We start from the raw sequence: 144,179 nt of genomic DNA on the forward strand, positions 1-144,179 counted from the left end.
GACATACAGAATTGGCATCTGCAGGGAAAGGACTTTACGGTGAAGGACAACCTATTATATTTCCAAGAACGGTTATACCTGCCCAGCACAGATTTACAGAAAAAGGTAATCTCTTGTTATCACGATTCTTTAATGGAAGGACATCCCGGTATGACCAAGACCTCGGAAAAGATCAAGCGCTACTTCTGGTGGCCGTCTTGGAAAAGAGATATCAGAGACTTTATAAGGTCCTGTGGAGTATGCGCCCAAAACAAGAGTCAAAAGGAAAAACCAGCCGGCCTCTTACGCCCTATTGACATCCCGCCTCGCCCTTGGCATACGCTTTCTATGGACTTCATCACCGATCTACCTCCATGCTCCGGATACAATACGATCCTAGTAATCGTGGACCTATTCTCCAAGATGGCGCATTTCATTCCACTCAAAGGCTTACCAACAGCAGCAACTCTGGCCCGAGAATTTCTCGAAAACATCGTCCGACTGCACGGTTTTCCTTCAGTTCTAATTTCGGATCGAGGTAGTCAATTTATTTCTCATTTTTGGCGAAGTTGCTGTCGGTCGGCTCAAATTGATGTGAGACTTTCGACCAGCCACCACCCTCAAACCGACGGACAAACCGAGAGGACCAATCAAACTCTGGAACAGTATTTGCGCTGCATGCTACAACAAACTGAAAAAACTTGGAAAGATATCCTTTGGATAGCCGAATATGCCTACAATAACTCTGTCCACTCGGGAACTGGGAAGACCCCGTTTTTTCTTTTATACGGTAGTCACCCTCGAACCTCGGAGTTGGATCCACTCCAAGATCTTGGAACACCAGCAGTAGACCACCTGCATTCTACAATCACCCAAGCCTTTACGGAAGCCGTTTCTCACCTTCAAAGGGCTAAAGAACAATACAAGAAAGGAGCAGACCAACATCGGAAGGAAGCCCCCCAATATCAAGTAGGAGATCAAGTCTGGTTATCCACCAAATATCTACCTCTAAAAGGACCACGCACATTCAACCCAAGATACCTTGGTCCCTATTCCAAGGGAGTCGGGCAAGTCCTGATCTTTTGGAAGCAGAGATCATGTGATGTGATGTGTGTGAGGAACGTACATAATATGCATTGATATGCGGGAACATTCGAATGAACATATATCATACCACACCTCACGCCTACTCTCCTCTTTACACCATCACTCAAATAGAACACAGGGATACTATGACACCATTCGGTATAACTGTTCTCATATCAACATCTCCCGCTCACTCCCCATCACTCTAAGTAACCACCGCTGGTTTAACACCCCCAGCCAGGCGTTTCTCCTCAGGCCTAACGCAGCCACTCTCGAGCTGGATTAATTCTGCCAGAGCGTACACATTCTCCTGACCTCTCAACCACCACACCTACCGCTAAGAAGCAGCTACCACAATAACCCCGCACCAGCTGCACACATACTCTGTGCGCACACGCACCTTTTGTCTCTCTTCACCCTCTCTACTGACTCGAACCTCGGTTCCCAAGGGCGTTCAACCTACCAGCGCCTTCAGACCATACCAATGGTATATAAGGCGCTATATAAATGCAAAATACAATACAATACAATACAACTACCATAGTAAATCCAGTAGCGGTCAAGTTGGACTTGCCCCCTCACATGAAGATACATCCGGTCTTCCACGTCTCTCTATTAAAACCCGTGCAACCTCAAACCCGACTAACTACATCTCCAAAACCTATTCTAGTTGATGGAGAACTCGAGTTTGAAGTCAAAAGCATCCTGGATTCCAAGATCTCCAAATCTAAACTATTTTACCTGATTGACTGGAAAGGCTACGGTCCCCAAGAAAGATCCTGGGAACCTGCAGAATATGTCCACGCGCCTCGTCTAATCAAAAGATTTCATCGAACATTTCCTAACAAGCCCAAACCCCCGGAGAAGCCCGGTTTGGGAGGGGCCTTGAGGGGGGGTGCTGTCATGATCTCTGCTTCCAAAAGATCAGGACTTGCCCGACTCCCTTGGAAGCAGACCCATAACCCCGGTTCCGAGTGCCAGCCAGTCCCAATTGGGACCTTTTGGACCCTGTCCTGGCGCAGTGGCACCAGGCTCATAAAAATGCCCAGTCCCAGCGCTGGAAGCGCAGGGCTCATAATGCTTGGGTGGACTTACCTGCAGCAGACCATGCTGCTTACTTACCTGCCAGTTGAACCCCTGATCCTCTTCTGTTTGGGACTACTTTTCCTGTTGGGTGGGGCAGGAGCCACTCCCTAGGCTCAGAACACTGGAACTCTTCTGGAAAGCAGGAACTCTTTTCTTACCTAGGCGTGGCTGTGGAAGGAGACACCTAAGCACTACAGGAGGCTATTTAAACCACACCCGATGGATGAATCTTGCTTTGCGTTATTCTGCATTCTCTGCAGCAGAACGCTCATCGTGTCTTCTGCCTCTGATCCTGGGCCTAAGGGAACAAAGGCTTACCATCCTGGAATCCAGTCTTCAGCAGCACCTGTAAAGACAAAGAAAGAACAGGTTAACACTACTGTCTTCAGTGGCAGCGCATCTCTTACCTGGTCCATCGGCTGTCACCAACGCCTCGCGCTGCATTCCGGCATCTGAAAGACAAAGGCTTACCTCTTCGCATGCTCCGGAGGTCTTCGCACTGCATTCCGGCATCTGAAAGACAAAAGCTTACCAGCTCTTCGCACGCTCCGGAGGCCTTCGGCGCTGCATCCCGCATCTGAAAGACAAAAGAAGGTGCGTTTAAAGACATTGGGCAACTTTATTACTCACGTGCCATTACTCCTTCCCACGCCGAATCCAGTGGGTATTCCAGCACCCTTCAGCTTCTCTAAAGCTCCGAACTTGTACCTGCAAGATAAAAGGGATAGTTAGTGCGCATCGTGAAGCAGGCTACAAGCGCTTACTTACGTGCTTCCAGGCGCTTCTATTCCTCACGCGGGTTCGATCCTCAACTCTCATCAGCCCGCCATCCGCCATCGCCGGAACCCTGCAAAACAAGAGATATCATTACAAAAGACTTTTAAGACATTTGAAGTGCCCAGAACTTACCGTTCGTGCAGTTAACGACGGACAGCAGTCCTCTGAGGTCAAGAGGCCTGCACCCTTATCCAGTGAAGAAACTGGTTACGGCACCCTGCCCCGAGGCAGATGGAGAGCTCGGCGTTCACTTACCAAAGGTGAGGGTGTTAACCTTTGGGGTTCTACAGGAGAAGAGAAAGGGAAGAGGAGAGAGGCACCCAATAACCCCAGTTCATTAATCCCATATTTTCTATCTGCAGACATCTTACTCTTCGAGTCAGACATACAGTGCACAGAGGTCCAGCCCAAAGAGCCAACCGTGTGTTACACATCACCTTTGAAGATACGGCATTCACCCAGTCAAGACCGGCGCCTCTGCGGGAATCAGGTGAGCGTTACATTCTCTCTCTTGGCGCATCAGACATATGTCATCTAGATAGATTATAAGTCTTATCCCTTGACCTCTGAGGTGTGTCACAACTGGTTTTATCATCTCGGTAAAACACCATGGTGCTGATGCTAGGCCGAAGGGCAGGCATCGAAATTCCCATGTTGTTTTCTCCAGATGAATCTCAGAAATGTGCAGTGTTCCTCTGCTATGGGAATAGTCAGGTATGCATCTTTTAAATATATCCTGGCAAGCCAGTCTCCCTGATTTAAGACTGAGGTATCTCTTAGCAGGTGTATCCCTTCCATCTTGAAGTGTCTGTACACCACATATTGGTTTAGGCCTTTCAGGTTTATAATTGGTCTTGTCTTGTGCTTCCCCCTTTACTAGGAACATATTGCTTATATATCCCTTTGATTGAACTGTTACGGGTCTTATAGCTCTTTTGCTTTCTAGCCCTTGCAATTCTCCTTCCAGTAATAATTTGTCTTCTCTGTTAATTTCTAGACCCCTTGGTGGGTTTCCCTGATGTGGTGTCTCTAGAAAGTCTATGTAAAAACCTTGTGCGGTTTGTATTACCCAGGAATCTCCCGATATAGCCAACCAATTTTGTAAAAACTGAGCTGTCCTCCCCCCTACTTCTGGGGTACTTAGGTGTGGGTAGAATGTTCTCACCTGGGTTGTTTTGCTGACGTTCCCCTTGTCGCTAGTTTCTGCCTCTTCCTCTACTCCTTGATAGAAAGAAAGGCATTTGTCTACGATCCTCTTGCTCTTGCCACTGTGCTCTGTCTTGATAGGATCAATTATAGTGGAAACGGCCAGCTGAGCGACCCCTGCCTCTGCTGGCCCGTCCAAAAATGTGCCTCCCGGACACTCTTTTGAGAGAGGCTTGTGCCTTGTCCAAAGCCGCATAGGAATTCGCAAATTTGGTTAGCTCCCTGATAAAGGAGTCCCAAAATAATTAACCTTTCGCGTTGACACTGATTCCGAGGAGGCCAACTCGCTCAGTTTAGGATCAAACTTCACCAACAAAGATCTCCTTTCTGTGGTGATGGCATGGTTGGCGTTTCCCAACATACATATCGCCCTCTGGACCCACCCGATTAGAATTGACAGGTATATCGGCTCTCCTTTCACTTTAGCCTCTTCTCCGATCTGGAGAATTTTTGTGAGGGGTCCTGTCATGTCTAGCATCCTGTCTTGGCATGACCGCCAGGATCTATCCAGACCCTTCCTCACGTCTTTCGTGTATTTGCTCATAAATGTAATCATCTTTTCGTCCATTTCCGGTGTATCCGCTGCACCCTCTGGGAGGTGAGGTCTGGGGCATTCCGCCCTCAACTTACTCCTAGCCTCTTTGGCTAGTGGCGCTCTCAAGTGCTTCTTTAGATAAGCCGCTATTCTTTTTGGCGGCTCCCATTCTGAAGACCTGGGGTGATGTAATGGTTTCCTCCATTACATCACGCGATGTGTGTGGCACTTGGGACTTTACCTTGTCTACGACGGCTCAGGTTGTAAGAGGCATTGCCGGTCTAGTTGTAAACACGTTCTCTACGTTTTCACCGGAAGCAGTAGGACGTCGGTAGAACGCCGCCACGCCCACAGCGAGAGATGTCAATACATTAAAAGAGGGGAAAGCGGACTGCACGTCGCGTCACTACTCTACTAGAGGTTGCGAGACGCTCCGTGAGTACGCTTCAGGGCAATTCCGTATTTTCCTACCAGTTTCTGCTCTGACTTGAATCCTTTCATCTTTCATAATTTTAGACTCCTCTTTCTGCTTTTCTTTAGGAACATGTGCCTTCATCTGGGGCCTCTTACGACCCGCCATCGGTTCGGCTCCATCAGTTTCGTTGTCAAGCCCCGTTTTTCAGTATTCCGGTAGGCGCAGCTTAATCGCATTAGTGTTTCTCTTTGTTCTGCTGCCGGCTAAGATTTTGACAGGCTCAGTGGTTTTTTCCTCTCCATTCAGGAAGCAGCATTGGTCATGGGAGCTCTCATCTCAACCACGGGAACTACCATTCCCAGAATCCCCTTCAGTACCCTATTCAGAATCCTTCTTACTCTGGCAAGGAGGCTCGGCTTTCACCCTTTTCAGGTGGAAAGGCTTTTTCTATTTTAATAACTAGTATCTGATATTTCTGTTAGCAGACGACTTTGCAACCTTTGTTTTGTTATTTTCGTATTAGAAGGCTCAGTGAATATGAACTTCCTCTTCTGCCTCCGCTATTGAATTTCCAGTCCTTTGGGCATTTTCGGTAAGGGGCGGGGAGCTTTCTATAGTATCTGCTATTCATGTTGTTGGCTGTTCTTTAAGCTAATTTCTGTTCTTTACCACATCTACAGCTGGGCAAAATAGAACACACAGCTACTCCAGAGACCAGAAATCAAGAATAATACCAACTGTTTCCGAGAGAAGGAGAGCGTTTACCCACGCACCCTAGCAGCTCAGCACAGGGTTTTCTCCCCCTCAAGGGTTTCCCTGGGACTCTCTCCAGGGGATAGCCTTCTAGCGCTGACCGCGCAGAGAGTTCCAGGGGGATTCTCTCTCTCTTCAGGATTCAGTGCAATCCCTCCTTGCACCTGTCTTGGTGAAGATAAGGTAGGAACTGCTGTCAGACTGTTACATTTTTTGTGTTGTTGGCTTACTGGAAGACCTATTTTAGGCTTCACCAAAGTTGGGTTGGTTCAGTAGGTTATAGTTACAGTTAGTGACGCCCATAGTATCCATAGATCACTCTGAAGAATTAGTTTCTAAGGATGGACCCCCAACAACAACAAGCCCAACAAATTCAGCAGCTTATTGCTGCAGTTCAGTCTTTAACAGCAACAGTTCAGCAGCTGAAGCAGGAGAATGTTAATCTCCGTCAACAACAGCAACAAGATACAGAAATGATTGTTTTGAAGGTCTCCTTAAGATTTGACGATAAAGAAGTGCAAAATATCCCGGCCCTTATTGATAGTGGGGCCGCAGGAAACTTTGTGGACGATCTTTGGGCTAAGGAACAAGGGATTCCTAGATCTACCAATAATGTGACTATCCCAGTCGAAAGTGTGGACGGAAGTCCCTTTGTCTCAGGGCCTATCAAAGATCAGACCAATCTAATTGAGATGGTTATTTCTTCTCATTCCGAGATACTCACATTAGACATTATAAGAGCTGCTCATTACCCAGTGATTCTTGGTTTACTGAGGTTAAGAAGAAATAACTTGTTTATTAATTGGTTGGCTGGATCGTTTTTCTTGGGGTTTGAGTATTATTTGGAACATTGTATACAGATTCATTCATCTGTACACACTGGAAGGGTCTCTTCTTTGCAGACTCCGTCAAATGTTCTCTTCCTTAACCAGATAGCGGGTTTACCACAGGAGTATCAAGAATTTCAACTGGTATTCACATCGTCAGAATACTCAGAGCTACCTCCCCATTGGAGAGATAATTGTGTCATCGAGTTGATTCCAGATCAACCATTACCCTTTGGCAGAATGTACATACTATCAGCATCTTAGAAAGAGGCTCTTCGGGAATATTTGCAGGCTAACTTAAAAAATGGCCTGATTACGGAATCCACCTCATCCCCTGCTGCTTCACTGTTTTTCATTCCCAAAAAGAATTCCCAGGAATTACGTCCTTGCATTGACTACCGGGGTCTCAATAAGATTACAGTCCCGGACAAGTACCCCATGCCATTAAAACCTGATATTCTGGAAGCAGTCGTGGGTGCCAAGGTGTATACGAAGTTAGATCTAAAAGGGGCTTATCATCTCATCCGCATAAGACCTGGAGATGAGTGGAAAACCGCATTTCGCACCCCCTTTGGTCATTATCAGTACCAGGTGATGCCCTTTGGTTTATCAAACGCACCCGCAATATTCCAAAGATTTATGGACCATCTATTCGCCGATATCCTCCTCCATTATGTCATCGTTTATTTAGATGATATTCTGATCTTTTCCAAATCTCTGCCAGAACATCAGAAGCATGTCAGAGAAGTACTTTCTAGACTACAACACAACCATTTGTATTGCAAGATCGACAAATGTGAATTCCACCAGTCCTGAGTCTCTTATTTGGGGTACATTTTATCTAATACAGGGATTGCGATGGACCCTTCTAAAATCTCCTCCATTCAAGAATGGCCGGCTCCAACCACAGTGAAATAGATCCAACGATTTGCCGGATTCGCCAATATTTACCGCAGATTCATACCCCACTTCTCCACACTAACTCATCCTCTTACTTCACTTCTGAAGAAGGGAGTTCCCTTTCAATGGTCCGACACTGCTCAAGGAGCTTTTGAAGAATTGAAGAGAAGATTTACATCTGCTCCAGCATTAATGAATCCAGATCAAAATAACTCATTCATAGCTGAAACCGATGCATCTCATTATGCCCTAGGAGCTGTGTTACTTCAGAAAGACACCAATGACCAAGAACGCCCGATCGCATATCTATCCAAGACTTTGTCTCCTGCGGAATTAAACTATTCAGTTTTGGAAAAAGAACTATTGGCGATGAAACAGTTTTTTGAAGAGTGGAGGGACCTACTATTAGGGGCAAAACAGGTAATTGAGGTCAGAACCGACCATCATAATTTGAGAGCTCTTCAGTATGCGCAGACCTGTAACAGTAGACAGGCCCTTTGGGCCCATTTTTTTCTACATTTAGAATTCTTTTTAACTTTATTCCAGGAACCAACAATTTGCGGGCAGATGCTCTCTCACAGAAAGAGATCTTACCCCAAAAACAGGTCCTATCTGAATCGATCTTTCCTCAAACTCAAGTGCGCTGTTAGGAATCCCATGGCCTTGACCACGTAGTGTAGCCATAGAATTCCTCAAAACAATACTCCCTTGTGGTCAGTACCAAGGTAAAGAAAACACCAATAGGAGTATTGCTCAGAAGAAAGGATATCAGTCGTAGACTCGAACTTGGTAATATCGTCACCAGAAGATTTGCAACTCTCAACGGGATACAGCCACCAGATGATGTGTAACTCTCAAGAGATAATCACCTAAGACAAAGGTCCAATTCAGATATCAGAACAGACCCCTTGAGACCCTAAATATATCAGCAAAGACTGCACTGTACAAGGATAGAAAGTCACAGTAGCGAAGCTTGGAAATTCATAGGAGAACAATAAAGCATGAAGGCAAAGCAGGCTTACCAAAGTGGAAGCAGAGCAGTGGAGCAATTCTGGTCTTGAATGTACCAATAAACAACACCCGACGAAACGAGAATGCAGAATTAAGGTGGCGAGTCTCTAGTCCACTGGAACCACCGGACCCGATGGCACGGGGACGCCTTTCCTGAGGTGGTAAGTCTCAAGTCCACAACAGAACCACCGGACCCGACGGCACAAGGACGCCTTAGGTAAGTTGAAACCTAGACCAGAAATTGCCTGGAGAATGTTGTTATTCCGCGTTCTTCCATTGGGCTGCACAGTTTCCAGTAAGTACTCCCAAGTTGTTCCGTGGATGTCAAAACGCGCTGATTCCTTTAGTAGTTGAACCCGAAGATACAACTGCAAGTTCCGTGATGAAATGCGGGGAAGTCAGTACTTCTCGCCGTGATGTTAAAACCTGTAAACAGGTGAGCAGAGTCCCAAATGCCCGAACAGGAAACAGGCGAAAGAGTAGGCAAGGATAGCAATAAGCAGACGACGCCAGACAAGGAAACAGAGAAATAACATTCCAGGGACGTAGCCAAAAAAGGTCGAGATACCAGAACCAGGAAACCAAAACAAAGGGCAAGGCAAGAGCAATCAGTTAGGCAGGCAGAGGTCAAGAAACAGGATAACGCACAAGACAAGGTAGGCAAGTAACAAAGCACAAACTTCAATCAGAAGCACCAAGCTGATTCGGCGAACGGTTTAAGAAGCCAAAGTCACGTGACCTGCGGATACGATGCACGTGACCAGTACGTTGTCCAAAACGACCCAGTCTCCAGGGCAACCACCAACGCTCTGCGAGACGGGTCCTAGCCATCAGGAAAACTCAATTTGCAAAAGGCATCGGGCGTCTTTGTAACGTAACGCCCCTCCTCACTCTGGGATAACAGTTCTCCGTAGGAAGCGCAATGCGAACACCAGGTAGATTAGGGGCTGGCTGATCGCGTATCCTAACGTGCACCAGGTGGTCATTAAGGATCTCTTAACTCGAATCCAGGATCAAACTAAAAGGATGACGAGTCAACAAAGAGAAGAACTCACTTCTTGGAAAATGGTCAAAGAAGAAGGATGTTCTCCCAATTGATTCCTTATGAAGGGAAATCCTAAAATCATGTCATGATGCCAAGGTAGCAGGACACCGAGGGACGAACACTACTCAAGAGCTGGTAGCCAGATATTTTTGGTGGCCGTCCTGGAAGAAGGACATCAATGAATATGTTAATTCTTGTCTACAGGTTAAAACCCCACGGCATCCCCCGTTGGGTAAACTAGTCCAATTGTCCCTACCATCTCGACCTTGGCAAATGATCTCTGCAGACTTTATTGTCAATTTGCCACCCTCTGTCATGCCACTCACCCGGCGGTCTGGTCTTTCCGCTCCTGCCCGATCGGCTCCCTCCTGGCGGCTCTATCCTCGCTTCCGCTCTTGGGGTTCGGCTCCCCGGGGTATTCCGGGAGTCCGGCGTTATGTTTCGCTGCGCATGCGCGGTCGCTCGTGTCCTCGCGCCCGCGCATGCGCAGTGTATTGGGCACTCGGAGCAACGAGAGCTTGCTTCTCAAGCCTCGTTCTGGGCTCGCCAGCACCTGGGAACGAGGCGGATTGCGGTACAAGCCTCTCAGGTGCTGGCAGCCCTATAAAATGAGTCCAGGCCATGTTCTATCGCGTCTCAACGCGGTTTTGCCCAGACCGTGTTTTCGCTCCGCTCCCCTATCCCGTTGGTTCACACCTGTTCCAGGCCATTACCTTTTACCTGCTGATCCCCTGGTTCTATTCTGTGTCCTGGGCCCATTCCCTTCCACCTGGTTGCTCTCCTGGTTCAATTCTGTTTCCCTGGTCAGTGTCCTCTATCAGGTTGCTCCCTCCTGGTTCCCTTCGGTTCCCCTGGCCATTATCCTTACCTGCCAGACCCTATCAGTTCCCTACCTGTCCTTTTGACCATAATCAGCTTGTTCTCCCCCAGTCCTTCTGCGCTCCTGCCTTGCCTGCCTCTTCCTTGGTGCTTGTCTGCGAACTCCCCCTTGCCTGCCTGGTACCTAACCGCCGTGGACAAGACCCGCCTGCTACCGGATATTTCTTCTACTGCTACGGAAGGACAAACCATTCTCTGCTCCCCCTGCCAGTGCTCGCACTGTCCTGACGTCACGATAATCAGGGGTAAAGCACACCGTGACGTTGGGAGTCGGTTCATCCTCCGCCCAGTTGCTAAGTTTGGGTTTAGGTTTGGACTGGCTACCCGCGTTACACTAGCTTCGGAGAAGAACAGACAGTCTGGCTGCCAACCAAAGACCTTCAGCAAGACAAACAGGTACCCACCGATCTCGTGATATCCACTATAACACCCTCAGGGGGATGTTCTACAATAATGGTCACCATAGACAATTTTTTTTTTAAATTGGCACATTTTATTCCTTTGAGTAAACTCCCGTCAGCACCGGAAATGGCAAGGGTATTCATCGAGAAAATATTTTCGCTTCATGGTCTCCCCGAAAAGATAATATCTGATCGAGGATCTCAGTACACTTCAAAATATTAGAAGCAAGTGTGCCTCAAATTGGGCATTTCAAGATCTATGAGTTCAGGGTACCATCTGCAAACAAACGGTCAAACTGAACGTTTAAATCAGACACTTGAAGGATAGTTGAGGACTTATATATCAGCTGCGCAGGATGACTGGAAGGAGCTAATACCTATCGCAGAATATGCACATAATAATTCCTTTCACTCCTCAAGTAAGATGAGTCCATTTCTTTGCACTTATGGATTTCATCCTTCAGCTTTTCCAATTTCCAGTCATTCCACTTCACAGTTTCCTGATGTGGATCATCTTGTCAGTCAGCTTGACAAGTATCATACTGAAGCTCGGAAGACTCTTCAAGAATCTCAAGTGCGAATCAAGAAGTATGCAGATCGCCATCGCATTTCTGCACCGGATATTAAGGCGGGAGATTATGTATGGTTATCAGCAAGATTTCTCCCTAGGCATCTGGTACCTTCGAAACTGTCTCCTCAATATTTGGGACCTTTTCGAGTTCTTTCTAAGATTGAACAAGCAGCTTTTCGTTTACATCTTCCCACCTCCTGGTCACAGATTCATCCGGTATTTCATGTTTCACAATTAAAACCGGACAGAAGAAGTACATTTCATCCTAAAACTACTGTCAATCCTCCTCTTCTGACGTCCACCAGTCCAGAATTTGAAGTAGCCAAAATCTGTTATTACCAACATCATTACGGGAAGCTTCAGTACCTAATAGACTGGAAAGGGTACTCCCCAGCAGAGAGATCGTGGGAAAGAGCGGAAGATATTCATGCTCCGTGATTGGTTAGGACGTTTCATAAGAGTCATCCCGACAAACCAGGGGGGATTCTACCTAAGAAGGGGCATACTGTAATGGTTTCCTCCATTACATCACGCAATGTGTGTGGCACTCGGGACTTTACCTTGTCTACGACGGCTCAGGCTGTAAGAGGCGTTGCCGGTCTAGTTGTAAACCCGTTCTCTACATTTTCACCGGAAGCAGTAGGACGTCGGGAGAACGCCGCCACGCCCACAGCGAGAGATGTCAATACATTAAAAGAGGGGAAAGCGGACTGCACGTCGCGTCACTACTCTACTAGAGGTTGCGAGACGCTCCGTGAGTACGCTTCAGGGCAATTCCGTATTTTCCTACTAGTTTCTGCTCTTACTTGAATCCTTTCATCTTTCATAATTTTAGACTCCTCTTTCTGCTTTTCTTTAGGAACATGTGCCTTCATCTGGGGCCTCTTACGACCCGCCATCGGTTCGGCTCCATCAGTTTCGTTGTCAAGCCCCGTTTTTCAGTATTCCGGTAGGCGCGGCTTAATCGCATTAATGTTTCTCTTTGTTCTGCTACCGGCTAAGATTTTGACACGCTCCGTGGTTTTTTCCTCTCCATTCAGGAACTAGAATTGGTCACGGGAGCTCTTATCTCAACCACGGGAACTACCATTCCCAGAATCCCCTTCAGGACCCTATTCAGAATCCTTCTTACTCTGGCAAGGTGGCTCGGCTTTCACCCTTTTCAGGTGGAAAGGCTTTTTCTATTTTAATAGCTAGTATCTGATATTTCTGTTAGCAGACAACTTTGCAACCTTTGTTTTGTTATTTTCATATTAGAAGGCTCAGTGAATACAAACTTCCTCTTCTGCCTCTGCTATTGAACTTCCAGTCCTTTGGGCATTTTCGGTAAGGGGCAGGGAGCTTTCTAGAGTATCTGCTATCCATATTCTTGGCTGTTCTTTAAGCTAATTTCTGTTCTTTAACACATTTACAGCTGGGCAAAATAGAACACACAGCTACTCCAGAGACCAGAAAGCAAGAATAATACCAACTGTTTCCGATAGAAGGAGGGTGTTTACCCATGCTCCTTAGCAGCTCAGCACAGGGTTTTCTCCCCCTCGAGGGTTTCCCTGGGACTCTCTCCGGGGGATAGCCTTCTAGCGCTGACCGCGCAGAGAGTTCCAGGGGGATTCTCTCTCTCTTCAGGATTCAGTGCAATCCCTCCTTGCACCTTTCTTGGTGAAGATAAGGTAGGAACTGCTGTCAGACTGTTACATTTTTTGTGTTGTTGGCTTACTGCAAGACCTATTATAGGCTTCATCAAAGTTGGGTTTGTTCAGTAGGTTATAGTTACAGGTGAATTAGTGCCTCCGGATCGAAGTCATCGTCCCCTGCACCATCCTCCTCTGTCTCCTCTTTTTTCTTTTTCTTTGGCGCTTTGTAGCCTTCTTCCTCTGAGGAAGATATAGAAAATACCTCTTCCTCTTCTGAGTATTCCTCCTGCCAGTCATCCTCACCCTCATCCGAGGTATCTGAGGATCTTTCCTGTCCCCTGCTAGGCCCCGCTTTTCCTCTTATTCTCCTCCTCTTACCACCCTTCTTTTTTGGTGGTGTTCCCGGGGGGGGGGTGGGCTTCCTCTGCCCTGCGTGCTGCTTTTCTGCCCCCTTTATATTTCCCCTGTGCCTTGAGCCCTTTGATTTCCTCCAGGCCCTTTGAGAACTTGAGCCAGTCCTCCATCAGAGCTATCTGCTTTGGTCCGTGTCCCAACGATGCCCCCAGGGCTTTTTGGAGGACCTGAGGCATTTCCGTATGGCTCCTCTTCTGGCTAACACTAGCCTTCCCCTTGTCACTGGAGGAGCTCATGTCTGCACAGAAACACTGGGGATTTCAGTAGTATGTAATAAATACACCAGGATTTAAGATCTTAAGATCTGTCTATATACCCTCTGTATTGAGAGATTATATATATATATATATATATATATATATATATATATATATATATATATATATATATATATGTATAGATCACCTGGTTTGTTATATTATATATGGTAAAATATATGAAATATGTCTGGTTTTACATGGGACTGTGCCCGTATTGTTGTGCGGTACCTATAATGGCCTGCAGGGGCACTGTGCTCCTTTCTCGAGTCGCTCGATCCTGACTGAAAGTTGAGTTCAGAAAACGGAACAAATATGATTGTGGATCTCTCCAATCTACGATGTTAACTAGTGCTGATAGAATTTGTGTCTATAACGGCCGTGAAATCAAGGAGAGAGAGAGCGCCGGAACTACGGGGTCCCGTCGCGCTCTCTCTTCCGTGACCGCAGTGCCCTCTGTCAGGCCTTTGAAGTTGCGGTCGCCGGAGCTCCAGCCCCATCACGACCGCAACCTAAAAGATGTATAAAACTACTGCGGATATGCTCCGCCACCTCTCTAAACAGTGTGCGCGCTAATCAGTATACACACAAATCTTTAAATAAACATTCACACATATAGGTAATGAAAAGGGCACTTAACTCGCTGCCGAGCAGCAAAGAAAGAGGAGGAATGGAAAGAGGAGAGGAGGTTTTAAGGACTAAGGACTTGTTGATTGGTTAGAGATATCACATGGTCAGTTTGAGGACCAATAAGAAATTAACTACAAAGACTCTAAAAACATGGTTATGGTAGTTTTTATTAGTTTTGTTTTACATGTTTATTGGTTATTATCTTTGCTGCTGACAAGTAAAATTGAAGAGAAAGCATAATCTAAGCCTCCGGTCTTGACATAGAATTGAAGACAATCGAAGATGGCCGCTACACTAATCTTGGCGAGCCCTGTGGCTATCCTGTGGGAAATTGAAAGGGGATAGTAGAGCGGGGGAGATTTAAGTTGTTCACATTCTCGCACCCCTAAACAGTGTACATGTGGTGAGCGTGGAGCCTGTCGTTCTAGGGCCGCCATGAGAGACAGCAAAGTGATAACCCTGTACTGTACATCTTGAACGACTATTTTGTAAATCCCAGAAGAAAAATCATTTAGGCTGATGGAGAGGGACAGAGAGCGAACCAGCCATCAAAGTGGGATAAGCGGTCAGTTTATAAGAGAGTGGTAACCCTGTGCCCTTTAGTGTCCAGTCAACGTTATCAGCTTAACAATTGTTTTGAGTACACTCATTCATAGAATTCAAGTTTTCACACAGTGGGCTTGAGCGTTGCCGGCGCCGCCCCACACTCCCATGGAAGGCACTCAAAAAAGGTTTGTATTTGCATAGCCCCAACCACCTTTAAAAGTACAAAATGAGCTACTTGCCGGCAGTCTTCATTACTTCTAGTCCTACTCATCCTCGTCACAGTACCCACTCATGATGTCCAAAGCGCCACTTCAGGAATCGATTCCATCTTGTAACATATATGGCCCACCTGTAGTGGCCTAAAGGAGGACAGGGTAGGGGCAGAAACTGTACACACATAGGTATGGAGTCCAATGGATGCAGTTACCTCACTGCCTGCTGTGTGGGCACAGGGTGCACACATCACACACCCAGAGCACCCAGGTGGCTACCCTCAATCAATACATTACGCTCTGGATGTGATGGCTTCACGTGTCAGGGCCTCAGGATAATTAAGCTCCTTGAACAGGAGGAGCGCTGGGGCGGTGTGTCTTTATCACTCTCCGCCGGTTTCTGCCGCCTTCGACGTTCTACGTGCGCTTCGCACTCCCATTTCTCGCGAGATCACTTTCCCACAATCTTGCGAGGCTACGTTCACACACACCTCCCTTGGTGGAAAAAGGACAGATGCTAGTCCATGACAAAGTCTAAGAACCTGGTGGGCTTCCTTCTCTCTCGCTGTGGTCTGCCTTGTTGGAGATAAGACCTGAGGCTCGAGCGGTGACGTGGGGAGATTCAGGTGGATCGAGTTCCCCTTGTGTCGCCTCCCCAAGTGATTCCCAGGAATGGGGCGAGGGGCTCATGCCTGAATGTTCCCTTTGATCCTGTAGCTGCGAAGCGTCCGTCTCTGGATGAATGGCGTCGCTGGGTGAACCTCGCTGCTCATGGTCATCTCCTGCTTCTGTGGACGGGTGGTTGGTGGATGCTCTTCTGCGGTATGCGGCCACTCTTTCCAGGTTCCATCGCTTGCCGTTCCTGGTGCGGATGTGGTTGGTTCCCTTTGCGGTGACCTCCATGGGCCTACTGTATTTGGAGCCAGTTGTGGTGTCTTTGTGGGGAAGGCATATTTTTACTAGATCGCCTTCATTGACCTCAGTGTGGTGGGCGGCCCTGCATTTGTCGCCTTGGGATTTCATGGTTTCCTTGTTTTTCTGCATGCGGAATACGATGTCTCGCATGTCTATGTCTACGTCTTCTCTGACTTGGTAAAGTCAAGGGGGTACCAGCGTGGACGCGGCCCTTCTCCCTCTCAACAGTTGGAAAGGGGAAAGTCCGGTGATGGCATTGGGTGTGATGCAGTGGGCTGCGACGGCTTCCTTTACGTCTTGTTGGGGTCTAGAACCGATGTGCACGCCAGTTGCAGCGCCCCTTTGATGAAGCTGTTCCCCCTTTCCACCAACCCGTTTGCTTACGGGTGGTACAGGCTTGCTCTGAATATGCAGACATTATTCTTCCTTAGAAACCTTTCCATTTCTCTGGACACCAACTGCACTCCATTGTCGGTCACAATTTCCTCGGGGAGACCTTTTTGCGGAAAAACAGCGGTGAGTGCCTCTAAGACCGTGCTCGTGTGATGTCTGCCGCGAATTCGATCTCCACCCACTTGGAAAAGTAGTCCACCATGACAGGGCTGCTGAAGTTCAAGCCTATTTTGCGCTATACTCCTTTCCGGATTTCTGTAGGCATCATGGGGGCTTGCCTCACGGACAGGCATTTATCGCTGTTAATGCACTCGTGGCACCTTTCAATCATTGCCCGTGTGTCTTGGTCCATGCCAGGCCACCAATAGGCATTGCATGCTCTGCATCTAGTCATGTTGCTCCCTAAGTGGTGTAACGCTCACCTGGTATCCACGGGGACGTCACTCAGCCTGTTCTGACCTCTTACGACCTTGAACCCTTCCCTGGAGGCTATTCGACTGGAGACTGGGCCTGAAACACAGGATTGGTAGAGTTTAACTCCCTATTGTCTCTGTGTGCTTGAACCCCTTCTTCCCCGGGGTCCAACCGTTCCCTTTGATCCACAGCTCACCTTGTTTTCTTGGATAGTGTGCTCTCCGTCCTGCTTTCAGTGAAGGGGCGCATTGATTGATGCGGGCTCGTTGCTGCTTAGTTATTCACTGGCAAGAGTCCGACAGGTAAGTATAATGAGTCTTTTGAACAGTTCTCTAACTTCGTTCCTTTCCTTCCTTGGATGATGGCCGGCATCCGGGGATGGCGGCGTGCTGCTGAGATGAGTAGTGCTGAAGGTGAGTGAGAGCGCGATGCGCAATGCACCCCTCACCTTGTTTTCTTGGATAGTGTGCTCTCCGTCCTGCTTTCAGTGAAGGGGCGCATTGATTGATGCGGGCTCGTTGCTGCTTAGTTATTCACTGGCAAGAGTCCGACAGGTAAGTATAATGAGTCTTTTGAACAGTTCTCTAACTTCGTTCCTTTCCTTCCTTGGATGATGGCCGGCATCCGGGGATGGCGGCGTGCTGCTGAGATGAGTAGTGCTGAAGGTGAGTGAGAGCGCGATGCGCAATGCACCCCTTTCGTATTTGCATTGAACTGAGTTCTTTTTCCGTGTCTTTTAGGTGGCGCAACGTTTTCAGCGTGGATGTGGGTTATGAAGAACAAATGCAGGGGGTAAGCACGGTATGCAGCGTCTCTAGATGTTTCCACGCTAACCTGGAGTGTCTTTTCCCTCTTGCAGATGGATGAGAAGTTCTGGAGACAGAGTTCCCCCAGAGCGGCTGGGATTCAGGTGAGTGTTTGAAGCTCGTACAGTATTTAAAAATAAGCGAAGATTTGCAGAATGCTTACTAATGCCTTTTTTCTGTTCTTTTCCCTTTTCCTTAGGAAGCGGCGTGCCGGGATGGGAATGACACCACCGAAGATGCCCACAGAACAGAAGGAGCAAAGAATGATGGCCAGAAGCGCCGCAAGGTAAGGCTGTTCCTAACGGTGTTCTTGTTCTTGCAGGAGCTGAGCGCAGAAGAAAGATGCAGGCTACTGGAGACCGATCCGAACACGGTGAGTGTCACGCTGCAGGTGCAGAAAACGCAAAGAATGTTTCTCAGCCTGGGTGTGGCTTAAATAGTCTCTGGGTATCCCAGGTGTCTCTGGGCTGAACCACACCCAAAAGACTAGACCGCACATGCAGTTCTGGGAACCAAAATATGTGGGGGCATCCATCTTGTCCCCATCAATGCACTACAAGTCCAATCCCCAATGTTATCCTATGGGAGTGAGTGAGTCTGGTGCCACAAGCGCCAAGTCTGACTCCAAGTGGGTCTTTGGAGGGATGGGGAGGCCCTTGAGGGCCATGTAGGTGATCGTGGCCTGGCTCCAGCCTGACATCTTGGAGGGCTGGGGACATGAGGGGCAGGAATCATGACAGCGGCCTGAATGTGCTCTGCACAGGATTACTTTGCGGATGCCCCTTGGGGGAATTATGCGGTCACCTCTCAGAATGAGACCGTTCATTATGGTGATCTCGTCACCCACTTTCCAGAAGGGGCGCAGGCCCTCTGAGACTGCTCTCTCATTGGGCCATCCTTCGCAGACCCACTCTGCCACGTGGCGTAAGGCGTCGTTCTTCTTGCCAATGATGCTCGCTTAGTTCCATGAATTCGCTGTTCCTCAGATCGCTTATGGAAGCTAACACGCATTCATCTTCGAGGAACATGGTCCCTGGGGCATTTTGGTCGAGGAGCCTGGACATGCAGTCTGCGTGGGCGATTTCGTAGGTGTACTCCTGAAGTTTTGCTGCAATCCTGACCAGTCTTGGAGTTGCAGTTTTGGTGCCGCCAATGAGGGGTTTGTGGTCGGTAACCAACTGAAATTTGGTGCCCTAGACGTATGATCTGAAATATTCGACGGCCCAGGCGCACGCCAGCATGTCCTTTTCCACCGTGGAATCGTTTTTCTCTGATACTGATAGGGCTTTTGATGCGAAGGCTACTATGTTCTCTGTGTCACCTCTTTTTGGATGAGGGTGGCGCCTAACCCATAAGCACTGGCGTCTGTCGTGATGCCTGTTTCCCATTCAGGATTGAAAGATTTGAGACAGGGCGCGTGTAGGATCCTTTTTTTGATCTCGACAAATGCTTTGTCCTGTTGGGGCCCCCACGCATAAGCCACGCCCTTCTTCAGGAGTTCTCTCGGGGTGACGTTGTTTTGGAGAATCTGGGGACGAACTTTGCATAGTATTCTGTGAGGCCCAAGAAGAACCGAAGTTGATCCTTGGACATCGGGGCTGGGGCATCGGTTATCGCTTTGAGCAGATTTTTCTTGGGGCTCACCCTGTCCTTGAGATGCGATAGCCGAGGTACTCAACTTCTCCCACGCCAAACACTTATTTCTCATGGTGTGGGTGGACGCCCGCTTCTTGTAGTCTGCTCAAGACTGCATTCAATGCTCTGTCGTGGGTATCTGTGTCCTTGGCGTACACCAAGATGTCTTTGTTGTGTCTTGACTGTCGTGTAAAACGAGGATACCTCCGTCCACAAGTGCCGCACTGGGAGACTACAAATGTCACTCTCTGTACATCCCTTGAGGCCACAGGTGTGAGATGGTCTTCCGGAGCCACGGACTTCTGGGAACCCCTGGGCCACTGCAAATAAACACTGGTTAAGTAACTAGCCACAACAATAATCACAAACCAAACAACAAGAAAGGAACGGTCTTACCAATGACTGATAGATCTAGTTCAGTTGAACCTAGTGAGGGGTTACAGGACCCACCAGTGTCTTGCCTTCGAAGCAGGTTGTTCCTCCCCAGAAGGTAGGTGGAGTCCTTTGAAGGCACCGGGCCCACCGGTTGATGGAATCCAGCAAGAAGTCCAGAAAAACAAAACCAAGACGAGTATCAGAATGGAAGACCAAAGGCAGTCCGTGATTCGTAACCAGAGTTCCAATATCCAAGATCCAGAACACAGGGCAATCCAAAAAACAGTCCGTAAAACAATCCAAGATCGAATTCCAAGAGAGCAAAAGATGAACGTAACGCCAAACAGTAGTCACTAGAACAGCTGTGAAGCGCTGAACACTCGTATTCAAGCATTTAAATAATGGTGCTACGTTTGTTTTCCGGTCACGTGGTCCGAACCCGCATCACGTGGTCCGAACCCGTATCACGTGATCGTATTGTTGTTACATGTGAGCCGGAGATGTTGGCCAAGTGACGTGGAAGCAGGAAAGCAGGAAACGCCGATCCCGCAGCCGCCACGGAATACGCCAATGGAGCGGGCATCCGCGGTGGTGGGTTGGCCGTTGGCACTGCCGCCCCGGAACACGGGAAGAAGGCAGAGGTGGGTCCCGAATCCTAGCCTGCGGATGGGGCATAGTGGAGGTATGGGGTCTGGGGTTCTGGGGGGTGACATCGGGATCAACGGGAACTCCTAGGGACGTGACAGTCTTCCTGAAAGTAGGATACGTTGGTAATGCTGTGCAACAAGGAGCTCATCATCCTCTGGAAGGCTGAGGGTAGGCCGAACGGCATGCATGTGTACTGGTACGTGCCGAACAGGGTGATGAACGCCGTAAACAGGCGCGAGGTCTTGCGCAGGCTTATCTGGTGTTACATGTCTTGCATATCGAGCCTCGAAAAAATGGTCGCTTCCTTCATCATGACCACTATTTCGCTGATGCTGGGAAGCGGAAAACTGTTGGTGGCAACTTCTAGATTGAGACTTCGTAGGTCTATGCAGACTCTCAGATCGTTCGAAGATTTCTTTTGATGAGGACTACTGGGCTCAACCATTCAGATGACTCCACGCTTTTGATGGTGCCCTCTTTAACCATCTTCTGGAGCTGGGCTTTGGGTGCTGGCCTCGCTGTCACCGGCACAGATCTGACCTTGTGCTTCATGGGCACTGCATTTGGCTTGAGGCGGATCTTGTGGATGTAGTTTTGAATTTTTCCGGGCGTTTGGAGAACTGGCCAGGGAAGGCTTCTTTCAAATTCGGCGCTCCTCCTGAAGAGATCAAAAGCACCTGATCTGGGGTGCTGGGGTCTAGCCTTATGCTAAGCCTGTGTTGGTCGTCCCATCCTAGCACGTTCAGGCCCTGGGATGAGAAGTACACTTTCATAGTGGTGGACCTGTCTTTGAATTCAATTTTCGCCCTGATGTAGCCAAGCAAGTCTATGGTGGACCCTACAAAGACCGTCGGCTTCTGTCTGGTGGTTCTGATTTCAACCTGGTCGCACCCCATCATTTCTTTGTACGTTTGTATGGGGAGGATGGTGAGGTCTGATCCTGAGTCGGCCATGACTCGCGTCTCCATGCCGTCTACTCTCACTATGCAGTGAGGCTTTTCCCTCCTTGCACGCAGTGCTTTGACCATCATCACCATGGCTTTGTCATGCTGGTTGTCGTCGTCGCTCGACTCTCTGTCGCCATTGACGCGGGTGATGTTTGTTTCCCGCCACGTGACCGTAGCGTCGACATTTTGAACATTCTTTGTTTCTGGCGGGACAGTCGCGATCATTCGCCATGTGCTTGGTGCTGGCACATCTGTAGCACTTTGGTGCCTCCCTTTGTCTGCGACCTCTGTCTCTGGGGGTATCGCGGGGCTGTCTCTCTTTGCACCCTCTCCACTGCATTGCGGTCAGTTCAGGTGCGGGTGATGGGCCTCCGACCTCTTTGCGTCTGCTGGAGGTCTCCTCCTCAGCTCTGGCGATCTGGACGGCTTTGTCAAGGTCCATCTCCTTTCCCTGTATAGATTTGTCTTGGACCTTCCTTGAATTGGTGTGAACCACCAGCATGTCACAGATGGCTTGTTTGACGTTGTCACCAAATCCGCATAGGGAAGCGTGATCCCTCATCCTGGTGATGTAGTCATCTGCTGGCTCACCGCTTTCTCGCTTACGGGTGTAGAATTTGAGTCTGTGTAACACCACATTTTCCTTATTGGTGAATCTCTTGACAATGCGGCGGATCGCTTCCTTGCAGGCGTCTTCATCTTCAACGGGTATGGCTTTGAGCCCTGCAAAAATGTGCTGCCCTTCGACCCCCATTGCGTTGAGATGCATGGCCTTCTTTCTGGCCGGCGTGTAACCTGTTCTGCCCAGTGTCCCTAGGTACGTGGAGAAAAGCGGTTTCCGTTGTTGCCATGGAATGGCTGGGGTTCCTGGAGAAGAGAGGAAAGCGGGGGTGGCGTGGTGCCTTGCATTGTGTGCCCGTGGGGTTCGGGGTCCTCGTCGGCAGTTATGTAGTGGCCTGGTAGGAAGACAGGACTGTCACGCTCACCTGGTCTCCACGGGGGCGTAGCACGTAGCCGTACGAATGATGTCTGCAATGGCGTAGCTGTGGTGGTATGATGATATCCTCTCCCCTGTTATCACCCCAGGAGGTGTTTGTCTGCAATGTTGAAACAAGATATTAGCTATTGAGTGGGGCTGGATTGGTCCCACCTCCTTCAACCTCCCGATGCCCAACTCCTCTTCTGGCTCACCTTTGAGTTTTGTGAGGTTGGCTCTCCGTCCTGCTTGATTTTCAGCAGGGGCGCAGTAAGCTCAGTCTTTCCCCAGACACAGTTACTTCACTGGTCCAGAATGGCTGTTGCTGTGTCTGGAATATCTGGATTAAGCAGGTAAGTCTCTATGCCAATGGATACTTGGTATAGGTGCTCAATGTATTTATTTCCCAAGGTTTAAACGTGTTTTGTCTTTCTTGCAGGCCCAGATTCGTATGTAGGTTTGGATGAAGAATTGACTCTCCTAGGATGCTCAGCAGGTTACCTCGAGGTGAGTATTAGCGCAAGTGAGTGGCACTGAATGGCCCCAGGATGAGGAATGGAAGAACCGCTCTAACGTATTCCGGAGGAATGCAGATCCCCGGGTGAGTATTGGATGCCTATGCGGATGCCCTCTTCCCAACAAAGACAGCGATCCGAAGATCAGCTGAAGGCGAGACTGATGGATGAGAATTGCAGGTAAGGCCTTTGTCGCTGTAATAACACCTGTTCTTCTCTCTTTCTTCTTTCAGGCACTGATGGATGGAAATCTCAGAACGGGCGTTGCTGTAGAAGCTCGAGGGCAGAGCAGACACGGTGAGCGTTACGCTGCAGGAGTGCAGAATAACGCAAAGCGTGTTCTGCCTGCAGGGTGTGGCTTAAATAGCCTTGCAAGTAGTTCCAGGCAAGTAGTCCCTTTACCACACCCTGCCTTTCAGGTAAAGTACTCCCTCGGTCACACCCTGGATATGCAGAAAGGCTCAGCCTCACTTGGCTGAGTAAGTAGTCCATATGGTTCAGAGCATCCTATGAGCCTGGAGCCAACAGCGCCAGGACTGAGTCCAGGAGGTTCTGGGACACTCCTTTGGGGCTTGATAAGCCCTATTGGGTGTCAATGAATGGGGTGGGCCCATCAGTTACAGGGGTTTTGGAGCATGCACCATGACAAGGACAGAGGTAGTGCTGGACACAGTGTTTATTTGGACACCTTCATAAACTTGCTGAACTGGGAATAATAAAGTCCATGGTAGGGGAAGAAACTGTACTCACGTAGGTATGCAGTCCAATGCATGCAGTTACCTCACTGCCTGCTGTGTTTGCATAGGGTGCACGCATCACACATCCAGAGCACCCAGGTGGCTGCCCTCAGCCATGGCATTATGTTCTGGATGTGATGGCCTCACGAGTCGGGGCCTCAGGATTATTAAGCTCCATGAACAGGAGGAGCGCTGGGGCTGTGTGTCTTTATCACTCTCTGCCGGGTTCCAACACCTCTGAGGTTCTACGCATGCTTCACACTCTCACTTCTCATGAGATCGCTTTCCCACGATCCCTCGAGGCTACATCCCCACACCACCCCTTTCCCCTGAGAGCATAAGACTCTCATCCTCTCGAAGCTTGTCAGTTAAATAACTCCTAACACATGGAAGTATTTAGATACCACTACACACAGGAGAGGAGGGCTGAAAGTATGATGAAGAAGAAGAGTAGAACCAGCTTTAATAAAGACAACCAGGAAGTAATCAGCTCATTACCTCCACATCCCTCTTTCTCGTCCCAGTAGTTACTTGCAAGGCATAGCAAAAACCGGTGAAAAAATGATCCAAAATGAAAAACACAGACCAACCAGAGTGCCGGTCCAACACCCCATAGCAAATCTATCACCAGAAACCACGACAAATCACCCATGAACATGTGTACCAGCGCTCAACACCCGCTCCCCAAAGAAAGGCAATCTCCGCTTATGCAAGTTGAGGTAATAGTGTGTGGTAAAGGAATTCTGGTCGACCCAGGTCGCCACCATGCAAAGGTCCTCAATAGGCACTCCCTGCACCTCAGCCCATGACGTCGTCATGCCTCATCTGGTCATGTGACCCAGAATAGAGGCCAGCAAGGAAACCTGCGCCATTGAATAGGCCAAAGGAATCGTCTGCCGAATCCATCGGCTAATACTAGGGGCAGTTAACATCATACCATGCTTTTGTCCCCCAAAAGTGACAAACTGTCTAATGGAAGCAGTTCGGTCCAGGCATGTCAAGACAGGCCTCTTCACATCCACTTGGACCTATGCTCCTCCTCCGGAGAAGTGGAATTGGAAATAAGCCCAGGGGCACAATGTCCTGTGTCTGGTGCAACTTTGAGAGAACCTTTGTAAAAAATCCTGGATCACAGCGTAGAATAAGTGAATCCGAATGGACCCGCAGAAACGGAATCGAACACAGCAATGCCCCAATCTCTCTCAACCTGTGAGCCTAGGTGAATGCCACCAGAAACAGCGCTTTTTAAGGTGAGACACTGGATGTCCACAGACTCTTAACAGTTCAAACCAAGAATCCTGCAACTCCCGCAGCACTAATGGAAGATGCCACAGATGCACCCCTGCATACTCTACTGGCCAGGATAGCAGGAACCTTTTCAGCAGCTGAGAGACCAACGACTCACATCCAGTACTCACAACCCAATGCTCTCGAAAGGCCTGACTAAACGCCAACTGAGTCAGAAGTGAGGACACAGCCAGACCCATATATTTTAGTCTTCTTGCAAGAATTGCAAAATAATCGGGATGTGGCAGTCCACTGCCTGAACAGACTTCTTGACGCACCACAGAGCAAAGTTCTTCCAATGCTTATCATACACCTTTAGAGTCGAAGGCCTCCTGGGTGTTTGTATTGCAAGAGCAAGTTGCCGAGTCAACCCTGCCTACCAACCCCTGCCTCTCAATCTCCAAACCCCTCTATACGGACTCCGGGAGGCCGGAGATCTCACAACTGTGATGAATCACATTGTTTGAAATGATAATTGGCCAGGGGAAGCGTGTCAAGAAGGATTTGTGATAAGTCTTGACACTTAATCGGGACCTGCTACTTGGTGGATATTGTCTTCTTGATGGTTGACACTTTATCCTGAGCCTGAACTCTCACAATCGTTTTCTTCCCTGGGGATTGCTGTATTACAAGCAACATGAGGGTTCCCCAATTGGTACAATTTGAGAGTATCCCACTTTGACACCATTTGGGAAGGCATCATTAAGCAAGACACAGACAACAAATTCAAATGTATACTCAAAAGTTTTATTTAACTTAAAAGCCAGGGTGGAGCCTAACTTGCCCTATGCTAAGGTGGGATTTCCCTACCTACAGAAAACTAAGGATAGTCTGCATCAGGATGTCCAAATCAAGTAACTGTCTGTATCCAAAACCTATACTTGTCCTCACAACTAACTGTATACAATGTGTAGGGATGTCAGCTTCAAAATGAATAGTGTTCAAAAGCTTCTTCCTGCTCTTATCTTATGATATGTTCCCCATTGCCCAAGTTCAATGCAGTTCACAAAAGACTGTGGTTCCCTTCCCCAAGAGTTCACATTTTCAAGCTTTTCAAAACAATACCGTTCCCTGGGACACTTCCAATTTGTCTTGCCATTAGTACTCTTCACTGGTTCAAGTCTGTTTCTTGACTTCAAAATCATATAAGCAGCTGTTGATCAAGGGCCCTTGGTCTAGGCGCAGTTGTTGGACCACAGGTCACGCAACCGATACCCCTTCTTATCTGCTTTCCATCAACAATTGTCCATTGATTTCCTTGCACAGTTAAACATGTTCCTTTCATCAGTGTTATTCTTCCAACACTTTACCATGGCCTGGTTTGCCACTATGCACTTTGTTACACCTTGTGTATTTTTCTGGCTCTTGCCAATACAGGTTTTCCCTTAACCTGCAGTTCCTGCCCAACACTTGGCTTCTGCTCTCATACCCTTCTTGGGTTTTTCCTTGGCTTTGCCAACACTCATGTCTCAAACAACTCACTCCATGGTGCTTCTTCCTTGCACCACATTTTTCCATTTCATTCATAAGTACTCAGAACTTGCTTCTGTTTTCTACAGCATTCAAAATTGTTCACAATGTCTTTCAATTAATCTGGTATTCAAAATAACCTGCTTTTGCTTTATGGGCATTCCAAATTGCTACCGGGGCGCCCTGGTATGAGTGTTTCCATTGTATCCCTCACAAGCTCCGCATGACAGCTCCATTCCGTTTCTCGCCTGCTCCTCACACTACTGTCTGGCTTCCCGTGTTTCCACTCTTCCTCTGCAGAGACCGGAGAGAGCACCGCTCGCTCTCTTGGCGTTCAGCCGCTGGAGTATCTCGACGCTGTGAAGGCATCATGAATTACGACACACACACAAAATATCAAGTTGAACAAAAGAATATTTAGTCAGGATGGTTGAAAGCCTAACTTGCCCTGTGCTAAGGTGGGATTGGCTTACCTGAATACAACTAAAAAAGTCTGAGTCAAAGAGTTCAACTTAAAAGGCTGTCTGTGTCCAAAACCTATCCTTGCCCTCACAACTACAATGAACCAATGTGTAGGGATGTAAAAAGTCAAAAGAAAACAGTGTTCAACAAAAAGGTCTGAGCTTCTGCCAGATCGCAGCTTTCTTTCAGCTCGTTTCCCCAAGAATAAAATAGTTCCACAAAAAGTCTCAAAGTTATCTTTTCCAAGTTCAAGATTATATGGTTTTGAAACAATCCTCTGGGTTCCCTTCCCCAAGTTCCAAGCGTCACAGTTCAAAGTACAAAATACAAAATAAAGAGCCTTGAGGTTCCGTACTCAAAGACAACAAAGGTAGTTCATGAAGTCTCAAGGTTCCCTTCCCAAGACTTGTATTTTAGCACAGTTCAAAACACACACAAATGAAAGGATCATGAAGACTCAGGGTTCCCTTCCCCAAGACTTGTATTTTGTCACAGTTCAAAGCACACAAAAGAAAGGGCCTTAGCTGTTCTATTTGGCCCATGAAGATTCACTCTATTTCTTCATATAATAGGGTTAACTCCAAGATTCCATCCGATTAATGGAGTTAATTGCACAACATGCAGTGGTTTAATTTAACTTGTGTTCAGTTGCTTCAGAAATTCAGCATGCTGTGGTTTTCAATGATTGCACAGTTCCATTCACTGCTAAGTTTAACATGTGTTGTGTTTTGTTTAATTATAAAGTTTGTATTCAAATCAGTGTTCTATGGACATTGGTGTGGCTTACTAACTTATTTTCACTCAGCTCACTGTAGAATATTTATGCCTTTCACTTTAAAAGAACTTCCCAATACTCAGAGACTTTCAAAACCATTCTGCTTTAAGATATGTGAGCACCCCGATACAAAGTATTTCTTGTGCTTTAACGTTCAATGGGAAAAGTCTAGGACTGGAGCACTTCTGATGCACGCGACCACTCCACTACTAGATACAAAGTATTTCAGCACAATGGAAATGTTCATTCACTCGCGCACCAGATTTTTTATTTCATAGAAACTCCCCAGCCTCTTTAGTAGCTGTCCTCGGAACGTGGAGCACATGAACTGCACCTTCTGCTGCCAGGGGTCCAACTTCTGCCCCTTTGGCACCCCTGGGCCGCCTTCTCGGCAATGGCAAACAAGCGCTTTCATTGGAAGGGAAAGAGGCAGCCTTTCCAACCAGCTCCCTTATCCACCGCCAGTCCGCTACACGGAGCTCCTGCTCTCACGTCAGGTTGTCCCAGACCACCTCTCATTGCAGTCCCCAGTGTCCCGTCATGCTGTGTACCACGGACCTTTCTACAGTTGTTCCCTCCAACGGCTCGCCTCTCTTCCAACAAGGTTCCCTGCTGATCACACAGGCTTCCCTGCTGCTGTTCTCTGTGTTGCTTTTTCCTCCTCCTTTTATACACCTGCAACCCTATAAAAGGTTGCAGGTGTGCTCTTTCAATCAGCGTTGCCTGACCATTATTAGGATGACATGCCTGATCTTCAGACGACCTTGCAGCATCCTCTTTGTCCCAGTACCAAAGTGGTGAAAGTGTGTGGTCTTCATTACTCTTAGTTGCCTCTTCCTCGTCTCAGTACTAGAGTGGTGAGAGTGCATGGTGTTTATTATTCTCACTTGCCTCTTCCTCGTCTCAGAACTGTCAAGTGTCCCATAGAGTGTATTTAGGGGCACTGACTTAAAATACCCATAGAGGTCAGGGGAGGGTTACATTGTTCATCACTAGGAAAATGGGGATACCATATCTCGCCTGAGGACATCCCACTCCCAATCCTCAAGGACCCGCCACCCAGGTGATCCTCCGTTGCTTCTCCGTCACCAGGGTCAGGATCGAAAAGCGATGACCTTTTCCTAGCCACCTGTGCAGAGGATCCAAGGGGAGTAGATGTGAGGACACCGTCAGGATTTTCATAGCGCCCACAGCTCCTGCTACTAGCACCCAACGAGGAGGGCTGGCAGGCATAACAGACCCTCTCGTGGCAGGCCTCTGCCACAGCCCCCCTCTCTCCTGCCTGGCACTGCTTCCTGCTCCCGCTCCTCTCGCTCTGCAGCCAGCATCTCTTGCGCTCATTTCAGCAACCCGCCTCCGGGTTCCTTTCTGTGGTCTTCCTCTTGCTGTGCAGCCAGGATTCTAATACATATGGGGATTGTCAAAGGCCCACAGGTGTGTGTCATTTAGTTCAATTGCCTGACCTTCCTGAAACCTATTAGCTGGACATGCCTGGCTATTCCAACGGTATACATCCATTGCCCTCTTCTTCGTCTTAGTACCAAAGTGGTGTTTGGGGAGGTTTGAAAAGAAAGTGTCCATTACTCTGGATACTTGACTGATGTGTGTCTACTTTAACAACATAAATATGTTTTTCTCTCACCTAAATGAGGATGTGTCCTCTTAGTTGGTCTCTACCTCGTCCCAGTGCAGAGGTAATCATTTTGGGTAACATTTCGGAAGAAAGAAAAGGGAAAGGGCTGAGAGTAGCCTACAAAGGCATCAGGGATAGAAGGTTCATATTGGGAAGGTAATGGTGGATACCATGTCTCACCTAAGGACGTTCTCTCCCCACTTCCCAAGTTTCCTTCATGCAGGTGAATCTCCCTCGCAAATCCACCCCCAGGGTCGGGATCCAAAAGCGATGACCTTTCCCTGGCCACCTGAGAGGAGGATCCATGGGGAAAAAAAGTGAGGACGCCCTCAGGTTCTTCACACCCCTCTCTTGGTCATGCCAATTCTTTTGCATCCTTCCTCTGCTTCTACACGCTCGGGTAATGTGTCCCATGTTTCCACACGTCCAACACTGCTGTACATACTGCAGTACCCCATTAACCCCCCCCCCCCACTTGCAGAGCTTGAAATCCCACCTCAATTCCTAGTGGTGCAACTCCTCTTCCTACTGGCCAATAATTATACCCTCCCAGTGCTTAATTTGTAAAAAAAGAAGTGCCAGTGCCCAAAAAATATTGGCCCCGTAATGCCGGGCGCGGCGCCGCCGTCAGCGCGGGCGCGCCGGCCGTGCCAGTTCAGTGCTAGACCTTCCTAGATCGGCCCACCACCAGCCCATCACACTGCTGCTGCTCCATGTCACATGTTTGGCACTGCAGCAACTGCTGGCAGAGACTAGTAGTAAATACACAACTAAGACATGCTCCTCCTGAAACTGCGCCTCGATGCCCCCGGGCTGTGTGAGCGCTTTAAAAATGCAAATAAATAAAAAAGCATTCTGTTTCAGTCACTGTTGACCTGCATTTGTCTCTACCCCTTCTGCCCCATCTAGAAGTCTGTTAAAGTACACCAAGTTTTGTTAATCGGTTACCGCCAGGAAGAGCACCCTCCCTTAGCCCGTTCTTCAGTCACCTCATCCAGGTGTTTTGTGTAATCAATTTACTCTCAAGCCCTTATCAGTCATCACATCTCATAAATGCATCCCCCTTCACCCTTCCTTCAAGCATGAGCATGGTGTTGTATAACTTGTAAAAAGTCATTTCTGCAAGACATTGTTGTGAAATCAACAGCCTGTGCTACTTCTGCTTTAGGGCCTCTTTCCACCTTAACACATATTAAAAAACGAAATATGTTTTGTCACCCAATATTCAGAAGCCAGAGGGGAATGCATATTCGGATACCTCCTTCCCACTGACATGTTCTTGACATACTTCATTAAACTGCGGGGTGTAACAGACACCCACCTCCCTATCTGAGGATTCCTATCTGAGGATTGCATGTGCTCTCATTCGGAGTACATGTTCGTAGCGTATTGTACCCAGGTTAAGGGGCCACATCTGTTGTATAAACCACACATCAGGATAGAAAACATGCGCTGGAATTATGTAAAAAAATGACAGCAAAAGACGGTTGAGAATTATACACAAATACTCAACTAGTGCTTTTATTTATGACGACAGATTAGTGGGCACGTGCACCATGTTTATCCCCGTCTAGTTTCCATGTGTGTATCTTTAAGCCTGAAATGGCATTTCAGAAGTTCGTCTTTGAATGGGCTTTTCTCGCGAAGTGCAGCCGGTTCGGTTTCGGCCCAATACGCGCACCGTTCTGGGTCCCCTCGCTGAAGCTCGTTTGTGAACTAATGAGGCCGATAACATTAAAAGGAAGAACGGAAACACCCAGGCAAACATTCACAGTTCATGTTTTGCTTAGATGAATGCTATCCAGGGTCGGACTGGGGCATACAATTGTCTCGAGTCGGGCTCGGCACCAATGAAAAGGTGGCCAAAGTTGCAAACGACAATTCATTCCTTTTGTGACAGACACTAGTGGGACCACGCTGCCGCCCATGCCGCGCCCGGTCCTGGACTTTGCCCTGCCTTGCCTCAATCACTTAGGCTACCTTCCGTGGGGCCACCACCGCCACGGCCATGCTGAGCCTGATGATGACAAAAATAGGTGCGCAGCGGCCCTAAAGATTTTAAAACAAAAAATGAATATTTGGGCAAATGGGGCCCATCACTTTCGAAATGATGGGCCACAGCCGCCACTCAAGATTAGTTATTTCTTTTAAAACCTACCTTCCGTGGAGCGGGGCCCCGGCCACCGGCCCCACGGAAGGTCAGGTTTTCAAATAAAAAGGTAAAAAAACATAATTTGGGCACAATCCACGGGCCCGGCCGCCCGCGGCAGAGTAATCCGACTCAGTCTGCGGCAGCCGGCAGCCCCAGGTCACAGAAATTGGCATGGGCCTAGCACTGACTGCAGTCAGCAGCACACTGCACACAGGTCACACAGACAGAAGCCCGGGCTCAGGCTGCACCGCACGCAACAACAAGTGACTTACCTGCTTTGCCGGCTGGGACTTGGTCTCCTGTCGGGGCCTCAGGGTGGAGGTGCGGGGGGGCAGGTGCGCACACTGGCATCCCCACAAATGAGAAAGCAGGCAGAGGGGGGCCCCAGGAAGCAACTAGGCCGCACCACGCAGTGCAGCAGGGCAGGCTCTCTCTCTCACAGTAACTCGTGAAATGAAGGTGGCGCCCCGCTGCTTCCTGTGGCAACAACAACACGTCACCATGTAATTTCACTGGCTCAGAAGAACAGCCAATGAAAACTGCACATTCTGTGTTACTATACACAATGTATCAAATACTGCATAATAACAACAGAATGGTAGTTTTCATTGGCTGTTTGTAACAGTTTGTTGTTCATTGCTATTGCTGGCCCCTCCCGGGCCCAGCCAGCCATGGCCTGCAACCTGCAAGCACGAGAGAGATCGAGATCAGAATGACAAATCCCAATGATTTATAATCGAAGCAAAGCAAAGTGGAAGAACACACAAAGCAATGGCACGTATGGGTTCCGGTGCCCAAAAAAGAGTGCCGGTGTTGGGCACTGGCAACCACCCCCACAAATTAAGCACTGTACCCTCCCCTTCCTGCAAATTTCCCTCCAACCATTGGCTGTACCTGCTGTGTGTCTTGTGTAATTACTCCCTCTCTGCTTGTCAGCACAGCCCCTTCCACAGAGAACTTCAATTGTTTTTTGTGAACTAGCTTGGCTTCTTCTATTCTTCTCTCGTCAAGCTTCTTTTTCGCCTTCTCTTGTAATAGTCAACAATTGTGAACTATTTTCAGTGGAATCGCTGCCCACAGTTTTGCCTCCATCGCCACTAATTTCTTCAATTACTTCTGCACTTGCTCGGGCAACCCTTGACATAGTATGTGATATAAAATAGCTATGGTTTTGTCCCATGGTTTTCGAGCTTCGAGACACCAACGCTCTTGAATCTCTTGAATATGCACAACAGGGCCTCGTCATCACGCATTTTGCGCATCATGATCGCACTCATGTCTGATGTGTCAGGGTATTGTACGCAGAAAGGTTTCCATACGGCCATCCTGCAATTATTAATCAGGGCTCCATCATGAGCTGTGTTCTGTGCGGTCACTCTGGGGTACCTGGCTTGTCTCAAAATGTCATCAGCCCTTTCCCCAATGGTGGCTGCGAGCAACCTTTTAATGCCGCCCACTGCTAGTGTCATCCCCAATGTCATTCTTTCTAGTTCGTAAATCCATTTTCCCGCCCCCAAAGTCAACATCGGCAACTTACATCTTAAGTTATCCTTCTCCTTTTGTGGCTGTGGTATGTATTGTGGCTCTTCTCTTTTCTAACAATGGGAACTGAGTTACTCCTATGTTATCTGTGGGTTCAGTAAAACCCTTTGTTTTGGTGACCGGCCTGTTGTGAGATTGGCACCATGGAAGGAGACACAGACAACCGATTCAAAGTATAACAAAAGCTTTTATTAATGAAAATGTAAGGATAGAGTAAGCACTAACTTGGCCTATGCTAAGGTGGGATTTCCCTACCCAAAGAAACTAAGGAAACTCTCTGTCAATGGGCCTCATTACAAGTCTGGCAGAAACCCTGCCCGTGCTACCGGCCTGTTGCCGCCGGACTTGTAAGATTTACCGGTGCCTGGCTTGCTGGAAACACCGGGGGATTACAACCCTGGCGTTCCGGGAAGTCAGGCGCCGGTAAATTATAAATCCCCATTCCCATTTGAGTCCCATAGGACTCATTGAGAATGGGGACCACAGAAGCAGCGTCATCGTTAATAACGGTGCCGGTGCTTCTGTGAAACTCTGTGTACAGGTGCCATTCCGCCTGCCAGATCTGACCCTGGTGGGCGAGACAGCGCCCGCCCGCAGATTCGTACAGTAGGCTTATCGGCACCATTGTTCCCGGACTGTAACGCTCACCTGGCTCCCACGGAGGCGCTGGTCTGGTCTGGGTTGCTGTGGCCTCTTCAAGCGTGATGCGCAGAATTCGGACCATCGATTGAACAGGACCCCCAAATCTTGCGTGTCTGGCCCGTAGGAATATCCTTCTGCAGATGAGAAAGGGGATTAACTGTCTGCTGAATAGTGTGCTTGCTCCCTCCTTTCCCCCTTCGTTCTTCTCTGACTTCCTCCAAAACCCCCGGTTTAAGCTCACCTTTTGGTTTTGAAGGTTGAACTCTCCATCTTGCTCTGGTGCAGGGGCGCGCGTTAGTCCAGTTACTTCACTGGTTTTCAGAATGGCGCTGGCAAATCCACTTGACTTTTCTGAGCGATACGCCGTAAGTATGAAGATGCAAAAGTTCAAGTGTGAGCCTCCCTTTATGTTGTTTTTTCCTAACCTGATCTGTCCTTTATTTCAGTTGCAGATCAAAGGCGATGCGTTGAGGGGTTAAATTGCCAGTGGTAAAATCAGGTGAGTTAGTGATGAGGGCGACCCCTCTAAATGTCTTTATAATTCCCCAGTAATGTCTTTTGTCCTTTCCCCATCGGGGCCGGGGTGCGGTACCTGCCAAAGATGCGGCGCCGACTCGAGATGTGGAATGGTTCACCAAGAAAAGCCGGTAATTAATATGGCTGAAAATTCGGCTTTCCTCTTGTGTTCCCTTGCTCACCTTTTGTCTCTTCTTCTCTCCCCTAGGTGCAGAGATGTGGCGACCGGTGCTGAGAGCCGCGATGGAGCCGGGCGGCGTCTCGGGAACAGATGAGTGAAGCGCGGCGCTGCAGCGAGCAACGCGGTGCTTTTAAATGGAAGTCTTCCTTCGGGAATGCTGGCGTGAAGATTCCGGATGCAGGTAAGAAGGTTGAATAAGTTCTTGGTTTTCACCTTTCTCTTCTCTTCTTTCCTTACAGGTGTTCCAGGTTCGAGGCGGGCGTGCCTGGAGTCCAGGTGCAGGAGCAGACACGGTGAGCGTTCAGCTGCTGGGATGCAGAACAACACGAAGCACGTGTGGCTGTCCGGGCGTGGCTTAAATAGCCTTGGAAGAAGTTCCAGGTGAGTAGTCTTCCACAGCCCCACCCAAGTAACAAAATAGTTCCTTCAGAAAAATAGTCCCTCCTAAGCCTCATTTAGCTTGGTTCTTCATGCAGCATGGTCTGCATCAGGTGAGTCTGCAGCATGGTCTGCTTCAGGTAAGTGCACCAAACACTTCCCCTGATGTCCAACATGAGACTGGCGCCAACGGCGCCAGGACAGAGTCCAAAGAGCCCCTGTAAAGGGCCGCTGGGCTTTTACCCGGAGGCGTGATGCCTGCTCCCGGGGGTGCTGGGCCTGGCCTGGTGCTCCGGGGGTAGGCATCATGACAGCACTCCCCCCCAAGGCCCCTCCCAAGGTCGTTCCCTCAGGAGGTTTCGGTTTGTTCGGGAAATTCCGATGGAACCTTTTTACTAGTCGAGGTGCATGTACGTGGTCGCTGGGTTCCCAAGATCTTTCCTGAGGCCCGTACCCCTTCCAATCAATTAGATAGAAAAGTTTTGATTTTGAGATCTTAGAGTCCAAAATGTTCTTCACCTCGAATTCAGGCTCCCCATCTATCTGGATTGGTTCTGGTGGCTTTATTAATCTGGTTCCTGGTTGCACTGGTTTCAAAAGCGACACATGAAAAACGGGGTGAATCCGCATGTTAGCTGGTAGATCTAGCTTGACTGCCACTGGGTTAATTATAGCTTTGATCGAGTAAGGGCCTAAATACCTTGGATTAAAAGTCCGAGGTCCCTTGAGCGATAAGTGTTTGGTAGCCAACCATACTTGATCCCCTATTTGGTATGGAGGCGCCTCCTTTCGATGCAGATCCGCATTCTTTTTGTATTTCCCTTTCGCATGTTGTAAGTGTGCAGTAGCATCCTTGAAGGCTTGAGTAATCGTAGAATGCAAATGATCCACTGTGGGCATTTCGAGGCTCAAAGGTGAGTCCAAGTCTCAGGTACGAGGGTGATGTCCATATAGGGTATAAAAGGGGCTCTGACCAGTTCCAGAGTGTATCGAGTTATTGTATGCATATTCAGCCACCCATAAAATATCCTTCCAATTACCCTCCGATTGGTGCAACATACATCGTAGATATTGTTCAAGGGTCTGGTTCGTTCTCTCCGTCTGACCATCGGTCTGTGGGTGGTGGCTGGTTGAGAGTCTTACGTCGATTTGTGCCAGTTGACAACACTTTTTTCAAAAATGAGAAATAAACTGGCTTCCCCGATCGGAGATTAGTATGGACGGGAATCCATGCAGACGGATGATATTTTCGAGGAATTCCTTGGCAAGAACAAAAGCTGAAGGTAATCCTTTCAACAGAATAAAATGGGCCATCTTGGAAAATAAATCCACCACAACCAGAATAGTATTGTATCCATTACAAGAGGGCAGGTCTGTGATAAAATCTAGTGACAAGGTGTGCCAAGGTGCTGGTGGGATGTCTAAGGGTTGAAGAAGACCGGCGGGTTTTGTTTTTTTACCTTTGTTTTGGGCGCAAACTCCACAGGACATCACAAAAGATTTAATATCCTTTCGCCAGGACGGCCACCAGAATTGTCGTTTAATTTTTTCCTCTGTTTTGGCAATGCCAGGATGTCCTTCCATCAGAGTATCGTGATGACGGGAAATAACCAGTTCTTGCAATTCCTTTTCTGGCAAAAATAAACATCCTTGGAAGTAAGGTAAGCCATCGTTGATTGAAAAGTCAGACCCCCTTTTGATCCAATCCTGCAAGGCTGAAGAGTCCAGGAATAGTTTTACCCGTGCTTGAATGTCTTCAAGGGTTTGTAAAGTGGTTATCCCCAAGATTCTTTGTTCGGGAATTATCGGCACAGGTTCTGAGTTTGTGTCCATTTCTCCCATTCCAATTCGAGATAGCGCGTCCGCTTTGCCATTCTTACAGCCGGGACGGTAAGTGATTACAAAATCGAACTCAGCAAAGAATAAAGCCCATCGGAGCTGTCGTGAAGACTGAGCCCTGGCAGTTTTTAAATATTGTAAATTTCGGTGATCAGTGATCACGGTGATGGTATGCCTGGCGCCAAGAAGATAATGCCGCCAAGCCTTAAAGGCAGACTTAATGGCTAATAATTCCTTATCGGTGATTGCATAATTTATCTCCGGTGGCGAGAACTTTCTGGACCAAAATGCTACGGGGTGCAGTTGGTTGGTTTCGGGGTCTCTCTGAGACAGGACAGCTCCCATGGCTAAGCTGGATGCGTCGGTTTCGACTATATATGGGAGATCAGGATGCGGGTGTTTCAAAATAGGTGCGGATGTAAATTTAGCTTTTAATTCCTGAAAGGCCTGTTCAGCTTCCTCGGTCCATTCAAAACGTTTATTCTTCCGCAAGAGTGCAGTGATGGGTTGCACCACCCGTAAAAATTCCGGGATAAACCTGCGATAAAAATTGGCAAAACCAAGCATGCTTTGGACACCTTTCACCAAACTAGGTGATGGCCATTTGAGGATGGCATCCACTTTCCGTGAGTCCATTCGGACCCCTTTAGGTGTCAGGATGAATCCAAGAAACTCAACCTCGGTGGTATGGAAAACGCATTTTTCCAGCTTTGCAAACAGTTTGTGCTGGCGCAATTTCTCAAGGACGGCCCTGACATGTTTTCTGTGATCTGATTTCGAAGAGGATTACACCAGAATGTCATCGATATACACGACAACACAGACATCGATGAGTTCCCGAAGGACATCGTTCATGAAGAATTGGAAGGCAGCAGGCGCGTTGCACAACCCGAAAGCCATCACCTGGTATTCGAACAGTCCATATTTTGTACGGAAGTCCGTTTTCCATTTGTCGCCTTCTTTTACTCGTACCAGATGATAAGCCCCCCGGAGATCTAACTTGGTGTATATGCAAGCGTCCTTCACCTGGCCAAGGAGTTCAGGGATCAAAGGCAGAGGGTAACAATTTTTAACAGTTATCTGGTTCAATGCGCGGTAATCGATACACGTTCTAAGGTCGCCTTCTTTTTTTGGCACGAAGAACAAAGCCGAGGATGCCGGAGACTTTGACGGGCGAATGAAACCATTGGCTAGGTATTGATCTAAATATTGTCTCAAATGCAGATTCTCCGGCTCAGTAAGGGCATAAATCCTGCTACAAGGGGGTTGTGCACCGGGCACCAGATCAATTTGGCAATCGTACGATCTGTGAGGAGGTAACGTGTTGGCCTGTTCCTTTTGGAAGACGTCCTGAAAGTCTTGGTATTCCGGAGGTAGTTGATTCGAGATAGAGGTTACTGATGCTAGACTGATCTTCAGATTTTCTGGGTAGCAGGTTCGTGCACACTCCGGAAAGGTTATTCTCTTCGCTCGCCAATCAATTTGAGGATTATGTGTCTCTAACCAAGGGATTCCGAGAATAACCTGAAACTGTGGAGCCTTGATTACATCAAACACAACTGCCTCCCGATGGCCGTCCGGACCTACAAGTGTCACCTCAGCTGTGGAATGTGTTACCGGTCCCGAGGCAATTTCAGTTCCATCAACTGTGGTGATGACATCTTTGCTGGTTTTAGGATGCAGAGGGAGGTTAATCCTGGAGACCAATTCACGATCCACGTAGTTTCCTATAGCCCCACTATCGATGTATGCCTTTATTGCATGCAACCGCTTAGGCTGTTCCGGATCTACGAGGACCATTGGCACAATGAAATGCGAGGTCTGAGAGTTCGTTTTCAAGCTCGGCAAGCAGACCCCTACGCTTGTCGGGCGGAGTCGTTTTCCGAAACAGAGTCTTCATGGATTTTATCAGCGGCTCCTACCACCTTCCTGGGCGGCCTTGCCGGGCAATCTCGTAGAAAGTGTCCAGAGGATCCACAATAAAGACATAAGTGCATCTGCCGTCTTCTTTCACGTTCCTTTTGAGTTAAAGGTCCTTTAATTCCTCCGATTTGCATTGGCTCAGAGGCTTCAGCCCCCTTGAGGTTAGCGTGGGTCTTGACTAACACCCGGCTCTCAAACTTGGACCGATCTGCTTTTCTGTCTTGCAGTCTGTGATCCAATTGGACCACTAAGTCTATATATTCTGAGCATTCTTGGGGCGGATTTACAACTTGGGCCAGGACATCTTTAAGTTCTCCGTGTAGACCTTGATAAAATAACGTGATTCTTTTATCCTCTGGCCACCCAGTTTCCACAATTAGTCTATTAAAGGTTGCAATTTAGGAAAGGAGGTCTTGATTGCCCTGTCGCAGAGATAGAAGTTCGTCATCTAAAGCCTGCCCCTGGGAGTGACGAGCAAATAACCTTTCCATGCTTGCTTGAAATCCTTGAAAATCACGAAGAATCGGGTCATCTTGAGTTACCAGTGGAACTGACCAATCGGCAGCACTGCCGCTGAGATATGACAATACAAAGGCTACCTTGGTCTGGTCATTAGGGAAGGCTCCAGGTCTGCACAGGAAATGCAAACAACACTGATTCATGAATACGGCGAATCGTTTGGGGTCCCCAGCAAAGCGTTCGGGTGGGGCCAGCGGCATGTTTCCAGGTAGATTAATCTGCACCGGGTTACTGGAAAGCACAGGAGCGGGGTTCCCTCCGGAACCGGGTAAAGGAGTTTGTCCAGCTTGACCTTGCAAAAGCTGTCTAGCCAGGTCATCAGCTCTTTCCTTTGTTACAATAACCTCCCTCCTGAGACCATTAGTCTCTTGACGAGCGGCGTGTACTTCGGCCCGTAATTCCCCCAGTAGTTGGGCCAACTGGTCAGTCTCAGAAGTTTCCATAGCGCCTGGGTGGGAATTTGTAGGAAGGCTTTGCGTTCTGTAACGCTCACCTGGCTCCCAGGGAGGCGCTGGTCTGGTCTGGGTTGCTGTGGCCTCTTCAAGCGTGATGCGCAGAATTCGGAACACCGATTGAACAGGACCCCCAAATCTTGCGTGTCTGGCCCGTAGGAATATCCTTCGGCAGATGAGAAAGGGGATTAACTGTCTGCCGAATAGTGTGCTTGCTCCCCCCTTTCCCCCTTCTTTCTTCTCTGACTTCCTCCAAAACCCCCGGTTTAAGCTCACCTTATGGTTTGGAAGGATGAACTCTCCATCCTGCTTCTGGTGCAGGGGCGCGCGTTCGTCCAGTTACTTCACTGGTTTTCAGAATGGCGCTGGCAAATCCACTTGACTTTTCTGAGCGATACGCCGTAAGTATGAAGATGCAAAAGTTCAAGTGTGAGCCTCCCTTTATGTTGTTTTTTCCTAACCTGATCTGTCCTTTATTTCAGGTGCAGAACAAAGGCGATGCGTTGAGGGGTTAAATTGCCAGTGGTAAAATCAGGTGAGTTAGTGATGAGGGCGACCCCTCTAAATGTCTTTATAATTCCCCAGTAATGTCTTTTGTCCTTTCCCCATAGGGGCCGGGGTGCGGTACCTGCCAAAGATGCGGCGCCGACCCGAGATTTGGAATGGTTCACCAAGAAAAGCCGGTAAGTAATATGGCTGAAAATTCGGCTTTCCTCTTGTGTTGCCTTGCTCACCTTTTGTCTCTTCTTCTCTCCCCTAGGTGCAGAGATGTGGCGACCGGTGCTGAGAGCCGCGATGGAGCCGGGCGGCGTTTCGGGAACAGGTGAGTGAAGCGCGGCGCTGCAGCAAGCAATGCGGTGCTTTTAAATGGAAGTCTTCCTTCAGGAATGCTGGCGTGAAGATTCCGGATGCAGGTAAGAAGGTTGAATAAGTTCTTGGTTTTCACCTTTCTCTTCTCTTCTTTCCTTACAGGAGTCCAGGTGCAGGAGCAGACACGGTGAGCGTCCAGCTGCTGGGATACAGAACAACGCGAAGCACGTGTGGCTGTCCGGGCGTGGCTTAAATAGCCTTGGAAGAAGTTCCAGGTGAGTATTCTTCCACAGCCCCACCCAAGTAACAAAATAGTTCCTTCAGAAAAATAGTCCCTCCTAAGCCTCATTTAGCTTGGTTCTTCATGCAGCATGGTCTGCATCAGGTGAGTGTGCAGCATGGTCTGCTTCAGGTAAGTGCACCAAACACTTCCCCTTATGAGCCTGGCGCCTATGGCGCCAAGACTGATGTCCAACATGAGCCTGGCGCCAACGGCGCCAGGACAGAGTCCAAAGAGCCCCTATAAAGGGCTGCTGGGCTTTTACCTGGGGGGTGTGATGCCTGCTCCCGGGGGTGCTGGGCCTGGCCTGGTGCTCCGGGGGTAGGCATCATGACACGGACTGGCACCGTTGTTATCGGACCGGCACAGTCGTAATGAGGCCCAATATGTTCAACTGAAAAGGCTGTCTGTGTCCAAAGCCTATATTTGCCCTCACAACTAATACAAAACAACATGTTGGGATGTTGACCATAAACTAAACGGTGTTCCAAAAGTAACATGTCTGAGCTATTTCCATCTCAAGCTTTTTCTCCAGTTTCTTTTCCCCAAATGGCAATACGTTTATTACAATGTTCAGTTTACCTTCTCTGGGACTTGAAGTAGTAAAGCTCCTTATTTCTGTTACGGTCAGGATGTTCTTCCTCAATGTTCAATAAGCAATAAAGTTGGAGATTTAATTTCATATTTCAACAATTCTTTGCAACTTAGGGTTCCCTTCCGTAAGTCTGATACACACCAATGGTTGGTTTCTCTCATCTGCCTCAGTAAATTTCCTTGTTATCATGTAGTGGTTCTCTGGTCTTGGCACAGTTTCAGACCGAACGGTCCACCCATTACAGGTCACGCAACTAGGAACTTCCAGGTCTCCTTTAGTAATTCAATATTCAACCAAACCAGTAGGTTCTACAATGTAGCACCACACTTTTAACATACAAGTGGTTTCTCAACCTTGGCACCCACTTGCTTCTCAGAGTCTTTCATTCAACTTGGTTTGTTCTTCTTCTTTCATTTAATATTTTCCTAAATGCAGGTTTTGCTTATTTCATTCATTTCAATACTCAAAAATTGTAGACTTGTATGTTTCATTCAATTCAGTATTCAATAAATGTAATGTTGTTTTCTTCATTCAATTTGGTATAGCAAAAATGCTGCTTTATTTGATTCATTCAATTTGTTAATCAACAGATGTAACTTTGTTTGCTTCATTCAATGCTGTTGTTCAAGAAAGGCAACTTTGCCTTTTTCATTCAGTTCAGTATTCAATAAAGTCAAAGTTATGTTTTTTGTTCAGTTCGGTATTCAATAAAGGCAACATTAGATGTTTTCCTTCAGTAAAACATTAATTTAAGGCAACGTTATGTTTTTCATTCAGTTTGGTATTCATTAGAAAACAATTTTGCCTGTTGCAGCGAACCACTACTACTTTCACGGCCCTTTGTGGGGTACATTTACCAACCCAGTAGAATTCCCCTCCATCACCAAGCTGCAATTCAACAGTACCAGCAGATGGCTGCGCTGGCTCCTTTGAGCACCATTACCTCGCATGAAACTGCGTTTTGCAGCTACAAAAAAGATGGCTGCGCAATCTTTGCCAAGCACCTATGGGGCAAGAGGGAACACGGAACACCCCGAGAATGGCTGCCAGTGTTTTCCTTATGTGCACCAAAGAAAAGAATTGAAAAGCAGCGCTGCTTTGCTGCTAGCTCAAAATTTCCCATCGAAAAAGGAAATATTTTACATTTAAGGTGACTGCGCCTGATGCTCTTTTTCATCTGTTCAACAGTACACAGTTAGTTCCAGTGAGACCCAGCTATGCCCAGCCATATCCAGGTTGTGCTCCAACAAAAGAAAGCCTTTATCACTGAATGACAGGCTGTGTCAGGCAAGATCTGCGAAATAACAAAGAAACTTCACTTCAAACCGTGCGCAAAACGCTTTACTTTGCAACTTAATATCACAACTAAATTCTTTATTTAAAAACGCTCTCTCTCTCTTCTAGCTCATGTCAGTTTCAAGGAATCTTTATTTTGACAAATGCCTGTGCATTGGTTGGAAACATGACTGGTTGGAAAGATTCAGAAAATGAATGTGAGAAGGCCGCATTTGAAAGTGACATCCCAGCAGAATTCACCCACATGTAAAATGTGATTTTGACAAACAAAGAAAATGCTGTTTAAAAGTGAAATGTTGAGTTAAGGCCTTGTCTTTGCACAGAATGTGCGGGGTTTTTGTTGGTAAACATATATAAGATATTTAATTCCAACAGATTTGTTGTCTGGTTCAGAAAGAAAAAAAGAATAAATAAATAAATGCATTTACTGTGCTGAAGCCACAGAACAGGTTCCTGGCCAGGCCTCAAAGGACATTTGCTTCCTGGGAACAGCATGATGCCTCCCCCCAAGGGGACCAGCATCTGGAAACTATGAATGGACCAAGAGGAAGAATGTAACACGCTCATCAGACTCTGTGGCAGTGCTTCAACCTGATACAATAGATTCTGGGACACACAGGTGTGAATGTTAGTAACAGCTCCCCTCAACTCAAACTGGTGAGCCTCCATGGACACTCCAGAGCAACATTTGGATGTATGTCCTTATATGGGAGCCAAAAGCTATCCCATTTGGAACGAAAGACTGTTCTGAATGAATAAACTTTGGACTTTTATTTCTGCAACTGGACAACACAGTAATTCAAACTTTTTACAGTTTAAATATGATTTTGAGGGCATTAAAACAAGACATTGTAGCCTTCCCTAGGATGTAGAGGACGTAGACAGCAGACAAAGGTAAATCATGGGAAAAGTATCTATTGTGGCACGTTAAAAATGAATACAAACATGCTCTATGATAATATGTACACATGTATAAAGTTATAGAATTGCAGGTGAAATATTTCCCACCAAAAATGGCGAAAGATTATTAGAAGGACAAAACAATGGCTTACAGACCTGGGAGATGAAATGTTATGCTTTGTGTGGAATATGTCATTTGCCTATGTGGTTTGCAAAAGTGCCACAACTGTAAAAGTGTGCGATTTATGTCCTGACTGATTTTTTGCAAAAAAGTCTGTGGGATGGCTCTGTACCTTATAAAAACACAACTCCCTAAAACTGAGGCCCCTCCTTCAGTCCCATCTGCTTCTAAGGAGGACATAACATAGGCTGACCTATCCGATTCTTAGGGGTAGGTCTAGCTTAGTTCTGCCCAACAATAAATCCTGTGATGTCACCCGCCTTATAAAAGGGGGAAGCTCACAGAGACAAGGACAGACTCTCTTCTGAATTTTCCAGCTCCTGCACATCCAGATATTCCACATTCATCCTGCCAGGTTCCAGAACCCACTGCCAGGCCAGAGCATAGCTGACCCTATCCAGGCAGGACCACTGATCCAGAAAACCCCCCCACTAAAAATCCCAATAACTCAGGGAGAAAGGAGAAAGGTGGCTGAACCCTCTTTGGGATAATCCAGTGCTGCTCGCTTGCCCTGCTACCTGATCCATCCAGCTGAGGTGCCGCTGTGCCATGACCAGACCTTTGCCCAGCTGTTTTCTGCCAGGAGAGTCTGCGGCTGTGACCAGTGTCTAGATATTGGCTCGCTGTCCAGAAACCCGGTTGACTATCCCAAATCCCAGACTCAAATGCTGATGTATCACCCAATCCCATAGCAACACATAGCATACCCCATCTTGATACCTTGTCTTTGTTCCACTCTCTAAGTAATCCCATCAATACCCTGATAACTTGTTTAAAACTGTCAGAATTCTCTGTGCATCCTGTCCTTGATTCCCTAGTGTTATCACTATTCTTCACTCATTTCCGTCATGTGTAAGTCCTTAGTAATATTTTGATTAAATAAATGAATTCTCCCTAAAAAGAGTCACACTGCGTTAAGGGTTACAACTGCAGTGTAACCTTTCTATTCACGGGTGGCGTTTCTCCTTTCTAGCCACTAAATCTAGTTTAAGTGAAACTTGTCCTTTCCTTTCTAAACCGATTTTCTCTGTTAACTGTGTTTATTTTTAAAACCAAATTTACCTTCCCAGTGAGAATCTCATCCTGTTATTAAGTTAGAGTCACTCTTTCACTTGCATATTATCCCTGTGATGTGCATCTGTCATCCAGCATAAAAACTGCATTCCAATTCTGTCTATTTCACCCATTTGTCAAACCCTTTTGATATTTAAACCTGTGACAGTAAGAAAATGCAATTCCTATGTGTGTGATTTGGCTGCACTGTGTTGTCACTTCAAAGTTCATCTTTGAACTGTATGCCATTGTTAGTACCTTGCCTTGTAGTTGCTAGCGTTCTTACAACTCTGATACTGTTATAACTCATATTTACCTCATTTATTCGACCGCACATGTAAATTCATTATTTACCAATTCCGAGTGTTATTTATGCAATTGCAAAGGGTTTTGGAATCTGATTTTGCCTCTCATTTCGTGGGGGAAGGTCAGATTTTAATTCTGTTTGCTGCCTGGCATACCAGACTCCTTGCTGCTCCTTTCTATCCACTCAAAATTCGATTGATAGGGGTTTGAGGGAGCATTACAGGGGGAACTCTTAACTCGGGTGCTATTGACCCAAACAGTAAAATTGCTCCCATTCATTTGTGCTTTGGATATGTTGAAGGTCCAATTAAGTGTATTCTATAATTGTACAGTGTAATTATCACCCCATTGGTGATTGCTGCCCAATATTAAAATTGTGTGATTGAAATTAAATAAATATTGTATTACCACCCACCGGCCTGGTTCATGTCCATTGTGACCCGGGCTATTTGTAAAAGGGCGTGTGAGACGGGTTGGGTGCCAGCTCAATTCGAATTGTAGGAAATAAAGAAAAAGTATTTGTGATACCTCCTAGGCTAAGGGCAAGAGACCTGGTCTGGTGTGTGACACCCGATTAGAATCCTTAACACTTTGGAGTGCCGGTTGTTCCAGTGTCCCAGACACTTACATGGGCTCAGCAGCTCTGCTTCTCTCAACGGCTTCTGCTTGAGCGTAGAAGCCTGCTCGACGGGTGCTTCACGGTGCACTCTCCGGGTCCTGTGCAAAGCTTCACCTTCGACTTTCGGCAGTGCTTGCTGCCAGCTTCCCTTCGGTGGGATATCCATTCTGTAGGATCACGCCAGTAGGATACCTGGGGTTCCGTGGTTCCGTTTGGCTTTTAGGCTTCTCGACTTCTTCTGCTTCCAGACAGCTCCTTGTTCTGCTTCTTGCTCTTTCTCTGCTCCTCCGTTGTGGTGCAGCCTTGCACCTTTTATGCACCTGTGGTCCCTGTAAGGGAGGCATGGTATCACAAGTTTGACACTGACACAAAAAATACAATTTGTAAAATCTGTATTAACTTTGTGGGGTTTGAAAAAACTCCTACTTTGCCCTACAACTAGGATGAGAGTCGTCTTGACCATCATATAATAAAGAAACAGGTAGACCGCCAGGGGGCGCAGAAGTAATGGCTGCCTAACTTGTCTTCTCCCTCAGCCCCCGAAAGATTAATGGTGACATGATACGGGAAAACTAAATCCCCCGCAGAGAAAACACCAGGAAAGCGTGGCAGAAGGAGGCGTGCACCGCCGTGCCAAAGATAGAAGCCCGCAAGCAAGGAACGGAGGAGAAACGTGCCCAAGAAGGAAAGAAGCCCTGCAGGACTGGTGGGCCGCAGCGAACACCCGGCGCTGCAGCCATAACAGAATCATCAGGCATACCGCAAGCAAAGTCCCCCATCACAGGGCGCGAGAAAGTCCAAAAGTAGCTCTGAAAATCGACGCCCATTGATGCCCACTGACATCCCGACATCCCGAGTGAGTACAGCAGCAAGCAGAGTGGGAGCACAGGGGGACTGAGACCTCCAGACCCGGCCGTGAGGATCCAGCGATGCATGCTTCGCAGAGAGCGGCCCGGGAACACACAAAGAACAGACCGGAATTTACCACGGACCCGCAGGAGACACTAACTTGCTGGACATGTCCCCAAACACCCCGGAGGGGAAGACCAGCGGAACCCCGTCGGTGGGGAATAAAGAAAGAGCCCAGACTGGCCTAAAGACACAGCGGAACACCTGTGAGTACCGGAAGGCACTGGTGGAAGCAGGTGGGAGAAAATAAAAGACCCGGAGTGACAGAGGGAGAGGCCCTCTTCCTGCCACCAGCCACCATCTTCATCAGAACAGCTTCTCACGCCACACACTAACACCATCACCAGCCAACAGAAGGGAGCCTACTCCAGCACACCACTATCCAGAACAAGACCAGGGCTACCCCAGGGACAATACAGAAGGCCTGTCAGAGAAAAGATGTTGAAAGGAGGGTCCAAACCAAAAGGAGGAACATGACACATAAAATCACTGCTGGGTATACAGGACCGGGAAAAGGAAAAAGAAAATGGCCAAAGAAACACATGCAGACATTCACGGGCCGCCTCCTGAGCTCAACGGCACTCCACCCACACTTACCAGAGAGGACTGCATGGAAATGCTTTCCATGTTAAAACAGGACCTAACATTGGAAATCAAGGCAACCAAAGAAGATATGGTAAGACAGTGGCAGAACTGAACACGCATATCGTAGGGCTGGAATCCAGAGAGAATGAAGTTGAGAACTCCCTATGTGGACAAGCTCATGATCAGGCAGAACTCAGCAACAGGGTACTGGGCATAAAAGAACAGCTGGAATAGTTCTGGATGAAACAGAGTTACCTCGAAAATAGCTCATGAAGAAACATCTGGATAAGATGGATACCGCAGGACGTTCCAGACCAGGACCTCGCAGATTATGTGAGGGATATGTTTCAGGGCTCCTGAATCTCCCGGACTCAGCCAAACTAGAACTGGACAGGACGCATCGAGTCTACACAACAATGCAACAGCGCTGCAACCTATTGCCCGATGTACTGTCCAGAATCCACTACTTATAGCAGAAAGAGCAAATCATGAGAGCTGCCCGGAAACAAGAGCCGATTCAATTCTGTGGCACACATATCTCTCTATACCACTACCTTGCTCCCCGCACCCTAGCCAACAGAAGGAAACTGCACGTGGTCACAGCCTGGCTACAGTCCCATAAGATCAGGTACCGATGGGGGTTCCCCTGCAAACTCCTGTTCGAATTTCAAAATCAGAAATATGCAATCGGATCGGAGGAGGAAGCCTCAGACCTGATGAGCGGGACCCCGGTTGACCTCGAGAACCCTGGAAAAGTGAGACCACCAGCGAACCTGAGCTGGGATAGCAGACGGAACGTGAGCAAACCAAGATTACAGGGAATTCCAGTGGCAGAACTTGCTGGAGAAGGAGAATTGCCATGGTTGGAGCGTCTGTCATCGGACGGACGAAAACACAGACCAACTGCCCTCGGAACACCTAAGCCTAATAAGCCTACAGCTCAACCATCAGGCCTACCAGAGGGGTAAGAAGACACACACACATGCCACAATAGAGACACACTGCAGGGAGTAGAGGACTGCCATGAGGGAATGACGCCCAAATGAGAGTCCTTAAAAAGGACAAAAAGTTGGTCTCTCACAGCTCGCATTGAGAGTCGCGTCATAGAGACACTACTACAAAGGCTCTCAGTATTAGAGGTGGACATAGCCTTCCTACAAGAAACCCACCTACTAAAACAGGATGAAAAAACACTCATAACCAAAGGATTCCCAAAGGTGTACTGTGCGACAAATGGCCTTAAGAAAAGGGGATTAGCTATTTTAATCTGTAAAGGGGACCCCACTACAGGTAACAGAAGTCCTACAAGATGCTCAAGGCAGATACGTCCTAATCAAAGGAAACCTGCAAGATCATAAAGCCACACTAGGAGTGATATACGATCCAAATGATAAACAATCTGAATTCCTGGAAGGATTCACTAAGACACCAGCTAACTTCCTGGAGGTGGAAGTGATAATGGGAGGGGATTTCAACAGTGTAATCGACCCAACGATGGACAAAACTCTAGCGCCCACAAGCCCGACAGAAGTAACTCGCAATTTGTACAGGTTCAAGAAGATCTTGATGACGAACCTGCCTGGAACATCACTATAGCGAGACAAGATATCGCTGAAAACATCAAAAAACTAAATTCCTATAGGGCCCCTGGCCCGGATGGTCTGAAAAACCACATATTGAAGCAGAATCTGTCACAGGTTTCCTTCCTTCTCACCTGTCAGTGTTGCCTGATGTCCTCCTTTGGTGGAGTCTTCTTTCGTATGGTTCGGGATTTAAATAAGCCCGCTCGGCCATCCTCGGCTTCCAGATTACGTTCAGCTTCGATGTCCAGGATCACGGGAAACTCCAGGAGTATTCAAGAAGGTGTTGGGGGCGCGCGGAAGCGGCACAGAGATTCCGGGAAGTAGAAAAGAGGGAAGAAGTCGAAAGAAGGGAATCCAGGGGCCAGGGGATAGCAAGTAGCACTAGAGAAAGTTCAGAACACACGTCCGATCACAGCTAGTAGCAGCATTGAGACGCGCAGGGCCGCGGGGGTGTGGCTTCTTTATAGAGGACGCTGCCTAGAACGTGAAGACTGGCGAGCAGCGTGCTGAGCTTGCCGCCATGTTGGTAGTATTATGGAGTGTAAGGCCCGACGTGACAGGGACCAGGAAGCCCAGAAGGGGCGAGTTCGATGCTTCATGACAGCATGCCTCCTCCGGAAACTCGTTCCACCGGGTTTGCCCGGGTGTATGAGATGGAACCTTCTGAGTAGCCTGGGGGTATTTAGATTTGAGATAGGTTCCCAAGTGCGTTCCCTAGTGGGATATCCTTTCCACTCCACTAGGTACTGGAGTTTGCCACGTCTATATCTAGAATCACAAATCCTGGAGACCTCATACTCCAGTTGGTCATTGATGATTACTGGTTTGGGCCGAAGGTTAGTTCGAGAGGTCTGAACATATGGCTTTATTAAGGACGTGTGAAAGACTGGGTGGATTTTCTTCCAGGAGTCTGGAAGCTTGAGTCGGTAGGCCACTGGGTTGATGATTTCCTTTATAAGGAATGGCCCATAATAATATAGAGGAGCCAATTTATTTGGTCGCGAATGCCGTGGTAGTAGTTTCGAGGACAGCCAAACCTTATCCCCTATTGTGTAGGAGGTGTTTGGTCTTCGTTTAGAATCTGCATACATTTTGGTTTGGGTCCTGGCCTTTTCTAATTGTTCTTTGGCTTATCTTTGAACATTAATAGCATTTCAATCCAGGAATCGACTGTTGGAACTGGTGTAGGATGAGGAAGGATGGAGGGTAGAACCGAAGGGTGAAATCCTTGGCTACAGAAAAAAGGACTGGTCTTAATAGCAGAGTGGTCCGAATTATTATAGGCAAATTCCGCCACTGGTATTAAGAGGGACCAATCGTCCTGGATCTTGGTAGCGAAGCAACGCAGGTATTGCTCCAAGGTTTGGTTTACGCACTCTGTGGTTCTGTTGGTTTGGGGATGATATCCTGAGGAAAGAGCGCATTGGATTCCTAGTATTTGGCAAAGATGTTTCCAGAACTGAGAAATGTATTGGGGCCCTCTGTCTGATATGATCTTGGAAGGGAGTCCATGCAGTGGGAATATGTGTTCCAGGAAAATTCCAGCAAGTTCTGACGAGGATGGTAGTTTAAACAGAGGTGTGAAATGGGCCACATGGGTGATCAAATCAATGGTGACCATGATGGTTGTGTATCCCCTGGAAGGTGGTAATTCCACAATGAAGTCTGCTGCTATGAATTCCCAAGGCCTTGTTGGAAGCGGAGGTTGCTGCAATAAACCCGCTGGTCTCTTGTTGTCATGTTTGTTTTGATTACAGACAGAGCATGCCTGGACATACCTTTGTACATCAGTTTTCACTCCAGGCCACCAAAAGTGCCATTGTATTAATATGAGGGTATTGGTATTACCAAGGTGCCCGTAGTAAAGAGTATCGTGACAGAGATTTATTATCCTTTGCTGTAGTTTTTGTGTTGGGATGACCAAGGCATTGTCTTTGAACAAGTATCCATCTTTGGTCTTCAGTTTACACTGGTTCCTGTCCGAAATACCTTTCCAGGGTTCCGAGGATTGAGTCTGACTGTGGACTTCATCTAGGAGGCTGGTCGCCTGGGCTACAATTATTGGGTGGGGAAACATCTTGGGAAATGCTCGGTCATCAGGAGGTTCATAGTCAGGACACCGAGACAAGGCGTCAGCAATTATGTTTTGTGTTCCCGGAACATGGTGAATTTGGAACTGGTATTGAGAAAACAAGAACGCCCAACGGGCCTGACGGCTGTTCCTGCATTCCAGGGCCTGTAACACTTGGAGATTTCGATGGTCCGTCCAAACCTGGACAGGATGTTTAGCTCCTAGAAGTAAATAACGCCACTCGGTGAAGGCTTGGCGGATGGCTAGAAGTTCCTTTTCTAAGACTGAGTAATGAGTTTCACTGGAGGTCAATGTCCGTGAAAGATAGGCAATAGGATGTTCAAGCCCGTCATCTAGTTCCTGTTTCAGAACTGCTCCGATGGCATAGTTAGAGGCATCTGTTTCCACTAAGAATGGTCGATTTATATAAGGTTGAACCAGGATGGGGGCTTGTGTAAATTCTGTTTTTAGGCGTTGGAAAGCCTTCTCCTGGGCTGGGGTCCATTGATAGGTAGTAGCTTTTTTCAACAAGTGGAAACATGAAAAAGGCATTTCTCGGGTTTTGCTAGAAGCTTGTGTTCGCGTAGCCGTTGTAACACTGATTTAACATGTTCTTCATGCTTGAGAGGATCCTTAGAGAATATCAAAATATCGTCCAAGTAGACGATGACGAAAAGAAATAGCATATCCAAAAACACCCGGTCCATGAAGCGTTGGAAGATTGCCGAAGCATTAGAGAGTCCAAAGGGCATGACCAAGTATTCGTAATGACCGAAGGTTGTTCTGAAGGCTGTCTTCCATTCGTCACCTTCTCTAATACGAATCAAGTGATAAGCACCCCTAAGATCCAATTTGGTGAATATTACGGCTCATCTTACGTCTTCCAGGATATCGAGATCAAGGGTAATGGATAACGATCATTAAGGGTGCACTGATTAAGACCTCGATAATCAAGAAAAGGTCTGAGTTCCTTGGTGTCTTTTTTAGGAACAAAGAATAATGAAGCTCCAGCCGGAGACTTGGATGGGCGCATGGTGCCATTTTTTAGGTTAGTATCTAGGTATTCACGAAGGGCCTTTTTCTCTGGTTCAGACAGGATGAACATCCTTCCAAAGGGAATCATGGCTGAAGGTTCAGTCTCAATAGCACAGTCCTCAGGCCTATGGGGTGGCAGGGCTTGGACAATAGCAGAAGAGAACACATTGGCGTATTCCTGGTAGGTTTTAGGAACCTGGATGATGTTGGAGACCATAAGAGGATCTTGCTGAGTTGTTGAATGTTCTTCTGATGTTGTCGGTGAAGGATCCTGGATCAGACAATGGGACATACAAAATTCGGAACCTAAGAACAGGGAACCAGCTGTCCAATTGATGTATGGGTTGTGTTTTTGTAGCCAGGGCATTCCCAAAACCATTGGGTAATGGGCAGATTTTATGATATCAAACTTTATCCTTTCTCGGTGATGGTTTATAGCAAGCTCAATTTCCTTAGTCTGAAGGATTATGGGTCCAGAAGAGGTTTTCCATCAATTGCTTCTACAGGTTGCTGGACGTTCCGGGATTCGTAAGGAATATGGTGTTTAAGGACCCATTCCTGATCTATGAATATTCCCATGGCCCCACAGTCCACTAGTGCCAGAATGGGGTAGGATTCCTTCTCAGATGACGATAGAAAAGCCTGTAAAACTACCAGGGAGTTTTGTCCAGGAGAGTTCAAGGATGGTATAGATGTGGAGCCTGCATCTCTCTCCCGAAACTGAGCTCCATCTAGGATCGGGAGCTGGAGTTTCCCGAACGCCGTGGAGGGGCTAAGGGACATTCTCTGACTAAATGCTTGTCCGAGGCACAGTACATGCATAAGCCAGTATGGATCCTTCTCAGACTTTCTTGGGGGGATATGGGTCCACGGAAGGCCCCTAGCTGCATGGGTTCGGGTTCATTTGTAGGAGCAGGAGAATCTTTGGACTTAGAAGGGCTTGCAAGAGGATTTTTTTGGATGGTTGACTTGGTCTTCCTTTTCTCTGCCTTTCTTTCCTGGATTCGGAAATCAATTCGTAGAGCAAGATCCATAAGTGCCTGGTAAGAACTAGGACGTGCTACCCTGGCTAATTCATCCTTAACATCTTCATTTAGCCCTCTTCGAAAGAGGGTGAAGCAAGCTTCAGAAGGCCAACCCGCTTCTTTAGCCAATTGCTTGAATCAAGTTACGTAGGTGAGCATGTCCTGAGAGCCTTGCTGGAAATCGAGTACGCGTTCTTGAGCACTAAAGACCTGTTCTGGGCGGTCAAACATAGTTTTTAGTGCTTGAATGAATCCATCATAATCACCAAAAGAGAATCTCCGGTGTTAACTAATGGTGTGGCCCAGGCTAAGGCATTCCCGGAGAGGTGAGAAATAATAAAGCCCACTTTAGCCCTGGGGGTGGAAAAATAATAAGGTTTAAAGGTAAAGTGGACCAAACAAGAATCCAGGAATCCTCAGAGGGTTTTTGCACAGCCGTCATATTTGTCAACAATGCCGCCCAATAGCACGCTGTTCTTAGAGGCAGAGTCGCGTGAGAGTACCAATTGATTCAGTGCGGCGTTCTCCGCTTTCAAGTTCTGTACTTCGGTCGATAATTCTTGCATGCCACGCATAAGATCCTGGATGGCCGCCTCCATGTCTGTATCGACTTCGGTCAGGTGGCGTCTCAATCTGTCACAGGTTTCCCCCCTTCTCACCTGTCAAGATGCTCAAGGCAGATACGTCCTAATCAAAGGAAACCTGCAAGATCATAAAGCCACACTAGGAGTGATATACGATCCAAATGATAAACAATCTGAATTCCTGGAAGGATTCACTAAGACACCAGCTAACTTCCTGGAGGTGGAAGTGATAATGGGAGGGGATTTCAACAGTGTAATCGACCCAACGATGGACAAAACTCTAGCGCCCACAAGCCCGACAGAAGTAACTCGCAATTTGTACAGGTTCAAGAAGATCTTGATGACGAACCTGCCTGGAACATCACTATAGCGAGACAAGATATCGCTGAAAACATCAAAAAACTAAATTCCTCGAGGGCCCCTGGCCCGGATGGTCTGAAAAACCACATATTGAAGCAGAATCTGTCACAGGTTTCCTTCCTTCTCACCTGTCAGTGTTGCCTGATGTCCTCCTTTGGTGGAGTCTTCTTTCGTATGGTTCAGGACTTAAATAAGCCCGCTCGGCCGTCCTCGGCTTCCAGATTACATTCAGCTTCGATGTCCAGGATCACGGGAAACTCCAGGAGTATTCAAGAATGTGTTGAGGGCGCGTGGAAGCGGCACAGAGATTCCGGGAAGTAGAAAAGAGGGAAGAAGTTGAAAGAAAGGAATCCAGGGGCCAGGGGATAGCAAGTAGCACTAGAGAAAGTTCGGAACACACGTCCGATCACAGCTAGTAGCAGCATTGAGACGCGCAGGGCCGCGGGGGTGTGGCTTCTTTATAGAGGACGCTGCGTAGAACGTGAAGACTGGCGAGCAGCGTGCTGAGCTTGCCGCCATGTTGGTAGTATTATGGCGTGTAAGGCCCGACGTGACAGGGACCAGGAAGCCCAGAAGGGGCGAGTTTGATGGTTCATGACAGCATACCAAAGAGTGGGTAGACTTTTGCGAAACTCTGTTCAACATTGTGCTAAGTGAAAAGAAAGTACCGACTTCCTGGAAAAGCGCAGTCATAGTTCCTATCTTTAAAAAAGGAATACGTTCTGAGCCCCAAAACTATAGACCAATTGCGTTACTGGACGTTGTCGGAAAGATCTTTGCTACCCAGCTGCAAATACAACTGACAGCATGGATTAAGGAGTCAGGTTCCTACGACGGCAGACAAACGGGATTCATAAAAGGTGTTGGATGCAACTTGAATCTACTGTCAATTAACATACATAAAATGGAGGAAAACCATTTATCTAGCATTTGTGGACCTAGCCCACGCATTCGACGCAGTAGACCGTAATCTCCTGTGGAAGAAACTAAGTGAGTGAAATTGTCCCAAAGGCCTCATTTGTGCAATAAGAGACCTTTATTCCAACACCAACATAAAAATCCATCTTGATCGCAATGGCACCCTGTCAAAATCTATAATTACAGAACGAGGTGTGAAACAGGGCTCCCCTCTAGGTGAGGTTCTGTTTAACTTCTTTATATCAGAGGTGGGTAACGCACTGAGAGAAGTTAATTCATTTCCTCCAAAAATCAACGGAAATCTGATTGACTGGATGCTATATGCTGACGACATAGTTCTCTTAGATTTCACCCAGATAGGACTTCAACGAAAACTGACTGCCCTGCATGAATACATTGACAAGATGGCCTTGAAATTAACATAGCAAAGACCGAGATTCTGGAACTGAAGAACTTGTCCTGCCAGAAAAGAACACTGAAAAAAATATAATTCCAATGGAAAATCGGCAGTGAGAACGTGAGGAGTGTGACTCAGACAACATATCTTGGCGTGATGATAAGCTCATGTATCAATGACGCACCAATGGCAAAAGCGATCAAATCTAAAAGTAAACAACTTACTTCCCAGGGCGCTATGATAAATAACAAATATGGCAAATTCAGCTTAAAACCTGTCATTGACTTTTACACAACTAAGGTTGTTCCTGTATTGATCTATGGAGCGGAGGCCTCGTTTGGATGTTCATACAAGGTGTGGGAGGCGTGTGAATAAATGTTTTGGAAAAAAATCCTACACTTACCAAACGGAACCCCTATGGCGTGTATTAGGTTTGAGCTGAGTTTCATGTCAATAACAGCTAAAATCATGTGGAACTCGCTCTCCTTGTACACAAAAGTGTATGGCATGGACAACCTACCCCAGTTCCAGATACTGAAAAAATCTCACGACAATGATGATCTATCAATACAAGGCATGTGGGAGAAGAGCTGTACAGACATGATCAGAATGCTAAACACAACAAAGGAAACGTTATGGTGTAATCCGAATGAAGTAAAGAAAAAACTATGGGAATAAGACCCTACACAATGTCTTTTTGACATGTAGATTAAACCAACTCAAAACCAAAGAAATCCTAAAATTAAGAAACAGAATTGTTGAAAATTACACCACCTATAGACTCTGCAAATCTACAGAAGAAAACGTAAAACATTTGGTGTTATTCTGTCCTGCTTTACGGGATCTGCGGACGACATTACTGGGCACAGAGATAGCAAAACGATCTACTTGGTGCGGTGAACAATGGTGGCCTGTCATTTTTGAGAGGTCAAATAACAAACTAACTTTTGCCTTGATCTACTTTCTGCAAAACATGGTGACAAGACTACAGGCCGAGGGTCTTGTTTCTAACCTCAAAGACGAGCCCTAACTCAGCACATGTGCGTTACTGCATTATCCGATGTGCTGGCCATAGCGGTTCACACCTCGGACCCCATCGAGATGCCAGTTGGACAGGGGATTAAAACTGAAATTAACTCAAATCATATGCTGAAATCTGTATACTAGCATATGTGAACAGAACTTAAACAAATTACACTGCTTTGATGTTAAATTCCTTTGTTGTTTTCTTGCTTTTTCCTTTTTTCTCCTCTTTTTAAAAGTTTGTAATAAACTGTATAAAAATAAAAAAATAAAAATAAAAAAGAAGTAACTATTACGCCATGATGACGCTTCTGAGGGAACTCTTGCTGATAGAAACATGGTGTTTCCTCCGCCCAGGGGAGAGTGAATACACCTTCTATTCCTCAGCACATGGGGGCTTCTCAATGCTAGACATGTTCCTGGTCTCCACCACCCTCATCTCATCAGTTAGGGGAATAGAAATCCTACCTAAGGCACTCACAGACCACTCCTCAGTAAAGCTAGGAATGCTGTTGGGTCAGGGCAACCCCCGATAGAAACCCCTGTGGAGATTTAATGGCCAAATCCTAAATGATATAGCCACCAGGGCCTCTATAGAACAGCAGATAGTACATTACTTCGAAGAAAACAGAACAGAGGGCATGGGCATGTGCACAGTATTCGACGCCGGAAAGGCAGTCTTTCGAGGGGTCATTATAGGGCAATCAGTGGCCTGGTACAGAACCTAATGTATGAACCGGGAAAAACTGGAGGGGATAGTGCAAGAGAAAGAAAAGGCGCATGTAGGGAAAGGGAACAGGCGAACACTCCGAGACTTCAGAATAGCTAGACAAGCCCTGGAAACTCACATGATGGGGAAAGCGGTGCAATCTATACTCAAGACAAAACAATATTACTACACCACGGGCAACAAGGCGAACCAATTATTGGCGGCGAAGCTTCGAAAAGCAGCAACTCGCAATTACATTGGGGCCCTAAAGAGCAAAACAGGGAAGAGAGATGTTCCGGGAAGCCGGGAAATTGAAGACCGTGGAAGAGTTTTTTAGTAAGACTGCCACCCCACACCAAGGGCACACTACCCAGATCTGAGAGTTCATAGATCAGGCAAATCTCCCTCTATTCTCTGAGGCCATGAGGGAAACACTAGAGAGCCCCATATCGGCCCAAGAAGTTGCCCAAGCCATAAGCTCTATTCCAACCGGAAAGGCCCCCTGCCCAGACGGGTTCACTAATAGATTCCTTAAAGCTTTTGCAGGGCCCCTAATACCACATCTCACCACACTGTTCAACTCTTTCTCCAAATCAAGGAAAATAACTGAATCCAAGGCCGAATCCACAACCACCCTATTATTAAAACCTGGTAAAGACCCCAGAAATGGCACCTCTTATCGCCCCATAGCCCTCCTGAACACAGATGCAAAAATCTATATCAAGATACTGGCCACAAGACTGGGCGAAGTACTCCCTCACATAATCAATGAGGACCAGACAGGGTTCATCAAAAATAGAGGGGCCCATGACACCATCAGGAGGGTGGTGGACTTAATAGCATTGACCCCAAAACCCTCGGGAGGACTCTCACTCCTCTCTCTCAACGCCCATCAAGCATTTGACAGTATGTAATGGTATTTCCTTCAAACTGTACTGCCAGTCTATGGATTCGGCCTGGCCTTCATTAAATTAGGGAAATGCACCAAAACGTTGCCTCCAGAATTCCGACTCCCGAAATTCTGACTTTTTCTTTCCGACCCCCCCTTACACCACATATATATGCGGGGGTGGGTGGGGGGTATGGGATATAATAGAAGTATGGGAGGTAGTGGGGGGTCTCCCCCTGCATATGTATGTGGTGTAAAGGGGGTTGAACAAAGAAAAGAAAAAAGTTGGCATTTTTGAGCGTCGGACATCTGGGGGTCGTAGTAATCACAGAGATCCCTAAACTAGTTCTGGCGAACTTCCAAATTCCATCCACTGTAGTTATTGTCAATGGGGCCAAGAGAGCCCCAATTCCTCTGGTCAGAGGTACAAGACAAGGTTGCCAACTGTCCCCCTTGGCTTTTGCACTAGCGATGAAACCCCTCGCACAAATGATAAGGAACACCCCGTCCATCACGGGCCCGACACATAAAGGCAACGCTCCTACCCGGACAACGTTATTTGCTTCCTCCAGAATCCCCTCCAATCGATTCCCCCCTCATGGCTCTCCTAGATAGATTCCACCTAGTCTCGGGATTTGAAGTAAATCACCAGAAATCAGTAGGGATGGCGATCAATGAAGCACCAGCAACTCAATTAGCAATGAAAGCAACATTCCCATTTAAAGGGGCAGATGACGAGTTCACATACCTGGGAGTGCAAATCACCACCGGCTCCCGAAACCTAGCAGAAAATTCAAGCTGCGTTGAACCACAGCAGCAGAGGGACGACGCATGGTGATGTGGTCCAGTACACTAAAGGGGTTACAGGAGAGATCCAACTTTACTAAAGGTCTGGCCTGGCAAAGCGAATTGTGGCGCTCTGGTCGCATTTGGAGGAACAGGCGTTAAGAAGCCAGCAGAGCTTGACGGCACAGCCCCAATATGCAAGGTGAGAAGGAAGAAGCACCTCAGGTGTCGGCCGTAACAGCGGAGCGCCTCACCCCGATAGCTTGAAACGTGGCACACACACCAACCGTGCACACGGCACCCACGGGAGGTGGTCCTGCACGTCAGAGACACGGGTAAGGAAAGAGAAAGGGCAAGCTCGGCAGGACAGGCTGCCATCCCCTCGCACTGCAAGGGGGAGAGCTGCCGCCACACCCAACGAGGACACAAGCCCTCATAAAGCAGCCCCAGGCCAAAGCTATGGTGGGTGGCACCCGGACAAACCAGCCCAGTCCTCCAGATACCGGTGAAACACACTAGCTGCACTAGATCCAGTAGAGTGAGAGAGAAGGGTGCAGCAGGGCCACTGAGAAGTGGATTCAACCCACGACTCCCCAAATGCAGGCAGCAGCACCAAGAGACACAGGCCCAACACAGTTGGTGCTGAAGCCCCCCCCCATCCCTCTCACAGAGGAAAGCACAGATCAGGGGCTGGGATCACTGCCCCCTACCCTCTCCCAAATGGAAGAGCACAGAGTTCGAACAAAGGTAACTGTCAAGAACCCTCTCTACACTGGTACAGGCCCGCGACACCTAGTGGGTAGCAGCACTGTGGAGAGACCGCCCCTATCCACACCATCCAAGGTGGCGTTCGACACCCCAGGGCGCCGCAGAAGGAGGAGTGAACAGCAAGGATCATAGTGGCATCAAGTAACGTTACTCTGGCCAAGAGGGGATAACCCACTGAGGCGGACTGTGGATAGCTGGAGAAGTGGAAAACACCAGTGGAAGCAAAGCAACACCCAAAGGCACGTGGCTAGAGTGAAGGCACAGTCCAGGTCTGATACGAGAGGCCCTCTAGGACAGCCCCACCGAGGTAAAAACACTATTGGAAAAAAAATAAAGAAAACAGTCCTAGTCGTGTCTGTCAAATCAAAATGGCCTATGCTAACAAAAACCTAATGCCTGCCCTATCCCTCGTACAAACAACATGTCAAAGAAAATCAATGTTCAACAAAGAATCAATGTGGCTGAATCAGCTCTCCTCTCAACATTCAGACAGCATGGAATAAGGCAGTCTCTGTAGGCAGGATGACACACTATGGCTCCGGCTTTAACACCAAAACTATTGTTCCAGTCTTTCTCAAAACAACGAAACACAAAAGTTCACACTGGTCACCCTCTGTCGGGCTCGGACCTCTTCAAAAACACAAAAGTTGAATGTTGGTCTCCCTCTGCCGGCTCAGACCTTTCGCAGTTCCACGTTGTTCCCCCTCTGCTGGGCTCAGACCTTTCACAGTTCAACAACACAACGTGAAAAACAACAGGTTCACTTGATCTGCGTTTTGGCTTGCCTTATCAAGTAGTTCACAGTTTTCAGTGACTTACTTACAATGTTATTTGTTAGTCATCATTTAGGGTTCACCTGGTCTAGGCGCAATTATCAGACCACACAGTCCTCCCATTACAGGTCACGCAACCTGGAATCCTATGCTTCTGCCACGGTTTGTAAGAGGGTGCTTCATCAACAATATAAACAGCGTGGTGCTCCACTACCATACCATCATGATTGGTGGTTGCCATGGCACCTACACCAGCGCCGGGGGCGTGCCCGGTGTGTGTCTCCTGCAGCAAGTTCATGCTGTTGGACATCCCTCATTGCGATAGATACCAAACGTGTGGCGCTGCGACCCCGCTTCTTATCGAAAGTAAGTTTCTTGGTGTTTTGCTTTGTTTCTGCTACTTCCTGTGATCTCCGACCCTTGTTTGTTTAATTGGCTTTTGATCTCGGATTACATTGGGACACTGCGTATTGATAGTCTACCTGGTAACAACCTTGCACAATGCTTACGGACTACCTTTTGGATTTCCCATGTGAACAAACTTTGCATTGGTGTTTTCTTTGTTTGGTTGTTTCTTGTTACTAACAAGTAGTCCTCTAATCTTTGGAGCAGTTGGAGGAATTGGAACTTTCTGCGTTACTGGAACTTTTTACTGGATTGTGGACACTATGCTGCATTGAATAAACATTGTACTCATGTTTTGCCATTCGAGCGTCATCGTTCAGCCCGAGGGTAGGTTGTTCTAACCACACTAACATCCCCTTCCTTTGTAGCCTAGTTCTGCACTCTTCCATGTGAATTCTAACAATGTTGTTATTTTATTTTATTATTTTCTTAAGAATCCCTCTCTGTAGACCAGGTAAGCATACAATCCTAGAATAGAATATCTACCTATCTCGTGCTGCACAACCCACAGTATTGTTCTGTTGCCCAACAGGCCACCGAGCAATAGAGCTTTTTTGGCCACCAGTCGTACTCAGATAACAATGCCAGTCAAGTGCTCAGGTCCTACAGCTTAGTGCTATTCTGGTACATATTTATACAAACCCTGTTAGGCATTACCTGTATTAAAACTGTTCTCTTGCATTTGCAGCCTGGCGTTTGTACCTGGTGGTAAATTTTGCTCTTTCATTTGAATCTCAGTCTCCCCGGTTTATAGCAGTGGCCGAGATGTTGCTTCATAGGAAAGGTCACCCTCATAGAGGAGAGCCTTTGGGGGTTGTTCCAGTGAAGACAAGTTCCCCCAAACCTCAGGTGAATCGTGGGGTTCTGACAGAATAAGAAGCAATACTAAACATGGAGGCCGCTGAGTCCTTAGCGGCATTGGTTCAGCTTGTTACAGACTTACATCATGACATGGCTGCAGCCTATACCTCTATCCATCAGAGGATAGATTCCATCCAAAGCATGGCTCATCCTCTACTCCATGATGATGAATTTGGGGGAGCTGCAGCTGCTGCTCCAGCTCCTTCTGCGCCGGTACAACGCCTGTGCCGGTATTGATGCTGACACAATTTCCTTTGGCCCCACCTGTGAAGTTCCATGGTGACCCTGTTATGCTGGGCACGCTGAACGCAGCTAGGAGAACAAAATGATGCTACCAGGCTGGTATGGACTCAAACAAGGAAAACCCCCAACCCTGTTTCCTTTGGTTTTCTTGGTGACTTACCTTTGTTATGTTTGGGGCCCTCTTTTTGATTGGAGGTATTGGAATTCTCTTTGGTATCTTTCTTGTGCTGCTTCCCCTCATCATTCTTCTGCATTACCCCAGAATCCTTGTGAGTAGCCCTGTTGGCGACCCACAAGTCAGCAGCCCTTGCTAACCTCTTTGGATCAATTTCCTTAGAGTCAGCCAAGTGCTGTCTCAGCTCAGGAGAGTATGCATCATAAATTCCAACATAAACACATTTCTCATACCTTCATAAGTGTTCACTCTGTAACCCTTAACCCAACCATCTAAGTTTTTCAAACATTCAGTCACCCAGGTAGCCCAAGGGGTACCATCATGCTTTTTGAGGGTTCTAAACCTCTTAAGTTACTGAGAAGGGGCCTTCCTAAATCTAGCTATTAAAGCTAGCTTCACAGTTTCATGCTCCTTTCTGTCTATATCCCCCAACTCCATTACCACATCAGTTGCAACAGGGAGTAGCCTAGAAAAAAGCCAAGGAATCAACTGATTCCCTGTAATGTCTTGAATCCCATGGGTATATTCAAAAGCAGCCAACGAATCCAAAATATCAAGCCTAACCTCATACATACTTACTGCATCTTTGGGCATGCAAGGCCTCTTAGGACTGGAAGATCTAGAGGACTCTGGGAGAGACCCGTTTCAAGAGACAACTTTTTCATTTCAAGTGCATGATCCAATTCCATTTCTATGAGTCTAAGCTCTTGATGTTTGCTTTCCGATTGAGCTTGGATTCTTTTAAATTCTAACTCCAGTCTCATCTTTTCAAGTGAGACAAATTCAGGACATAGGTTTGGACCTGGTGGGGACCCTGTGGTCAAAGGTTGAGGCCTATGAGCAGGTAGAGGTAAGACAGGGCCTACATTGTGAGACTCTTCTGCCTCTTCTAACTCATCCATAACTTTTGAGTTACTCTCAGAAATATTATCATCCTCATCAATATTTTCCACATTTGCTGCAGGGGTGGGGGTTTCAGACCCACTCCTCAGACTTTGGTATTCTAACAACTTTTCTATCAATTCAACCGTTTTGCCTTTTACAGTGAGATTCCTAGCTTTACACATATCTCTCAATTGATCAAGAGTTAAAGTCACTAGGGTCTCCTGTCTGTAGCTTTCCATATCAGCCATGATAAAACAATTGCTTTACTAGTGTTGCTTAGCCTTGGGAGGATCTATTTGAAAAAAGGTTAAAGTAGCACTCTAAAAGTAACACGTATACTTTATCCTCACCGCTGTACACCAGTGTTAGTCAGAATCACCTGCAGTACCCTTTGGGAACACTACAGGCAATTAAGACTACAAGTGTAAGCACAATTTCACCTTTGGTACAAGCCTGTACTACACAGTAAAGTGGCAGCGATGGGTGAGCAGCCAGACTTATCTCAAGGGTTTAAGTGAGCAGTAGAACAAGTTACACAAAGGACCAACCAATACAGTGATTCAAATATACACTTACTCAAGGTTTCTTGGTAAAAGAATATACATTTATTTACTCAGTCAGTTAGAAAACATTACACTAGCATAAGCAGCGTAATATCACACACTAATAAACCACAAAAATACAACCGGTAAGTAAATGAACAAGTTTAGCTCCAATGAAGTGGGAGCAAAATGGCACCTCAGATACTTATTAAAGGGGTAAAAAGACAAGGTTATAAGAATAGAATAGACAGACCAAATACATTCATAGGCAGAGCAAAGGGTTTCAGTTAACTACAACTGGCAATTCTTCACAATAGGCCTGGCCCAAAGTCAATGTTTCAGAGTCTTTGTATAGGATAGCACAGTTCTCGTAGTAACGGTTAGGTCTTTGCCACAGAGTTTAGGAGAATTTGGCTAGGTGAAAAGTTTGACGAATGTTTAGGGAAGGACAAGCCCTCGAAGTTGAGGAAAGTTTCAAGCACTTCCTCGATGGCCGAAAAGATTTCCGGACCGCGTTTGCACAGTACCTTGTTAATGAAGAAAACAGTAGCTGAGGCAGTTGTTCCAGGCAGTTTGAGCAGATCTCGCTGTTCCTGTGCTTCAGTCGTGGGGACAAGAAGGAGAACGTCGGGAGGTTCATGCACTGCCCAGGGATGAGACCAAAAGCTTTATCAAGACGTTGGTTTAAGGTTTGAGTGCCTTAAAGTCCACGAGCTGGTTTCCTTCCCTCTGGCTATCCGGTTTTCAACAGCACTCTGATGAAAATTCTACCAGATGGGGACAGTGTCCGGGTGGCTTGCGAGTTGGTTGATCCCACCAAACTCAAGGGAAGAAGTTAACCTTGAAGGGCTTCTCTGTCGATGGAGTTTCAGGCAATTTGGACCTGCAGCAGGGCTTCACCGGTTATCCAGGAATTGCAGCAGTCCTCTTCCTTCAGCTTGTCTTCGGTTCTTTCGTTGCAGTGGTCGACTCTGCTTTCCAAGTCCCAGAGACCTGCTTTTAAACAGTTTTCCCCCATTCATTCCAGCCTGGCTGTCACTCACACAGCAGGGCGGCTGTCCTTGCCGGACGGCAAGCTGACCAATCACGCCAGAGTGCATTCAGGTCCCCTAGGAGACTAAGCACAGGGAGTATTGGACACCTCCCTCACATCCTGTCCACACCAGACACTCAGGCGCCAGAGGAGGGCTTCAGCACTGAAGCCTGCCAAAGGCCAACGAACAAAGGGACCAAACCTGGTTTCTCGTGCGGAGACAAACACAAGAAGGACTTTTCCTGAAAGAAATGGCGAAAAAAGATGACCGGAGTCTGTTTTTACAGATAGGTCTTGGGCGCCATATTGAAAAACATGGCTGACCCGATTTTTAGCTACCGTTGTTAGCGGTCGGGAAACATCACGGTAGTTGATCTAAACCACTGCCACCAGCCATTTAAAGTAGGAAAAGGTAACATTTTACTGTTACATGAGTGTTTTGACTTAGGGGAAGCTAAGCAACCCCTCCAGCACTCTATAGTAAGATAGTGTGTGCTGGGTCAGTAAATTTAAAGAGATTAGTAAAGTCAATTTAACTTTACATGCTCTGGGAGACAGTAGTCAGTCGTCCCAAAGAAGGTATTTAAGCCTTGGGAAGTCTAAAAGACATCCCTTTTCCACTGCACTGAAGGTGCTGTGTGACACACAGAAAACGATGATGCCACTGGAGCTGTTTTAAAACTCCATAACCAAAGAACACAAAAGTAAAACACACACAAAATACACGGAAGAGTGGGAAAAAAAGGCTCACACTCTTCCCAGGTAGAAAATCAAATCCTAGAAATCCAGCAAAGTTGCTGGGGGTCTCAAAAGGTAAGGGAAATTAGCACACCTTGAGAATTCTCCCTAACAGGATGAAATAGCAAACTCATGAAAACCCGGATCCTGCAGACTTAGTGGCTTTACAGAAGACGAGGAACAGGAGGAAGGTTAGTGAGGGACCAAACCTGTACGGCACGAGGGATGCACTAGTGTCAGGCTGGTGCACTACAAGCAGCAGAGGGTCTATGAGTCCAGTGCACTCCAGGACACTACACAGATTCCAGAAATGTCTCTCACTAGTTCAAAAGTAGAAATCCAATTAGTCAGGAAAGCAGGGTGGAGGAAGACCTCAGAACTTAATAGGAACTGTATATGATCACTTAACAGCAGTAGTGACCTGTAGCTGAATGTAAATAATGTCTGAAAGGCCTTGGAATGGTTTGGCGGCAGTGTAAGCGTTTAATCAGCCGTGAATATCCAGATGACTGATAAGACACCACAAGCTCCATGCAGTGTAGAAATGAGCAGCAAACCGCATGCTCCGTGCGGCTTAGATCAAGGCTGTGAGCCGCGGGCTCAGTGCTGCGTAGACGGTCAGCAAGCCGCGTGCTCTGTGCGGTGTAGATCAAGGCTGTGAACAGCAGCTCTGTGCAGCGTTAGCCTGGACTGGAACCTGCGTGATTCCAAGCGGCATTGGAAGGTGCTGCAGCTGAGGGAAGCAGCAAGCCGCGTGCTCCGGGCGGCGTTGGAGTGAGCTTCAGCTGATGGAAGTAAACCTGTGTATTGAATCACAGATGCTGGACAATGTTCCCCAAGATTGCATAAGAAAAACTGGCAAAACACCAGCGGAAAACAGCTGACTCCAAGTGGAAGTGAAATGCTGCTGGAAACAAGGCGGAGGTAAACCGTATGGAACGGAGGGATCAAAAATGCTGAATGAAGCGGCTGAAGCAAAAGAGGGAAGTAACTACGCTGGAACGAGCGTTAAGCTTCAGGACAAACAAAACGCTAATCAGAAGCACCGGAGTAGGTTACCACGGGGCTTAAGTTGAGATAGTCACGCCCCCAAACATGTGACCCTATGTCACAAGTCTCTCCCCTTCTCACCTGTTTTTCTTATTTGCTTGTGACCTTCTTTGGTGACTTCTTTCGCACGGTCTGGGATTTATATAGGCCCGTGTGCTGGTCTTCAGATTCCAGCGTGAGAAAGATGTTTCAACTCCAGAATACGTTCAGAAGTCCAGGACGGAACCAGGAAGGAATAGTGTCCGGGCTCAGAGGCACGGAACGCCGTGACTCGAGCGCGGGCGAAAATCCAGGAAGTTCAGAGGTAAATTAGAGGAAAGGGAGGTAGGAGGAGGATTCAAGGAACTGGGAAACAGGAGTGAGGAAAAAGCCCTGAGCGAACTCCGGCAACACACGTCCAACTACAGCGAGCGGTAGCGTTGAGACGCGGAGAGCCACGGGGGCGTGTCTGTTTAGTAGTGCGCAAGGCGTGAATCGCAAAGACTGTCAGGTTGTGTTCCGTAACAGGCGGCCATGTTAGGAGGATTACTGCATTCAGTCCTCTATGGGTCAGGGACCATGAAGTCCCAAATGGACGCAGGCGACGGTTCATGACACCCTAACCCACATAACGAGCTGGGTCTAATCATACATATCTAACAGTGTTTCCATTGGAATCTCCCAGAGATTCTGTAACGAGAGTAAAAGGGTCTAGCAGCCGTTCTGGTTGCAAAGTTCTGTTTCGATTGCAAAACCTTAAGCCCTCTGACAGGTGATTGGGCAGAGGCACAAGGAACCTCTCTGGTTCTGACAGGCATGACAATACCATCCCCCAAAGGTCCCACCACACCCCGCGATGTGTGAAAGCGTCGAAGCAAAACAGTAGCATTTATACTTGACAACGGTTCCCAAATACGATCCTCCGGACCATAGCCCTTCCAGTCAATCAAGTAAAATGGCCTACTGGCCCAGAAACGCATTTCCAAAATTGCTTTAACTTCATACGCATCCGAACCCCGGTCCGTGACTGAAATAGGACGGACAGGCCGGCGTGTAGAAGAACTACATGGTTTGATCAATGAAACATGAAACACTGGATAGACTCTCCACCAGTCTGGGAGTAATAAACAAACAGCCACTGGATTAATGATCTTCGAGATTGTTTAAGGTCCCACACATTTAGGCAAAAATGTCTTTTTACCTGGGATTCTCAAGTTCTTTGTAGACAGTCATTCTTTCATACCCACTCGATAAAGTGGAGCCTGGACTCTGTGGGAATCGGCATACCGCTTGGCTTGTGCCTGGGCCCGCTGCAAACGTGCCTTGACTTTGTTGTGTAAAGAAACCATATCCCTGGCACAGAAACCTGCAGCCGGATTGGCGGAAGTCAACTGTGGGTGCAGTGGGATGGACCGTGGATGCTGACCATACAATGAAAAAAATGGAGTGGTACCAATGGCAGAATGCAAGGAATTGTTAAACACGAATTCTGCCGATGGCAGAACGGCTAGCCATGTTGTCTGATGTTGCAAAAAGAGACAACAAAGGTATTGTTCCATTGTTCTATTGTGCGTTCCGGTTGACCATCAGTATGTGGATGGTAAGCACTGGCAAGCCTATCATCGACGAGAAAAGTGGAACTCAATGCCTTCCAAAAGTGTGATTTGAACTGAGAACCCCTGTCGGTAATGATGACTGAGGGTAAACCAAAGGACCAAAAAACCTGCCTCATAAATAAATCCGCCAGCACAGAAGCAGTAGGTAAGTCGGTACACGGCACAAACAGCACTATCTTCGTGAAGTAATCAACGATTACCCAGAAGGTATCACAACCATGGTCAGTTGGTAATTCTACAGCAAAATCCATGGATACCATATGCCATGGTTTGTGAGGCAAAGGCAGTGGATGCAACAATCCCACTGGTTTTCCGGGAGTGGTTTTACATTGAGCACAGATGTTACAAGATGACACGTAGTCCACTACATCACGTGACATGGAAGGCCACCAACACCATCTACAAAGCAACTCAAGCGTTTTCTTCTGACCCAGGTGTGCCGCAACCAAGGAGTCATGATCCCACTTCAATGCCTGATGTTGGCTTGTCTGTGTAGGCAAAAACAAAACCCCTTGAATGAAAGTCAAACAGTTGAGTATGTCCAGCTTATACTCATGGATTTCTGGGGGGGCGTGGCTGGAGCTCATGGAGTGAGGTAGCAGCAGGCTGAGCTCCCGTCCTGATTTTCGTATTGATCCTGTAGTCGCTACTAAACGCGACAATTCCGGCAACTAACCCCTGCTCCAGACGAGATAGGCACTGCTATGTCCTCTCGGAGAAGACCCGAAGAAAAACGGTGACCGCATTCCCTGAAACGCGGCTTGCAAAAGTTGCCCCGGGGGTCCCGCCGCAATGGCGGCCTAACTTGAGCCGGAGACTCCAACGGGGGAGGAGCTTGCTCTGAGCCCAGGCGCCTGCAGTGCGCCGGAAGGTGGATGCTCGCAGAGACCGCTGCGGACCTTCGGATCCTGAACTGCGGAATCTGAATGGCCGTGGAGGTTGCAGTGGCCCCTGCTAAAATAACCGCAGACTTGTTGGTGTGCTCTCACTGATCATCGAGCCCATCGCAGCCAGCGGACGCCTGGAGATGCACCACAGCAGCGCTAATTAGAACTCTGACCTGCAGCAAAATTTGCGCCCCCTGTGGGGACTCCCCACTCTATGGGCCTCACTTACTAGGCCACAAAGGCCCCAAGGACCTCACCTGGCCCAATTAACTTTAAGCAATCAGGAGCCCCGGCACCCCCACCGCGCGGTGGTCTGCATGGACACCCCACTGAAGAGGGCTATCCGAGGAGGGCTTGTATGTACTGGAAGCTGGAGGCCACACGTTGTTTTTTTTTTTGTTTTTTTAAATTTATTTTTATTATTTTAAACAAACAAAACCAACAAACAATACAGCTTTTCGGGACGTACATAATCAATATCAAACCGTCACATTATACAGTGTTATTCTCCGTCCTCCCCCTACCCACCCCATAAACTTGAGCCGGCTCATCCGTGTCATCTACAGGAGCGTTTTCGGGAATCGCAGTGCTTGTAGACTCGTCTGAGTCTTCTGTTTCATAGTTGACCTGATGGGGGTTTACCATAGAGGTCACTAATTGTCGCCAGGCTATCAGGGGGCCCACTTCCTCCTCACACACCCTGGTAACCGCTTCAAACCATACTGCTGATTCTGCTTCCGACCATCTTAGGAGGTCCGCCCACCATGTCTCCACCCTGGGTCTGTGGGCCGCCTTCCAGCCCATTGCGATCCTACGCTTGGCCAGGATGTAAGCCAGGTCCTTCATCTTGCTTATGTGCTTTAGATTGCGTGGCCTGGGAAAAATCCCGAGCATGCATGCCCAAGCCGACCCCACATGCAGCACCACTCCCCCACCGCCCATCTTAGTCTTTATTTCGTCCCAGAATCTGTGCACCTCGGGACAGGCCCAGAACATGTGTAGCAACCCCGCTTCCACCTCCCCGCACCTGGGGCATTTCTGTGTGGCGAGCCTCCAAACCTGGCTATTTTCCCGGGGGTCAGATAAGCCCTATGGGTGACATACAACTGGATCTATTGGAGTCTCGCATTTCGGGACATCTTTTTATGGTACCTTTGAGCTCTCTCCCATTGCTTCTCTGTCATGAGTCCTCCTACCTCCTCCTCTCAGTCCTGCCTCAGTTGAAGCAGCTCCTTCCCAGCCTTTGCTCTCAGGAGCTTGTATACCCTGGATATTTCGTGCCCGCCCTCTGAGACATCATGCATCGTTTCCAGGGCGGCATCAGGTTCTTCCGCCAGCACTGTCTCAGGCCACCTCTCCCTCACCCGTTTCGTGAGTCTGGTGTAAATTATATATTGGCCTCTATGCACCCCTGTCTCCTCCTGCAACCTCTGGAATTCCAATACCTCCCCTTCCTGCCATATATCCCTGAGGGTGGCCAAGCCCATCGGTTCCCAGTATCTATGAACTACCTCAAGCAATTGAGAGTCGTTTCCACACAGCGCCACCAGCGGAACCTGCTTGGAGAGCAGATCCGGATCACCCACCGTTCTCCACGTCCTGCGCCAGACCTCCCAACCCAGCTCCAATAGTCTCCCTCTTCCCACCCTTTTACTCTTTTGTAGCCACACCGTCTCTCTCAGAAAGTATGGAGCCAAGTCGCCCTGCAAAAGTCTAGCTTCTGCTGAGTCCTCTGACGACAACCACCTGGCCACAAACAACAGCTGCCCCGCCAGATAATAAAGCTCAAAGTTCGGCAAGTTTATGCCCCGTCTGTCACATGAGTTCTGTAGTTTCCACAGGGCTACCCTGTTCCTGGAGTTGCCCCATATGAAGCTCCTGCACATACAATGAAGTCTCTTGAAAAAGCTTCTGGGAATCAAATACGGGACATTTACAAAAAAATGTAAGAGTCTGGGCAAAACCACCATTTTCAGCAGAGCTGCTCTCCCCATCATAGATAGGGGTAATCTAGATCAGAACACAATACTATTCTTAACTCCCTCGATCGCTTTCTCTGTGTTATGTTTGTGCTGTGTCTCCATCCTATGATAAATGTTTACTCCCAGATACCTAAATGTCTCAAGCTGCCAGGGTATTTGCAGGATAGGCAGTCTCTCCAACGGGATACTCTTATACCTTCCCAAGGGGAACAAACTAGACTTCCCGGGGTTCACCGATATGCCCGAGAGAGTGGCATAACGATCCATCACCTCCAATACATATTGCAGGTTTTCCTCCGGGTAGCGCAAATAGAGGAGCATGTCATCTGCATACAGAGATATCAGGTGCATGCCACTTATCGTACGAATCCCCACCTCCCTGTATTGTTGTCGCAGGCATATTGCCAGCGGCTCTAGTGCCAGTATGTATAACATGGGTGACCAGGGGCATCCCTGTCTGGTCCCCCTGCTGAGTTGCCATTTGTCTGAAATTGTGGATCCCGTTTTAACTCTCGCTACCGGGGTGCTATATAACATCTGAACCCACCTGATGTATCCAGGTCCCATTCCGTATCCTTTCAGGGTCGCTTTCAACCATGGCCACCGCACCGAATCAAAGGCTTTGACCGCATCTAGCGACACGATAGCCAACTCGCCCGTGTCTTCCCCGGTGTAATCAATGATATGGTGCAGCCTCCTATGGTTGTCTGTGATATTCCTACCAGGGACATAGTGTCAAATTCTGATGAACCCTCCCGGTCCTCCTCCTCACCTGTGTCTTCAATTGTACTGTTGTATGTCTCTGACTCCTTCTTGCGACGAGGTCTTCATAGTTCCTTGGACCTTCTGTCTTTTTTGTGATGCAGATAGGGACAAGCTCCCTCGGAGGCCACCTTGACCTGAATTATAACCAGGACCAGGGGGACCCCGAGGGGCAAGCTCCCAAAGTTCAGGGAAAAAGCCACGTAGGTGTAAAAAACCCTGAGTGATCGAGTTCTGGAAAACTCCTGTAGCGGTTTACAGATGAGGGTTGATTCTTGCACTTGGAGTCCTTATAGATCACAACAAATGTCCGTGAGGTAAATGGAGAAGGATGAATAATACTTCTGGCGAAGTGTAACAGGCTGGACACTGAGCTTGTCTACGAAGGTAGGAAGGAGGCTTCCCGTAAACCAGGTGGTGGAAGAATACTGATAGTCGGAGTGCTAAAAGGTAAGGTACTAGGAGGAGATGAGGAGAGAACAGGACGTCGGAAAGCCGTAGAAGCACGGGGAAGAAATGAAAGAGTAAAAAGGAAGAACGCCAAGTAGCAGGAGGGAGAGCGGCAGGTAAGAGTACCAGAAAGATACAAACAGCCGGTTTACAAATGTAAACACGGAAAGGTAAGGCAAAGGCAAGTAGATGGAAACGGAGGCAGCGAAAGAATCAGGGCGGAGTCACAGAGACAGAAAAGGTAAGAATGAAACACCGAATGAGCAGGCTGTGTAAGAAAAGGGAATGAATAAACGTGCAAAGACACTTACCCGGCACCGCAGAACATTAAACTGAGTAGGAAAGAAACAGGTCCCCACTGAGAAGGGAAGGTAAAAGGAATACCGGACGTGACCGGTACACAAGCTGAGCGAAGACAAGCAAGGGCAAAAGTAGAAAGATCGGGCGAAGTCGATAAGGTAGCAGGAGGCGAAAAGTTTCCTCCGGGAACTAAAACACAGCAGGAAAGCATAGGAGCATCACCAAGAAACGGATACAACGCTCAGAGCCAGGGAAACACACACAGGAAGTAGAACTGGTGGCCATATTTGAAAAACACTAGACCGCCAAAACGGAACATGCATCACCATATTACAAGTATTTCCATCTTTGCCATACCTTCCACAAGCGTGGCATGACACATAGCCCGTCTGATCTGGGTGTATCAACTTACCAATCACCCTCTTTAACCTATTGGCTAGCACTGCCGTGAGTATTTTACTGTCCTGATTGAGCATGGATAAGGGTCTATAGGACCCGCACTCCATGGCCGGCTTGCCTGGTTTCAGAAGTGGGATGATCACTGCCTCGCGGAGGGACAGTGGCAGTTCCCCCAGCTCGTAGGCTCCATTAAACATGTCAAGCAACGGCTGGAGTAGCTCCTGCTTATATGTCTTGTAAAACTTTCTAGGCAACCCATCTGACCCGGATGCTTTACATGTGGGCAGATGTTGGCTCACCACTTCCAGTTTGTCCGAGGTGACAGGGGCATCCAGATCCGCACGTTCTAGGTCATCGAGGGTGGGCAGCCCTATATCCTCTATTGTTCCCAGTATGTCTTGATTCGTATCCTCCCCTGTGTCCTCATATAGTTGTCTATAATACTTGAGGAACTCCTCATTTACCCCCTCCTGGGTGTTACGGGTTCGGCCTTCCGCATTCCCTGATCTCTCCGATTACTGAGCGGGGGGTCTCGCTCTTGTACAGCCAGGCCAGCAATCTACCCAGCTTATCCCCCCCTGCATGTAGCCTCTCCGTGTATTTCTTGTAATTTAATTTGCATAATCTATCCCAGAGTCCACTGCAGGTTACCTGTAAGTCTTTTATCTTGGCACTGTTCTCCCAGGTAGTCTCCTTATTTTGCATAAAACCCTCCAGCTCTCTTTCTGATTCCTGAAGTTCCCGTTGAATGCCCCTTTGGAGCCGTTTAGATTTTGATATAGCTACCCCCGCACCACCACCTTAAATGCCTCCCATACTGTACCCACAGAGCATACACTGCCCATGTTAGTTTCACAATATTCCTCGATGGCCTCCCTCAGGTCATCTCGAAACCCTGCATCTTGTAACGCCTCAGTTCTGAGTCTCCATGTCGGGATACGCGCCCTGGGGGGTTGATATCACCACTCTACGACCAAAGGCGAGTGATCGGATAATACCCGAGCCTTATATTCCACTCCCATCATTTCTCCCAATATCTCGGCAGCTGCAAACACATAGTCTAGCCTCGTGTGCAAGTCATGTGGTGCTGCGTAGTGAGAGTATTGTCTATCCATTGGATGCAGCTTCCTCCACACATCCACTAGGCATAGGTCTTCCAACATTGTCCCCAGCGCTTTAGCCGCTGGCGCTGGCTTCCCTGATTTGTCATCTGACCTGTCTATTCTAGGATTCAGGGTACAATTAAAGTCCCCTCCCCACACTATCGCGCCACCCACCAGGGGGCTAATCTTTCTGTATAGGGACCTAAAGTAAGCCGCCGTATCATGGTTAGGGGCGTGCAAATTGATGATGTGCACCTCTCTGTTCTCCAGGAGTCCCGTTACCACCACCATTCTGCCCTCTGGGTCTATTGTCGAACTGAGCACCTGAGACGGCACGTGTGGTGCCACCCATGTGACCACCCCTCTTGCATATGTCTAATACGTGGCCCCCATGACACTACCCCTCCATTTTCTCCTGACCACCTCCAACGTCTCCTTCGTGAGGTGTGTCTCTTGTAGCAAGGCTATATCAATACGCATCCTTTTTAGATACAGCATCACTTTGTTGCGTTTAAGTAACTGTTTAGGCCCCGCACATTCCAGGTCACCACTACAAGATTACCCGATGCCATCTAATCGGTGTGCCCTCAATCCACTCCTCCCTCCGATGATTCCCGTGATGGCCCGTTTACCGACTCTTACCCTTCCCAGCCTCAACAATCCCCCCCGTTCCCTAACTCCACCCCATTGCACACAACCCAACACCTCCCCCCTGTTAGGCAGAAACCTGTGCAGTTCCCTTAGGGACCACTGCAAAAGGCTTAAGACTACAGGTGTTGGCAGTAAACCCAATTGGTAGCAGTCTGTATCACCCAGATTTACCTGGTAACTGTGGCTGAGCAGCCAGACTTCTCTCAAGAAGAGTTAGACAGTATATAGAGTATACACAATAGGTACAGAGATACAGTGGCACAAGCAAACACCGACCAGAGCTTTGGTGTAAAAGTATATAATTATTTATTTAAAGACACACTTGTAAATTACACTAGCACAAAAGAGGTAAGTAAATTCAACACACAGTCACTATTATAGATATACAACCCGGATTACTTATTAGACAAGTCTTAGTGAGAAACACCACTTATTTTCAGACAGAGTTGAGCGATTAACCTAAGATGGCACTCTAATAAGTTATAAAAAAAGGGAGGGAAAAGGCAGAGTTATGAAAGCACACCATTTCAATACTTTTAAAAGAACCACAGTGAGGCAGGTTAGGCAAAGTCTACTGGAGAGCAAGGAAGTTCAAATGCCTGGCCCACTCTTAGAGAGAGCAAGCGAAATGTGTCCAGGATCACACAGTGGGGTTATGCCCAAAAGAGTCTTTGTAGATAGTTAAAAAAAAAGATGAGATGAAGTCAGGAAAAGTTAGTTAACAGGCCCCAGGCTAACCCAGGTTAGAAAGTCGAGGATTTACTTTCAGCCCGAACAATCTGTCGCAAGGGAAGCCAGGCGGGACACAGTACCTGAAATGGGAAGAACGCTCCAACGGGGGCTGTTGTTCCTGGCAGTGGGTGCAAGTCAGTGTTTCGTCCAGAGGAAGAGGAGGTCTCGACGTGGAGGAAAGATGAAGGTCGTTGCAAGGTACTACCCTTTTACCCTTTTATTTGCGGTAGTGGTAAACCATGGTATCTCGGTTACCGGGGTGTTTGGCACAGGCAAGGCGGCCACAAGATGATCCAGGAAGGCGAAAAGATGGGCAAACTGGTTATCCCCACCAGTCAAAGGGAGAAGACTCTGCGGGCTGGAGATCTCCTCTGTCATCGGGAAAAGTGGCGAGACGGTTCAGCAGGGCTCCACCGGTGGTGTCGTCGTTGCAGGTCGGCTCGGCTTCTCCCTCCTTGGATTCTTTAGGTCCTGAGGCAACGTCTGAAGTTCCAGTCCCCAAAGCCCAGCTTTTATGCAGAAAACCCCCATTCATCAGTCCTAGCTGTCACTCAAACATGCTAAGTGGTGACCCGGCCCGCTCACCACTGGGCCAATCACACCAGAGTGTGACTTGAATTGCCAAAATTTATTTTGCTGCTGGATGCATTTAAAAATCATGCATCAAAAGACAAGTGGTCTGTTAGGTCACCCTCCAGCCTGGCTACAATAACCAAGAGTTTTCTCATTCATTGCTTTTGTCTTGGTTGTTATGTATTGACTACATGCTAATCACTTGTCACTATAGGTGGTGGTTTCACAGTGTTTCTTTCAAAACACTTTCTTATTTTGCAATGTATCTTGCCATAACAGTTGCTTGAGGAAAAGTTAAGACTAATAATTAACCTCCTTGCAAACTCTGTTCTTGTGAATGAACTTTTTGTATTTTCTGATTGTGTTTTTTTCAACAAATACTTATTTCCCCAAAAAACTATTGATGCATGATTATTAAATGCATCCAGCAGCAAATTAAATTTAAAAAGCTGACTGATTGAAATCTAATCTGAAACTCCTTTTGATGCATTTTCACATTCAAAGTGTTTCTGTATCTATCTTGACATAATAGAAATAACCTAGGCCTACTCAAGTCAAATAGTAGTCCCCAGAAAACGTTATACGTCAGAACAGCCCCCCATTGTTGATCTAGTATTTCCAGCCCAATGTTCTGCCGTAGTCGGGCCATTCCTCCAGTTACCAGTATGTCACCCATAGAGCTTATCTGACTCCCAGTAGAATAGCTAGGTTTGGAGGCTCAGCTGTACAAAAATGCCCCAGGTGCGGGGAGGAGGAGGCAGGACTACTGCACATGTTCTGGGATTGCCCTGAGGTGCACAGATTCTGGGAGGAAATAAAGATGAAAATGGCTGGTGGAGGAGTGGTACTGGACGTAGGGTCTGCATGGGCTTGCATGCTTGGGAATTTTCCCAGGCCACGTCATTCAAAGCATATCAGTAAGATGAAGGACCTGGCCTATATTTCAGCTAAACAGAGAATCGCAATGTGTTGGAAAGTAGTCCACAGGCCCAGAGTAGAGATATGGTGGGCGGACCTCTTGAGATGGGCGGAAGCAGAAACTGTGATATGGTTTGAAGCTGTCACCAAGGGGGGAGAGGAGGAAGCGGGCCCCCTAATAGCCTGGAGGCAGCTGGTGACCTCAATGGCAAACCCCCACCAGGTCAATCATGATACAGAAGACTCAGATGAGTCAACAAACACAGAGATTCCTGAAAATGCTCATGTAGATGATGTGGCTGAGATGGCTCGAGTTTGTGGGGAGGGAGGGGGGAGGACGGAAAATGACACTGTATAGTGTGATGTTTTGTCATTGATTATGTATGTCCTAAAAAGTTACCACGTTTGATGTGTTTGTTATAAAAATAATAAAAATTGTTGAAAAAAAAAAAAACTTTGTGTCCGTGCATCCCACATGCACCAAATGTTCTGCGAGTACGGCCCCCACCTTCGTGGTCACGGATGTGAATTCACAGTGCTGGCAGGCATCCGTGCGCGCACTTTTTCCCCAGGATCAATACAGGATTGAAGGAGCTCCTCCGGAGCACGTCCCTTTACGTGGCCGTCCTAGCCACGCCCCCCAGCCACACTTTGTTGGCATGCAATTAACATACGGCCTAGCACTACAGCAGTGGATTTAAGCCACATATAAGATTGGGGACTCATCACGATACGCTAAGGGCCACTTCTAGCGCATTGTACCTGGCCATCCCTTGCTAGATCCACCTACGCCATACAACGCAAGATGTCCACCTCACGCCAAAAGAACGATGGGCGACAATCATGGACTCCGTTTCTGGGGCAAGGCCCAAACAGCAGCTACAACATGAAATTACCACGCAAACGGAACCGCCCCCGCCCGAGGAAGACCCTTCAAACGCTCAGGTACTGCAGGCCATCGCAGCGCTTCAGACATTCATGGAGACCAAGATAGATGAACTCAAGGTGGACATGCAGCTTATACGCCAAGAAACCCGCAATCTAACAGAAAGGGTGACCAAAGTGGAGGTGAACTTGCGGGACACCACAGATACTACTACAGACTTGAAAACTAAGGTGAATGAACTGGAAAGGCAGGTTGCACGACTACAGGCAAGATCGGAGGTGGCGGAAGGGAGGGCTCGCCGCAACAACTTGGCCTTGGCAATCTCACGCAGGGATTCTCAGTTGAGAGAGCCCACCGATCTCTACAAAAAAGAACCCCACCGGGATTGTATCCATGACCAATGATCGCAAAGATTCTAAATTTTTCGAGATAGAGGGACGATACTTAGATTCTCCAGAAAGGGGGGTGAGATTAAGCGGAACGACTCCAAGATTGTCATGTACCCTTACTATACCCCCAATGTGCAACAAGCCAGGAATTCCTTCATCCCAATAACGGCAAGACTACGCAAGCTCAATCTCAAATACATGCTTCTATACCCCTCACGCCTCAAGATACTCTACAAGGGGAAAGCTGTCTTCATGGAAACTCCAGCTGCAGCCACCATGTGGCTTGAACATAACAACCTGGCTGAGGGCGATGAATGCACCGTGGGGTCCGGGAAACCAGGCAGAAATCACGAACCCTATGAATGAAACGCGCTGAGTGGCGGCACCGAAACATAGTACCTAAGAGGTGATCCTTCGCTGGAAAAAACCGAGTATGCTCCTACAGACGGGAGCTCTGAGTACCACACATGATCGCCACCACAACCCACCCCTTTACAACCGGTGCTGGCCGGTTGCCAGCACTACACCCATATCTCATGTCCTGGATAGGCCAACGGGAATCGGGAGCCCCCGCGCGTTGCCTTTCCAAAGCAACTGCTGGGGGCAGGTCACAGTTGTTTCATGTTATTAACTCACCTGTTTGTGTGGAAGTTGAAACAGTTAACAAATCTCCAATTTTCAATGCAATTCAATTACCGAGGACTCGGGGGGGAACGAAGTGTGCATCAATATTGATCAATCCAGAAGGGGGGCACCCAAAACATGGGCACAACTGGAAGGTGCTATGGGACAGCATGAAACAGGCACGCAAACTTTTCTTTGCAACAACATGGCTGCACGCATTAAGGTTGTGACCTGGAATGTGAGAGGTCTGGGTACCTACCTTCGTCGCAATAGAATTAAATCGCATCTTCATAGGAAGAAGATAGGGCTGGCCCTCCAGCAAGAAACTCATTTTACGAAGGAGTCCATCGCCACTCTCCAAACACACTGGGGAGGACAAGGGTTCGGAGCCACTTACTCCAGATATGACAGAGGGGTTTTCACATGGATCAGCCCCCAAATTCCTTTCCGACTCATTAGTTCTGAACCAGATCCAGAAGGGAGACATGTGATACTACGGGGCTACATTGAGCAAACGGAAGTATGCATTGTCAATTCATACCTCCCCAACAGTAACATACCAGCGCACTTGGACCTGATGTACACCAAGGTCACGCACTACAGAAATTGATTCTTTATCTGGGGAGTAGATTTCAATTGTGTCAGTAATCCAGATATTGACAGGTCCACCCCACTCCCTGGAGGCCCGTCGGCATCTACGGTGGCACTCTATGCTATGCTGAACCACCTTGATCTAGTGGACATCTGGCGGGAGCTGCACCCAAGTGACCGGGGCTACTCCTTCTACTTGTCTCTGCATAACCTCCACACTAGAACCAACTACATTTTCTCTGGCAGAGAGCGTCTCCCCCAGATCGACACAGTGAGATATCTGGGCCAGACCATCTCTGATCACTCCCCCTTGTTAATTGAATGGAGCACTGCAGGGCCCAGATCTCCAATACCTACATGGAGGATGCCTACCGAAGCACTAAAAGACCCATCATTCAGAGAAGATCTTAGGGAGTCTCTGGTACATTACATTGAAGAAAACATGAACAGCGTTGAGCACCTAAGCACACTATGGGATGCCCTCAAAGTGGTTACACAGGATGAAATCATAGCAAATGCTGGTGGAATCAGGAGGCACCTAAAATCCGAACTTGAGCAACGGGAAGCTGAAATAGAACAGCTGGAATCTGACACCCGCGATTCCCAGCAAGAAGAAAAGCTCACTCAAATCAGGACTGAATGCAAAAAGGCTTGGAACAGATTAGCTAAGTTTGACTACACCACCAGGACCAATAGGGCACACACCCAAGCAGATAAACCCGGCAGACTACTGGCCTGGCTGTTCAGAAAAGAAAACCCTAGGCACCCGACCATGGCTCTGAAAGATGCAGATGGCACGTTACACCAGACCCAACAAGGCATCAACGACACTTTAAAAAAATTCTATGCTCAGCTCTTACTCCCATGCTGTCCAAGTGCCCTCGGGCGAGATCTCAGACACCCTGGAAGAGATAGGATTGCCGACGCTGTCGCCCGCACACAAAGAAACCCTTGATGCAGATATCACCAAGGACGATATAACAGAAGCGATCAAGTCCCTGGCGACTTGCAAGGCCCCTGTTAGCGACAGGCTGCTCACTGAATTCTACAAGACCTATGAACCTGAGTTAACCCCACTGCTGTACGAGGTCTTTCAGGAGGCCTACGAGTTAGGGATTCTACCTGAAAGCATGCGTGAAACGCTGGTGATCCCTATGCTTAAGCCCAACAAACCTGCTGATGATTGCGACTCCTACCGCCCACTCGCAATGCTCAACTATGACGTCAAGATCCTGACAACGATTTTAGCCAAGCGACTCTCCAGGGTAATAGGAAGTGTGGTGCATTCTGATCAAAATGGCTTTGTGCCGGGCCGTAACACCACCGGCAATCTCCGTAGACTTCAGCATGTCTTGTCACAAGCCAACCTGGATGGGGGACCCTACGCACTGCTCTCCTTGGATGCCATAAAAGCATTTGATTCCATCTTCTGGGAGTGGTTGCTGGCGGTACTCCGAGAATTCGGCTTTGGAGAAAAATGTATTAGGTGGGTCAAGGTCCTCTACACCAAACCGAAAGCACGAGTGAAATCCGGTCAGCTTATTTCTGCAGCATGGGACATTCAAAGGGGCACTAGGCAGGGTTGCCCACTCTCCCCTATGCTATACATACTTGAGCTTGAACCCATTGCCATCTATTTTTGGAAACAATTTTTTGATGCCGGAATACGGCTAGATGGGACGGACCATAAAAGATCCCTGTACGCGGACGATGTCCTCCTTTACATAAGAGACCCACACCTGAACGTCCCAACCATGTTGGAAGTCCTCAGCAACTTTGCTAAAGTATCGAGCATACATTTTAGCAGAAGGAAGTCCTGCCTCTTCCCATTGGGATGCCTCAGAGGTAGACACCCTGACAATCTGCCTTCATTGGGGGTGAGGTGGCACATCACCACTCTTCGCTACCTAGGAGTCAGCATATACCACACGCCTGAACTCATGCACGAAAACAACACAGCGGCGGCACTGCCCACTCTGCGCAGGTCAATTGGATTTTGGTCTAGACTCCCCCTGTCCATGTTGGGAAGGGCTTCCATCATCAAGATGAGCGCTCTCCCCAGATTTCTCTACGGATTTCAAAATGTGTTCTACTATATCAAAGCTCCCTTTTTTTCAGCTACTAGGAACAATACTTAAGGACTTCTTGTGGGGTAAGGGCAGACACAAACGGGGACTATCCACGCTAACCCTCCCGTACAGACAGGGCGGCATACAGCTCCCTGATTTGGAGAAGTGTTACCTAGCAGCCCAGCTCAGCTTTGTAGCCAAATGGTTGGCGGACGATGTCACTCCAGAAACAGCACTGTTCCAACACCCGATTGCTCCTATCCGGCTAAAGGAGCTCATTTGGGCTCCCCAACACCTCACAGGTGAGACCCCCTTCTTAGCTGCCCTCGGAAGACAAATATGGCACAGAACAGAATTGCTCCTCCACCTGAAGCATGCATATGCACCGGATATTCCGCTCCTTGCCGACTTATGCTGGAACAGTGTTGACCTAGCAACCATCAGATATTGGGAAAGGCTGGGAGTGTACACCTGGGGGGACCTATATAGCGAGGGTTCCTTCCGAGACTTCTCTTCCTTACAATCTAACGATGGTGTGCCCAGCGGCCAATTCCTGTGGTATTTCAGAATCCGTAAACTAGCATGTGCTAAATGGGATTCCTGGCCTGAGGAGCCTGAGTCCAACCCCTTCTAAACACTCCTATACGGGTTTGATAGAGGGATGGAGACCAGTGTCTCAAATGTACAGTCACTTAGCAGACAGGCCCAATCCCCGCAGCCCTGACCTAAAACTTAAATGCGACAAGGACCTAGGGTGCTAATTGACCGACGGAGAATGGGGGAGAGCATTGGCGTTCCCTAAAGAGGTTTCCAGAAACTCCAGATTCAGAATGATCCAACTTAATATACTATATCGCTCGCACCTAACACCTCACAGAATAGCAAAGATCTATGAGCAACCCCAACCTAACTGTCCACGGTGTAACGGAGACAAAGCAGACCTAATGCACATGTTCTGAGAATGCATCAAGGCCCGTCAACTCTGGGCTGCAGTGTAACAAACCTGTATGAAGGCTGGCATGACCAGGTATGAATGGTCTCCTGGAGAGTGCCTCCTTGGAACTTATCCCATACTAGCCAAAATTAAGCATACAGTGAAGCTCATGGAGCAGAGACTTTGGCCTGGGAAGAAAGCATTGCCAGGTCCCCCGATGATGCGAGTCAGACACTGGATGCTTGGAAGGCCCTCACATGGGCTTTGTTCAATCCCTCCAACGATGACAAACCCCCTTGAACGATACAACCCTGCACAAACTGATCTACCCCTTACTGGACACCCTAACTGCCCATTTGTTTGGGTTCCCCCCCCCTGACGACCCTCTTGAAATGATCTACTTATCAATCATGTGGAGACACCACTGTTATTGTTAATGTTTTATGTTGAACCTGTTTGTTATTCACTAATTGCTTGGCTTACTCAAACAATTTCACCTTCTGTTGCAGTTGGCATCCACTGCCATACTGCTGTTGAGCTCACTTCAAATGCCAATAAAGAAATTGAAAAATAAATACTCATGGATTTCTTTTTCGAACCTTGAGTTACCCAGTCCTGCAGCTATTTTTTCAATGTGGGATTTACTGTACAGCTGCAGACTACATGATCAGCCAGGGCATCGATGTGAGTGGTGATTCCAAAGGTGTATCTACGTCCAAATGTGACAGAGCGTCTGCTTTAGCAATGTGACGAGCCGGTCTTAAGTGATTTGGAAGTTGAACTGTGCATAATTGTATAATTCCTCTCACAGGGAGTAAGCTTCCGTGAAAAATACGCCACTGGATGCACCAAGTTGGTCTCAGGGCATTCTTGTGATACAATATCACCCACTGCGATGCTAGAGGCATCAGTCTCAACTATAAATGGCAAATCGGTATTAGGAGGTTGTAGTATCGGAGCAGAAATAAAGGCTTTCTTCAGAAAGGAAAAAGCCTCTTGTGCGGCTTCATTCCAACAATAGGGCGTTTTAGTACTAGTCAAAGCGGTAAGCGGTGCTACCATCGTCGAGAAGGAACGGATGAAGCGCAGATAAAAGTTTGCAAAGCCTAAAAACGACAGCAAAGCCTTAACTGAAGTTGGTATAGGCCATTCCAGGATAGCTTTACTTTAGAGTGGTTCATTGGCACCCCATGACTGGTGATATCATAACCCAGAAACTCCACTTCTTGTGAATTGAAAACACATTTCTCTGCCTTGACGAACAGATGGTGGTCCCGCAAACGTTGGAGAACCGTTGTGACATGAACCACATGTTGTTGATGCGAAGGTGAATAGATCAGAATATCATCCAAATAAATGATGACGTATTGGTCCAAGATGTCACTGAAGATATCGTTTCTAAAGTATTGGAACGTCGCCGGGGCATTACATGGGCTGGATAGTATCACTAGATACTCAAAAAGACCATGGGCCTCATTACGACCCTAGCGCTAAGGGATTACCGGTACCGGTAATCCCTTAGCGCCCGATTACGAGGTTCCTTTGCGGGTTCCCACCTTAACGGCTGGTTTTACTAGCCATTAAGGAATGGACCTGCAAAGGGACCTTGGTGCTAATTACGGTACCGCAATTTGCGGTACCATAATTACCGCCTTCCCCATTCCCATTATGCCCTATGGGGCAAAAATGGGAATGGGGAAGGGCCAATGTTCGATGGGGAATTACCGCCCCACCAACCTTGGAATGGGGTGGTAATTCCCCATTGAAAATTGGCAGACTCGTTACAACACCGGCAGCAACCATGGTGCTAATAGCGCCATGGTTTAGCGCCGGTGTTGTAATGAGGGCCCATATCTTGTCTTGAAGGCTATCTTCCATTCGTCCCCTTGACGGATCCGCACCAGATTGTAGGCACCACGGAGATCCAGCTTGGTAAACACCACTGAAGAACCCAATTGATTCAAAAGGACTGATATCAAGGGTAATGGGTACTGATTCTTCACAGTGATGGAATTGAGAGCCCTATAATCAATACAAGGGTGTAGATTCCCTTCCTTCTTGGGAACAAACAATAATGGGGATGCTGCAGGTGAGGTACATGGGTGGATGAAACCCATGTGTAATGCCTTATCGATGTACTGTTTGAGAATTAGGTCTTCCTTCTGTGTCAGAGAGTAAACCTGACCTGCAGGAATCTTGGCCCCTGGACCAATTCAATTGGACAGTCGTATGGTCTGTGAGGTGGCAGCTGTTCCGCCATGCCATTGTCAAAGACATCCGAAAGCGAAGCATATTCCGGTGGTATCATGTCCTCTTTACTTGATACCGAACCAACCATAGGAACCAGACTTGTCAAGGCTAAACAATGCGACTTCCAAGTGACTCCTTGTTCTTGAAAACAATGTTCATTGCAATAAATGGAAGGGAACTGCAAATCCCGATTCACCCAGTCAACAGCTGGGTGTATGCAATGTTAACCATGTTAACCCTAAAATCACCTTGTACTGTGGTGCGACAATGATATCGAAGACTATGGGCCTCCTTATGGGTTTGGCGGTAGGAAACCATCATTACCGGTATGCCAGTGCCACCGTGTCTGTGTAGCAGTGCTTCCGGAATCTAGGGTAGATTCCGAGCCACCACGCGTGTGCATTACGGCATGCCGGCAACGGCCGCACTGGCATGCTGGTAAGAGACTCAAACCCGCCGATAGCGGCATCATCAAATGCGCAGACACTGCCACCGTTATTGCTGATACCGCTATGACCGTCACGGTTCATAAGGGTACCAGTTATACCGTGACTGGAAATGCCAGTACCGGAACCAACGTCATCGCCCAGGAATGGGAAATGCTCCCACGGCCATCTTGAAAAACACATTCCATTGCAATCCCTTGCCTACAGGACCTGGCATTGGAAACTGTGAACCCTGCCTGCTAGAGAATGACTCATTCCACCCGCAAAGGTACACCTCGTCAGCGCAAACCACGGTTTTGCAACGACAAGATAAACATGCTTGCCGACACCCTGGTTCAGCATGCGGATGTGGTGTTCTGCTCAGACCTGCGCCGTGCTGCACAAATGCAGAAGAAACACATATGGGAGGAGGTGACCCAGAAGGTCTCCGCAGTGGGGACAACCCCATGCAGTGTAAAAGACTGTCGTAAAAGGTGGGACGATCTGCGGCTGCGTGTCCGCAACATTCTGTCAGCCAACCGTAGCCAGGCCCAGGCAACAGGTGGCGGACCATCCTCACCCATCAAGCTGGCACGGTGGGAGGAAACGTGCAGCTGTGTGATTGACATGGAGGCCATCGAAAGAGTCGGGCATGCTGAGACGGGAGTCCCATCATCGGCCGATGACGGTGAGTGACCGTTAGCATAATACAAAAGTAAACACACACAACACCGCAAATACAATGGTGGAGTCCAAATGACAAGTAGATGACAGCAAATAGATCGCCCATCACCTCCCACCTAAAGTCTACCCTAACAGAAATGCCACATCCCTGTCACGGAAACACACAACCAACCCCACTGACACAAACCACATGAGTCCCCATTTGCAAACACATGCACCATCTGCATGCAGACACACACATATGCATCACAGTATAGATGCAGGCCTCACCACTGGGGCATCTCATTGCATGGTGCACACATCTCCACTACCGAGAGCACACCTGAGCCCCCAACCACACAGCACATGGCACGCAGACCCTGAGGCATGTGTCACAGGTTTCCCCCCTTCTCACCTGTCTGTGTTGTTTATTGGAGTTCTTCGATTAAGTCTTTTTTCGCACAGTTTGGGTCTTGTACAACCCAGTGCGTAGGTCCTCGGGTTCCAGCGTGCGTTCTGTGTCCCGTATCCAGGAAACGTTCAGATGTCCGGGAAAGTTCCAGGAAACGGCAAGGAGTGCACTTGGAAGACGAGTGCAAAGGAGATCCGGGAAGCAAACTGAGGACAAGAAAGGAAAGGATGAAGGAGGAGGAATTTAGGGGGCCGGGAACCAGGAATCAAAGGAATTCGCTGTACGAACTACGGCAGCACACGTCTGGCTACTGCAAGCAGTAGCATTGAAACAAGCAGGGCCTTGGGGGTGTGTCAGCTTTGTAGAACATAGTGTGTACAACGCGGAGACTGGTAAAAAGCGTTCTGCGTTCGGTGGCCATGTTGGGAGTACTGCCGAGTGCAGGCCCTATGGGTCAGGGACCATGAAGTCCAGAAAGGACGCGTCCGATGGTTCATGACAGCATGTCTACCGCATTCAATCCACAACACACTCGTAGGGCACCCAACAGACAGCATGGAGAACATTGCTGCGCCAGAAGGATGCACAGACCTGCACCCCACCCCAACTCCTGTAAGCACCATGGCCGCCCCTCCAACATGCACACGACAATGCACAGGACTCAAAATGTACAGACATCAATGTATGTAGGATGTACCTTCACCCATGACTCATGCCCTGCTTCTCCATCCCCCACAGGCACAGGATCAGACAGCGATGCCGGACACACCTCAAAAACCAAGCAAACACCAGCACGCAGGAGCAGAGGGGATGATGACGGCACCAGGCCATTCACGTCAAGGGCTGGCCCGAGGCAAACCACCACCCCCAAGCCTCAGCAGCCCGGCAAATAGGGCCCACAGGCCAGAGAACCTGAGGAGCAGCCAGCTCTGCCACCTGGTAATGTGCCCCAGCCACGAAACATTGGTGCCATCATGGCGCACATGCCCAAAGGCACACCAGCCCCAAAGGCCACGGACAAGAAAACCCCTGCCCCACTGCAGACACGTCATGTGGACGAGAAAGGTTTACCACCAGGCAGCGATGTAGAGGGGCCACAGTCAGCAGCCACAAGTGACATAGGTGAGGCGGCTCAATCTGCCCTACATAGCACGGAGGAGGATGGGCAACAGGACGAGGCGGACACAGCAGGCCAATGCATGTCCGAGGACATAGAGGCAACACCATCCCTGCCGCCCACACCACAGCACTCCTTGGGACATGGGTCTGGTGGTTGCAGCTCTGGGGAGGAGATGCCTGGAGATGTATGCAGCCCTCAAAGGAGTCCCACTCCACCTCCCATGCAACCACCAGATGCACCCACCATACAGGACCTAGAGGGCCGCATGAGCCACATGGGGCATCGCCAGCAGGCCATGCACGATATGGTGAGACAATACCTCGCAGATGGGGAAGCCACACGCCAAGCCCATCAGGACAACTCCCAGGCAATCACCTGTGCAGTGTACCGCGTGGCCAGGCGGGTGCCCGAAGGCATGGAATCTGTGACGCAGGCACTCGCACAGTTGGCCACCACCATGGCCCAACAGCATGCTGCACCGGCCGAGCCACAACCCCAACAATCGGCGAGCACAACCCCGGAAAGCTCGACCCAGACGAGCCCGGTGCGTAGGTCGCTACGCAGCATGCGCCAGCCAAAGGAGCAACACCCTCCATCCAAAAGAGGCTGTCAGTGGCCGCACATACATGCAGGAGGGAGACTGGTTGAACTTAGATTGGGTGTAGGGGCATGGGTGTGTGGGGGGAGTTGAGGGATGGGGGCGTGGGTGTGTGGGGGAGGTGAGGGATTGGGGTGGTGGGTGTGGGGCACTTTGTAGGACAACAAAGGGGTTTGGTCCACATTTATACCTGTTTTTTGTACATAGTTCACATTTCCTTAATACAACTGGTGTGCATATGAAGAACACATGACTGGACATTGATTATTGAGTGTGTGTGATTTTATTTGTCAACAGTGCCAGTGTTCAACATTCCAAGTGCCTTGTGTAACCCAGGATATCAGAAATATTGTGCAATTAAAGATTGGCGTACAGCATGTCCTACAGGCACATTCTGCTGTGGTCGATATGCAGCATCTTCCCCATCATGCTCCTCATCTTCTGGTGGAATTTGGTCCATGTCAGGTGGCAGGGGTACATTGCGCCGGATGCACATGTTGTGCAGCATGGCACATACCAATACTATCTTCCCCACCTTTTCAGGGCCGTGTATGAGTGCCCCACCTGACCTGCTGAGGCAGCAAAACCGTGCCTTCAACAGCCCAAAAGTCTGCTCAATCATCACACGAGTGTGTGCATGCGCATGATTGTAGTCCTCTTCGTGCCTGGTGAGTGGATGCCTGACAGGGGTGAGGAGCCACAGCTTCAGGGGATACCCAGCATCACCTGTATGGGAGCAATTGAGATTTTCATTGTGAGGGTTTTTGCCATTCCTTGTGTACATTGGCTGTACATTGTTCTGGTCAGATGCAAGAGATCATCACTGCCAGCTATTGCCATTTAAAGCAACACTCGGGTCGGTGTACCCGATGTTGATCCACGGTAGGGGAGCATGGCTAACGTACAGGTACTAGGGACCTTGACACCTGATACAGCACTCACACAGATGATGTCTGTAGGCCCACGATGTGCTCACATGTGATGGCTGTGTTGCGGTGGAAGGTCCAGTATGCATGTAGGGCACTGGATGATGAATTTCCCTGATGTGCAACATGATACACGTTGTTTTGCCAATCATGCTTCTGTATACATGATGATGCCATATACATGTCAGTCAACGCCTTCACCCATGTGACCATGGCACAAGGGAATTTGTGGTATGGTCCGCCAGTGTAGGGAGACAATTCTTTGATGGTGCTGGGTGTCAACTGGGATGGTGGAAGTGTGGTACTGTGTATTGGTCCTGCAGCAGTCGCACATGTGTCAGTGGTGTTCACCACTTGCTGAAATCTATTTTGTACATCCATGTCCCATTGGTTTTTTGGGTGTCCCTTCAGGTGCTGTGTATGGCATGGTGGTGTGCGGTGTACCTGTCGGGCAGGGGCAGTGACAGGGGATTCCCTGAGAGGCAGTTGGATTAGGCTCAGTCATGTCTGCATGACCTGCGCTGTACTTTGCTGCTCTCATGTGAAGTATGCATTGTGACTGCAGGTTGGTGCATTGTGATGCCTGTGGCTGATGTCTGATGATGTACCTTGTGCATGTGCAGGGGTGGGTGCTGTGTTCGCAGCCTACCATTTACACATGGCTGTGCGGTCATGGCACGTCTGCATCCATTGTCAGTCTCACGCATCCCGTCATAATCATTGGGGTCACAGTATTTGGCACCCAGGACGGTCCCCCCCCCAACAACAACCCCCATGGCCCAGCCAGCAGACAGCTTACGTATGCTTGTGGTCACGCCCCCAACAACAACCACCATGGCCCTGTGGTTGGACTTACCCAGCAGCCAGGTACGTTGTGCAGAGTGTCCTTCCATGTAGCGGTGGAAGAGTGGAGTTGCGCAGCACCATTGCATCATGTGTGGATCCCGGAAATCTGGCACTGCAATGCGTTATTGTCTTGCCTGCATCACACACCATCTGGACATTCAGGGAGTGGTAGAGCTTCCGGTTGCGGTCACTACCTCCACGGCATGCCGGACTACCAGCTCCACATGGGTACAGTCGATGGCACCAATGACGCTTGGCATACCTGCCAGTGCATAGAATGCAATTTTGGTGGCATTCACCTCCTCTGCAGTCCATGGTAGCAATATATGGTGCCTTGCGTGTTTCAGGAGTGTATCCAGCACCTGGTTGAACACACAGGAGAAACATGGTTGTGAGATGCCATGCAGCTGCCCCACTGTGTGCTGGTAGGTGCCTGTGGCAAGGAAGTGGGGCACAGACACTACCTTCAGCAGAGGGGGAATGGCGGTATGGATGTTGATCAGGCTGACCAGGTCATCGTGAAGGAGATCCACAATTGTGCGTATTGTGTCCATGTCCAGGTGGTACAGGATGTGGATCTGTGCAGGGGTTAAGTCAAATGGACTGGCCCTTATGCGGGGAATTGGTGGCTGCCTGCGGGCTACCACTACCTGCACTGGTGGTATGTGCTGGCCCAGTGTCACCCTCCTTCTCCTCCTGCGCCTCCTCTGCAACCCCTGGTTTAATGCCTGCTGGAGTAGTAGCAGTGCAGGCATGTCCTCCAGACCCTGTATGGCTACTGCTAGTGGTATAATTTTGGACTTGGATGGGGTGTGGTGTGTGGGTGTGCTCCTTTTCTGCTGTGCCTGACTCCATTGCCTCATTGCCTCCACCTGTGCTGATTGTGTGCACCTGTGGCAGCTTGGAACACAGCAGATTGCTATTAACGTCTGTCCCGCGATGCCGGTATTGCCGGCATCATGGTGACTCTTCTTACCGGCATCTGGATGCCGGTAAGTGCTTGTCCATGCTACTCGTAATGTGCCCTACTTTGCGGCATGCCGTTGTTACTGGCACGGCTGCCGCATGTCCACTCCGGGTTGGTGCTACCCAGTCACAATGGGTCCCTGGTGATGCCGGTAGCACCGGCATCGAGGGTCGTAATACACCGGTCCGGTATTGGATGCCGGTATTGCCTTACCGGTATCGTTATTACCAGACCGGCAACCTTGTAATGAGGCCCTATGTCTTCTGAATGCCCTTCCTGGGTAACCATCCACAACAGAATGGTCTTCTCCGTGACCATGCCAGAGGCTAGCGCCGTCCCGTCAATGGCGTTCACCGTCTCGGGACAGTTCTTAACCTGTAAAGGAATTCCCAATGACTTAGCATATTGCTGGTCCATATCATTCTTGGTTGCTCCTGAATCTAAAACGGCATTAATCCGCTTAGTGTTAGACGCAAAAGACAACATGACTGGCACTACGATGGGTGAGGAGGAAACCAGGGAGTCTAGTGGGTTTCTTGGGGAAAGTGGCCAGGAGGTTTTCTGCGGAACCACAATACATACAAAGATTGTTCTTCCTTCGGTTCTTTCTTTCAGCCGATGATAAACAGCCTCTGACCGCACACATTTGCATGGTTTCTGGTTCTGTGGAAGCAGAAACCGAAACCGGTGTCTCCAGCCTGGGAACCAATGCTGGTAGGATTCTTTTTTCACCCTTCATAGCAGACCTTCAGGTGTTAATCTGCAGCACCAGGTCTACTAATTCACCGAACCCTGTGGGAACCACAGGAACAGTGGAAAGCGTATCCTTCAGTTCCTCAGAAAGACCCCTGTAAAATACTGCAGATTTCTTGCCCTCAGGCCAGTCCGTTTCGGCCACCATTTGGTTGAACCTGGCCAAATAAATCAAAAAGGACTGAGTAACTTGTTGCAAATTAAGGAGTTCTAGATTTGTTGCCTGCTTGGCATACTGCATGTCAAAGACTCTACTTATAGGAGTAAGTAGCGCATCACAGTCATATAAAAACAGACTGTTGGTCTCCAGCAATGGATTAGCCCAAGAGGCAGCCATTCCTCCTAAATAGCAAAGTACAAACGCAGCCTTGGTTGCTCAATCTGAAAATGAAGCCGGACAACAAAGAAAATGCAACCTGCATTGGTTCACGAAAGTCCTGTAGGATTTAGGGTCACCCGTAAATCTCTCAGGTGGAGCCAGTGGGAATTGCTTAGGCATATAAACAGGTATTGTCTCCTGTTTAGGTGGTGGGAGCCCAGAGGCTGAAGCCACTGCCTGAGGCACAGTACCCCCTGGATTCTGTGCCCTTACAGCATCCTGAAGAACATGAATGGTATGACGCATGGAATCATGGGCCGTGGTCATTTAATTTCTCAATTCTGCTACAACTTGTAACAGGGATGTCAGCGTTTCCTGTACATCCATTCTTGGTTTCTGATTCTGTTATGCTGGGCACGCTGAAAGCAACTAGGAGAACAAAATGATGCTACCAGGCTGGTATGGACTCAACCAAGGAAAACCCCCAACCCCTCTGAAGACAGTAGTAATTGGTTCCCTACCTTAGGATTAAATAGCACACTTGTGAAAACCCAGATCCTGCAGACTTAGTGGCTTCACAGAAGATAGGAAAAGTAGGAAGGTTAGTGAGGGACTAAACCCGAACGGCACGAGGGAAACACGCACGAGGGACACACTAGTGTCAGGCTGGTGCACTACAAGCAGCAGAGCTTCTATGAGTCCAGTGCACTGGAGAAAACAAAACAGATTACAGAAATGTCTCTCACTAGTTCAAAAGTAGAAATCCAATTTGTCGGGAAAGCAGGGTGGAGGAAGACCTCAGAAATTAATAGGAACTGTATATGATCACTTAACAGCAGTAGTGACCTATAGCTGAATGTAAACAATGTCTGAAAGGCCTTGGAATGGTTTGGCGGCAGTGTAAGCGTTTAATCAGCCGTGAATATCCAGATGACTGATAAGACACCACAATCTCCGTGCGGTGTAGAAATGAGCAGCAAACCGCGTGTTCCGTGCGGCTCAGATCAAGGCTGTGATCCGCGGGCTCGGTGCTGCGTAGACGAGCAGCAAGCCGCGTGCTCTGTGCGGTGTAGATCAAGGCTGTGAACAGCGGCTCTGTGCAGAGTTATCCTGGACTGGAACTCGCGTGATTCCAAGCGGCATTGGAAGGTGCTGCAGCTGAGGGAAGCAGCAAGCCCGCGTGCTCCGGGCGGCGTTGGAGTGAGCTTCAGCTGATGGAAGTAAACCTGTGTGTTGAATCACAGGTGCCTGAAAAAGTTCGCCAAGATTGCATAAGAAAAACTGGCAAAACACCAGTGGAAAACAGCTGACTCCAAGTGGAGGTGAAATGCAGCTGGAAACAAGGCGGAGGTAAACCGTATGGAGCGGAGGGATCAGAAATGCCGAATGAAGCGGCTGAAGCAAAAGAGGGAAGTAACTACGCTGGAACGAGCGTTAAGCTTCAGGACAAACAAAACGCTAATCAGAAGCACCGGAGTAGGTTACCACGGGGCTTAAGTAGAAATAGTCACGCCCCCCAAACATGTGACCCTAACCCACGTAAAGTTCTGGGTCTAATCATACATATCTAACAGCGTTTCCATGGGAATCTCCCAGGGATTCAGTAACGAGAGTAAAAGGGTCTAGCAGCCGTTCTGGTAGCAAAGTTCTGTTTGGATTGCAAAACCCTAAGCCTCCTGACAGGTGATTGGGCAGAGGCACAATGAACCTGTCTGGATCTGGCAGGCATGACAGACCCTAAAACGTACTGTACTTTCATTAATCAGTGTAAGCTACATTTCCTATGCCGTTCTGCCTCTTTTCCTGATGCCACTACTAACGTGGCTTTTGTGCTGTCTTACCTAGGTGGTACCGCAGCCGCCTGGGCTAATCCGTTATTGGAGGCTAATAGTCACGTATTATATGACTTCGATGCCTTATTCACTGCTATGAACTGCATGTTCAATAGGTGGTATAAAACTCAGGCAACTGGCCTGGAGTTTCTTGAATTGAAGCAAGGCAATACTCCCTTTTTAAACGTATCTGGCCAAGTTTATTCAGTTAGCTGCGGAAACAACATGGCCGGAAGATAAACAAGCAGCAGTTTTTTTTTATAAAGGTCTGTGTGATGAACTAAAGGATGTTATTGCTACAGTACCGGTTGTACCCACTGGGTTCCATGAGTTACTCGATGTGGTTTTACAGATCGACGCCCGTAGGGCTGAACGAAAGGGCGACAAAAGGTACCCTCAACGTTTGAACACAAAGACCAACTTGCCAATGGCTAATACTGATCCAGGCCCGAGCCTACACAGATAGGAACTATCCGTGGTCCTCTGTCCAACTCAGAAAGGGAGCATCGATGTAAAGCAAATTTGTTTATGTTTTGTGGTTCCTCTGAACATTTCCTGTGTAACTGTCCAAAAAGATCAGTACGGAAACAGGGAAACTCCAAAACTCGATCGTAGATGCAGTCCTTTGGTTGAGTGGTTGTCCTCTGGGCTCCCAGTCTCTCTCCTTGTTACATCATGTGCTTCTCTCTGTTTCTTTTCTTCTGCAAAATGATTCTTCATTATGCTTCCATTCCATGATAGACACAGCAGCAACAAGTAATTACATGGATATTTATTACACCCACCATGCAGGTGTCCCTATAACACCAAAAGAGCAACCTGAAGTCGTTAATGCAGTAGACGGCACAGCATTGATCTCTGGATTGGTTACTGAGCAGACACAACTATTACTCGTATCCACAAACATCGGACATCAGGAATGATTGTCCTTTGACCCAATTGCTGCACCTCAGTACAAAGTGGTTTTAGGGTTACCCTGGTTGCGGTTACACAATCCACACATAGACTGGGAAAGACATGAAGTAGCCTTCCCATCAGATTATTGCCACAGACATTGTTTTGATTTCAAGACGAAGGAGCCTAAATCCCCTTGCACAGCAATACTCATGTCTCTGCCCTTTGTTGGTGCCGTTACAAAAAGACCTAGCACGGGAATACCAGATGAATATCGAGCTTTCTTAGACATCTTTGACAAAAAAAAGCCAAACTACTTCCTCCTCACCGGCCCTATGACTGCCCTATCCATCTGATTCCTGGTTCCAAGATACCTTGTGGTAGGGTGTATTGTCTTACCGTCAAAGAAGACAAAGTTCTATGGGAGTATTTGGAGAAGTCGTTGGCTACCGGTTTTATCTGGCCTTCTAAGTCACCTGCTGCTTCTCTGTTATTTTCCATCCTCAAAAAAGAAGGTTACCTGAGGGTGCGTATTGATTACAGGGCTCATAATGACATTACTGTTGAATCAGTATCGCTTACCACTCATCTCTGTTTTGCTGGATTGCTTGCGTTCTTCTGTGATATTTACCGAATGGGACCTTAGGGGGGCCTACAATCTGGTTTGTATATGGAACAGAGATGAGTGGAAGATGGAGTTTAAGTTGCGTTATGGGCTGTTTGAATATTTGGTGATGCCCTTTGGGCTTTGCAACGCTCCGGCCACGTTCCAATATTTCATTAGCAATGTTTTTAATGACATTCTGGATCATTAAATCGTCATTTATTTTGACAACATCCTGATATTTTCAGACTTGCATGAACATCATTTGGAGCATGTCTGCTTTGTTCTTCAAAGGCTACGGGAGAATAATGTATTTGCCATAGTCGGAGAATGCGTGTTCAACACTACAGAAGTGGAATTCCTGGGGTATGGTCTAACCGATAAGGGAGTCAAAATGAACAGTGCTAAGGTAAAAGCATTTTTGGACTGGTCTACTCCTATCTCACTCAAGGCTCTGCACTCGTTCCTTGGTTTTGCCAAATTTTCTAGGCGGTTTGTACACTCATTCTCATCCATTGTGTCGCCTCTGACTACTCTCACCAGTCCTAAGGTACCTTTCAAAGGGGACAGCACTACCCAATAAGCCTTTGACACTCTTAAGCACGATTTTACCACAGCTCCTGTGTTGCAGCACCCTAATCCTTTAAAGCCATTTATAGTAGAGGCAGATGCCCCCAGTGTAGCAATAGGGGCTGTATTATCTAAAAAGTGCCCAGGTATGTGAAAAACGCATCCTGTCGCATACTATTCACGGTAGCTGATCCTTTCAGAAAGGAATTACACCGTTACGTAAAGCGAACTGTCGTCCATTAAGGATGAGTTCAAAGAATGGAGAAATCTTCTGGGGGCCAGTCACACCATCACGGTTTATACAGACCATTGCAACCTCTTAGCACTGAAAACAGTGAAGTGTGTGACAGCCAGACTAGTACGCTGGCATTCTTTCTTTTCCATGTTCGATTTTGCCATTACCTACCGACCTGCTCCCTTACATAAAAAAGCAGATGCACTCTCCCGTGTAGGAGACATGACTCCATTGCAAACGGAAGATCTGTATATGTTGTTACCACATCAGGTAGCCTGTAGTTGTACCTCTCCCCTGACCTCCCCCTCTCTATTCCTCTGACCACTCCTCTCTCCTGGAGTGACCGCTGCCTCCTCTCCTCCCATCTCTCACTCTCTTCTCCCCAAGCCAACCACACCCCAACACTTCCACTTACCTTCTCGGACATCCGATCTATGAAGCATGTGTCAGCTGAGGCTTTCGCTGCCACCTTCTCTCCTCCTCTTCCTCCCCTGGCTGACTTACACCCGACACAACCCTGTCCCTTCTCTACTCTTCCATCTCTGATACTATTGATGCTCTTGCCCCTGTCATGAGGATCCGCTTGAAGTCCAAAGCCAAGTGCAATTCCTGGTATGATTCCAAGCTAGCTACACTTAAACGCAAGTGTAGGGCGGCTAAGAGGAAATGGAGGTCTTCTTGCTCATCCTCTGACAAACTGGCCTGTCGCCTGCTCCAAAGGCAATACCGACTCTCTGTCCGCACTAAGAAGAGAGCCCACATTCAAGCCTGTGTCTCTGCGGCATCCAACAACTCAGCCGAACTCTTTAAAATCTGCAAGGAGCTTGCCAACCCTGCAGCAGTCTCCTTCCCTCCTCTTGCCTCCCAGGCTCTCTGCAATGCCCTTGCCTCGCACTTTATCTCTAAAACCCAGGACATCCTGTCCACCCTCGCCTCCCCTGCCCCTCCTTTTCCCTCTCAGTCTGTGCTTGGAGACCCCCCTTTAAGCACCCCCCGACCATCCTGCTCTTCCTTTCCTATTTTCTCCCCTGACGAGGTTGCTACACATCCGATCTATGAAAGCCTCGTCAAAACAGGTTCATCCCTGTTCCTCCAAAACCATCAAGGACCACATTGACACCCTCGCTCCTGCCCTTGCTGATTTTTGCAACCACTAGTTTGCCTAAGGATCCTTCCCCTCCCCTCTGAAGCACTCCCTTGTGCATCCTCTTCTCAAGAAACCCACAGCGGATCCTTCCTGTCTGGCAAACTATCGCCCAATTTCCAGTACCCCCTTTCTGGGCAAACTCCTGGAAAAGCTGGCCATTTCTCAGCTTAACCTTCATTCAGATTCTGTTGGTTGTCTCCATGACCACCAGTCTGGCTTCAGAGCGGCCAGAAGCACGGAAACTGCTCTCCTCAATATCCGTGAAGATCTGCTCTCCATCCGTGATCCTAACATTCCCTCTGTCCTCATCCTTCTTGATCTCTCTTCTGCCTTCGACACGGTCAACCACACCATCCTGCTCAACCGTCTCCGTGATAATCTGGGTATCACTGATCATGCTCTGGCCTGGCTGACCTCTTTCCTCTCTGATCGACCCTCCCAGGTCCAACTGGGGTCTTTCCTATCATCTATCTTCCTCTCCACCTGTGGGGATTCCCAGGGGTCTAACCTCTCACCCTGGCTTTTCAACCAATACCTGGCAGCTCTCGCTCACTGCATTGCCATTTTCTGCTCAAATTTCCAGTGCTACGCTGATGACACTCAACTCATTTACCGGCTGACCTCGGCCACCTCCTCTCCCTCTCTCAACTCTGACTGCCTAACTGCCATTCAAAATTGGTGTGCCGCCAATGATCTTTGTCTGAATGCCAACAAGACGGAGATCCTCCTCATCGGCACACCATCTCCATCCTTTTCCCTCACTCTCTGGCCGGCCTCCCTTGGCCCTCCTCCTACCCCTACCTGCGAGGCTAAGAACCTTGGCGTCATCTTTGACTCCACACTTTCCTTCTCGGCCCATATCTCTGATGTCTCTAAAAAGTCAAACTTCCGACTGCACCTCCTCAGATGTATTCTGCCTTTCCTCTCCTTCCCCCAGAAGCTCATGGTATCCCAAGCTCTGGTTCTCTCTAGCTTGGACTATTGTAACAGCCTCTTTCTAAATCTACCTGCCTCTACTCTCTGCCCTCTACAACTTATCCAGAACAGGACTGCAAGACTTGTCCTTGGCCTCAAGCCCTGGGATCGTATCTCTCCAGCTTTGAAATCTCTCCATTGGCTCCCAGTGGATGCAAGGATTAAATTCAAAACCCTCTGCATTGACCACGAGGCTTTCTGGGGCCTGGGTCCAAAATACCTTCAGCTATCCCTCTGCAAATACCTCCCCTCTCGAGCTCTTCACTCCTCTACCTCTAACTCCCTCAGGGTCAGTCGTTTTTCAAAGAAACGAGCTGGGGGTAGATCTCTATCTTCGGCTGGGGCCTCCCTCTGGAACAGCCTCCCTGCCACTCTAAAACTTAAGGAGAACCATCTCCGGTTCCGGAAGCACCTCAAAACCTTCCTCTTTGCTTCTGCCTTCGCTCCCCTTCTCTCTTCTCCCCTGCTGATCTGCTCTCTTTGTACTGTGCACCTGGCCCCTGGGCCCAGGTACCTGCTCACCCTGCCACCTTCCTGCACTGCCTCCTGGCCACCCCTTGCACTGGGGACTGTATCTGTACCCATACAGCCCCCCCCATTTTTCTTCTTTTCTGCACTTATTCAGACTTACCCAGTCTGCTGCCTTAAACACAGCACTTGCCACTTGCTGGCTGCACTACCACAGTTTGCCTCAATTTTCTATGTATTTTATTTATCTATGCTCCTCGGCTTCTGCACTTTCCACTCTCCCCCTTCCATGCACTTTTTCCCTTTTCCCTTTCCCATGCACTTGCGCCTTCTCAATGACACTGGGCCTAGTAAGATCGTTTTTATGTTGTGCTGTGTTCTCCCTTGTTCCCCTCCCTTGCCTAGTCGCGCTCTGAAACACTTGTGTACGAGCGCGATACAAATAAAATATCATATCATATCATATCATACCCCTCGAACTATGCTAAAAGAGAAAATACAGGCGTGGGTTTCCCAAAATCCTGAAGAAGTTGAGAATGCCAATGCTGATATCCACAATGTGTTGTGTGAGAAACCAGAAGGTGTCTCTTCCGCTAGTCCCTGGGGATCTGTCATTCAAGTGGCCAGGACACAGCCATCTCTTTTGGATTCAGTTCCTGGGGATGGACCAGTGTGGGAGGATCACTGGGTGGGGGGTCTTCAGGGAGTGGGAGTGGGATGCCAGATGGCGAGACGCGGTTTCCCTCCCCCTGCAACACCTTTATGCCATCCTACCAGGTAGGATATGTGGGAACCTTATCCCCCTTTCCCCCCGTCTCCAGCACTTTCACACGGACAGCCCGCTCTGGGAGAAAACAGACTCAAACCTGAGCAGTGTACCTGACATATCCCGCTGCTATGGTCAGGTGAAGTCAGGCAAATACTGACAATCACTCACACCTGCCTTCCATTAAACTTCCCCACACGGATAAAAGGCAGAGCACATGAGCACACTCTGAGCGAGGCAAAGCACACAAAGGAACAGCAGTTTCGAGTCGGCAGCTGAACGAGGGGAGAAAGACGGCAAACCCAGAAGGGTTCGTAAGAAGGGAAATACCCTTGACCTTTTCGGCAAGACGCTGTTACTTTCAAGTTACCTTCAAGGCAGAAAGCGTAAGGCCAGGAAATCAGACTGAAGAATCCTGCATTGTGTTTCGAAGACACTGAGGGCCCTTGTGCGTAACTGACCAGGTGGGGATGAGCAGCAGCAGCTGCCGTGGTATCGTCCTTGGCTCCAAGAACAAAGAAGCACCAGAGAGATCAACACAGCCGGTGAGTTGGAGAGACCGATGCAAGACCGGTCTGTGTTGAAGTCAAGGTTGCAAGCGGCAACACTGTATAATGAGCGCTGGAATGAACATTGTTGAACGCGTGTGATGAAAGACGTGAGTAAAGCTAAACTGCTGACGAATGTTTGAACTTAAGAAGGCAAGATACAATACCATTGACAGAGTGGTCCGGCACTGTGAATGTGCTCAATCGAAGGTCTCTGTAAGGTATCCCACCAAAAAAATAAAGTAGAAGATTGATGAAAACAATTGTGTGAAGTGAATCGAAAGTGGTCCTGTGATGGTTTAAGCAAAACCCATCGCACATCCGAAAGTCTTCGATTTTGGTAAAAAGAGGATCCGAGCCCGAACGAGGGAGACCAAATGTAAACATTGAGATATCAAGAGGATCCGAGCCCGAACGAGGGAGATCTGTGGCCCGTGCCTGAAGGAGGGAGACCAATTGTGAACGTTGTGATAAAAGGAGGTCTCAGCCTGAAGACTGAGACCCACGATGAACATTGAAAGCAGGAACTTGTGCATGTAGAAATCCTGATAAGAATGGAACTTTGAGACTTTGTTACGACAGACCGTCTGCAGTAAGAGACTGCTATTGGAAAAGAGGCTTTGACAGAAGGCCCTAATGTCTTTGCTTTGAACTGTATCCTTGTGGCTGAGAAGCCAGAGTGTGTGTCACGCTTGAACGTGCCGCCTTCGCCTATGCTGAAAACGTGGGGAAGGGAAGCCAACTGCTCAACCGTCCTGACATATTATTTCTTGAACACTTTTCCTTTTGCATACACCATTGTTCCACACTCTTTTGAGTTTAGAAGTAAGGATGGGCAATAGGGTTATTAGTATATGCCCTTGTATTTGTCAGAGACTTGACTAGGACTACATTATTATTATTGGATGGTCATAGCTTGCTCCCATCCTTAGATTTATGTTTAGATAGGCATTCAACCAACCCATTTGAAGTTCAATAAACACTCTTGAACTGTAATCATTTGTGTCTGTCTTCACTGTTTGATACTATGACTGCCTACCTTACGTGTGGTGTCAGCAGTGGGATATGATTCAACAGACAAAAATGTAAAACCCATGATGATAATCGTCATACCACCAGAAGGAGAAAATAGGATTATTTAACTCCTTCAGTCTGATAGAATATACACCATACAAGAGGCCTTGTTCTCCCAGCTTCAAATCCCAATTGGCCAACACTATTTGTTTTTCAAAACCCAGGTATTGTTAGATCCCCTTCCGCTCTCCCATTATAATATACAACAATGGGATTAAATAGTCTTAAAAATAAGGCCTGCACACATCTTCATTAGACCTAGCACCCCGAATCCGCCTTTCCCCAAACCTTTTTCCTTTGGTATGAGACCAGTTTCAGTTCCTGGCCCATCAGGTGTAGAGATCAACCCACCCAGATTGTCTCCTCCATCAGGATCCAGTTCAGAGGAGTCAGACACTTTCGGAGGTTGAGACCCTTTTTTCCGATTCAGAAAGTGTCACAGAGACTTACTCCCTGGAAAATATGTCTGACCTTGAAGATGTCATGGCCCAACTGGCCGCCCATCAGATGCAGGCCGAAACCCGTCTTCAAGAGAATTTAACAAAATTAGTTGAGTTGCAGGCCAGCCCCATACTACCTCAAGGGATACTAGAACCTTATCAGGAGGGTGAAGATCTAGGAAATTTCTTTCTGAATTTCGATCGATTTGCTGAGCAATTGGGGTGGGAAGAAAATCTATTTTTTTAAATTTGGGACCCCTATTGAAAGGTGAGCTACAGACTGCCTACCAGCTGCTTAACCTTGCCCAGGGAGCTACCTTTATACCCATAAAAAGAGGGACTTATTAAAAGATTAGGCCAAACCTGTAACTTCTATCGTCAGAAACTAAGGCCTATTACATTAAACCCCAGGTAAACCCCCCTCGAATTGGGGGAATGAATTAAGAACACAGTGGCCCTCTGGATTAACAACAAGACCATGGAAGAATTGGTTGAAATTATCATTCTGCAGCAATTTACCAATTCTTTACCTCCCTTTTTACAGAAATCAGTATTGCAGCTAAACCGACCTACACTAGTCATGGCTATTGAAACTGCCCAAAATCACTGTGACGCAGCAACAAATTTTCACTCTGTACACAGAGGTGAAGAACGGAAGGATCACAAACCCACATACTGTTCCTTAACCCAGATACTAGATAGAGGGCTCCCTAAACCCAAAGAATGGACCCCGAAAGAAAGAATAGAAATCAGAAGACCAGACCGGAAGGGCAGAGAAGAAAGCAGGAGAGAAGAATATAAATGTCAAGGAGTTCCCCCCTTCTCACCTGAGTCCGATCTTTGCCGGATTTCTTTGTCAATGCCTTCTTGCGGATGGATTGGGTCTTGAATAAGGCTGCACGAGGCTCTTCCGACTCCAGCATACGTTCAAAGTTCCGGGATGCAACGATCCAGGAATCCGGGAAATTAAGAAAGTGTACTACACAGCACACAAGTCCAGGAAGTAAGAAAGAAGGGAAAGGGACTAGGAATGGAGTTAGTAGGGACAGAATCAGGGAAACAATACCGCAAGCTACTGAGCACACGTCTGGTCGCTACTTCGCAATAGCATTGAGCCGCACGGAGCCGCAGGGGGTGTGGTCTATTAATACAACACTCTACGTCCAACATGTAGAGCGAGGAAGGTGTTACATGCTGGACAGCCATGTTGGGAATACCAGGGAGTGTAAGTCCTGTTGAGACAAGGACCAGGAAGTCCAAAAGGGGCGCGTTCTGTAGGTCATGACAGCATTTCTCCTCCGAAGACCCATTCCTCCAGGTTTGCCTGGGTGTATGAGCTGAAATTTTCTGAGCAGTCGAGGGGTCTTGAGATTAGAAAGTGGTTCCCAGGTTCTTTCACTAGGAGGATATCCCTTCCATTCAACCAGGTATTGAAGCTGACCCCGTTTATACCTGGAGTCGCATACTCGGGACACTTCATATTCCAGTTGGTTTTCGACCAGCAGAGGAGGGGGTCTGCAGGATTTCCGGGAGGATTGGATGTAGGGTTTTAATAAGGATGTGTGAAAAACCGGTGAATTTTCTTCCAGGAGTCTGGTAGTTTGATCCGGTATGAGACTGGATTTATAATTTCCTTGATGGGAAATGGACCATAGTACCGAGGGGCCAATTTGTTTGGCCGAAGATGTCGGGGTAGTAATTTCGAGGACAACCAGACTTGATCACCAATTGCATAAGAAGGCCCTTGTCTTCTTTTGAAATCTGCATACCTCTTAGTCTGTGTTCTGGCCTTCTCTAAGTTTTCTTTGGCCTCCTGGTGTACGTTGATGAGGGGCTCGATCCAGGAGTCGACAGTAGGTACCGGTGTGGGATGAGCGAGAACAGAGGGTAGAACCGATGGATGGAAACCTTGGCTACGATAAAAGGGACTGGTCTTAAGTGCTGAATGATCGGAATTGTTGTAGGCGAATTCAGCCACGGGTATCAGGAGCGACCAGTCATCCTGAACCTTGGTGGCGAAACATCGAAGATACTGTTCCAGGGTCTGATTAGCGCGTTCTGTGGCCCCGTTGCTTTGGGGATGCTAACCTGATGAGAGGGCACGTTGGATTCCCAAAATGCGACAGTGATGTTTCCAGAATTGTGAGACGTATTGAGATCCTCGATCAGATATGATCTTGGAAGGAAGTCCATGCAGACGGAATATGTGTTCCAGAAAGATTCCAGCTAGTTCGGACGAGGATGGTAGCTTACACAGGGGTATAAAATGAGCCATATGGGTGAACAAGTCAATGGTAACCATGATGGTCGTGTATCCTCGGGAAGGTGGTAATTCCACAATGAAGTCTGTAGCAATGAATTCCCATAGCCTTGTTGGCAGTGTAGGTTGCAGTAGAAGACCCGCCGGTCTCTTGTTATCATGTTTATTTTGACTACAGATAGCACAAGCTTGGATGTACTGCTGTACGTCGGTCTTCATTCCAGGCCACCAAAACTGTCTTTGTATGAGGCGGAGGGTGTTGGTTATGCCACAATGTCCGGAGTGAAGGGTATCATGACAGAGGTTTATTATTCTTTGTTGTAATTTCTGTGTGGGAATGACCAGTGCATTGTCCTTAAATAAATATCCTTCCTTGACTCTTAGACTCCATTGATTCTTCCTTGAAATATCCTTCCACAGATCAGAGGATTGGGTTTGCACTCGAATTTCTTCCAGGAGATTGACTGCTTGAGCTACAAAGATCGTGTGGGGAAACATCTTAGGGTAGGCCCTATCTTCAGTAGTTACATAGTCAGGACGTCGAAATAAGGCGTCAGCAATCAGGTTGTGTGATCCGGGAACATGAGTGAGGTGGAACTGGTACTGGGCAAAGAAGTAGGCCCAACGCACCTGACGACTGTTCCTACACTCCAATGACTGTAGAATTTGAAGATTCTGATGGTCCGTGCGGACCTGAACTGGATGTCTAGCACCCAGAAGTAGATGTCACCATTCAGTGAAGGCTTGGCGGATGGCTAACAGTTCCTTTTCCAGGACAGAGTAGTGTGTCTCACTGGGAGTCAGGGTTTGTGAAAGGTAAGCAATGGGGTGTTCCAGTTTATCCTCAAATTCCTGCTTCAACACCGCTCCTATGGCGTAGTTAGAGGCATCCGTTTCGGGAACCAGTCATTTGGTTGGAAAAAAAAGGTGGACAGGACAAATGGTCGACACCATTTGGTCGAAAGCCAAATGGTCGATTTTTTTTTTTTAGTATTTTCACTTTTATTTTTTATTTTTTTTGGGGGGGTCCCCCCCAACCCCCTTTTTTTCTAAAAGACCCTTTTTTTCATAAACGAAAAGCTAAAAAATATATATATATAAATAAAAAAAAATTCGACCATTTGGCTTTCAACCAAATGGTGTCGACCATTTGTCCTGTCGACCTTTTTCTTTCGACCAAATGACTGGACACCATCCGTTTCCACTAGGAATGGTCGATTTATGTCGGGTTGGGCTAAGATGCGGGCTTGCGTGAACTCTGCCTTTAAACGTTGGAATGCCTTATCTTGCGGTGTAGACCAGATAAAGGGGGTGTCTTTGTTCAAGAGAGCAACGATCGGCTGAATGATCTCGGAAAAGGTGGATATGAACTTCCGATAGAAGTTGGCAAGCCCCAGGAAGGATTGACCTTGTTTCACGGACGTGGGAGCGGGCCATGCCAGTATGGCCTTTACCTTTGAAGGGTCCATACCAATTCCTTCTGGGCTAAGGATGAATCCTAGGTAGTGAACAGAAGTAACGTGAAACAAGCATTTTTCGGGTTTGGCTAAAAGTTTGTGTTCACGGAGTCGTTGTAATACTGCCTTTACATGTTCTTCATGCTTTAGAAGGTCCTTGGAAAAGATCAATATGTCATCCAGATAGACAATGACGAAGAGGAATAACATGTCAGAGAACACCCTATCCATGAAACGTTGAAAAACTGCGGGGGCATTAGCTAGTCCAAAGGGCATGACTATATATTCATAGTGACCAAAGGGCGTTCTAAAGGCTGTTTTCCATTTGTCTCCTTCCCGGACACGGATCAAATGGTAGGCACCCCAGAGATCCAACTTCGTGGATATTACGGCATCTCTCGCAGCTTCCAGGATATCCGAGATCAAGGGCAATGGGTACCGGTCTTTGAGGGTGCATTGATTTAAGCCACGATAGTCGAGGCAAGGTTTGAGTTCCTTGGTGTCCCTCTTGGGAACAAAGAACAACGAAGCACCCGCTGGAGATTTTGAAGGTCTTATGGTGCCATTTTCAAGGTTGGTATCCAGATATTCTCGGAGGGCCTTTTTCTCAGGTTTGGAAAGGATGAACATTCTGCCAAAGGGAATCACTGCTGAGGGATCTGTATCTATGACTCAGTCTTCAGGTCTGTGAGGGGGTAAGGTCTGGACTATGGCAGTTGAAAATACATCAGCATATCCCTGATAGGCCTCAGGGACTTGTATGATATTGGAAACCATGAGTGGTGTTTGCTGGTCTCTTAGTGGTTCTTTAGGGGGTGTCAAGGAGGGATCCAGGAATAGACAGTGAGACATACAAAACTCTGAGCCTAGGAATAGTGATCCTGCTGTCCAATTGATATACGGATTGTGCTTCTGTAACCAGGGCATACCCAATACCATGGGGTAATGAGCTGACTTAATGATGTCGAATCTAATCCGCTCTTGGTGATGGTTTATAGAAAGCTGGATCTCTTAAGTCTGCAGGTTTATGGGCCCTGAAGTGAGGGGTCTTCCGTCGATTGCTTCCACCGGCTGCATGGTGCTTCGTGTCTCGTATGGAATATGATGACTAACAACCCAATCTTGATCATTGAAAATTCCCATAGCTCCGCAGTCTACCAAGGCCAAAATGGAATAGGTCTTATTCTTGGAGGGCGATAGGAAGGCCTGCAGTATCACCAAATTGTTTTGTCCAGGAGAGTGCAAGGATGGAATTGATGTGGAGCAAACATCTCTCTCCCGAAGCTCTGCTCCATCTAGGATCGGGAGCTGGTGTTTCCCGAACGCCAAGGAGGGGCTAGAGGACACTCCCTAACCAAGTGTTTATCTGAGGCACAATACATGCACAACCCCGTATGAATCCTTCTCATCCTTTCTTACGGGGATATAGGTCCACAGAAGGCTCCTATCTGCATGGGTTCTGGTTCAGTTACTGAGCCTGGATTTGTGTCCATCTTGGTGGTACTCTCAAAGGACACTTTCGGAGGATTTCCTCTGGATTTCTTCTTCTCTGCCTTCCTTTCCTGGATTCGAAAGACTATTTGCATGGCAAGGTCCATTAGTGCCTGGAATGAGTTTGGGCGAGCCACTCTGGCCAACTCATCCTTAATCTCCTCATTCAGTCCTCTCCTGAAAAGGGTAAAACTCGCCTCTGGGGACCAATCATCTTCCTTGGCTAATTGCTTGAATCGGGTTACAAAGGTGAGCATATCCTGGGATCCCTGCTGAAAGTCTAACAGGCGTTCCTGGGCACTATAGACCTGCTCTGGGCAGTCAAACATGGTTTTAAGGGCCCGTATGAACCCATCATAGTCATCTACGAGAGCATCGCCAGAATTAACGAGAAATTAAGAAAGTGCACTACACAGCACACGAGTCCAGGAAGTAAGAAAGAAGGGAAAGGGACTAGGAATGGAGTTAGTAGGGAGAGAATCAGGGAAACAATACCGCGAGCTACGGAGCATACGTCTGGTCACTACTTCGCAATAGCATTGAGACGCGCGGAGCCGCGGGGCGCGTGGTCTATTAATAGAACACGCTACGTCCAACGTGTAGAGAGAGGAAGGCGCTTCACGCTGGACGGCCATGTTGGGAGTACCAGGGAGTGTAAGCCCCGTTGAGACAAGGACCAGGAAGTCCAAAAGGGGCGCGTTCTGTAGGTCATGACAATAAAGGGATTAAACCGTCACCCCCTATTTGTTTTTTGTGTAAAGAAACTGCCCATCTGGCTCGACACTGTCCAAAAAATCAAAAAGAAGAACCGATGGAATAGGGTGCCTCAAAGAGGACGAGTAGGAAGAAATAGAGGCGGATCTAGAAACCTTCAGCATATGCCTATGCCAGTCTTCAACTGACTTTACATATGAAAAAGCCCTAGTAAATGCAATGCCAGTAAAAGCGCTAATTGATACAGGCAGCAAACAGACCGCTATAAGGGTCTAGTTAAAGTCACATGTGTACACAGAGATAATGAAATCTACCCCAAGGTACCTGTGTACATTAACATCAGGGGAGAATCACGGCTGGTGTCATCTGCCATTATTCCTGGACTCCCCGAAGAAGTAATTGTGGGAAGAGACTTTCCTGCATTTTCCACCCTTTTACAAGATCTACCAACTTCCCCTAAAGTTTGTACCCCAGAATTGTTGGCAACTTGACTGTGGCTATTAAGAAAAGCATCTCGAGGGCGCTGAGTATCTCTTTGTCCAGTTGATGGTCTCGGAGAAGCTGCCAGACTGTCTGGAGGTCCAGTGGAGATTGAATGACGCAGGCAACTGGTCCGACTCCCACCCAAAATGAGAACCGGGTTGGAGGTGAACCAACTCCCAACGCCACGGGTGCGCTCTCCCCTGATTTACATGGCGTCAGGACAGTGCAAGCACTGACAAGGGAAGCTTTTCCTGATTAGAGTAGATAGTCCCTCTGAAAACAGCTGGATCCAGATGACAGCAGGACCTCAGGCAATAGATGAGGATTGGAGAGCCATTGAGTCCAAAAGGGCAGAGTACCAAGGCAGGACAAGAGGCAGGCGAAGAATACCAAGGCAAGGGGAACCCAGGAACAGAGGAAGCAAGACCAAGCCACTGAAGGGAACCGGAATGGGGAACCTCCCCAGGGCAAATAGGAACCAAAAGAACAGGAGGACCCCCTCCCAAGGTGACAGAGATTCACGGTCAGGACAGCCAGGGATAGGTAACAGGAAGAAGGGGAACTGGAAACAGGCCAGGAGGCAAGGAACTGGAGCTCAAGGAGTTCCGGCGAGTACACGATCTGAGAATAAATGGCGTTGAGACGCAGCTTGTTCAAGTGACCCGACCCCTTATAAAGGGCATCCAACACCCGGGAGGCTTGGAACGCAAGCCGTGCAGTTCCCAGATGTTGGTATACCCAAAGTGAGGCTTGGACCGCAAGTCTGCCTCAGCCCGAGTGCCCTGTGCACCGCGCATGCGTGGAGGGTGAGAAACGGCCACCTGCGTATGCGCAGCCCAACGCGAACGGGAAACCCGGAAGCTCCTGGGAACATGGAAGTCCAAGGACCCCCCAGGCGAAAGGGCAAATAAATCTGTCAGGATGGGGCACGCCGAAAGCGGCAATATTGCCTCGACCCCCAGGTAAGTGGGGTGACAGTGGCTTCCAAACCTCTCCGGTGTGGGTGTAGACGGAAAACAAATTTCAGGACCCTACCATTCACCAAGAGGTACCTTTCAAACCTCAGAAATACGTCATAATAAAATCACCACCTGGATCCCAGTTTGTAGGATACCTTCGTGAGACAAACATAAACACCCCGCCTCTACCAGACCAGAGAAAACGAAACTCACGGAATATGCGAGAGCACCTGGATACATCTTTTCCTTGTTCTTACCATGGTCCTAAATTTAGAGGACCTCAGAAAAGACCAAGCATATCCACCTCGCATAGGGCAAAGGTATGTGAGAAACCAGAAGGTGTCTCACCCGCTATTCCCTGTGGATCTGTCATCCAGGTGGCCAGGACACAGCCATCTCTTTTGGATTCAGTTCCTGGGGGTGGACCAGTGAGCCGAAGCAATGCTACAAGAAAGAGACTGTGAGGCACCCCCCCTGCCACCGACTCAAGGGGTCACCAAAACAGACCTGCAAGTCCTCCTAGCAGCCATGACTAAGGAATACCAAAGAGGTACTGAAGAGCAGATGAAAAGAATATCGAGCCTAGACAAGCACATAGACGAGGTAAGTAACAGAACAGCAGAGATAGAGTCAACGATCTGTGAACAATCCTACCAAAACTGGCAGGGAGCAGACGGAATGACTGCACTGGAGGCCAGATGTGAAGCCCTTGAAATCAAGCAAGAGGATGCTGAAAACCGTTCCCGCCGTAACAACATCTGACTATGTGGAATCCCAACCTCCATCACAGATGCAGAGCTGGGTAATTTCCCTCGAGACCTCTTCAGATTCATACTTACACTCCCGAATAGTGCCCCACTGGAACTGGACAAGCGCCAACCGCACCAACCACCACCCCAGATGTATTGGCAAGGGTACACTTCTGCAGGCTCAAGGAGGAGATTATGCAGGAAGCCAGGAGTACCCCTTGCATATAATTCAGAGATGCCTCAATCTCCCTATACCAAGACCTTACAGCCGCCACATTACTAAAAAGGAAATCCTTAAAACCACTAACAGAATGGCTCCAAAACAGAAAGGTGTCCTACCGCTGGGGCTTCCCTACCGCTCTTCTATTCAACCTGGCAAACAATGGCATATCCGCACACTGAAGGAGGCCGATAAGCTACTATACCCAGCAGGAGAAAGCGACAATGACGAAGAGGATTCAGCACTCAAAGAGTACTCATCAAAGGGAACCATGCAGCGCTGGACACGGCTAGACAGAAGAAGGCGCCTTCAAGGCCCATCACAAAGAGACAAGAAAGATGCTAAGCCCTGAATGGGAATATTCCAGGGACAAAGAGAACGGACCAATCTGGCCCCCTGCAAGCACCCCTAACTACCCTTAACTGAACTATGGGAACATGCACCCCGGAAACAGGCAGCTGGAAATCTGAAAAGAAGATCCGTAGCATCCAAGGAGGAGACAGCACCAACTGGGGTCGAGAAAGTGAAGGATGCTTGAAACCAGAGGCTGTTACTGCAAACAGCACTACTGAAGCCACCACTACGCTCTCATACGATACCCAATGGGCACTGGATGCCCACAAAAGGTTGGTCGTCGGGCTCTGAGCCGGTTTCCCCCGAGAGTTGTGGGCTGGTCTCAGAGACTCAACACTTGTTCTAGGGGCTTGGGGGGGAAGGGAGGAGGGGTTTGCAGTGATTTGTTACTAAATGGGAAAATGAGTCAGGAAGGGGGTCAAACCAGAGACATAACAAAGCAACAACTCAGGAAGAAACATAGCAAGGAGGCCTAGAGGTTCCGTACATGGAACAGAGATCGGACGCTAGAACCCCGGAGGGAGCACCATAAACATGGCGGTGGACGCGACTAGGGAACTTTGCATGATCTCCTGGAATGTGCAGGTCCTTACTTTTCCAGGGAAACGTAAATCGGTGGAGCGCAAAATATCCAAACTCTCTGTTGACGTAGTCTGCTTGCAGGAAACACACCTGCTAGCGGAAGATGAGAAGCGCATCTATTTTAGACGATTCAACAAATGCTATTTTGCAACAGTGGGGGTGAAAACAGGGGAGTGGCACTACTCCTTAGTCAGGAAATACCCCTGACACAGGTGACGGTGAAATGAGACCCAATGGGGAGATTCTTATTGGTCAAGGGTTACCTACTAGAGCAAGCCCTAACATTTGCCTCAATCTATTGCCCGAATCACGCTCTAGACCGGTTTCTTCACTCATCGTACCTGACATAGTTGCATTCACAGACAGCCATCTTATAGTAGGAGGGGACTTTAACCTGATCCCCAACCCCAATAGTGATAAGACCCTGCCACCATCGAGGGAGGACTTTGCGCAAGCAATTGGGTTTGCTGAATTACTGAGGGAAACGGGAACAGTAGATGCTTTGCAACTCTCCAATGGGGGGGCACGCAACTACACATTCTATTCCCATGTCCATAAAGGCCTCTCCAGAATAGCCTTCATCCTAATGTCTAGTGCATCATTTCCATGCCTAGAAGAAATCCAGATTCACCCGAGGGTGATATCGCATCACGCACCAGTATAGGCCCGGATCAGGGTATGCAGGCTCCCGAGCCCTCTGCAACGGCATTGGAAGATGCAGGACTCACTGTTGCAAGATGCAGTACTCAAGGAGGAAATATCCAAGGCTCTCACTAACTATTTTGGGGAAAACACATAAGTGGGATGCTCGGAAGCAGTGGTCTGGGATGCCATGAAGCCAGTGATCAGGGGAGTAGTAATAAGATGTGCGGCAGCACAAAAGAGGCTGCAACAACTGCAGCAGCATAGCCTGGAAGAGAAGGTACGGCCATGGAAGGGGCACACAAAACAAATCAATCAGGGAAATCAAGCAGAGAGCTCAAAAAAGCCAAAGCTATACTGGAAATGCACCTGGCAGATCGGTCCGCCAGAGCACTGGCATACACCAAATAGTTCTACTACATAAACAGTAAGCGAATAGGCTGTTAGTATATGAACTAAAACAGGTATACACCCGAAATAACATCTCCACACTGAGAAGTAAAAACGGGTCCCTACTATCCTCCAAGGACAACAAAAGGAGCGCTCCACCGATTTACGTTTCCATGGAAAATTAAGGACCTGTACATTCCAGGAGATCATGCAAAGTTCCCTAGTCGCGTCCACCACCATGTTTATGGTGCTCCCTCCTGGGTTCTAGCGTCCGATCTCTGTCCCATGTAAGGAAGCTCTGGGCTAACTACCTGGCCAACTCCCCAGAGAGGTCAGAGACAGCACAATTAGAACCCGTTGAGCTCCCTATAACCCCGGAGGAAGTGAAAGAAGCCATCAAATCTCTGGAAAACACAGCCCCAGGGCCCGACAGATTCACCGCAAAGTTTTACAGAATGTGCGCTCACATCTTAGGCCCATAACTCACTAGACTTTTTAACTCCTCCTGAGAACAGGGAGCATCACACCATCTATGGAGAAATCCCTCACTATACTCATCCCCAAACTGAACAAAGACCCGGAGGACTGTGCATCCTACCGGCCCATCACACTAATGAATAGCGATGCAAAAATCTTCTCCAAGAACCTTGCAACCAGACTCGCAAGGGGCCTCCCAGACATAATCCACCCAGACCAGACAGGATTCATCCCAGCACGTACCACACATGACAACATTAGGCTCACCCTAAACCTGATTGAAAGTGCCTCTAGACTACAAATAGAAATGTCCACAATCTCTCTTGACGCCCATAAAGCATTTGATCTACTGGACTGGGGTTACATGCAGAAGATACTATCCCATTTCGCGTTCAGCCCGAAATTTAGCAAGTGGGTCATGGCCAACTATCAAAATCCCTCCACCTCATTAAGAATCAATGGGACTCGATCCCCTAAGCTCCACATCTCCTGAGGCACTCGACAGGGCTGCCCCTATCTCCCCTAATATTCGCTCTCTCAATGGAGCCGTTTGCAACCAGAATACAAAACAACATACACATACAGGGGCTTCAGCTGGGGGGAAGCCAGTACAAGGTCTCCATGTATGCCGATGATGTCCCCATCACCCTAACACAGATTGAGCACTCTCTGGAGGCACTCTGGCAGGAGATCTCAGCATTTGGAGAGGCATCAGGCTTCAGGGTCAATTATGGGAAATCAAGGGACTTGGGAATGAACATTACCCGGGTGCGCAGAGAAACACTGACAAATATGAGCCTCATCCCATGGGCCAAATCACGGATAGCCTACCTAGAGGTCAACATACAAAACAGAACAGAGCTGGTATACCGAGCTAAAATCCCCCAGCTATTTCAAACCCTATTAAAGGACATGGAATACTGGCATAAGCAGGAGGTCTCATGGCTGATAAGAATCGCAGCACTGAAAATGAACGTGGTCCCGAGGCTCCTATGTCAATGCCTGGCACTACCAGTAATTATTCATTCAGGAGAGCTCCAAAAGCTACAAAGAAGGGTCTTCAACTATGTTTGGGGCAAGAAAAAACCAAGAATTGCAAAAAGAGTTATGCTCAGAGGGGCAACAATGGGAGGGCTGGGGGTTCCAGATGTTCTTAGATATAGCCTGGCGGCCCAACTGTCACATGCATTCGCACATCAGGCAGACACCAATATACCCTGATGGAAACAAATAGAAGAACATTGGTGCTCATCACCCCTATCCACCCCACCACACCACACAACACTGTGCAGGGCCCCGTACACTGACCCGCTAACGGCCACTGGAAACGCAATCCAATGGGGGAAAAATGGGGAAACAGGGGATCATTGGGCCACTCACGCCTGTCTGGAATAACCCAGATTTTAACCCCGGACTCGAACAAGAGACATTTAGCAAATGGCGTGAGGGGGCTTAAGGCAAATCAAGGACTTCTACACTAATGGAGCACCACCAAGCAAGGCAAAACAAAATTTCAAATCCCATAAACCGAAAGGTTCTGCTATGCACAACTTCGGCACTGGTTGATATGATACATAGCTCTCAACTCACCCGCTTTTGGCGGGTGTCACCCACCTTGAAAGCAGGGGAATCACCCGCCAAGTCCCTCATACGCCCATTCACTTCTATGGGCCTCTCACCCGCCAAAAAGAAAATCGGGTGTTTTCACCCGCCTTGCTGACAAAAAAGGTTGAGAGCTATGTATGATATGATAGTTTATTTCTTTCGCGCTCATACACAAGTGTTTCAGAGCGCGACAAGGCAAGGGAAGGGGAACAGGGAAGAACAAAACAACGATCTTTCTAGGCCCAGTGACATTGAGAACGCGCAAGTGCATGGGAGATGGGGAAGGGGAGAAGTGCATGGAAGGGTGGAGATAAGGAGAGTGTGGAGCAAGCAGAAAACATAAATAATGATAAATAAATGAATACATAATAAAGGAAACAAACAATGGTAGTGCAGCCAGCAAGTGGCAAGTACTGGGTATAAGGCAGCAGACTGATAAGTGCAGGAAGAAAGAGGGGGGGAACTGTATGGGTACAGATACAGACCCCAGTGAAAGGGGTGGCCCAGAGGCAGTGTGGGGGGGGTAGCAGGGTGAGCAGGTACCTGGGCCTGGAGAATAGAGGGTAGCCAGGTGCACGGTGCCGAGAGAGAACAGAATCAGCAGGGGAGAGGAGGGGTGAAGGCAGAAGCAAAGAGAGGTAGAGGTAGAGGAGCAGAGAGCTCTAGAGGAGAGGTATTTGCGGAGGGATAGCTGAAAGTATGTTGAACGCTTGACCCTGAGCAACACTGCATTGCTACTCTTTCTATTGCCACGCTATGTAAGTTTCGTATCTAGACATAGGATTACTGAACTTGAGCTTACATAATTATTTCCACCTACTTTTCTGTTTCTCATTTGTTTGCTTCCTCCTATTTAGGCATGGCTCTTCCTCTGTCCCGACACACACACTTCTGACCTCTGGAACCTGCTACTCTCTGAGCCGTCACGATCCCGAGAAGTATGTACTCTAACATAATACTTGTAGTATAATTCTTGAAATGATGCACAGGAGGCTGTGAGGCTCTGGATAATGTTGCTTTATTTATAACATCCAGCAACTGATGAAATGCAGCTCATCTGAAAACAATGCCAACAGGGCAACAAGCCCACAAACATGGGGCTGCAATTATGAGTCTAGGTTGCTGCTTTATGGGGCCTGTATGCCAGTCCAATGGAGGAGCAGGCAGGAGCCGATGGTGCTCCGTGCCCTCGCTCCAGGCTTCATCGCGGGAAGCGCAGGGCGGCGTTTCTGCATCTAGCAAGATCTCCCGAGACCGGGGGGGTCTCGCGATATCTCTACACATCTCCCTCTGATAATGCAACAGCAGTTATTGTAGAACATAGTCATTGTATCTCACCGGTCTTCTGTGTTCCCTTTTCGGCCGGTCATCTCTCTCTTTGCGAGTATCTTGCTTGTGATCATCTGCTAGCTCTTCTATGGGTGTATTTGCTTCCACTTCCTCTTCTCCGACTTCTCTTCTGTCAGTTCCTGGCTCTTGTTTTCTCTCTCTCTCATCGTCCATTACTTCCTCGATTTCGGATCTTTAATGGGTCTTTTCTCTCCCTTGTTTCTTTTCAAACATGGCTACTCTCTCCATGTTCCATGTACGCCCGTCTTCGGTGCAGACATAATTGGTTCCTCTGTGAACCACCCTTACCGGTCTGCTGAACCTTGAACCCGTAACTTGATCTTTTGTCAAAAACCGTATTTTGATCCAATCTCCTTCAGTTACTTCTGACCTTTGCTTTGTTCTTCTTCTTTTGTCGCTCCACCTTTTCATGCGTGCTTTGCTGTTTTCTATCCTCCACACAACTTCTGATATGTCCACTTCCTCATCCTCTCTTACTTTGGCCAACCATGGTGGCACTAGTGTGGAGGCTGCCCTTCTCCTTCTCAACATGCCAAAAGGGGAGATGTGGGTGATCCCTTTGGGAGTCAGTCTGTGAGCCGCGATGGCCTCCTTGGTCGTCTTGAGGGGATCCATTCCTGACACAGTCGCTAATTGGATGGCTCCTTTGATAAACCTGTTGGCCCTCTCCACGAGTCCATTGGCCTGGGGATGATACAAAGCTGCTTTCTTCTGATGGATGTTGTGCTTCTTCAAGAATAGTTCCATGTCTCTGGATATGAGTTGTACCCCGTTGTCCGTTACTAACTCATTGGGGAGCCCTTCCCGCTGGAAGATGGTGGTAAAAACTTCTATTACGGTGGTCGTCGTGATGTTGGGGACAAACTCGGCTTCTACCCACTTTGATAAGTAATCTACCAGCACTATGCCATAGCGATGTTCAGGTGCCATTGCCTCCAGTGGTCCTATAAAGTCCAGGCCAGGCCAACTTTTGACCACACTGCTTCGGGGGTTTCTGTGGGAATCATGGGTGCTTGTCTGATTATTAGGTGCTTGTCACTGTTGTGACACTCATGGCACCTCTCTATCATGGTGCGGATCTCTTGATCCATGGACGGCCACCAGTAGGCTTCCCTCACTCTGCGCCGTGTCATGGTATTCCCTAAATGGCCTGCATGGGCCCTGCACAGGATGGTTTTCCTCATGCCTGTGGGTGGAATTACTTGGTCGGTCTTCATGACTATGCCGTCACTCTCAGAGATTTCATCAGCCACTTTCCAATATGGTCTCAATCCTTCTGGCACTGTTCTTTCATCTGGCCATCCTTTCTTGACCCATTCTCTGATCCTCGCCATGGTGGGGTCTTTTCCATCCTCTTCCATCCAATGTCTCTCATTCAGCTCTAAGTAGTCTGGGGCTTTGAGATCCGTGATGGATGCCACGATACACTCTTCCTGCAAGAAGGTGGTGGCAGTGTCCTTTCCTTCTGGTAATCGTGACATGCAGTCTGCCTGCGAGTTCTTCCACCCTGAGATGTGTTGTACCTCGAAAGTATATTCTTGCAGCTTGGCAGCTATGCGTGCTAATCTGGGCGTCAACACTTTGGTGCCGCCTGGGCTGAGCATATGGATGAGTGGTTTGTGATCAGTAACTAACTTGAACTTCGTGCCCCACATGTATGTCCTGAAATGTTCCACGGCCCATGCACACGCAAGCATCTCCTTCTTGATGGTGGAGTAATTTTGCTCGGCTGACAATAAGGCTTTGGAGGCAAATGCTACCACGTGTTCCGTGTCGCCTTTTTTCTGGGTAAGAACAGCTCCTAAACCGTAGGCACTGGCGTCCGTGGTGATGACTGTACTCCAGTCTGGGTTAAACGGTTGCAGGCACGGCGCATCCACTATGTGTCGTTTGATGCTTTCTACTGCTTTCTTCTGGGCTTCTTGCCATGTGTATTCTGACCCTTTTTTGAGAAGTTCGCGGAGTGGCGCTGAGGTTTCAGAGAATTTGGGGATGAATTTGGCGTAGTACTCTGCCAACCCGAGAAATGACCTCACTTCGTCTTTGTTGGTGGATTCGGGAGCCTCGATTATTGCTTGTAATAAGTTCTGCTTTGGGCTTATTCCTTGCTCCCATATTTTGTACCCCAAATACTCAACTTCTTGTGCCTTGAACACACATTTTTCGTATCTTAACTTACTCCTGCTTCTTGAAGGTTGGTGAGCACCGTTTTCAACGTGGCGTCATGTGTCTGTTCGTTTGCAGCGTACACTAGGATGTCATCCTGGAAATAGGATACATTCTTGACATTCCGTAGTAAGACGTCCATCATGCGCTGAAACGCCGAGGCTGCAGATGATAGGCCAAACGGCATTTTTGTGAATTGATAGGTACCAAACGGAGTGATGAAGGCAGTTAGTGGTTTGGATTCTTTGTGTAGCTGTATTTGATGGTAGGCGTTCCTCATGTCTAGTTTCGAGAACACTCTGGCCTCCTTCATCATGAGGCTCAATTCTTTGATGCTTGGTAAAGGGTAACTGTCAGCGATTACTTCCAGGTTTAGACTGCGGAGATCGATTCATACTCTCAGCTCTTGTGAGTTCTGTTTCTTAATGAGCACAACTGGGCTCAACCACTCAGATGCCTCAATTTCTTCGATCGTGCCGTCTTTCTTCATGTTGTTGAGTTGATTTTTGAGGGTGTCTCTTGCGGTCGCCGGTAATGGACTTACCCTGTGTTTAACCGGGACTGCATTGCCCTTGAGTAGTATTTTGTGGACAAACCCCTTGATGTGTCCAGGCTCTTCCGAAAAGAGCTTTGGGTAATCTTCCTTCGCTACCAGCACTCTTCTGTACCCGACCGACAGTACTTGATCCTCTGTGCTGGGGTCCAGCTTGATTTTCAGTTTTGCTTGGTCATCCCAACCTAGCACTGCCGGGCCTTCTTGGCTGAAGTAGACTTTGGTGATGGTTTCTCTCCCTTTGAACTCCACTTTGCCCTTGATGTAGCCAAGCAGGTCCACTGACGCACCATCGAACACTGTAGGCCTGTGCCGTGTGCTAAGCACATGGACTGTCTCTGCGCCCATCATTTCCTTGTACGTGCACAGCGGTATTATGGTTAGGTCAGAGCCGGAGTCAGCCATGACTCTTGTTTCCAATCCATTGATTTTGATGGCACAATGAGGCTTCTCTCTTCTAGCTCGCGTGCTGTTCACCATTATGACTGTAGGTCTCCCCTCTTCGTCTGAGGACGATTCCCTCTCCGTATTGTGTTCAGCATTGACACCGGCGATTCTTTTGTTGCGCCATCGGCACACTATGGAGAAATGTCCAATCTTCTTGCACACCGAGCATTCTTTATCCGTTGCCGGGCACTCTTTGTCATACGCTAAGTGTTTTGTGCTGGTGCACCTGTGGCATTTCACGGTTCTTTTCTCACCCATTTCCCTTCTCTCGAGTCGGGGACTGGCCTCTCTTCCTTGGGGCGGAAGGTTACTGCTTGTACTTTGGCTTGGCTGTGCCCGCTTGCGTATTCTTTCCTCCTGCCTGCTGTCTCCTCCACTGCTCTTGCTATTTCAACCGCTTTCTCGAGTTGCAGTTCCTTCTCCAGTATAAACTTATCTTGCACCTTCCTGCTGTTGGTGTGAACCACCAGCATGTCGCAGATCAAACTCTCAGCGTTATTTCCGAAGCTGCATAGCGCCGCCAACTCGCGCAGCTTGGTCACGTAGTCATCTACTGGTTCTGACGTCTCTTGTTTGCGGCTGTAAAATCTTCTCCTGTGTAAGACAGTGTTTTCTTTACTGGCAAACCGCTTGACAATTCTTCTCACAGCTTCCTTAAACACGTCATCATTGTCACCTGCTACCGGCTCCGGGGTGAGACTCTCGAACACCCTCTGTCCTTCGACGCCCAGGGCATTCAATAGCATCGCCCTGGTCTTGCCGCCGAATAGCCTGCACCACCTAAGGCCTCCACGTACGTGGTAAATAAGGGTTGCCATTGTGGCCATGGAATGGCTGGCCTACCTGGAGTCTGAAGGAAGGGTGGTGGTGGTGTTACAACTGATGAAATGCAGCTCATCTGAAAACAATGCCAACAGGGCAACAAGCCCACAAACATGGGGCTGCAATTATGAGTCTAGGTGGCTGCTTTATGGGGCCTGTATGCCAGTCCAATGGAGGAGCAGGCAGGAGCCGATGATGCTCCGTGCCCTCGCTCCAGGCTTCTCTGCGGGATGCGCAGGCCGGCGTTTCCGCATCTAGCGAGATCTCGCGAGACCGGGGGGGGTCTCGCGATATCTCTACAATACTCCATTCACCTTCCTTCTTTATTCTTCTCTTATTCACATTAATCATCTCTGTCGTGTCAATAGCTTACGCGGCTTGCGTAAATCCGGAGTACATTACCCAACCTCCTTTGCTGCTGCGCGTCTTAGACAAACATACTTTCCTTCGTTTGGATCAGAAAGGCATTCGGCTTCTGGTAGGTTCATAAGCTATTTCGGAGCACAAAACCATCCCCTTCTCTACCTCTTACACTTATCTTAAGCTTACTGTCTTCTTTATTTTGATTAGGACGAACTATCGGAAGACCACGCCTCCTTCCATTCTCTTTCGGTTTCATTACCCACAAACTTCCAATGCAGGGTAAAAATACAAACATTATTTGAATTAGATCTAGCACACCAAACTTCCTTCTGACCGTGTACATTCCATTACAGTATAGTCCGGAAGGAAGAGGGGATACAACTGACGCGGTTCTACCTACCCGACATCTCTACCCAGCGCACACTAGCAACACAGCGTTTTTCCCCCAACAAGGGTTTCCCTTGCGGCCTCTCTCTGTCCTGCCGATTCAGTCAGAACAGAGAGGGCCGACCAGGTGGATTCTCCCAGCTTCGAGCTGTGTACCAAGAGCCAGGTTGGTGCTTATCATTTACTTTGACTGTTGGTATGATATGAGGATTATCATTGTTCAATACAACAATAACACCCCCATCACCCATGAGGCCACCGTGCAGGCAGCCCCCTCCACATGGGACACCCCCACCCCAGCCCCATCACCTGTCACCCTACCCTGTAGGCAGCCCCCTGCACATGGGACACCCCAGCCCCCATCACCCGTGATGCCACCCTGCAGGCAGCCCCCTCAACATGGGATACCCTAGCCCCCATCACCCATGACGCCACCCTGCAGGCATCCCCTCCGCATGGGACAATCCCATCACCCATGACACCACCCTGCAGGCGGCCCCCTCCACATGAGACACCTCAGCCCCCATCACCCGTGATGCCACCCTGCAGGCAGGCCCCACCACATGGGACACCCCAAAACCCCATTGTTAGGGAGAATTCTCATCTATGGCTAATTTCCCTCACCTAGTGAGTCCCCCAGCAGCTTTACTGGACTTCTGGAGTTTATTTTTTTCCACTTGGTAAGAGTGAGAGCTTTTTCCCGACTCTTACCTGTGTTTTGCTATGTGTTTCTATGTGTTTTGGTGATTGTGGACTCTGAAGTACACCACTTCAGTAGCCCCTTTCTTTTTGTGTGTCACACAGCACCTTCAGTGCCGTGGCACAGGGTTGTCTTTGAGACTTCCCTCGACTCCATTTCTGAGGTGCCTACCATCCCCCAGAAAAGGGTAAAGTTACCATTAACTTTACTTAGTCAATCTACCACAGATCCAGTACACCCCATCTTCCATGGAGTACTGGAAAGGGTTAATTTGTATCCCTTTTTATCTGTACCTCCTAGAGCATTGTTTCGCTCTTTTAACATTTAGACTTGTCTGGTGGCAGTGGTATCTACCCTAACTTTTCTACCGTGATAATATTAGATAAACGTGGTACTGTTCTTGGCTATTATATTAGCCTCAAACATAAACCCGCTTGACCAAATCGTCTTTCTTTTGGCTCCGGTTGGGTTTATTCGCCATTTCTTTTTGTTAAAGTCCTTCTTGTGTTTTACTTTGTGCAGCAAACTAGGTTCTCCTTCTTTGTTCACTGTCTTTTGGCGGGCTTCTGCTCAGAAGCCCTCCTCAATGCGCCTGGGTGTCTAGGTGAGCTGAATGTGAGGGAGGGGCGTAGTCACCCCCTGCACAGGGTATCCTAGGAAACCCAAGTCGCACTTTGTCATGATTGGCCAGGGTAGTTGTCCGGGCTGGACAACCCCCCTGCTGGGTGATTGACAGCCAGGCTGTGTGAATGGGGTTTTTTTCATATAAAAGGCAGGTCTCTTGGGCTAGAAGTCAGAGTGTCGCCACTGGAACTACAAGGAACCGAAGAGAAGCGGAGAGAACGATGGCTGCTGCAACTACCCCGTCCCAGTGAAGCCCTGCTGCAGTCCTGAGCTATCTGCCCTTCAACGACTTAGAGAAGATCCAGTCCTAAGTCTTCTTCCCTTGAGGTTGGTGGGGATAACCAGCTCATCTTCTACAGCCAGAGGATCCTCTTCCTTGGTCGAAATCGCTGCACGCTGCTGTAGTGGTCCGGATAGTCACCTGAAGAGCCTCTCCTGTTTTTAAGGAGCACACCTTTATTCCTTGTCGCTGCTGCCGGCTTCATCCCTGTGTGGTGCAGACCCCCTTCAGACGTCCTCCTTCACAACGAAGCTCCAGGAATCATGGGTCTGCAGGAAACCAACAGGAACAACTGCTGGGGCACCAGCTGCACCATTGGAACAAGGTACTGTGTTCTGCTTGAGGAAACTGGGTGAATCCCTTTTTCTTCATTTCCAAGGCTTGCACTTGTCTTCCCTCCTTCTTATAACTTTTGCTTCCGGACATTGACAATATCGAAGTACTTTTGGCTACGTTGAATCGTGAACTGTCTGACTGTGTGATCTTCGGCAACAGGCCCCGGTGTCTTCCGACCCTGGCTCCGGCCCTTTGACTTTTGAACTCCTGTCTCTGAGTGTTTCTTGATTCTGCCTGCCTAACCAAAATGTTGCCCGTGATTTTTGCCTCCAACTCTCTCTGGGTATCTCAGGTGCTAAGTGTGTTTCTGCCCCGGTAGCATTTCATGTCACGGATACGCGTTTATTTAGTAGACCGAACTGTCAAAAAGTGATCGCAATCGTATTCGCAGTAACGTCTTTTGTTCATAAGACTGATTAATTCAAACACAGGGTACTTACCTTGAGACTTACTGTACAAAGTGAATTGGTTAGTTGTAGTATTTCTAACGTGTGGTTTTTATTGAAGTTTAATAGAAGCGTGGTGTTTATAACGAATGGTTTAAAAAATAAATGTACTTACATTTTTCTACCTGAAACCGTGAGTTAGTGTTTGCTTGAGTCACAGTAATTGTGGTCCCTTTGTGTAATCTCTGCTACTGCTCATCTACTCTTGAGATAAGCCTGGCTGCTCCACCACTGCTACCACTCTGACATAGTAGTACAGGCTTGTACCAAAGATAAAACTTGTATTGCCACCTGTAGTCTTAATTGTGTGTAGTGGTCCCTAAGGGCACTGCACAGGATTCTGCCTAACACCCAGCACCCATCACCCCACCCTGCAGGCAGCCCCCTCCACATGGGACACCCCAGCCCACATCATTCATCACCCCACCCTGCAGGCAGTCCCCTCCACATGGGACACCCCCATCACCTGTGATGCCACCCTGCAGGCAGCCCCCTCCACATGGGACACCCCAGCCCCCATCACCCGTGACTCCACCCTGCAGGCAGCCCCCTCCACATGGGCCACCCCCATCAACCATCATCCCTCCCTGCAGGCAGCCCCCTCCACATGGGACACCCCAGCCCCCATCACCTGTGATGACACTCTGCAGGCAGCCCCCTCCACATGGGACACCCCAGCCCAGCCCCATCAACCGTGACGCCACCCAGCAGGCAGCCCCTTCCACATGGGACACTCCAGCCCCCATCACCCGTGACGCCACCCTACAGGCAGCCCCCTTCACATGGGACACCCCCAGCCCCATCACTCGTCACCCCACCCTACAGGCAGCCCCCTCCACATGGGAAACCCCCATCACCTGTGATGCCACCCTGCAAGCAGCCCCCTCCACATGGGACAGCCCCAGACCCCATCACACATGACCCCACCCTGCAGGCAGCCCCCTCCACATGGGCCACCCCCATCAACCATCATCCCTCCCTGCAGGCAGCCCCCTTCACATGAGACACCCCAGCCCCCATCACCCGTGATGCCACCCTGGAGGCCGCCCTCTCCACATGGGACACCCGAGCCCCCATAACCCAGGATTCTGCCTAACACCCAGCACCCATCACCCCACCCTGCAGGCAGCCCCCTCCACATGGGACACCCCAGCCCACATCATTCATCACCCCACCCTGCAGGCAGTCCCCTCCACTTAGGACACCCCATCATCTGTGATGCCACCCTGCAGGCAGCCCCCTCCACATGGGACACCCCAGCCCCCATCACCCATGACTCCACCCTGCAGGCAGCCCCCTCCACATGGCCACCCCCATCAACCATCATCCCTCCCTGCAGGCAGCCCCCTTCACATGGGACACCCCAGCCCCCATCACCCGTGATGCCACTCTGCAGGCAGCCCCTTCCACATGGGACACCCCCAGCCCAGCCCCCATCAACCGTGACGCCACCCTGCAGGCAGCCCCTTCCACATGGGACACCCCAGCCCCCATCACCCGTCATGCCACCCCGGAGGCCGCCCTCTCCACATGGGATTCCCGAGCCCCCATCACCCATGACACCACCCTGCATGCGGCCCCCACCACATGAAACACCCCCAGCCCCATCACCCCACCCTACAGGCAGCCCCCGCCACATGGGACACCCCCATCACCCGTGACGCCACCCTGCAGGCAGCCCCCTCCACATGGGAAACCCCAGCCCCATCACCTGTGAGGCCACCCTGCAGTCAGCCCCCTCCACATGGGACACCCCCAGCCCCATGACCCGTAACGCCATCCTGCAGGCAGCCCCCTCCACATGGGACACCCCCATCACCCGTCATCCCACCCTGCACACAGCCCCCTCCAGACACAACATCACCTGCATGCTGGATGCTGACACGTGACACATCATCACTCCATCAATGGGGTGTTGTGCACCTTGACTGTCGTGTTGTGACACCTCCCCGAATATTCACCGGAAAATGTATCCTGCAAACCAAAATAAAATGCATACACCTGGCCCAGATCCAGCTGCTCAAACACAATTGCTGACTGCAATGATCTCCCAACATACACATGTAACACGTTAATGTTAAAGTGAGGCCCTGCTGACTCATTCCGAGTTTGGAGGTAAGTAACGCTCCTTACGGACATGGCGTAAATAGCGTGTCCGGGCAGTCACCAGTCCGCTAATAGAGGACTATTACGAGTTTTCGAGTACGAGCTTTACGCCATGCCGGTAAGGTCATCAGCGCCATGCCGGTAAAGGCAGTCGAAATGCCCTTAGCGGCTCAGTGAACCGCAGCCAGGCCATGGGAACAGGAGGAGGTCCCGGTTCCCCGATCAAACTCACCCCATGGGAGGACATCCGCGCCAGCATGATAGGGATGGAAGGCATCGAAGGTGTTGGCGAGATGGAATGTGGCGCCACTACATCGGGCGATGGAGGTGAGTGTCCAAAGTAAACATTGCAATGCCATATCGGATGAAAGTCAACCAATATGTCAGTTCCAAGAGTCAAGCCATGGTCCCACACACACACTCCCAGCAAAGTAGGCAGACGCATTACAGACACACGCAGATGCCTGGTGCAAGGCAATATCGTACATGACACATTCCACACAAAGATGTAAATGCCATGAGTCACACAGCGTGCATGGCCAAAATACTATGCATGTCAGATAGCACTGCTCTTGGGCAACATGAGTGCCGCCGACGTATGCCTGCAAAAACCCCCCATGTATCAAAGAACGTGCTCACCCAAACACAAATGGATATTAACCCCAATTGTGTGGGTGAGCAATTGTCCTAATGTATGTATGATGCCTATCAAAACATCACTCATGCCGTCCCTCTCTTTGACCCCCACAAGCACTGACCATGACAGCGATGGGCAGGATGCAACACCTGCACAATGCACACCCCGGAAGAGGTCCCGGGATGACAGCAACCGCCCTTCGACTTTGAGGGGACAACATAGGGGGCGCCGTGCACCAACAGGCAAGCTACCCCAGGTACCCATAACACCAGTGCCACCAAGGCCCGTAGAGGGCGAACCACCACCACCACCACCACCCATTGGCCATCCTGATGATTCATGTGAGGCACCACAATCCGAGGAGTCGAGTTTGGCTGGGGAGGTGGCAGCCACGGCACCCCCGGATGTGGAGGACACACCGGATGACATATGGGTGCCCATGGAGGACGATGTTTCGGAAGTGGTCCGTACCCCAACTCCACCGGCATCCCCCCAAGTATCGTCCCTCGATACAGAGCACGCCACCACGCCGGAGCAGTCTGGTCAGGAGCAGACGGAAGGACACTTCAGCCCAATTTCCATGACTAGGGGGGCTGAGCAGCCTGGCAGGACAGCCAGGGGCAGACTACCTCCACAGGTGCGCCTGCAGGGCCGCAGGGGTCTGACCTGCTTACTGCCCTTGTGCGGGAGTTTGTCCAGGACAACAGACTGGCCAGGCAGGAGTGGCGTCACGATTTAGCATCTCTAGGCAGGTCCATCACGGACAACACTGCCTCCATGGCTAAATCATTCGCTGACAACACCAGCCGCCTCTGTGAGGAGGACTCGTCCCTCCGGCAGGTCTGAGGCCTCACAGCGGATGCCATGGAGGCAGGGCATCCCGCTACACAATCACAGCAGGCGGCCACACCGTCTTCCTCCAGTTCTACACAGACAAGCCCACTCCGCAGGTCAGCACGTACCCTGCATCGGCAAGACATGCCGCCCCCTGGACCAGGGAGTGCCAATTAATCATCAGGGCAGCCTCATGTAGGCTTTGGAGACTCAATGGGACATGTGAGGGGGAATTGTGGGAGGAGGGGGACGGGGTGAGGGTGTGTGGGGAAGTTATGGGGAAGTTATGTGCCTGTTATGTGGGTTTCAGACAGGGGTGAGGAGTCACGGCTTCAAGGGATAGCCACTATCACCTGCATGAGAGACAATTAAAGGTAAATGTCAGGCGAAACATGATGGACAGCTGTACTAGTCACACATGCCGGCAGGTTTTCGTTGGCCAATGTGCCCTGGGCCATGGAATAATGGTGTGGGTTGCATCTTGATGATGATACATGGTGTGCACTGACCTCTTGTTGCACATGCATCGTATACGCATACAGCTGTGGTAGTGTCAAATTAGTGAGGTGTTGTGTTCTGTGAGAATTACTTGGAGCGTTGGCAGTATTCTGTGCAATATTGGCCAATCAGTGCTGATCATTCCCATGGTGACATGCAGCACTCCTGTGGGTGTGCCGGCCCTGTGCCAGACAGTGAATTCCCTAGTAGGTTCAGTTTGATGCACTCACCGGGATGCTTGTCCTGTGTGGTGATATGGTTGAGACAGCAACATAGTGCATATGCACTGCATGATGCTAGATGGCATTACGGAGGTTGAGGGCCGCTGATGAGTGGTGCACATGTTGTGGGATGTGGGGTGGTTTCCTGTTAGTCATGTAGTGACAGGTGTCGACCTTACTACATTCCTATGGGATTTGGGTGTCATGTACCGTTTGTGATGCTTTGGGGCACAGTGTTCGATGATGTGCACATCGTGCTGTCACATCAACATTGGTAGCATGGTGGTGTGTGCATCTCTCCCCCCATTTTAATGCCATGTGCCAGTCATGCAACTTACCAAGCAGCCAGGCATGTCGTCCAGCATGTCGCTCCATGAAGCGTGGTAGCGTGGAGTTCCGCAGGACCATAGAGTCATGAGTTGATCCGGGATATCGGGCACAACAATGCGTGATGATCTTGCTGGCGTCGCATGCCATCTGCACATTGATGGAGTGGTATTGCTTGCGGTTGCGGTACACCACCTCCATGGCACGTGGGACCACCAACTCCACGAGGGTGCAGTCGAGGGCACCTACACAATTTGGCAAGCCTGCCAGTGCATGGAAGGCAACTTTTGTATCAAATATCTCCTGGGGAGTCCGTGGTAGGGATATGTAGTCCCTTGTGTGCTTGAGGAGGGCATCCAGCACTTGGTTCAGTATCTGGGGAAATAAGGGTTGTGATATGCCATGCATGTGCCCCACTGTGTGCTGGTAGGTGCCTGTGGCAAGGAAGTGGAGCACAGACACTATCTTCAGTAGAGGGGGGATGGCGGTGCGTATTTCAATGAGGCTCACTATGTCGTCGTGTATCAGGTCCACTATGGTGGTGATGATGTCCCGGTCCAGACGGTACAGGGTGTGGATCTGCTCAGGGGTTAGGTTGAAAGGACTGGCTCTGATGTGAGGGATTGGGGGCTGCCAGCATGGTAACGATGGCTGCACTGGTTGGGCATGCTGGGCCTGTCTCACCTTCCTTCTCCTCCTGCGTCTCCTCTGTGGTGGCGGCTGCTGTTGTTGTTGTTGATGTTGTGGCAATGCAAGCATGTCCTCCAGCTCCAGTAATGCTACTACTATTGGAATCATCTTGGTGTGGGAGGGGGTGTGGTGTGTGGGTGTGCTCCTTTTGTACTGGGCCAGACTCCATTGCATCCACCTGTGATGATTGTGTGCACCTGTGGCAGTTGTGAACACTGCTCAGGGCATTTTATGGTAGGTTGGCGATGCCGGTATTTACGGCATGCTGGTAAGCACTTTTTCCCCCTTCATGGAGCCGTTATTTGCATGTCTGCTTCACTTGTGATCTACTCCAGTTTACGGCATGCCGCTATTGCTGGCATGGTGGGTCGCGTTCCCGCGCCCAGACAGCTATTAACGGCATTGTACTTTACAATGCCGCTAATAGCGGTCAGGCTGGTCAGAATGGCCCGTAGCGGTAATCGATGCTGGTATTCCTTTACCGGCATCATTGTTCCCTTAGCACCAAGCTCGGAATGACCCCCAATGTCATGTCACAAATCTCCGGGGACAAATAGTCCTACAATGACAGAAAAAAAATGCAGCCTCATTGTGTGCCATATCAACATACGTTGGCCAGGCATCTCATAGCCTGTGCCTCAATGAGCTGCTATTTCTAGAATAGATTTCCTAATGAACACATCACTGTTCCTCCCAAAGGTGAAGGATATGATATGAAATCATATGAAATGATATGGCATTTATAATGCGCCTATACACAAGTGTTTGAAGGCGCAACGAGGCAAGGGAAGGGAACAGAGGGAAGACAGAGACAACATTCTTACTAGGCCAGGTGACATTGAGATGGCACAAGTGCAGGGGAAGTGGGGAAAGAGAAAAGTGCGGGGCAAAGGGGAGGGGGCAGTGCAGTACATGGGAAGGACATTAAAATGAATACAATAAAAAAGCTATTAATTAAAGTGCGGCCAGCTGGTGGCAAGTGCAAGTGTAAGTGCAGACATCAGGTGTCAAGTGCTGGTAGGGGGCTGTAGGAATACAGAAAAACAGTCCAAGTGCGAGGGATGTCAGGGAGGCAGTGCAGGGGTGCAAGTGGCGGGTGAGGCGGCCTGGTCCTGAGGTCAGAGGGTAGCCATTACTGCATGGTGAACAATAAAAAACACATTAAGAAAACTATGTACAAAATAAACATAGAGTAATTTCCAAAGTCCACTCCAAATAATAAAATAAATAAAAGGAAAACGACACACGAAGAACTATGTACAAAAAAACAAAGTAATGTCCAAAAGTTCCAAATAATAAATAAAATCAACAGAAACTTATATCTAAAAAACGATGTACAAAGGCAGCGGGCTAGTCCTCCTCGCCAATGTCGCTCAATGTCCGGGCCAGGGCATCATCAAGCACTGCGTCCATCGAGCACTGCGTCCACTTCCACAATGCGTGCCTCTGTTGCCGCCTCGAGGGCTTGCAGGTCCACCAGCATGGCCCTCTCCCTTGCCTCCCAGTCCCTGAAGGCCTCCTCGAGGATGAGGCGACGCTGCCTTGCCCGACGCAGTGAAATCTCTGCCCTGGCCATGGTGAGTCTCGCCTCCAGAGCCCGCTGCTTCTCTTCCCGGATTTGCTGCCCATATTGTTACCACATGGAAGACATCTTCGATCGGAGGTCCACATTTGCGTCCTGCCTGATGCCGGATACCTGCCCCCTTTGGATGCTATGCCCTGAGTTACGAAGCCTCCTACTCAGAGCCTGCTGCTGCTATATTGCCCGGTGACTGCTTCGCATGGACACCCTCCGGTCTGATGAAATTACCCAGGGCTGTCTGGCATGTGCCCTGCGTCTGGGTACCTGCTCTTCCTCCATTGCCATAGCTCCTGTCGTAGCCTGGATCGGCATGGTGACCACCTCAGCTGATCCAACATCGACTCCCAACTCAGGCAGGGATGTTATCTCCATCAGACGGGCCGACATGGGTGGGACAGGTACAGAGGGGGCCCTGCTGGTATCTGGACCGGAAGGCGCCCGGGAGGACGACTGGCACACAGAGGAGCAAGATGAGGAAGGAGTCGTATAAGTGGCCAGCCCACGCATCCAATTCGAGACCAGGAATGCTGCTAGCCAGTTCAGGAGACGCCAGACCTCATTGTGATGATGTGCACGCCCACAAGTGTAAGCCTGCACATCATCACAAATGACGGCTGTACACCTCGCAATACCAGCAAGCTGGGTTTCCACTCTGTCTCGAATGGCATCCAATTCGAGACCAGGAATGCTGCTAGCCAGTTCAGGAGACGCCAGACCTCATTGTGATGATGTGCACGCCCACAAGTGTAAGCCTGCACATCATCACAAATGACGGCTGTACACCTCGCAATACCAGCAAGCTGGGTTTCCACTCTGTCTCGAATGGCCAGGTCCGCAGCGATTGGGGTGTTGGTTTGGGTGGAAACATCCTACACCTGCGGATGGGTCCGGCCTGGCGCATGCCGGCAGGTGCATACTGGTGCAGGCGCTGGCCCAGGGAGAGGATTTGGCACAGGCACCTCCACGGCAACCTGCACTGCCAACTGCCCCAGAGTTCGGACTCCAAAATAGCCGGCTCGTTAGCCTAAAGGCCCACACAGTGCAGAGACCACACGCCGAAACCAGCTGACTGGTCGTGTTAAGCAATAACACGACAAGCCCCCGACCGGAGGCGGAAGCCGGCCGCTTCGCAGAAGGGCCGCGTACAAAAGGGCCTGTCTGCAGCTGTCCGCAGCAAGCCACAGCGCACAACCCTCCATCGACCAGGAAATAGTGTAAATTCACTCTGAGCCCCACTAATGCTGCCCATATTTGTCATCTCAGAACACCGTTGATTTGCCCATCGTTCGACCAGAAGCCATTCACTTAGTCATAGTCCCCTATTGTCTAAAGTGCTAAATGACTTTGTTGACAGCGACACTCGGCTCGCCGTGGCCAAGGTTTATGAATGCCTCCTCTGAACAAACGTCATCCTCAATACTCCTACCATAAACGCAAGGTATCCTACGCTCCACTACACTTAACATTTACTTATGCCTATTTTGCATCTTACTCATCTACATCCCCTAATAACTGCACCGTGCTAACCAAGACTATTGTGCCCCAGCGCCTCCAATTGCTCATATTGTGTTGACTATTCTGCCCTAGCGCTTCCAAATACTCAAATTTTGATGACCATTGTGCCCTAGCGCATCCAATTGCCCATATTGTGTGCTACAGTATTGCTTTTGTTGCATTGTTACTACTATTGCACCAGACTAGTGCGTCCTAGCGCCTCCAATTGCTCATATTGTGTTGACCCTGTCCAGGCCTTCCAAGGTCCACTAAATAGTTGACCTCACCCAGTGACTCCACCACTGTGTAAGGGCCACCAATTGCCCATATTGTGTTGACCATTGTGCCCTAGCACCTCCAATTGCCCATATTGTGTGCTACAGTATTGCTTTTGTTGCATTGTTACTACTATTTCACCAGACGAGTGTGCCCTAGCGCCTCCAATTGCTCATATTGTGTTGACCCTGTCCAGGCCTTCCAAGGTCCACTAAATAGTTGACCTCACCCAGTGACTCCACCACTGTGTAAGGGCCTGACCATTTGTCCTGTTAAGCTTGAGGCCTTATAGGATTCATGATCAGGACTTGCTGATCAGGTTTGAAATTGATGAGGGAAGCCTTCTGGTCATACCAATGTTTCACCAGAGCTTGCCCTGCCTTCAACTTTTCACTAGCCAGACCCATCAGCAGTACCATCCTTTTTCTGAGCCCTAGCACATAGTCCACTATGCTGGTAGTAATGGGGGAGTGGGCATCTCCCATCCCTCCTTGACTATGGCTAAGGGTCCCCTCACAGGGTGACCAAACAGAAGTTCAAAGGGGCTGAAGTCAACACCCGCTTGTGGTACCTCTTTGTAGGCAAACAGTAAGCATGGTAAGAGAAGAGCCCATTTTCTTCTTTGAGGTTCTTCCAGAGCCCCAATCATGCCTTTCAAGGTCCTGTTCAACCTCTCAACCAGACCACTGGTCTGTGGGTAGTATGCGGATGAAAACTTATAGGTGACACCACATTCCTTCCACATGGCCTGCATATACTTTGACATATAGTTGCTGCCTCTGTCAGACACAACTTCTTTAGGGAAGCCAACCCTAGTAAATATGCCAAGCAAAGCTTTTGCAACTGACTTGGCAGTCACAGTTTTCAATGGAATGGCCTCAGGATACCGGGTGGCATGGTCGACCAGCACCAGGATAAACCTATTGCCTGAGGATGTTTGGGGGTCAAGGGGACCAACAATGTTGATCCCTACCCTCCCAAATGGTACCCCCACAACTAGGAGTGGTACCAAAGGAACTTGGATTGTTGAGCCACTCTTACCAGATAACTGGCAGGAGGCACAACTCCTGCAGTGACTTTCTACTTGCACCCCATCTTGGGCCAGTAGAAGTGCATGGATAACCTTTGCTTGGTTCTCTTGATTCCAAGGTGACCAGCAATGGGCACTTCATGCGCCAACTGCAGGAGGAAGGGTCTTACAGCAAGGGGAACCACCAACCTCCTATGGTCTCCTTCTGTAGACTCTGTAGGCTCACTATACAGGGGCCCACCTTCCCAATAAATCCTGTGCTTCCCAGGAGGTTCATCCTCAAGCTGGGAGCAGGCCTGTCTCCTTAGGCCTGCCAGAGATGGGCACTCACGTTGGCCCTTACTTAATTCTTCCCTGTCAGGACCACTTTCTACTAACAAATCTTTTAGTTCAGGATGGTGATTGGGGTCAAATACTTCAGGTATCACCACCTCCTCGTCAGGTCCTGGTGCTTGACCAACTACCTCCACTTCAGTGGTAGGTGAGTTAGGGGGAATATTCTCTTTCCCTCTTTTGGATTTCCTTACTCCTTTAGCCTTGGGTTTCCCCTTTGGCTGGGGCATGGCATTGGTCTTGGCCAGTGCTGCCCTTGTTTGAGACCTTGTGCAGGGTCTGTCAGCTGTATCTCCCACAAGCCCTAAAGCTCTGAGATCATTTCCCAGCAAGACCTTTCCTGGGACACTCCTCTGTATGCTCACTGGAATCCTGACTGGTGTACCATTTATAGTAAGATTTACAGGTATTACTGGGAACATGAGAGGTGGGCCATCAGCCAAATTAGTGGGCATCAGAGGAGCTCTGGCAACTTCCTCTGGGTCTACCAACGTAGAATCCACTACATTTCGACTACACCCACTATCCCTAAGAGCTGTAGTACCTACTCCATTGATCAGGGAAACTAAAACTACCTCAGCTTCTATCCCACTGGGGAAGGAGTCTGAGGAGAAGGATGCCCCTGTAATCTCTTCTTCCTCATAGGAGGAGAAGGCCAGATTAGCAGAGTGGACCCCCAAGGTTTTGACCTTACATCTGGGATCCCTCTTCACATGATATGATATGATATGATATGATAGTTTATTTATATAGCGCCTATACACAATGTGTTTCAAAGCACTTCAAGGCAAGTGAGGGAACAAGGGAAAATACAACGACATTCTTACAGGCCATGAACAGTAAAGATGTGAAATTAACTATCATACTCGGCCTGACGACATTTCAGATAGTGCAAATGCTAAAACATAGATAAGGAAGGAAGGGGGAGCGTGGGAAGGAAATGGAAACAGACAGACGACTACCGTACTAGGCCTGATGACATTTCTGGTAGAGCCAGAGGAAAACAAAAGGTGAGGGAGAGGGGTGCAGAAAGGGAGGGGAGGAACAAAACAAGCGACTATCGTACTAGGCCTGAAAACGTTTCAGATAGTGCTGGAGGGAGGGGCCGAGGACAGTACGGGGATGGAGGAGCAACAGACGAGGTTGCTATCATACTAGGTCCAGGGACAATTCTGATAGAGTAAGTGCATAGAAGAAAGTAAGGGGAGGAGGGGAGGAGATAAGAAAAGGGAGAGGGGAGGAGAGAACAGAGAGTAAGCAGTCAGAAAGAGTGGAGAAGCAAGAGGGAAGAGTGAATACAATTGCAGAAGTCAGTAGTAACACATAATGTTGCAAGCCAGGATACAAGATGAAGATGGGAACAGCATGATTCAGGGCCACCATGAGTGCAAAGATGCAAAGGAAGTCCAGCATGAGAGTTGAGAAAGGGTGACGCACCGTGAATCAATGAAGTCCATAAAAGTAAAATCCAGCTTTAGCCACAAGACGGTGATGGTGAAACCAGAATGTATCAGGACAGACTCCTGTGTGCAGGAAGGGGCTGGGGGCACAAGAGAACAACATGGGGGGACCAGAGAGGGTGGGGATGGCCTGTCGGGACAGATGGTGTAAACACATGTTGGTGCATGCTTACCTGCTCTCTTAGCAGGGGGTCGGAACCTGGATCCTCCTGGTCCGAACAGGTCCAAACAGGAATTGCCTTCTCTTTGGACACCCGGGTGAGAGACATGGTCAGTTGCTACACAAGCAAAACAAGATCCACTGGGTCTGTTTACATAGGGAGGCTTACTATAACCAGAGTTCTGTTTTGGAGGCTGACCTCCACTACCCTGTGAGTTCTCTTGTGTCTTACCCTTATTTTTCCTTTTGTGGCCCTTCTGGGAGGAAGTATTATCAGATTCTAAACAGCAGCTCTTGCTTCTGAATTCAAGCATGACCTCACCTTCAGCACTGGCAGAGGAAACATTAGACATTACATTTTCTAAATCCTCATGGTCCCTGGAGACCAGTGCAGCGGCAGAACTACCAGTTCTGCCAGCGGGAGCAGCCCCACCTCCTTCTGCACTGTCCTCAGAAGCTATAGCACTAAGCTGAGCTTCTTGCCAGTCCATGATTCTTTGGATAATTTCCATTTTTGTGCCTTGAGCAGATTCTCCACCCTCCTTATCTTTGGACTTTTTCCCTTCCTCCTGTTTACCAGGATGAGTCTTGTCCTTATGGGACATTCTATGTGACACCCACAAATCTGCTACTAGGGCAAGCTTCTTAGTTTCTACCTTCTTTGAATCAATCTGCCAAATGCTGCTTAAGCTCAGGGGAAGAAGATGCAAAAATATGTTCCAGCATGACAAGACATATCATACCTTCAAAAGTAGAGACCTTATAACCTTCAACCCAGCCAGTCAAGTTCTTTAAGGATTCACTTACATAAGATACCAGAGTACCACCTTCTTTCTTTTTGTACTCTCTGGATCTTTTTAAGTATTGGGCAGGAGTCTTTCCAAACCTTAAGATGAGAGTTTGCTTCAACATTGCAAAATCTGCTCTCTCAGCTTTTGACATTTCCATAATGGCACTGCAGCCAGAAAGGGGCAGTCTGCTAAGGAACCCAGCTATTTTATCAGCTTTGTCAACTTGTTGAACCTCACATGCATACTCACGTCTATTCAGCCAGTCCATAATGTCATTCTTCTCCTCATACACACTGAGCAGATCCTTAGGAAACCTTGGATGAGAGGCGGCCCCAGACCCATGTCCAGGACCCTTGGATCCATTAGCAACTTGAAGCTTGGCCAGTTCCAACTGGTGATCCCTGTCTTTTTGTGTTTCTGCCTGCTCTATCTTCAGTTTGGTCATGTTAAATTCAAGCTCCTTCTGCCTAAACAGCAGCTCTTGCTTCTGAATTCAAGCATGACCTCACCTTCAGCACTGGCAGAGGAAACATTACACATTACATTTTCCAAATCCTCATGGTCCCTGGAGACCAGTGCAGCGGCAGAACTACCAGTTCTGCCAGCGGGAGCAGCCCCACCTTCTGCACTGTCCTCAGAAGCTATAGCACTAAGCTGTGCTTCTTGCCAGTCCATGATTCTTTGGATAATTTCCATTTTTGTGCCTTGAGCAGAGACACCTCTCTCAGCACACATCTTTCTCAAAGTTTCAGATTTATAAGCATTTAAAGTTAACAAGGTACTTGTTTCCATATTGTTAGATAGGACTATGGCCTTTTTCAGTTATACTACAACAATTCACTATGTGTCCTAGTAGGAATAACTTGAAATGTCTTCACTAGTATGCAACACTGGATACCTTCAGTCCTATCCCACCGCTGCACACCAATTTGTTAAAAAGGATTTCTGAACTCTGACCTGGAGTGGCAGAGGTTCAGAAGGCCAACCTAGTTTCTTGGAACAGGGTAACCACTGGACAAGCCAAACCAATCAGGGTAGCTATGGCAGGTGGTCAAGACTAAGTCTCAGGTGGGGTGAGGGTGACTGAAAGACCTCAATGAGCACACAAAGCAAGGACACTTACAAATTACTCCAGACAGGTGTTATATTAAAAATATAGACACATTCATTACAAGGCCTTTGTGACATAGACCATAGCAAAGAATCACAGTAACACTAAGTAATCCAATACATCACGCTCAATACAATATATATACAAGACCATGGGGGTCTAAAGGGTTAAATGCACGAAATATGTTGACAACCTAGAGGGGAAGGAAACAGGCAGTGCAGGTAATCTTTAGGCCCAGTTCCACATCAATAATACACCTAACTAAGAGGCAGTCCAAGCCCTACGAAGAGAGGAGCCTTGTGCTCAATAGTACATGGACGCGCTTGTGCCAATGGGCAGGATAGGGTCTCTTCAAGGGTCTCTAGCAGCTCAGGAAGGTGGATGAGGCAATGCAGAACAAGTTCCCACTATTCAAGAAAGACCTCCACTTGAGGGCAAAGGCAGTTTGAGAGTGCGGGATGGAGTCGCAATTTCGCAATAGCTGTGAAAAGGAAAGGGGTGCTCGGGGGCCACTTGTGCGTAGAAATGGGCTCCTGCGCTAGGGGCCACCGGTTGGGGTAAGGAGTACTCACCGGTCCTCGACGCAGGCAGAACCAAACTTCACCAGTACAGTCCACTTCACTGGCAGGTTCGAATGCGGCAAAAAGGACGTCTCGGCACCTTTCAGTTCCTAAGATACAGCGATGATTCCCAAATGGGACAGTGGCGATTTCTCCGCTCCGAGTGGAGGAATCAATCCAGTTTCACTGCAGCAGGCTTCAGGGGCAAGAGGGTCACAAATGCAGTGAACCTGCACAGGTCGTTGCCGCGGCAGGGCAACACGGTAACCACGTTTACTCCGGTCCTGGCGCACTCGTCTCACTTCACACCTGGGAATGCCAAGTGAACGAAATTCAGTGTGAGGGTGCCGGGGACAGAGAGCTAGCAGTATACCAAGTTTCGAGGGCCTCCTCAAAACAGTGGCGGTGACAGAGCAAAGCAACTGGGTAAGCTGGTCAGCCCACTGGTTGGCCCAGGGACACTTCAGAGAAAGCTTATTTGCAGGGTTTGATGAAGGCGCCGAGAATAGTTGGTTCCACTATTCCAATGGGTCGAAGCGTCCTCGCAGACCTCAGATGCAGAGGGGTCCCACGGGACGACAGCGGGCTCAGGGTGCCAAACCTTCCAGCGGGTCACCAGAGGTTCCTCGGCTCGGCTTCGTGTTGCAGGATACTTGGCTCCTATCCTTTGTTCGGTATGAACTCAGGAGATCTACATGGTAGTGGTGTTTTCAGCCTCCTCTTATCCAAAGTTCCCTCCGCGCCAAAACAGAGAGGACCCAATGGGAGATCTGCTCACAAACACACACTCCATACGTGGACCAATCATGGACCACGGTGGTCCCAGGCATTCAGGACACTCCAGACTCTCTGGCACCCAGGATGTATATTGGGATCAGACATCCCAGCTCACATCCTGGAGGCACACACACAAGGCATGCAGAAGCCCGCGAAAGCATTGGGATTTGCGGGAAAGTGCATGACCAAATAAGGACTGGCCCGGGTCGGCTCGACCTGGGGGAGGTGAAGGGGCAAGATGGCCAAAGTACAGGACAAAGAACTTTGTGGCATGGCCATTTTGGAGCCAAGCCACCTATTTGTGCCAAACGCGGTTAACATGGCAAGACAGGGTTAAAAATAATGCGAAACGATAGCTGCCACCAGTCCTGTCCATGACACATCTGCACAGTTCATAAAAAGTCCAGCGAGAGTTTCTAGGGCCTGTTGAAATGACTAGAGACCCAAGTGTGCTGTATGGTAAGATACATTGCACACTTGTTACATGTTGCACAAAAGCTGCAACATGAGGAAAGGACTAAGGGAAACAAAGTCTCCCAGTACTGACTGTCTTAAGGGCATGTCAGTTTCTCCATAAAAAGTGAGCGAAAGCCCAGAGGAGTGCAGCTGAAGGCTGTGCTTCTCTGGCAAAGTCATTCAATGGTGTCTAAACAGCAGCAAAAAGTTTTGGGGTTGACACATGGAGGGAAACTTACATACAAATATGAATTCTTTCCTAACACCTAGTGCCTCCAATTGCTCATATTGTGTTAACCATTGTGCCCTAGCGCTTCCATTTGCCCATATTGTGTTGATCATTGTGCCCTATCACCTCAAATTGCCCATATTGTGTGCTGCAGTATTGCTTTTGTTGCATTGCTACTACCATTGTACTAACCTACAGTATCCGCAGGCCCACAAAAGCCGCACTGTGTTAACACAACCAGCCTCCGTGAGCCAACCTTACGGTACCCCATCATATAGCAAACCCATGTCTGCCAAGTGCTATCTGGTACATTTCACCCCCCTCCAGTCTCACCCCACATTGATCTTTGTGATGCTAAACTGCGCAATTATTACCATGTTCCCCCATTGCATTGTTCCAGATAGCATTCCCTGCACAGGCCACCACCTATTGCTAAACAGAAATGGCCTCTCAAGATTGGCATGCCCGAGACACTATCCCATACCGTGCCCAACACCCTTCCTGCCATCCGCAGCACCCTTCCCAACAAGCCCAGGCCATGCACAGCCCCCCATCTTGACAACCTGGACCACATTCTTACAGACTTGCCCCCTGAAGCATACAGCAGACCACCCCCTAACCCCAGAGGCAACAGTAGACATCAAAACCTATCCCATCGCTGGCACCAACAGGACACTGTGACTAAGATCGCGCACTAACATACACATTGTGTACCATAACCTCTCCTTCAGGACACCCAAAATATCTAACTTCATCAACCCCCTGCGCACTAATAAACACAAGCCACTTTTCACTCAATCTTCCAACAAAACCACAAATGACCCCCAACCACGGACACCTACGATTGCCACCACAGCTTAACCTAAAACTGCAACTCTCAAAAGGAGCCCATGCTATAGAAATCCATGATCTTATCACAGAACAAAACTTAGACCTTCTGATAATCACTGAATCCTGGCTTCATCGGGACCACTCCTAGCCCTGGCCATACCGCCTGAGTATAGCATATTCAGAATTGACAGGATACAGACCACAGGAGGTGGTGTAGCCATCATAGTGAGAAGTAACCTAAAACTCAGATTATGTCCTATTGAAGACATCTCAGGCTACAAGCTTCTGTTAGTCAAACTAGCCACGAATGAGAAAACCACAATAAATATTGTAGTGATTTATAGAACTCCCAGCTGCAACAGCCACCCTGAAACAGATATCCCTCTCCTACTCACACCGCTCATCAAACCCAACACCAAATGTATCATCCTCAGAGACGTGAACCTAGGGTTCAATGATGACCAAGACCACAAAGCCACTACCCTTCATTCAGCACTAAAAGACATGAATTTCACTCAGCTGGTGAATGCTCATACTCATGTCAAGGGTAGAATCCTGGACTGGATACTGTCCCTCACACTAATCTAACCATAGACTCTATCACCCCCCTGGGATGGACCAATAACTTCTGCATCAAATTCACTCTCATGAGCGACAAACCCAGCTCTCCTAAGACTAAAACAACAGACACTTTCGAAGCTAGAAATCCCCGCAAGCTAACGGCTGAGAAATGTACTCCTACCCTCAGCAAGCACTTTGAAACTAACCTAGTCACCAGTATTGACCCTAGTATCATCTCCGATTACTACCACAAATCACTTACTATTGACGAAGTAGCGCCTAACTCAACCAAAACGCGCAGAACCAATAAAAAAAACCACTTCTGGTTTGACGAAGAACTAGTATCTTTGAGAAGAACAAAGTGCTCCCTTGAACACGGCCACAACAAACATCCCACCCCAGAGTCCGCCAAAACCTTCAAAAGCACCAACAAAGCCTACAAAACAGCCATCATCTTCCATAAAGCTAACGCCTACAACACATGTATCAGCAATGCTTCATCAGACTCAAGAGAACTCTTCACCATTCTTAGAGAACTAGAAAATCCCACCTCAACCACAACCTCTGCAAACTCTAGTAAGGAATGGTGCACCACCATTCAAGATGCACTCTCCGCTAAAATTGCGCTGCTACAAAATAGAATTTCCACCAAAAGACAGCTACTAGCACAAAAAAACGCCCCGGCACCAATCCCATCCCCTCCCATGCCCAAAATCCCAACCCCTGCTTCCATTTCACCCCAGTAAACCAGGAACCTGTGCTTGACACTATCAAGCACAGGTTCCTGGTGTTTGATAGTGTCCGATAGCACAGCGAGTAGGAGTGCTCGCTTTGACATCCGTGCAGAGCCTGCTGACGCTGGTTAGAATCCTGGCAGGGCCAAACTCAGCCTTTCATCCTTCCGAGGTCGATAAATGAGCACCACACACCGTGGTTAATAATAAGCAGCGCTCAGATACTCGAGGGTTCGTAGCGCTATATAAATGCTAAATTGTTATTATTATTATCTCCAAACTCAAAGCATCTAACTGCAAAGGAGATAGCGTCCCAGCTAAATTGGTGAAAGACTGTGCACCTACCCTCTCCATCACCATTACCAACTTTGTCAACTCCTCCTTTAACACTAACTCAGTCCCAGCCAGTATTAAAGAAGCCTGGGTCACCCCACTGCTTAAAAAATCAACATTAGACCCCACAGTACCAACCAATTACCGACCAATAACAACGGTTCCTTTTTTACTCAAATTCATAGACAAAATAGCATACACACAAATTCAAGCACACCTCGAACAGAACCAACTCATAGGGACCAGACAATCAGGATTTAGGCTCAATCATAGCACGGAAACAGCCCTCCTGGATTTCAAAATTCACATGGACACCATCAGAGATTCAGGGAAACTCTGTATTCTCTTGCTGTTAGATCTTTCTGCAGCATTTGACCTTGTGGATCACGACAAACTCTGTACTTCACTAGCCAATGATTTCAACTTCTCCAACGATACCACCACGTGGGTGAAATCTTTTCTTGCTGAACGCACCTTTAGAGTAGCCATAGGTAAGGAAGCTGCTGATCCTATACCAGTTCCCATAGGAGTTCCCCAGGGATCTTGCCTTTCACCTTCACTCTATAAGGCCTACACAAAGCTCCTCTTCTCTGCTCTTGAAGATATGGGTGTCATCTACACCAATTTTGCAGATGACACCCAGATCCTCATACCCATCACCGGGAACTACGACCAGGACACCGCAACCATCAATGAAATATATTCCATCATCCAAAACTGGATGGCGCTAAATAGCTTATGTCTCAATGATGAGAAGACAGAAATTCTCGTTGTGGGATCAACAACCAAAATAGCAGCCCTTCATTCGAACTATACCGCCATCAACAGTGACGGCACTCTGATCCCTGTCCTCAAGCAAGTTAAAACACTAGGCGTATACCTAGACGCCAACCTCACGATGACAAAATATATTAGCACGCTATCATCCTCCACAGCCTACACATAGAAACTTATAACACTAAGTCGACAGTTCCTGACCCCAACAAACTGCCTCACATTGGCAAGAGCTCTGATGTTATCCAAACTTGACTATTGCAACGTGTTACTACTAGGAGTCTCCAACACCAACCTCAGCAAACTGCAACTCTTACAAAATAAAGCCCTTAGGGCAGCTTTCGGGATAAAAAAAGTCGGATCACATTTCCAAAATCAGGAAAGATGCCCATTGGCTACCTGTCAAAGCCAGAATTATCTTCAAAACCCTATGCATCACACATAAATGTTTGGCCAAAAAAGCTCCAATTTACCTTAACAACGCCCGTCAAAAAAATGAAAATACCAGAACACTGAGATCTAATGACAACCAACATCTAGTGACACCCCGCTACAACAATACCAGAGCAGGGGGGAGCAGCTTTCAAGTCTTAGCCCCCAAACACTGGAACACCCTCCCCATCAACCTCAAAAAGGAGATATCCTTCCCCGGCTTCAAAAAACTATTGAAAACATGGTTGTTCAACCAATACTAGTACACCTCAGAAACTATACTAGTGCAACATACATCTGCTCAAACTGCTATTACTGGTACTACTGCTTACTAATTGTAAATAATCATTGTACGCCTCTTAACCCAAATGTAAATAACCCCTGCATGCCCTCCATTTTTGACTTTCTTCATATGTATTATCAATCAACAAGATGTCTGTAACCTCGCCGTGATACCTCAGGGTCTGGACGTGTAACAAATGAAATGAATAAATAAATAAACATCAGGGTACTGTACCTATGTGTGTTTGGCACAGAACATATTCACATGAAGTACACTGCCAAATGTCACAACCATCATCACCCTCCACAACACACAGGTACATGCAATGTACATACATGCACATACATGTCTGTCCTTCACAACAGACAATCACATCCTTGGAAATGGCACTCTCACCACATATAAATTGTACATGCTACACACACATGCATCATGTGACATACACATGCACACACATCACCTGACAGTCCTGAAGCAGTGCACTGAGATATCACATCAGAGTCCCCTCAACGTCAATCAGGCAACAAGACTAGGGCACACATTGAAATGCACCAGTTACATCCATCCAGGAGTGATGGCCAGTCACATCTCAGACACATACACATGTACACCATGCCTGTTCATGTTTTTGACGACACAACCCATGTTTCATACCTCTCCCACGGGCATGTGTCAGACACATGTTAGGAACCGCCTGCACGTTGTGTTATGGTGCAGTACAACATCCATTGCAAAAGTGAGACCATTGAAATTTCGCATGGTTCATAGAATACATGTGGAGCACTGTCTGGGACATGCACACAGACATCCGTACAAGAGTACAAGAGGCATACTTGATGTACGGCTAAGGTGCACATGCACACTCCCACCATACATCAATCAACATGCACATGCACAGTGGAGGACAGCAACACATGGACACTCACCTGACGACTCCAGACGGTGCTGCAAATCGCTGACCTGGGTCTGCAGTGTCAGGTAAACCCTCTCCAGGACCCGCATGTCGGTGGTATTCAACCGGCCGGGTGCCCCCCTTGGTTGGCACCAGCCTGGAGGAAACGCTGGGCCTTGTTGTGGGTCCTGGATTTCAGGTCCTCCTAGCGCTTGAGCACATGGTGGTAGTCACTCAGTGCCACCCACTCCACGTTGATGGCACCCGCGAACTGGTCCCAGATCAGCTTCCGTCTTTCCTTGCCGACTTGCGTTGCAGCGTTGAAGAGGGCATCTTAATGCCCCAGGACATGCTGCACCAGGATGTCAACTTCCCTGGCAGTGAAGTTGATAGCCCTCTGCCTCGTTGTCATGGGGTTGCCACTTGCCTCCAGAGATGCTTGCTCAGACATGGCAACCCCTGTGGCAGGTGTGGGTGGGCAAGGTGGTCCTGGGGCTGGGCTGTGGAGCGGTGGTGATGTTCTGGCACGTTGGGAGTCTTCTAAATCAGCTGAGGTGGTCACAGGGCCGAGGACAGGAGCACTGGCAATGGCTTGACAGCAGGCACTCAAATTGCAGGGCAGGTGGGCAGCAGGCACACACAGTGGGCAGTCAGCAGCAGATGGCTCGTAGGAGGTAGCTCAGGGCAGTAGGAGGCAGGTAAAATGGCTCGTAGGCAGGAGCACTGGGTCTTCCGTGTCACTCGCGTGGTGTGTTATGTAGTGAGCTAGAGACACCGTGTAAGTATACCAACACAGACTTTATTGAACAGCTCACCGGTAGGTACGTTGTACCTGCAGATACAATAGGGCAGGCAAAACAAATAAGGATTGTCCTTTTTCAGCAGTTGCAGCTAGAACTTAAATCAAAAATAAACCCCAAGAGTTCCGGGTTTGCTGAAAATAAAAATAATAATATAAAAAAGGTTCGTAACAGTTTAACACAGGACTCCGGTTCTTGCCTCAAATAAATGAAATTCAGAAAAGTCTGAGCGATTCCTTCCCCACCCGCTTGTTCAAATAATCAAGGTCCTGAGTCTATGTTGCGGGCCCCTCCGGAATGCAGCCCACTAGCCTGGCTGAACCCGCCTGAACATAGATAAATCAACTCTTTCAGTGTCAGTTTCCACACATGCGGTAGGCACCTTTTCCTTCAGGCGCTTTCCTCCCCTCTGAAACCTCTGTTGTTTGCTGGACAGATACGGTGTGCTCCGTCGTTCCCTCCTCTTCTCCTTAATAGGCCCACCGGTAGGAGCTACTGGCTTCGTTCCACTCCGGAGCCTCCCCGGCAGCCTCCTTCCATTCCTGAAAAATGAGAGACAGCTGGATGGGTTTGGCCGTAGTTTTAACCCTTGAGCCCCTCCTCCCTGATCATTAACGCTGTGTGTTCCCGACCACTTTTCATTCACACCTGCGGCCAATTCCACTCCTCCCTGCTCCCTCCTCGCTAGGCTGGCTTGAGTTTTAACCCCTGATGGTGAGGGTCAGCTCAAATAGGGAAACGTAGTCTTTCGCCTCCCTTCTTTACTATCATTTACCATTCTCTGGCTTTTAAATGAATTCGGTAAGTGTGAGAGCCTTCTGGTATATGTAGACCGTTTCTTTTGTGGATTTCCCCCTCTCTGGTTTTCAAATGAATTCGGTAAGTGGAGGAGCATTCTGGGATATGCAGTCCGTGTATTTTGTGGTTCGTTTGGTTCACTCATATTGATCATTATATTGCCCTGCTGTATGGTTGCATTATATCCTTCCCTGTGGCTCTGTCCTATATTATACTTACTTATATCGGCAGCTACTAGCTCTTCATCACACGTGGGCAGCCGTAAACAGAGTGACCGTTATTTCGCACGTGCAAAATTAGCGTGTACACGTGAAATCAGAGGAAAGGGCCTAATCGCGTAAGTTACGTAAGACGCGCTGGCCATTGGGCGTTGGTGTTCAGATTCTGGGTAAAGGAGTGCGTAGGAGAACATCACACCATTGTGCAAGTTGGAGCACACGGATGTGTGGACTTCGGAGATTTTTGGGGTGCCACGCATTTTGTTCACTGGTTATTTTGGTGGGGGATTTGCCTCTGCGCACACGCACATGTATTTTTCTTTTTTTGAGACTAACGGTGTGTCGCGTACACATTATTCATACTGTGGGTGCCCCTGTGTATCGCATACCCCCATTGTTAACATCACAGTGTCTTTCGTGGGTTTCGCGTATGCATTTTTTGTGTTGCTGGGTGCCACAGCGTACCATATAATTCACGTGAGCTACCGAGGGGTCGCGTACACGCTTTGTTGAAATTTGGGATGGCTGTGCACTACGCGTCCTGTTTATTTTTTCACCAGGGGTAATATTGTGCCTTGCTGCACCATACTAGTACGTTTTATATCACATACCCTGCCACCTCACTCCAATTGGCCAGGACAATTGCTTAGTGTGCCTCCCATTGTACTAATCTATCTGTACCATGGTTGGGAAGGCCCAAAGAGGCAAAGGTGGCAGAGGTGGCCAGGGTCGGG

The sequence above is a fragment of the Ambystoma mexicanum genome, chromosome 9 (assembly GCF_040938575.1).
Source record: "Ambystoma mexicanum isolate Mex_15411 chromosome 9, UKY_AmexF1_1, whole genome shotgun sequence".
Taxonomy (NCBI): Eukaryota; Metazoa; Chordata; class Amphibia; order Caudata; family Ambystomatidae; genus Ambystoma; species Ambystoma mexicanum.